At 43.8% G+C, this 120,905-nt stretch overlaps 4 protein-coding genes across 11 annotated transcripts; 1 reads left to right on the top strand and 3 right to left on the bottom strand.

Moving 5' to 3' along the window:
- Positions 1 to 252: 252 nt before the first annotated feature.
- Positions 253 to 23,831, top strand: LOC109909104 (complement C4). The gene is made up of 40 exons (XM_020508022.2): positions 253 to 474; positions 1,455 to 1,650; positions 1,744 to 1,933; positions 2,004 to 2,074; positions 2,170 to 2,255; positions 2,338 to 2,420; positions 2,491 to 2,578; positions 2,756 to 2,861; positions 3,005 to 3,131; positions 3,584 to 3,699; positions 3,922 to 4,098; positions 4,288 to 4,485; positions 4,731 to 4,925; positions 8,697 to 8,843; positions 10,861 to 10,993; positions 11,150 to 11,221; positions 11,477 to 11,683; positions 12,093 to 12,213; positions 12,469 to 12,539; positions 12,739 to 12,878; positions 13,043 to 13,246; positions 13,703 to 13,754; positions 13,871 to 13,954; positions 14,179 to 14,382; positions 14,482 to 14,714; positions 15,338 to 15,442; positions 15,669 to 15,837; positions 16,222 to 16,436; positions 18,215 to 18,370; positions 18,470 to 18,529; positions 18,639 to 18,732; positions 18,834 to 19,014; positions 19,130 to 19,217; positions 20,942 to 21,016; positions 21,165 to 21,267; positions 21,457 to 21,546; positions 21,635 to 21,727; positions 21,816 to 21,899; positions 22,088 to 22,229; positions 23,318 to 23,831. Exons 1-40 carry the CDS (start codon positions 413 to 415, stop codon positions 23,457 to 23,459), a joined length of 5,160 nt encoding a protein of 1,719 aa, XP_020363611.1. The 5' UTR covers positions 253 to 412; the 3' UTR covers positions 23,460 to 23,831.
- LOC109909416 (tripartite motif-containing protein 3) lies at positions 23,710 to 69,804 on the bottom strand. 3 transcript variants are annotated; one of them, XM_031795800.1, is made up of 15 exons: positions 69,644 to 69,804; positions 46,848 to 47,025; positions 41,067 to 41,307; positions 40,297 to 40,448; positions 39,618 to 39,798; positions 38,684 to 38,854; positions 35,958 to 36,254; positions 35,497 to 35,761; positions 30,090 to 30,193; positions 28,102 to 28,269; positions 27,733 to 27,901; positions 27,429 to 27,488; positions 27,124 to 27,194; positions 26,164 to 26,304; positions 23,710 to 26,005 (listed from the first exon to the last, which is right to left on the bottom strand). In XM_031795800.1, the coding sequence occupies exons 2-15, from the start codon at positions 46,991 to 46,993 to the stop codon at positions 25,853 to 25,855; spliced, it is 2,319 nt and encodes a 772-aa protein (XP_031651660.1). In that variant the 5' UTR covers positions 46,994 to 47,025; positions 69,644 to 69,804; the 3' UTR covers positions 23,710 to 25,852. The 3 variants fall into 3 exon arrangements, with proteins under 3 accessions (XP_031651660.1, XP_031651661.1, XP_031651662.1); XM_031795801.1 differs by lacking the exon at positions 69,644 to 69,804 and adding an exon at positions 58,537 to 58,748; XM_031795802.1 differs by lacking the exon at positions 69,644 to 69,804 and adding an exon at positions 57,569 to 58,230.
- A 4,798-nt stretch (positions 69,805 to 74,602) lies between these two features.
- LOC116354697 (inverted formin-2-like) lies at positions 74,603 to 89,357 on the bottom strand. Its single transcript, XM_031795255.1, has 13 exons — positions 89,180 to 89,357; positions 88,298 to 88,856; positions 86,499 to 86,560; positions 81,484 to 81,586; positions 81,130 to 81,215; positions 80,821 to 80,921; positions 80,620 to 80,690; positions 80,365 to 80,472; positions 80,202 to 80,272; positions 79,940 to 80,057; positions 77,660 to 77,824; positions 77,254 to 77,405; positions 74,603 to 77,148 (listed from the first exon to the last, which is right to left on the bottom strand). Exons 2-13 carry the CDS (start codon positions 88,676 to 88,678, stop codon positions 75,729 to 75,731), a joined length of 2,838 nt encoding a protein of 945 aa, XP_031651115.1. The 5' UTR covers positions 88,679 to 88,856; positions 89,180 to 89,357; the 3' UTR covers positions 74,603 to 75,728.
- Positions 89,358 to 93,843: 4,486 nt separating this feature from the next.
- Positions 93,844 to 102,753, bottom strand: LOC109909106 (arfaptin-2). 6 transcript variants are annotated; one of them, XM_020508023.2, is made up of 11 exons: positions 102,480 to 102,753; positions 101,912 to 102,013; positions 101,665 to 101,697; positions 100,966 to 101,074; positions 100,403 to 100,498; positions 99,135 to 99,236; positions 98,494 to 98,609; positions 97,991 to 98,212; positions 97,589 to 97,746; positions 95,403 to 95,577; positions 93,844 to 95,313 (listed from the first exon to the last, which is right to left on the bottom strand). In XM_020508023.2, exons 2-11 carry the CDS (start codon positions 102,002 to 102,004, stop codon positions 95,158 to 95,160), a joined length of 1,260 nt encoding a protein of 419 aa, XP_020363612.1. In that variant the 5' UTR covers positions 102,005 to 102,013; positions 102,480 to 102,753; the 3' UTR covers positions 93,844 to 95,157. The 6 variants fall into 6 exon arrangements, with proteins under 6 accessions (XP_020363612.1, XP_020363613.1, XP_031651949.1 ...); XM_020508024.2 differs by lacking the exon at positions 101,665 to 101,697; XM_020508025.2 differs by lacking the exon at positions 100,403 to 100,498 and having other exon boundaries at positions 93,850 to 95,313; positions 102,480 to 102,723.
- Between the last annotated feature and the right edge of the window lie 18,152 nt (positions 102,754 to 120,905).

Genomic DNA, 120,905 nt, shown 5'->3' with positions numbered 1-120,905 from the left:
TGGGACATAACCAAAATCTGGTTTCTGAGAAAACACGTGATGTATTTCATAATGTTCCTCCAATGCCAAGACTGGAGTCAGACAAGCTGAAGGGAGGAGAGGTAGGTGGGCTAGAGGGGGTGTTGATGCTGAGGCCTTGTCCCAAATGGTACCCTCTTCCCTATAGGCCTTGGTTAAAAGTAGTGCACTATGTAAGGAATAGGGTGCCATTTGAGATACGGAAACCTGTTCTCTTGGAGCTGCAGAGCCCAGAGAGAGAACCTCCCACTCTCAGACTGGAGCAACATAGATTTACAGATAGATCACTTCTACAGTATTTTGTTTTATTTTCCTGTGCAAGTTTGGGGTTGAGACAATTAATGAAGACTCTTGTTCCAGTGGCATGATACAGATCAGACGGTAAAGCAGAAAGATGAGGAACACACTGCTTCTGATCATGTCTGCACTGACTGCAGTTAGTGGGCAGAGGCCAACGTAAGTTATGTTCTGTCCATGCTAATTCTTTGTAGATACAGTATATTTTACTTGTATCATTGGTCATGCTCATTTTATGTCATGTCGCAGTCCTAAAAAATTACCACCATTTGTGTGTGTGTGAGCGCTTGTGCTTGTTCGTGCGTGTGTTTGTTTGTGTTCATGTGTGCTTGTGTTCATGTGTGCGTGTGTGTTTGTGTTCATGTGTGCTTGTGTTCATGTGTGCGTGTGTGTGTGTGTTCATGTGTGCGTGTGTGTGTGTTCGTGTGTGTGTGTGTGTGTGTGTTCGTGTGTGTGTGTGTTTGTGTGTTCGTGTGTGTGTGTGTGTGTGTTCATGTGTGTGTGTGTGTGTGTTCGTGTGTGTGTGTGTTTGTGTGTGCGTGTGTGTTTGTGTTCATGTGTGCGTGTGTGTGTGTGTTCATGTGTGTGTGTGTTCGTGTGTGTGTGTGTTTGTGTTCATGTGTGCGTGTGTGTTTGTTTGTGTTCATGTGTGTGTTTGTGTTCATGTGTGTGTGTGTGTGTTCATGTGTGTGTGTGTGTGTGTTCGTGTGTGTGTGTGTTTGTGTGTGCGTGTGTGTTTGTGTTCATGTGTGCGTGTGTGTGTGTGTTCATGTGTGTGTGTGTTCGTGTGTGTGTGTGTTTGTGTGTTCGTGTGTGTGTGTGTGTGTGTTCATGTGTGTGTGTGTGTGTGTTCGTGTGTGTGTGTGTTTGTGTGTGCGTGTGTGTTTGTGTTCATGTGTGCGTGTGTGTGTGTGTTCATGTGTGTGTGTGTTCGTGTGTGTGTGTGTTTGTGTTCATGTGTGCGTGTGTGTTTGTTTGTGTTCATGTGTGTGTTTGTGTTCATGTGTGTGTGTGTGTGTTCGTGTGTGTGTGTGTTCGTGTGTGTGTGTGTTCATGTGTGTGTGTGTGTGTGTGTGTGTGTGTGTGTGTGTGTTTGTTTGTGTTCGTGTGTGTGTGTTCATGTGTGCTTGTGTTTGCAGATGTCTCATCACTGCTCCCAACATAGTCCACCTGGGAGTAGAGGAGACAGTGACAGTACAGCTGCAGGGAGCTATCAAGCCTACACAGTACACTCTGTACTTCCTGTACCAAACCGCCAATAATAAAGTTCTGTCTGAAAAAAAGCATGTAACTCTCAATGAAGCCAATGGCTATCAGGCGGTTGTGAAAATGAGGGTAGGTATACAGAAGGCTAACCTCTTTTCATGCCCTATGGAACTACTGGAACATGCATTTAAATGATTCTGCCTCTATTCTCATGTTTTATAGGTAATTCCTAGCCTGTACGAAGAGGCAATCAAAAGCATAAGAAAAAGAAAGAAGATTGTGCCATTTATCCAACTGGCTACAGAGACCAATGATGATTTTCTTCCCAAAAAAAAAACAATCCTTTTGTCAACAAAAAAGGGTTATGTCTTCATTCAGACAAACAAACCAATCTACAATCCAGGAGAGAATGGTAGTGTAAAATAACATTACACATGGTTTTAGTTATACATTCAGCCTAATCCCAATTTGTCCTTTTCCAGTCAATTTCAGGGTCTTCACGCTAGACAACTATCTGCTGCCTGTTGATGAAAGCATCAATGTCAAGATATTTGTAAGTTTGCAAGACATCTATCTGCATGTTAAAGTTGTTTTATTGTGTTATCTTAACTCTCTGTTCTCTAAATAACATGAACTGTCTCTCTACAGAACTCCAAAGGCCTGCTGGTGTACAACCAGGTTCTACACTCCAGTAAACTCCTTCAGAGGAACATAATGATCCCTGACGTTGAGACGTAAGTAGGATGTTGACATAAAATCTATGGAACACAGGACATCAGTAGCATTGACCACTACTCCTCTGCCCATATGAATCAGGGCTGGCCATTGGAGGATTGTTGCCGCTTTTACCAACTATCCCATGTCCAACTCTTCAGTGGAGTTTGAGGTCAAAGAATATGGTGAGTAATCTAAAGTAGGTTGTCTGACAGTATGATACGGCCCAACAAGCTTCCCCTCTGTTTCTTTCAGTTCTTCCTATGTTTGAGGTGAAGATAGCAGCTTTGAAACCATATTATTTGCTGACAGAGGATTCCTTTCAATTCAACGTCTCTGCAAGGTGAGATTGTTGAAGCAGATTGCGTTAATGGACTGTTTTGTGAATTGTTCATACATTTTACATTTACATTTGAGTAATTTAGCAGACACTCTTATCCAGAGCGACTTACAGTAGTGAGTGCATACATATCCATACTTTTTTTTCATAGTGTGCCAAATACATGTGTGTTGATTGCAGGTACACCTATGGCAAAGGTGTCAATGGCATAGCTTATGTGAGATTTGGACTAATCAATCAAGAAGGCAAAAGAACACATCTACCTGGCCTAGAAAACAAGACTTCTGTGAGTTTACTTTATCATCTCAAAGCTTTACATAAAAAAACACAACATTAAAGTCAATGTTTCTGATTGTAGAGTTATTGTTTCCATTGACTTTTATTTTTTTCTGATGAGCCATTTGTGAACTTATTTCTTGTGTATTGTAGATCCAAGACGGCATCGCCAGCATTACGCTGCCAACTGAAGACCTGCGTGGGAAAGCAGGAAAGCAAAGTATCCCACACATGGAGGGATACAATCTGTACATAGCTGTTACAGCTTTAGAAACAGCAAGTAAGTTCTTCATTCAGTCAGATAAAACATGACCATGCCAGCAGATCCAGGTGTTTTCTCTAGGACATACAACAATGACCTTCTCTCTCCTCTCTCTCTCTGCATTCTCTCTCTCCTCTCTTTCTCTCTCTCTCTCTCTCTCTCTCGTTCTCTCTCGTTCTCTCTCTCTCTCTCTCTCTTTCTCTCTCTCTCTCTCTCTCTCTCTCTCTCTCTCTCTCTCCTCTCTCTCTCTCTCCTCTCTCTCTCTGCATTCTCTCTCTTGTACTCTCTCTCTCTCTCTTGTACTCTCTCTCTCGTTCTCTCTCATTCTCTCTCTCTCGTTCTCTCTCATTCTCTCTCTCTCTCCCTCTCTCTCTCTCCCTCTCTCTCCTCTCTCTCTCTGCATTCTCTCTCTTGTACTCTCTCTCTCTCTCTTGTACTCTCTCTCTCGTTCTCTCCTCTCTCTCTCTCAGGTGGAGATCTAGAAGAAGCTGAGAGCACTTCAGTAAAGATAGTGACGTCTCCATACATCATTGACATGTCTAAGACTAAGGAATACTTCACACCTGGAGGAAAGTTCTCTATCCTGGTACAGTGTGGTCGTTTCTACACTCAAAGACAAACATTAACACCACAGAATAAAATATAATTGTATTCATTCAGGACATCATATTGAGATTAGCAAATCCCTTTTCCAAATGAGATGTACAATAGTTATCAGTGTCATCAATTGTATTTGCTTTACCATTTAGAGTATGACTGTATCTGCAGTCATAGTCTACTGGGCATATGCTGCATGTTTCCTTCTCAGGCCACCACCACCCACCCAGATGGATCCCCAGCCCCTGACCTCCGTATGAGGGCTTCAGTTTCAGTGACCTCTGTAGAAGGCACACAATCTGTGAAGATGGAGGGATCCGGTAACTCTAAGGGTGAGGCTGTTCTCGCCTTCGAAGTGCCCAAACTGGCCACGTCTATGGATATCAAGGTACAGGACAGACACAGAGAACTTTCAATCAACACTCTATTTCCCATGCAGTTTGACAAGCATAATATGTCTCTAAGCTCTATGTGGTCAGCAGAAAGGTAGTGCACTAAATAGGGAATATAGTGTCGTTTGAGACACAGTCACTATTTGATGTGATGTCATATTGACGATCTGTTCCTCTCTCTCCAGATGTTTGCTGAGGGAGCGGAGGAGGAGGTAATAGTGGGTGATGCCAAAATGACAGTGTCAGCAGTCCAGTCTGAGGGGAACAGCTACCTGAGTGTAGAGATAGAACATGTCACCCTGGAGCCTGGAGGAACCATGACGGTCACTCTCAGAGACATCACCCCTCCAGGCACCCCACGACCAGCCTACATCTACTATATGGTAACATACTGGAGTATCAGTCCATTCTAATAATAGATGGAAATGACCATTTACCACTTCTGCAACATACTTTATCTGTGCATAGCTTCAAGTTTTCAGACATTGCAGTAGACTGGGATTGTCATAGCTGTAGTTTGTCTGTAACCAACATAAATATAAGCACTTTGGGGGTTGAGAAATGAACCATTTCAATATCTGTAGTTAAGAGTAATAATGTGTTATTTCCTCTGTTTCCATTCTTTCAGGTCCTGAGTAAGGGCAGAGTGGTCCAGATGAACAGGGTCCAGAGGACTGAGCTGACCACCTTCAGTCTGCCCTACAGTCTTGACCTGGTCCCCTCCTTCAGACTGGTGGCCTACTACTTCACACAGGCACCAGGGAAGACTACCATAGTGGCTGACTCTGTATGGGCGGATGCCAAAGATATCTGCAAAGGACAGGTTCTGTAGTTGCTGCTTGTTTCTCTGCTTCTACTCTTTGTTTTATTATTATTCATATTTAGGGGCAGATCAGCTGTAATATTGGAGATAGATTGTAGTTTCCATCAATGTAATTGTCTGCATCATTTCCAATCCCCCATATATTTTTTTGTAAATATAAATATACATACATATACACACACATACATTCATATATACATACATTTATTTTTTAAATATATTTCCCATTATTATTTTCCGCTGACTTACCGAGTTAAAGAAAGGTTAAATAAAATTGAAATAAAAATGTTTTTCCGCTAACCTTTCCACCCTTCCCGTAATTGGAGTAAACTAATGAACAAGAACACTTAGGCTTCTACTTTCAGCTTATACACACTATATATATTTTACGGACACAATCTATTTTACAATAGTTACATTTAGTTTGTTTTTAGTCTTGCCTTCCTCTACCCTCAACCTTTCCCATCTCAACCTTTCCCATCTCAACCTTTCCCATCTCAACCTTTCCCATCTCAACCTTCCATCTCAACCTTTCCCATCTCAACCTTTCCCATCTCAACCTTTCCCATCTCAACCTTCCCATCTCAACCTTTCCCATCTCAACCTTCCCATCTCAACCTTTCCATCTCAACCTTTCCCATCTCAACCTTTCCCATCTCAACCTTTCCCATCTCAACCTTTCCCATCTCAACCTTTCCCATCTCAACCTTTCCCATCTCAACCTCTCCCATCTCAACCTTTCCCATCTCAACCTCTCCCATCTCAACCTTCCCATCTCAACCTTTCCCATCTCACCTTTCCCATCTCAACCTTCCCATCTCAACCTTTCCCATCTCAACCTTTCCCATCTCAACCTTTCCCATCTCAACCTTTCCCATCTCAACCTTTCCCATCTCAACCTCTCCCATCTCAACCTTTCCCATCTCAACCTTTCCCATCTCACCTCTCCCATCTCAACCTTTCCCATCTCAACCTTTCCCATCTCAACCTTTCCCATCTCAACCTCTCCCATCTCAACCTCTACCCTCAACCTCTCCCATCTCAACCTTTCCCATCTCAACCTTTCCCATCTCAACCTTTCCCATCTCAACCTTTCCCATCTCAACCTCTCCCATCTCAACCTTTCCCATCTCAACCTTTCCCATCTCAACCTCTCCCATCTCAACCTTTCCCATCTCAACCTTCTCCCATCTCAACTTTCCATCTCAACCTTCCCATCTCAACCTCTCCCATCTCAACCTCTACCTCAACCTCTCCCATCTCAACCTTTCCCATCTCAACCTTTCCCATCTCAACCTTTCCCATCTCACCTTTCCCATCTCAACCTTCCCATCTCAACCTTTCCCATCTCAACCTCTCCCATCTCAACCTTCCCATCTCAACCTTCCCATCTCAACCTCTCCCATCTCAACCTTTCCCATCTCAACCTCTACCATCTCAACCTCTCCCATCTCAACCTTTACCACTCAACCTCTCCCATCTCAACCTTTCCCATCTCAACCTTTCCCATCTCAACCTTCCCATCTCAACCTTCCTCCCTCTCCATCCAACTCTCCCATCTCAACCTCTCCCATCTCAACCTCTCCCATCTCAACCTTCCCATCTCCCATCTCAACTTTCCCATCTCAACCTTTCCCATCTCAACCTTTCCCATCTCAACCTTCCCATCTCAACCTCTCCCATCTCAACCTCTCCCATCTCAACCTTTCCCATCTCAACCCTCTACCTAACCTTCCCATCTCAACCTTCCCATCTCAACCTTCCCATCTCAACCTCTCCCATCTCAACCTCTCCCATCTCAACCTCTCCCATCTCAACCTTCCCATCTCACCTCTCCCATCTCAACCTTTCCCATCTCAACCTCTCCCATCTCAACCTTTCCCATCTCACCCTCTCCCATCTCAACCTTTCCCATCTCACCTTTCCCATCTCAACCTCTCCCATCTCAACCTTCCCATCTCAACCTCTCCCATCTCAACCTTTCCCATCTCAACCTTCCCATCTCAACCTTCTCCCATCTCAACCTCTCCCATCTCAACCTCTCCCATCTCAACCTTCCCATCTCAACCTCTCCCATCTCAACCTTTCCCATCTCAACCTCTCCCATCTCAACCTCTCCATCTCAACCTTTCCCATCTCAACCTTTCCATCTCAACCTCTCCCATCTCAACCTCTCCCATCTCAACCTCTCCCATCTCAACCTCTCCCTCTCAACCTTTGCCCATCTCAACCTCTCCCATCTCAACCTTTCCCATCTCAACCTCTCCCATCTCAACCTTTCCATCTCAACCTCTCCCATCTCAACCTCTCCCATCTCAACCTCTCCCATCTCAACCTCTCCCATCTCAACCTCTCCCATCTCAACCTTCCCATCTCAACCTCTCCCATCTCAACCTTTCCCATCTCAACCTTTCCCATCTCAACCTCTCCCATCTCAACCTCTCCCATCTCAACCTCTCCCATCTCAACCTCTCCCATCTCAACCTCTCCCATCTCAACCTTTCCCATCTCAACCTCTCCCATCTCAACCTCTCCCATCTCAACCTTTCCCATCTCAACCTCTCCCATCTCAACCTCTCCCATCCAGTTTGATTTATATTTGTAACTGTGCCGTTTCACAACAGTTCTGAACCTATATACATTTTACAGACCCCGTACATTTTACATTGGTTATCTTGTTGTTATTAGTCCCACCCTTCAGCTCCATTCAACCCCTCCCATTCATCTCTTAACACCATCCATATTACATTTATATTTGCTATATATTATTCAACTGTGCTGTGATGCTTCACAAAAGTACTGAACTTTTCTATTCTCAAAGCTTCTACAGATTGTAAATTAAAGGTAAACATTTGTGCTAAAAGTATTATTATATTATTGATTGATTGACTATGACTTTTCAAATCACCCAGTATTGCTATCTGTAGCTTAGTTCCAGCTAAATGCTGCAATTCTTCATCCATTCTACTTCTACTCTTACTACAATTAGACAATTTAAACAATTTTATTGAGTTACAGTTCACATAAGGAAATCACTCAATTGAAATAAATTCATTAGGCCCTAATCTATGGATTTCACATGACTGGGTAGGGGTGCAGCCGTGGGTGGGTCTGGGAGCCAGGCCCAGCCATCCAGAATGATTTTTTCTCCACAAAAGGGCTTTATTACAGACATAATACTCCTCAGTTTCATCAGCTGTCCGGGTGGCTGGTCTCAGATGATCCCGCAGGTGAAGAAGTCAGATGTAGAGGTCCTGGGCTAGGGTGGTTGCAAGCGGTCTGCATTTGTGAGGCCGGTTGGACATACTGCCAACTTCTCTAAAATTATGTTGGAGAAATTAACATTCAATTCTCTGACAAAAGCTCTGGTGGACATTCCTGCATCCAGCATCCCAATTGCACGCTCCCTCAAAACTTGAGACATCTGTGGCATTGTGTTGTGTGACAAAACTGCACATTTTACAGTGGTCTTTTATTGTCCCCAGCACAAGGTGCACCTGTGTAATGATCATGCTGTTTAATCAGCTTCTTGATATGCCACACCTGTCAGGTGGATGGATTGTCTTGTTGAAGGAGAAATGCTCACTAACAGGGATGTAAACAAATGTGTGCTTAAAATATGAAGGAAATAAGCTTTTTGTACATTTGGAACATTTCTGGGATCTTAGCACATGAAACATGGGACCAGCACTTTACACGCTGCATTATATTTTTGTTCAGTATAGATTTGCATGGAGGCATAATGTGATATCTTTGGTGTTGTGTTTTCAGATTGAGATCCTTCCATTTAAAGAGCATAAACCAGCTGACTTGGTGACTGTGGTGGTCCGTACAGACCAGGGAGACAAGGTAGCTCTGGCTGCTGTAGATACAGCTGTTTACATCCTCAACAAGAACAACAAACTCACTCCTGAGAAGGTACAGAGCCTCTGTCTTACCAGGTTTCATGAATAGATACAGTACAGTTGAAGTCGGAAGTTTACATACACTTAAGTTGGAGTCATTAAAACCTATAAATTAAAAAACTATAATTTTGGCAAGTCGTTTAGGACATGTACTTTGTGCATGACACAAGTCATTTTTCCAACAATTGTTTACAGACAGATTATTTCACTTATAATTAATTCACTGTATCACAATACCTTCAAACTCAGTGCCTCTTTGCTTGACATCATGGGAAAATCGAAAGAAATCAGCCAAGACCTCAGAAAAAAAATCTGGCTCATCCTTAGGAGCAATTTCCAAACACCTGAAGGTACCACATTCCTCTGTACAAACAATAGTACCCAAGTATAAACACCATGGGACCACGCAGCCGTCATACCGCTCAGGAAGGAGACGCGTTCTGTCTCCTAGAGATGAACGTACTTTGGTGCGAAAAGTCCAAATCAAATCCCAAACAACAGCAAAGGACCTTGTGAAGATGCTGGAGGAAACAGGTACAAAAGTATCTATATCCACAGTAAAACGAGTCTTATATCAACATAACCTGAAAGACCGCTCAGCAAGGAAGAAGCCACTGCTCCAAAACCGCCATAAAAAAAGCCAGACTATGGTTTGCAACTGCACATGGAGACAAAGATTGTACTTTTTGGAGAAATGTCCTCTGGTCTGTTGAAACCAAAATAGAACTGTTTGGCCATAATGACCATCATTATGTTTGGAGGAAAAAGGGGGATGCTTGCAAGGTGAAGAACACCATCCCAACCGTGAAGCACAAACCTGACCTACAAACCTGACTCAGTTACACCAGCTCTCTCAGGGGGAATGGGCCAAAATTCACCCAACTTATTGTGGGAAGCTTGTGGAAGGCTACCCGAAACGTTTGACCCAAGTTAAAAATGTTAAGGCAATTCTACGAGATATTAATTGAGTGTATGTAAACTTATGACCCACTGAGAATGTGATGAAGGAAATAAAAGCTGAAATAAATCATTCTCTCTACTATTATTCAGACATTTCACATTCTTAAAATAAAGTGGTGATCCTAACTGACCTAAGACAGGGAATTTTTACTAGGATTAAATGTCAGGAATAGTGAAAAACTGAGTTTAAATGTATATGAGTTTGATGAGTTAGACTGTGAGTTAGACTGATGAGTTTCAGAAGAAATTTTCTGGCTATTTTAAATCCGCAATCGAACCCACAAATGCTGATGCTCCAGCTACTCAACTAGTCTAAAGAAGGCCAGTTTAATTGCTTCTTTAATCAGAACAACAGTTTTTAGCTGTGTTAACATAATTGCAAAAGGGTTTTCTAATGATCAATTAGCCTTTTAAAATGATTCACTTGGATTAGCTAAGACAACGTGCCATTGGAACACAGGAGTGATGGTTGCTGATAATGGGCCTCTGTACGCCTATGTAGATATTCTATAAAACATCTGCCATTTCCAGCTACAATAATAATTTACAACATTAACAATGTCTACACTGTATTTCTGATCAATTTGATGTTATTTTAATGGACAAAAAAAAATTGTTTTTCTTTCAAAAACAAAACATTTCTAAGTGACCCCAAACTTTTGAAAGGCAGTGTATGTATCCCCTGTATGTACAGGACAGTATGTACTGTATTTATATGATTCTACTGTATGTACATGACAGTATGTACTGTTATATGTATCTACTGCATGTACAGGACAGTATGTACTGTAATATGTATCTACTGCATGTACAGGACAGTATGTACTGTTATATGTATCTACTGCATGTACAGGACAGTATGTACTGTTATATGTATCTACTGCATGTACAGGACAGTATGTACTGTAATATGTATCTACTGCATGTACAGGACAGTATGTACTGTTATATGTATCTACTGCATGTACAGGACAGTATGTATTTGTCTACCAGGGAGAATGGGATATCCAAAAGACAAATCTCTGTTGTTCATGCAGTAAATGGACCAATAAAGTAATCTTCTTCTTTAGATGTTTGCCTACATGAACTCCTATGACCTGGCGTGTTCTATGGGAGGGGGCAGGAACTCCCAGTCTGTGTTACAGGACGCTGGGCTCGCCTTTATAACCAACTGTGGAGATACAGAGGGTCACGTGAGAAAGGGTACGGTTTACATTCAGACATTTAACTCGTTATAATACTGAATGAATAGCACATGTTTCTGATTGGTAAAAGCACACCACAGCAGCTGTGTTCATTGATGGAGTTTATTTCACCCAATATTGTAAAATTATTTTTCTTTTGTCCTCTGATAACCAGATTACTCCTGTAACGACAAAAGTAAAAGACGGAAGAGAGCCCTGAACCATCACCAGGCTTTCTCTGACATCAGTAGGTGTAGCAGTAGCCTCTCCTATTCTCCCTCCATCTTCTGAGCATGCTGCTTTCACTCTTATGGTGTATCGGGAATTATTAGTTACAGAATATGGAGAGTGCTCCATAGGATACATTTCAATAATCCTTTCATTTACAAATGTTCAGATATGTTTCAGAAAAAGTCTTCCTTAGCATATTACATTTATTAGCTAGACATCATTTATTAGCTAGACATCATTTATTAGCTAGACACATTGTTCTTATCTGCAGTCAACAGGTACCAGGAGCCAGTGGAGAAGAGGTGTTGTCACGATGGGGCCAGGTTTAACAGCCTGGGTCTGTCCTGTGAGAGTCGTCATTCTAAAACCATCCACAAGTCTGCTCCGTGTCGCACTGCCTTCCTCAAGTGCTGCAGAGATGCCACCATGCTGAGGAGAAACATCACAAAGAGAAAAAACACACACAGCCTGGCTAAAAGTACAGTATTGTATTATATTATTATATTAGTAGTTGGAATGTCAATAGCATCTCAGAAGTATCTCACAAGCTAAAGATTCTTGTGGTGCATTTAAGGCACGAGGGGGTGTGGTATATGCCCGACGCAACACGGATACAGCCCTTAGTCATGGTATATTGGCCATATACAACAAACCTCAGAGTGCCTTATTGCTATTATAAACTGGTTACCAATGTAATTGGAACAATATAAATAAATGTTTTGTCATACCCAGTGTATACGGTCTGATATACCACGACTTAAGCCAATCAGCATTCAGGGTTCAAACCACCCAGTTTCTAACCACTAATATAGAACTTCTTAGATTAGTCAATACTTTTTTGTATTGATTGAGCTGAAATGTGTCCTCTTCCCTGTCCTCCTATTTAGCGTCTGATGATATTGGTGAGGAAGAAGAGGCCATAGATGAGGTGTCTGTCCACCTCCGCTCCTATTTCCCTCAGACCTGGATGTGGGGCATCGTTGATGTGGGGCCCTCTGGTCTCGTAAGGTAACATGGTAACCTGCAACATCTACATCACAAATTATACCCTATTCCCTATATAGTGCACTACCGGCCCTGGTCTAAAGTAGTGCACTATATAGGGAATAGGGTGCCATTTGGGACATAGACCAGGACAGTCATGACTGGGACCAGGAGTTTTCCCTGACCATGTGAACTTACTGGGTAAAACTTGGGGACCAATATAGTGTAACAAGTACGGTATATTAGGAATGACATGATGTTGTAGGTTATTATTTTCAGACACAGTGTTGCTGTCCCTGACTCCATCACTACCTGGGAGGTTCAAGCAGTGGGAATCTCTAAAACAAAAGGCAGGTCACCTCTTCCATCTAACCTAAGACCATTACACTAGCCTAGTCCTAAATATATGTGTGCTCTTGCAAACTCATTTTAGCTGTCATTGTCAAGCCAACCATGACAACGAGTGACAAAAAGATGGCATGATAGCACAAACAGACTTTCAGAGGACAGTCATCAAGTGGTTAATGTTAGTGTTGATTCTCCCTTCAGGGTTTTGTATAGCAGAGCCCAAGCCTCTGGTGGTGTTTCAGGACTTCTTTGTATCTCTCAGACTTCCCTATTCTGTGAAGAGAAATGAACAGCTACAGATGAAAGCTGTGGTGTTCAACTACAGAACCGACTGTATGGAGGTAACTAGTGTTGTAAAAACAATATATTTGAGTCCAAAATGCCTCCAACAGCCATTTATACAAATAAACTGCAGTTGCAGACATTTTTATTTGCAGATTCCTTTGATAGACAATTTGACTATACTTACATCTACTACAATGTATATGTGTTTCTCTCTGTGAAGGTGACAGTGGAGCTGGTGTGGGTGGAGGGTCTGTGCAGTGCAGGGGGAGACAGAGGGGACAAGCAAGTGGTCACAGTACCAGGTAACTCTGCTGTCCCTGTCTACTTCACCGTGGTTCCTCTGGTCATAGGAAACATCCCTATCCATGTGGACGCCTACACTAAGACGGCCCGCGACCAGGTCAAGAAGGACCTCAAAGTCACGGTATGAACACCTCTCTCCCTCTAATATACAGTAGTGCTTCAGTATGTCTCTATGATACATGTGTACATTAGGCTACATGTGGTTCTCACTTCTTTATTGTGCTGAACACCACTGTTTTTCTCCCATTATTATACAAAAGTTACAGTACAGATGTAGAATCTTAATTTGATTACCCTGTTGCACGATTACTATCCTGCAATGCAGGACATTTAAAATGGGTAGTATATTATAGGTTTAAAAAGGCTATCCACTTTGACATTTCTGACTTGATTTTCCGTTACAAAAACAGTTGCAACCCCTACAAAAATGTCCATTAATTATAATTCACACATGAATTCACATTTCCTGTTGCTGCAGGATAATCTTCCTGCTGTAGCAATCTGGCTCAAATTAAGATCCAACATCTGTATATGTCTGTATAAACAATGAACGCTCACATTTTGTTCTGTTATACAGGGGGAAGGGGAACTGGTCTCATTACAACAAGAATACAACATTGACGGGAAAGGTAATGTTGTCTTTCTAAACACGTGAAACCTGTAGTAAAAGTGACATTTATGCAAACAAGCCTCATCAGACCATTGAGTTAAAACAGTCTCTCCATTTCTTATCTATGTCACACAGCTGCCAAGTCAATCGAGCTTGAAATTCCACCTCCTCCTAATGCTGTCCCTGGACTGGAATCTGACACCTACATCAGTGTCAAAGGAAAGGAGGGTCGATAAATACTGTAGTCAGACTTTCTGCTAGTGTGGAACATATACTGTGTTGGGTCTGTAGTACTGTATGTATTTACATTGACATTTTTAACATTTTGGTCCATGAGATATTATTTCAGACTACGAGTTTTCCCTGACCGGTTTTTCCAGACCAATCTCCAGGGCTAGTTTACTGCTATAACAGGGAAACCTCTCCCATCACACCCCATGTAGGTGGTGTGATGGGAGAGTCAGTGGAGAACTGTTTAAACCTAGATGGAGTGGACCAGCTCATCTCCCTTCCCAAGGGGTGTGCGGAGCAGACCATGGTCACCATGTCTCCAGCCATCCACGCCATGAGATACCTGGACGCTACTGGACAGTGGGTCGACCTAAAGGCTGAACGCAGAGATGAAGCCCAAGCCATGATACAGGCTGGTGAGGGGACACTGGGAGAATTTAAGTTAGTCCCCTTTGAGACATCTACCCTTGTGGGAATCAAATGGTTGAAATGAATTGATTCTTTCTCTTTCCAAGGTTACGGCAGAATCCTGACCTTCAAGAAGACCGATGGATCCTATGGAGCTTTCCTGTCAACTCCAAGCAGTGTTTGGTTGACAGCCTTTATAGCCAAGGAGTTGTCCCAGTGCAGGGACGTGATTTCAGTGGAGGACTCCTACATCCAACAGTCTATTTCCTACCTGGTGTCTAAACAGCTGTCCAGTGGAGGCTTCACTGACCCTAACCCACTCTATGACCGCACCATGCAGGAAAGAATGCTTTATTCGTCCATTCAAGACAGAAATATGATTTATGCTGTACCCTACCCCTCAGAAATACACATTAGGTTGGAGAGGCTGGGGGCAGCCACACTGTGCCGCCAGTTGAGAAGTTTAGGGGTTAAGTGCTTTTCTCAAGGGCACAACAGCAGGAGATCTTGTCTTTCTAGGATGTGTCACTGTCAACCATCTAGCAGTCGACTCAAATATCGTCCAAATTTCTTTCTGCCCGGGCTGGGTAGCAATCGCGCCCCTATAACCTCTAAGTTGGGGCTACCGAGTGGCGCAGTGTTCTAAGGCACTGCATCTCAGTGCTAGAGGCGTCACTACAGACCCTGGTTAGATTCTAGGCCGTATCACAACCGGCCGTGATTGGGAGACACATAGGGTGGCGCACAATTGGCCCAGTGTCGTCCGGGTTAGGGTTTGGCCGGGCTAGGCCGTAATTGTAAATAAGAATGTATTCTTAACTGAGTTGCCAAGTTAAATAAAGGTTTAAAAAAAAGTATAATAAAGCATGACCCAAATGTTCTTTATGTCCGGACCATGCAGGTACCATACCATACAATATGATGTCTTTACCTGTCTGCTATCTCTCCATTCCCTCACCTCAGGGTGGAGTGGGAGGGCTTGAGGGAGAGGTGTCTCTGACGGCGTTTGTTCTGATAGCCATGAACCACGCTGTGGCACTGTACCCTGGAGGAAAAGGCTCAGAAATGGTAATACATCCATTCAACTAAGTCACGGACATAACCTTTACATCACCTAACTTATCATCACTGACTTACTAAAAGTTGTGTAATTATGATCCCGAAGGGGCAAGTTGGTTTTGCAACAATATGATCCAGAATAAAGCAACATGCCTTTTTGTGTCTGTTGTGATAATGTTTAACTAATGCATTTGTTGTTTCTAATGCTAAATCTATCCACCATTTCCTGTGTTAGAGGCAGGCTATGGAGCAGGCTAAGGCCTACCTGGAGTCGAAGCTGGACTCCCTTCAGAGGCCCTTTTCTGTTGCCATCACCTCCTACGCCCTCTCTCTAACCTCACCTGGTGGAGACAGTGCCTCCATGGCTCAGACCAAACTCAGGGCCTTGGCACACAGTGATAATGGTCAGTACCTTGTTACTTTACTAGTCATCTAGGGCTACGGGTTGCCTAGTTGTCTAATTACTTCAGAAGTTGTCTATATCAGAAAGGCTCTATTCATCTAAAGTGTGTTTGTACTGTTTTAACCCATTCCTTTGGACTTCAACCTGCTTTGATTACTAGCGCCTGTAAAGTATTACAGGTAGTGGCTGGAGAAAAAGTCAGGATAAGGTCTTCTGGGTAGACATTGATTCCCTGGTCTGTATGATCATTGAGGGAAGGTAGACATACACAATGACAACATTTAAACAGCAGAGGGCGCCATATTATTGATTATGTCTCCCCTGCAATGTTATATGGCTAAGGACATACTGTAGCTGCTAAACATACTGCATATCTCCCCTGCAGAAGCAGATACATGTCACTGGGAGGCCAGTGATGCTCTGAGGCTGAGCGGGGAGACGAGGGCCAATCAGGTGCCCCAGGCCCAGGCTATCTCCGTGGAGACCACAGCTTACGCCCTGCTCCAGACAGTGGCGGAGGGAGACATGACGTACGCGACGTGCATCGCCCGCTGGCTCACTGAGCAGAGACAGTATGGAGGAGGGTTCCGCTCTACACAGGTAGGTACTGGAGGTCAAGACACCAGTAGACAGACAGGTAGGTACTGTAGGACAAGCCACCAGTAGACAGACAGGTAGGTACTGTAGGACAAGCCACCAGTAGACAGACTGGTAGGTACTGTAGGACAAGCCACCAGTAGACAGACAGGTAGGTACTGTAGGACAAGCCACCAGTAGACAGACAGGTAAGTACTGTAACATTATGATCGGGAGCTCGGAGTTATCACTGACCACTTGACTTGACCTCGAGAAAATCCTGGCCCTAGTTATATACTTTTCTCTCCCTCTTTCTCTCTCATCCCTTTTCTTTCTTTTTCTGTCCCGTCTTTCTCTTTCTTTCTTTGTCCCCTCTCTCCTTCTCCTTTGTCCCCTCTCTCCTCCTTTGTCCCCTCTCTCCTCCTTTGTCCCCCTCTCCTTCTCCTTTGTCCCCCTCTCCTTCTCCTTTGTCCCTCTCTCCTTCTCCTTTGTCCCCTCTCTCCTCCTTTGTCCCCTCTCTCCTTCTCCTTTGTCCCCTCTCTCCTCCTTTGTCCCCCTCTCCTTCTCCTTTGTCCCTCTCTCCTTCTCCTTTGTCCCCTCTCTCCTCCTTTGTCCCTCTCTCCTTCTCCTTTGTCCCCTCTCTCCTCCTTTGTCCCTCTCTCCTTCTCCTTTGTCCCCTCTCTCCTCCTTTGTCCCCCTCTCCTTCTCCTTTGTCCCTCTCTCCTTCTCCTTTGTCCCCTCTCTCCTCCTTTGTCCCTCTCTCCTTCTCCTTTGTCCCCTCTCCTCCTTTGTCCCCCTCTCCTTCTCCTTTGTCCCCTCTCTCCTCCTTTGTCCCTCTCTCCTTCTCCTTTGTCCCCTCTCTCCTCCTTTGTCCCTCTCTCCTTCTCCTTTGTCCCCTCTCTCCTCCTTTGTCCCCCTCTCCTTCTCCTTTGTCCCCTCTCTCCTCCTTTGTCCCCTCTCTCCTTCTCCTTTGTCCCCTCTCCTCCTTTGTCCCCCTCTCCTTCTCCTTTGTCCCCTCTCTCCTTCTCCTGTGTCCCCTCTCTCCTCCTTTGTCCCTCTCTCCTTCTCCTTTGTCCCCTCTCTCCTCCTTTGTCCCCCTCTCCTTCTCCTTTGTCCCCTCTCTCCTCCTTTGTCCCTCTCTCCTTCTCCTTTGTCCCCTCTCTCCTCCTTTGTCCCCCTCTCCTTCTCCTTTGTCCCTCTCTCCTTCTCCTTTGTCCCCTCTCTCCTCCTTTGTCCCTCTCTCCTTCTCCTTTGTCCCCTCTCTCCTCCTTTGTCCCCCTCTCCTTCTCCTTTGTCCCCTCTCTCCTCCTTTGTCCCCTCTCTCCTCCTTTTTCCCTCTCTCCTTCTCCTTTGTCCCCTCTCTCCTCCTTTGTCCCCCTCTCCTTCTCCTTTGTCCCCTCTCTCCTCCTTTGTCCCTCTCTCCTTCTCCTTTGTCCCCTCTCTCCTCCTTTGTCCCCCTCTCCTTCTCCTTTGTCCCCTCTCTCCTTCTCCTTTGTCCCCTCTCTCCTTCTCCTTTGTCCCCTCTCTCCTTCTCCTTTGTCCCCTCTCTCCTTCTCCTTTGTCCCCTCTCTCCTTCTCCTTTGTCCCCTCTCTCCTCCTCCTTTGTCCCCTCTCTCCTCCTCCTTTGTCCCCTCTCTCCTTCTCCTTTGTCCCCTCTCTCCTTCTCCTTTGTCCCCTCTCTCCTTCTCCTTTGTCCCCTCTCTCCTTCTCCTTTGTCCCCTCTCTCCTTCTCCTTTGTCCCCTCTCTCCTTCTCCTTTGTCCCCTCTCTCCTTCTCCTTTGTCCCCTCTCTCCCTCCAACAGGATACAGTTGTAGCTCTTGAGGCTCTAGCTAAGTACAGTATCAAGGACAATGATGTTCAGGACTTGGACCTTAATGTTGAGATGTGTTACCAAAACGGCAGCAAGCAGAGAGTTCATCTTACGAAGCGTAATGCCCTGACCCTATCTGCCTTCCAGGTGAGATTGAGTTTAGAATTCAAGCAGTGCTCTGATTGAACTTTCTCAAATTCTGTTTTACATCTACTAATCTCTGTGTTGTCTGGTTTGTCTTGGCAGGTGAACCAAGGAAGCCAGATCACTATTAACACAGAGGGTAAGGGAAATGGGACCTTATCAGTAAGTAAATTCAGTAAATAGATTTAAAATTAAATGATGATGATTCTAACATTGTAAGACTGTCTGAATCTCAACGCATGTGTCCACAGTGTTTGTTTAATGTCATCAGGTGGTCCAGACCTACAGAACTCTGGAGAGCATGGACTTGTACTGTAGTTTCTACAGTCTCAATGTCTCAGTGGAGGGAGAGGTTAAGTACAGAAGTAAGTTTCAGTCAGAATGCATCTATAAACACTAAACACATTTGCTGGAGTGCTGCTTGAAAACATAAAATGATGTTTGTTTTTTAAATGTAAAATGACAGAAAAAGCGGACGATGGTCCTGAGCTAGACGACTATTATAACTATGAGTCTGACGGGGTTGGGAACCCTAGTGATGAGCCAATGAGCAGGATGGAATGGTTTGACCTGCGCACACGCAGGAAGAGACACACCCCACAGGAGGAGGAGAGGGAGAAGTCCCTAGTCTACACTGTGTGTGTGGGGTGAGTACAGGTGTCTGTCTGCATGCATGCATGCATGCATGCATACATACATACATGCATGCATAGGGTGGGATGAGTGGATATATGGTTCTCTCTCTCCTCTCGTCTCCTACAGACTGACCAGTGGTAATTCTACAGGCATGGTCATCGTGGACATCTCCCTTCTCAGTGGACTCAAACCTAACATGCAGGATCTGGAGGAGGTACAGTAGGCCTACATGTAATGTTGATTTACATTTTTGCCATCCAGCAGACGCTCTTATACACAGTCAGTGCATTCAACTATGGGCTCGATTCAATCTGTAGTGCTGAAGTTCCACCATACAGCACAATTGAAATTTGAAGGCAATGTTTCCGCGTTCGTAGAGACTGCATTCACGGTAAATGCTGCATATGCAGGAAAACTGAAATCCATTTTACCTAATTTCTTACCAGCATGTCACCTGTGCAACTAGAGGCAAACTAATTCTAGACCACCTTTACTCCACACACAGAGACGCATACAAAGCTCTCCCTCGCCCTCCCTTTGGCAAATCTGACCATAACTCTATCCTCCTGATTCCTGCTTACAAGCAAAAACTCAAACAGGAAGTAACAGTGATGCGCTTAATACGGAAGTGTTCCAATGAAGCGGTTGCTTTTATACAGGACTGTTTCACTAGCACAGACTGGAATATTTTCCAGGATTCATCCGATGTCATTGAGGAGTTTATCACATTAATAAGTGCATCGACAATGACCGTACGTACATAACCCAGCCAGAAGCCATGGATTACAGGCAACATCTGCACTGAGCTAAAGGATAGAGCTGCCACTTTCAAGGAGCGGGACACTAATCCGGACGCTTATAATAAATACCGTTACGCCCTCAGGCAAAGCATCAGGACCAAGATCAAATCCTACTTTATTGGCTCTAATGGTCGTCGGATGTGGCAGAGCTTGCAACCTATCATGGATTACAAAGGGAAACACAGCGGTGAGCTGTCCAGTGACGCGAGCCTACCAGGCGAGCTAAACACATTCTATGCTCTCTTCGAGGCTAGCAACACTGAATCATGCTGTTCCTGACACCATGGGTGATCACACTCGTGTGAGTGTGATGTGAGTAAGACCTTTAAACAAGCTAATATTCAAAAGGCCGCAGGGCCAGATGGATTACCAGGACGCATACTCAGAGCATGCGCAAGTGTCTTCACTGAATTGTTCAACCTCTCCCTGACCCAGTCTGTAATACCTACATGTTTCAAGTGACCCTCAACATGGCGGCCCCTCAGGGATATGTGCTTAGACCCCTCCTGTAGTCCCTGTTCACCCACGACTGGCTGTGTATGACTCCAACACCATCATTAAGTTTGGTAGGCCTGATCACCAATGACGATGAGACAGCCTATAGGGCAGAGGTAGTGCGTATGGCCCAGTACATCACTGGGGTCGAGCTCCCTGCCATCCAGGACCTCTATACCAGGCGGTGTCAGAGGAAGGCCCTAAAGATTGTCAGACTCCAGCCAGCGGTGTCATAGACTGTCCTCTCTGATTACTCATTGTTTATTTATTTCTTGTGTTATTATTTTTCTATTATTTCACCCTCAAAAAATCTACATTGTTGGGAAGGACCCGTAGGTTAGCATTTCACTGTTAGTCTACACCTGTTGTTTACAAAGCGTGTGACAAATACGATTTGATATGTCGGCTCAATTGAAAATTACCTTTAAATTTCAAGCTGTAGTGCAGATCTTCAGCGCCACAGATTGAATCGAGCCCTACGTTTAGTAGGAAAAACAACCACTTATCACAGTTATTACATGTAATCCCTTTGAAATATCTGAGATCAGCAGAATCAGTTCCAGGAAGAAAACACATTTTAGCGATTCACATTGACATGTTGTCAAACTATATAATGATGTCTTTTTCGATTTCTCTCCTCTAGAATGTAAAGGGTACTGAGAAATACATTGACCATTATGACATCGCCCCAAATAAAGTGTTCCTCTACTTCGCTGAGGTAAGACCTTTTGTATCCAAAGCCACGACATCAATCAGCTATGACTACTGTACAACTCCTATAGTGTGATTCGCCAAAGAGTTCTCGTGTTCCCGGCCAAGGCTGTCCTCTCTACCCTCGGAGGCTGTATTGTCACTATGTATTCCAGATCACAGAGGAACCACAGTGTGTAGCGTTCCGGGCCAAACAGATCAGTCCCATGGGCCTGGTGCAGCCCGCTGCTGCTGTGGTCTATGACTACTACAACCCAGGTATACCACCATGTTTAGTTTAGGGTATATGAAGGCAATGGTTGTAATGTATCTGGAAGGTCCATGGGGCTGGTGCAGCCTGGTGAGGCTTTAGGCCCTGGTCAAATGTAGTGCACAATAAAGAGAATAGGATGCCGTATGGGACACAGCCATCGTCTGAGTGACTAATGCTGAACTATGTCCCGACAGAGAGGAGATGCACTGTGTTCTACAGCTCACCCCAGAAGAGCAACATGATCGCCAAGATCTGTCAGGACAATATGTGCTCCTGTGCAGAGGGTATGTGCACTCCTTCCAGCTAATATTTTGATAGTGCCTGAACTATTTTGAACTATTGTGTATCTAGTTTTTATTTGCTTTGTCTCAGGTGGCTGCCCAAAGAAGAAAGTCACGTACAGTAAAGACATGGAGAAAGAGACTCGCAGGAGCTTTGCTTGTTTCTCTCCCATTGTAAATTATGGTGAGTTTATACCTGGAACCCAAATATTCTCTTCTTTCTAATGTGCTGTAGTTGGTACTAACACCCCTTCATGTTGCCCTTCTGACAGTGTACGTCGTCACGTTTGTCAACTCATCCGATGATGGAGTCTTTCAACATTACACCACATTACTGACCAAAGTCCTACAGACAGGTGAGTGTTCTACAATATTACAGTTTGCATCCCAAAAGGCAGCCTATTTCTTATATGCACTACTTTGGATGGGTCCTGATCAAAAGTAGTGCACTATATAGGGAAAAGAGTGCCATTTGGTACTTGAACATTCTCTTGAAGTATAATTTCCTTAACATTATTCTTGTTCTGGTTCTCTGCTATGCCAGGTAAAGACGTGATACAAACTGGAGCAGTGAGAGACATGATCAAGCGTAAAGCCTGTGATGAGTTTGACATGAAGACTGACAGGAACTACCTGATCATGGGTAGAGATGGGACCATCTCTGACACCACTGACCACAGTGGGAAGTAAGTGATGGGATGCATCCCAAATGGTACCCTATTCCCTATATAGTGCACTACTTTTAACCAGGGTTCATAGGGCTTTGGTCAAAAGTAGTGCTACATGTAATAAAATAATAATAATTAGGTGGGTGTTATATGTACAAGTGTGTATTATACCAATGTGTGAATTGGAAATTCATTTTTTGCATCTCTCAACTCCCCCTGAGACACATTTGGAGAGTGGGGTCACAGCCAGGGTCAAAAGTAGTGCACCATGTATGGAATAGGGTTCCATTTGGGACATTAGTCTTCCTTTTCAATTAACTATACAGTATGTGTCAATATATTGTAAGACAACATTGATATAATACATGGAATCATCAGGTAACAAAAGACAGCAATAGAGGATATTTATTACAATATTGTTGAATTGAGATACTGTAAAGGTTTATCCCTACTTGGGCCCTAGATTGTCATTTCTTAATTGGGAAATGTACACTACATGTACAGTGTAGAATGGGAGACTATTCCAGTGCAGTTTGAGTGAGAGACTCCAATGCTGTCCACCCTAGTCCTGTATTACTAAATGCTGTCCACCCTAGTCCTGTATTACTAAATGCTGTCCACCCTAGTCCTGTATTACTAAATGCTGTCCACCCTAGTCCTGTATTACTAAATGTTTTCCACCCTAGTCCTGTATTACTAAATGCTGTCCACCCTAGTCCTGTATTACTAAATGTTGTCCACTCTAGTCCTGTATTACTAAATGTTTTCCACCCTAGTCCTGTATTACTAAATGTTGTCCACCCCAGGCCTGTATTACTAAATGTTGTCCACCCCAGGCCTGTATAACTAAATGTTGTCCACCCCAGGCCTGTATAACTAAACGTTGTCCACCCCAGGCCTGTATAACTAAATGTTGTCCACCCCAGGCCTGTATAACTAAACGTTGTCCACCCCAGGCCTGTATAACTAAACGTTGTCCACCCCAGGCCTGTATAACTAAACGTTGTCCACCCCAGGCCTGTATAACTAAATGTTGTCCACCCCAGGCCTGTATAACTAAATGTTGTCCACCCCAGGCCTGTATAACTAAATGCTGTCTTCCGTAGGCCTGTCTATGTCCTGGATAATGAGATGTGGTTGGAGGAGATTCCAGAGGAGAGGAAGTGTAAAGCTACTAAGAACCGTAAAGCCTGTAACATGCTCAAGGACTTCATGAAACAGTACGAGGTCAACCAGTGTTCAATATAACCCTTGGTTGCCTTCAGTGAACATCCAGATAGAAATATATTATATAGAACAGACATGTTTGGCTGTCATTGGGAATAGGGAAATATGTTGGCTCTATGCAACACATTTCTATCAGAAACGTTCCAGAAAGTTGTGGCTCTTGAACATCACGTGACCCAGGATGACTGTCCTGGACAACAGAGAGAGACTGTGATACAGAGAAGGATATAGGTTTGGTATGAATAGAGGAAAGCAGACAGCACACTCAGTATCTCCATAAACCATGTGCTTTTATTACCAGTGCATATTCACAAAGAAGATTGAGTGACATATTTTTGAAACACAAAGAGATGATGTGTCTAATACTCCTTAATAAAAACAACCTGTGATAGACTGTGTAGCCAGTTTGGCATGACGTCAGAGAGGTTATAGGGACTCTATTTTGGCACCAAGGGTGCTGTGTTGTTACAGTGGTGACCACCAGGGGGTGTGAGAGCACTATAGCTCATCTAATGCTAATGAAACCCTCTGGACAATAGTGGTATTAAAGAAATGCTATGAACTGTGATAACCAGGCAATGAAACATTGTAACTCTAGTCCTTCAACACACACTGAAGCTGTTGATACATTCACACTGTGGCTTCTGAAAACAAACGATATAAATGGTAAATCTACTGTTGACAGTGTTTAAGACTGAAACCCAGAAGTTAGTCAAATATCTAATGTAGTTTTGCATGTTCAATAACACTAAGTAATATAATCATTGGTATTGGTTTTCAATATGTACTCCAACTTGTCACAATTCAAAACACACTTCTATGTATTTTTTGGCAAATCAAATCTTTCAAATTCTAAATCTTCATTGTTTGTTCTACTAATCCCCTCAAAGTGGCTAAGGGTTTTTACTATATATGGAGACAAATGACAAAGGCGTGAATTTCAAAAAAATAAAACACATCAAATTAGAAAAATAATTAGTAAATGCTGAACTAGTGTATAAAATAAAATAAATTAGCAATTCCATGTTTGAATTTTTTTCCTTTTTAAAAAGATCAGATAACAAAGTTTATAATAATTCTGCTGCTCACATATGCAATAATCATGACACATCTCTTCTCCAGCTGAACTCCTGTTTTAAAAAGCACACTTTAGGACAGCTGCCGTACATAGAAACGCTGGAATGCCAGACTGCTGTTCTCGGATTAACCAAAAGATATGCGTTTTCAAATGAAAGCACAGATAAAGCTGCATAATGATCCATTGTACACAGTTATGCATACACAATTCATACAGCAAATCAATGCACAGATGGTAATGACTTTTTATATGTGAGATGGCTATAAGTTAAGTCAGTTTGCTCTTAGATACAACTGAAAGAGAAATTATGTTTCAAAAGCTTTTGCTTTGCGACGCTGGTTGGTTTCACTGTAAGCACATTGTTCGTTGCACTTAAACCATGGCGAAGAAACAGTTTAGAAACGCCACTTGTCGTCACGTCTGAGTTAATAACAAGGTAAAGATCAAACTTCATGCATTGGGGACGAGCTCCTTCACAACATGGCTCAATTATTATACACGTACTTCAACCCATCACTGATCTGGTCTCCTAATATCAGTTACACTATATACACACTTCATATCTCCTTCATACCTCCTTGTAGTTTCACATCAATGACTGAACAAAGAGGTAAATACACTCTACACAAATAGGCTGCATCCCAAATGGCATAGTGCACTACTTTTGACCAGAGCCCAATGGGCCCAGGTCAAAAGTAGTGAACTACACAAAGAATAGGGTGCCATTTCAGACTCAGTAAACTCCATAACACAGCACAAGGAGGAGTCAACGGGGGTTATATTGTTACTTCATGATGTTGGGGGGCTCAGAGAACACTAACTGGATGAGGTGGATCTGATCAGATGTGCAAATCAAAAAGGACAGCTATGGGAAAGATCATTGCACCTGTATATTATGTATAGTACATTGGTTTGTGTCGTTGCTCAGTGCTAACACGTGCACTGACCTGGGGGCAAAAATACATACATTAGATCAAATACTTTCCAATACTTCAAGTGCTGCACTTGATTTGGTTTGCCTGAACCAATGGAACAGTCCCAAAAGCGCAAACTCAAATAAACAGGTAAATCAAGCACATCCCAAACACTTAAAATAGTTTCAAGTATCTGTCTTATTTTTGGACCCAGGTCGGGCTGTGGTTGGTTTGTCTGTCCGGCACAGATCTGGGGTACATCCCAAATGGAAACCTATTCCTTATATAGTGCACTACTTTTGACCAGAGCCCTATGGGTTTCTGTTAAGAAGTAGTGCACTATGAAGAGAATAGGGAGCCATTTGGGACACACATGGGAGTGGTAGGCCTGCAACAGACCGTCCCAAAAGCAATGGTTCTACCTACTGCAGGTAGCGGTAAACCTTGAAGCAGTGGTTGCCAGAGTCAGCCACAGCCACGTGTCCATCAGAGGTGAGAGACAGGCCCTGTGGACCATAGAGAGGGTCTGCTGTGGTGTTGATGTAGGACAGGAACGACCCGGAACTATCAAACACCTGCAGGACAATACAAAAACAAGGTCAGGGTCAGCTGTACTCATAATAAGTTACATTACTTATGATCATATTCTTTTTGATCGAACTCGAAAGAGTAAATCAAATATAATGACTAATGCTGCTTGTTAATCTTGCCATCAAGATCATCATTAACTGACCTGTATTCTGCTGTTCCCCCAGTCGGCAACGATGATGTTCCCGTTGGCGTCCACGGCAACGCCTGTCGGGGCATTGAACTGTCCGTTCCCCTCGCCATGGGAACCAAACTTAAACAGGAACTCCCCGTCTGCACTGTACACCTATTAGGGAAGGAATTCAAACTGTTCAGAAGTAGTGTGTCCTAACCTCAACCCTAGCTTTATGTCCACACCCAGGTTCAACTCTAACCTCCATCCTAGCATCATGTCCACAGCCAGGTTCAACTCTAACCTCAACCCTAGCATCATGTCCACAGCCAGGCTCAACCCTAGCTTCCTGTCCACAGCCAGGTTCAACTCTAACCTCAACCCTAGCATCATGTCCACAGCCAGGTTCAACTCTAACCTCATTCCTAGCTTCATGTCCACAGCCAGGTTCAACTCTAACCTCAACCCTAGCTTCATGTCCACAGCCAGGTTCAACTCTAACCTCAACCCTAGCTTCATGTCCACAGCCAGGTTCAACTCTAACCTCAACCCTAGCTTCATGTCCACAGCCAGGTTCAACTCTAACCTCAACCCTAGCTTCATGTCCACAGCCAGGTTCAACTCTAACCTCAACCCTAGCTTCATGTCCATAGCCAGGTTCAACCCTCACTCTAACCTCAAGCCCAACCTTAAACCACAACCCTAACCTACACTGTTCAGAGGTAGTCTACCAACAGTGGAAGTGGCACATCCAACAGTTAACGTAACAAAGTTCATTTGAAATGATTCAAACTGACATCAGATACCCAACAGTGGAAGTGGGACATTTTCCTGTGGCACAGTGACGTACAGTAAATACAGGATGGCAGTGAGGGAGTGACACAAAGCTGCAACCACAGAACGCTCAAGGCCTGAAGTCAAGGCATTTTAAACCTACCTGATATGACTACAGTAACACACACACACAGAGAAAGAGAAAATAGTGAGACGTACCTTCACTGAATGGTTGTGGAAGTCTGTTACCACAATCTCATTTTTATTGTTGATCGCCACAAAGTGGGGACCTAGGGAAGGGGAGGGAGGGAGGGCGAAAGGGAGGGAGAGAAGAGGCAGAGAGAAGATGAGTCATCAACATAACAGTGCAGTAGAGGAAGTTCCAGACTATTTTAGGACTTTGTACACAACAGGACTGTGGAAACACTAGCCACAAAGGGAGACACCAAGCAATGTACAATGTAAGACATGGCAATGGGCAGTTGTATCATGAAGAGACTGCTATATCATACATCAATACTTACTGAACGCAGGGCCAGATTTACTCAGCTTGGGTTCCAGTGAAATGTTTGTACCACTTTTTTCTAAAAATGAAACAATAAAATGAGATTGTCAGAGATGAGATTGAAATGAGTGACAGGTTTCTCCATGGAGCTAGTGAAGCCATATCATTGGAGGGTTATAGAAATGGAAGAGAATCACACTGACCAAAGAGTTAAAAGCAGAATACAATAGAACAGGAATTGTTCCAAAAATAGTGACAATCAGTGGAATAAGTCCCAGAACTGCCAACCCATAGATAGATCATGCAAGGAGTATCTCCCTTACCTGTGAACTGTCTGTCTGATGTCCCCCTGGCTCCAAACTTGGTGACCAGCTTCCCATTGGCCTGGAAGATGAACACACAGCAGGCCTTGTTATCCACGGTGATGATGTGTCCGTTCCTGTCCACCGCCACTCCTTTAGGGCCCATCAGACGACCCGCCCCGATCTTACTCTGTCACGGAGATAGAGAGAATGGAAGGTCAATGGAAGGTCAGAGGGAAAGATGTGATGAGTCTTATCTGACGTGCAAATCAAAAGGGGCAGCTATGGGAAAGCTCAGTGCACCCGGTACGTATAGAACATATAGTAGACTGTTTAACGTTGAGGTCTTTCTCAAGACCAGTCTCCTAGAGTATCCTCATGACCTCTCACCTTGAACTTCCCGTCGGAGGAGAAGATGCTGACCCAACGGTTGTCGTAGTCGGCCACAATGATGTCACCGTTCATATCCACGGTGACCCCCGTGGGGCGCTGCAGTTGCCCCGGCGACCGACCCCTGACCCCAAACCTCAGCTTGAATGCCCCATCGTTGGAGAACACCTGGAGAATAATACCACAACAATTGTCCCTTATTGTCCATTTTTCTTAAGGGACAATAAGGAATAGGGTGAAATTTGAGATGTGCCTTGAAATATGTGCTTGACCTGTGATACTATGATTGAAACTATAGCCTTAACCTAATACCTTTTCTGCTTTGCAATGTAGTACACTCATCCCACGCTGTCACTATACACATGGTTACCTTTCTCTCACAGGTTGTATGCAGTGGTGTAAAGTACTTAAGTAAAAATACTTAAGAGTACTACTCAAGTAGTAATAAATAAGTAATAAATAAATAATAATAAAAGTACTACTCAAGTAGTTTTTTGGGGAATCTGTACATTACTTTATTATTTATATTTTTTACAACATTTACTACATTCCCAAAGAAAATAATGTACTTTTTACTCCATACATTTTCCCTGATGCCCAAATGTACTCATTACATTTTGAATGCTGAGGCAGGACAGGAAAATGGCCCAATTAACACAAGATAATCAAGAGAACATACCTGGCCTTCCCTACTGCCTCTGATCTTGCAAACTCACAAAACACAAATGCTTCATTGGTAAATGATGTCTGAGTGTTGGTGTGCTGGCCATCCTGGCCATCCTGGCCATCCTGGCCATCCGTAAATTAAAATAAAAAAACATTGTGCCCTGGTTTACTTAATATAAGGATTTTGAAATTATTTACCCCTTATCTTTTACATTTGATACTTAAGTATATTTTAGCAATTACATTTACTTTTGATACTTACACTACCGTTCAAAAGTTTGGGGTCACTTCAGAATTGTCTTGTTTTTGAAAGAAAAGCACATTTTTACAGTGTAGACATTGTTAGCGTTGTAAATGACTATCGTAGCTGGAAACTGCTTCTTTTTTATGGAATATCTACATAGGCGTACAGAGGCCCATTATCAGCAAACATCACTCCTGTGTTACAATGGCACATTGTGTTAGCTAATCCAAGTTTACAATAGCAATAAAACTGTCCTTTAGACTAGTTGAGTATCTGGAGCATCAACATTTGTGGGTTTGATTACAGGCTCAAAATGGCCAGATACAAGGAACTTTCTTCTGAAACTCGTCAGTCTATTCTTGTTCTGAGAAATGAAGGCTATTCCATGTGAGAAATTGCCAAGAAACTGAAGATCTCGTACAACGCTGTGTACTACACATTCACAGAACAGAGCAAACTGGCTCTAACCAGAATAGAAAGAGTGGGAGGCCCCGGTGCACAACTGAGCAAGAGGACAATTACATTAGTGTCTAGTTTGAGAAACGGACGCCTCGCAAGTCCTCAACTGGCAGCTTCATTAAATAGTACCCGCAAAACGTCAGTCTCAACTGGTTGTAGTCTCACCTGTATACACTGGTTGTATGGCTGTAGTCTCACCTGTATACACTGGTTGTATGGTTGTAGTCTCACCTGTATACACTGGTTGTATGGCTGTAGTCTCACCTGTATACACTGGTTGTAGTCTCACCTGTATACACTGGTTGTATGGCTGTAGTCTCACCTGTATACACTGGTTGTATGGTTGTAGTCTCACCTGTATACACTGGTTGTATGGCTGTAGTCTCACCTGTATACACTGGTTGTATGGTTGTAGTCTCACCTGTATACACTGGTTGTATGGCTGTAGTCTCACCTGTATACACTGGTTGTATGGTTGTAGTCTCACCTGTATACACTGGTTGTATGGCTGTAGTCTCACCTGTATACACTGGTTGTATGGCTGTAGTCTCACCTGTATACACTGGTTGTATGGCTGTAGTCTCACCTGTATACACTGGTTGTATGGCTGTAGTCTCACCTGTATACACTGGTTGTTGCTGTCAGCCACTACGATACGTCCGTTGCTGGAGGTGGAGATTCCCTGGAGGTTTGTAAACTCTGCTTTATCTCTCCCTCTAGTTCCTGTCAAATACACACATCCAGTTAGAACACAGAGTCAAACCATCACACATCCAGTACACAGTCAAACCATCACACATCCAGTACACAGTCAAACCATCACACATCCAGTACACAGTCAAACCATCACACATCCAGTACACAGTCAAACCATCACACATCCAGTTAGAACACACAGTCAAACCATCACACATCCAGTTAGAACACACAGTCAAACCATCACACATCCAGTTAGAACACAGAGTCAAACCATCACACATCCAGTTAGAACACAGAGTCTAACCATCACACATCCAGTTAGAACACAGAGTCTAACCATCACACATCCAGTACACAGTCAAACCATCACACATCCAGTACACAGTCAAACCATCACACATCCAGTTAGAACACAGAGTCAAACCATCACACATCCAGTACACAGTCAAACCATCACACATCCAGTACACAGTCAAACCATCACACATCCAGTTAGAACACACAGTCAAACCATCACACATCCAGTTAGAACACAGAGTCAAACCATCACACATCCAGTACACAGTCAAACCATCACACATCCAGTTAGAACACAGAGTCAAACCATCACACATCCAGTACACAGTCAAACCATCACACATCCAGTTAGAACACAGAGTCAAACCATCACACATCCAGTTAGAACACAGAGTCAAACCATCACACATCCAGTACACAGTCAAACCATCACACATCCAGTTAGAACACAGAGTCAAACCATCACACATCCAGTTAGAACACACAGTCAAACCATCACACATCCAGTTAGAACACAGAGTCAAACCATCACACATCCAGTACACAGTCAAACCATCACACATCCAGTTAGAACACAGAGTCAAACCATCACACATCCAGTACACAGTCAAACCATCACACATCCAGTTAGAACACACAGTCAAACCATCACACATCCAGTTAGAACACAGAGTCAAACCATCACACATCCAGTTAGAACACAGAGTCAAACCATCACACATCCAGTACACAGTCAAACCATCACACATCCAGTTAGAACACAGAGTCAAACCATCACACATCCAGTTAGAACACAGAGTCAAACCATCACACATCCAGTACACAGTCAAACCATCACACATCCAGATAGAACACACAGTCAAACCATCACACATCCAGTTAGAACACAGAGTCAAACCATCACACATCCAGTTAGAACACAGAGTCAAACCATCACACATCCAGTTAGAACACAGAGTCAAACCATCACACATCCAGTACACAGTCAAACCATCACACATCCAGTTAGAACACACAGTCAAACCATCACACATCCAGTTAGAACACAGAGTCAAACCATCACACATCCAGTTAGAACACAGAGTCAAACCATCACACATCCAGTACACAGTCAAACCATCACACATCCAGTTAGAACACAGAGTCAAACCATCACACATCCAGTTAGAACACAGAGTCAAACCATCACACATCCAGTACACAGTCAAACCATCACACATCCAGATAGAACACACAGTCAAACCATCACACATCCAGTTAGAACACAGAGTCAAACCATCACACATCCAGTTAGAACACAGAGTCAAACCATCACACATCCAGTTAGAACACAGAGTCAAACCATCACACATCCAGTTAGAACACACAGTCAAACCATCACACATCCAGTTAGAACACACAGTCAAACCATCACACATCCAGTTAGAACACACAGTCAAACCATCACACATCCAGTTAGAACACAGAGTCAAACCATCACACATCCAGTTAGAACACACAGTCAAACCATCACACATCCAGTTAGAACACAGAGTCAAACCATCACACATCCAGTTAGAACACACAGTCAAACCATCACACATCCAGTTAGAACACAGAGTCAAACCATCACACATCCAGTTAGAACACACAGTCAAACCATCACACATCCAGTTAGAACACACAGTCAAACCATCACACATCCAGTTAGAACACAGAGTCAAACCATCACACATCCAGTTAGAACACACAGTCAAACCATCACACATCCAGTTAGAACACAGAGTCAAACCATCACACATCCAGTTAGAACACAGAGTCAAACCATCACACATCCAGTACACAGTCAAACCATCACACATCCAGTTAGAACACAGAGTCAAACCATCACACATCCAGTTAGAACACAGAGTCAAACCATCACACATCCAGTACACAGTCAAACCATCACACATCCAGATAGAACACACAGTCAAACCATCACACATCCAGTTAGAACACAGAGTCAAACCATCACACATCCAGTTAGAACACAGAGTCAAACCATCACACATCCAGTTAGAACACAGAGTCAAACCATCACACATCCAGTACACAGTCAAACCATCACACATCCAGTACACAGTCAAACCATCACACATCCAGTACACAGTCAAACCATCACACATCCAGTACACAGTCAAACCATCACACATCCAGTTAGAACACACAGTCAAACCATCACACATCCAGTTAGAACACACAGTCAAACCATCACACATCCAGTTAGAACACAGAGTCAAACCATCACACATCCAGTTAGAACACAGAGTCTAACCATCACACATCCAGTTAGAACACAGAGTCTAACCATCACACATCCAGTACACAGTCAAACCATCACACATCCAGTACACAGTCAAACCATCACACATCCAGTTAGAACACAGAGTCAAACCATCACACATCCAGTACACAGTCAAACCATCACACATCCAGTACACAGTCAAACCATCACACATCCAGTTAGAACACACAGTCAAACCATCACACATCCAGTTAGAACACAGAGTCAAACCATCACACATCCAGTACACAGTCAAACCATCACACATCCAGTTAGAACACAGAGTCAAACCATCACACATCCAGTACACAGTCAAACCATCACACATCCAGTTAGAACACAGAGTCAAACCATCACACATCCAGTTAGAACACAGAGTCAAACCATCACACATCCAGTACACAGTCAAACCATCACACATCCAGTTAGAACACAGAGTCAAACCATCACACATCCAGTTAGAACACACAGTCAAACCATCACACATCCAGTTAGAACACAGAGTCAAACCATCACACATCCAGTACACAGTCAAACCATCACACATCCAGTTAGAACACAGAGTCAAACCATCACACATCCAGTACACAGTCAAACCATCACACATCCAGTTAGAACACACAGTCAAACCATCACACATCCAGTTAGAACACAGAGTCAAACCATCACACATCCAGTTAGAACACAGAGTCAAACCATCACACATCCAGTACACAGTCAAACCATCACACATCCAGTTAGAACACAGAGTCAAACCATCACACATCCAGTTAGAACACAGAGTCAAACCATCACACATCCAGTACACAGTCAAACCATCACACATCCAGATAGAACACACAGTCAAACCATCACACATCCAGTTAGAACACAGAGTCAAACCATCACACATCCAGTTAGAACACAGAGTCAAACCATCACACATCCAGTTAGAACACAGAGTCAAACCATCACACATCCAGTTAGAACACACAGTCAAACCATCACACATCCAGTTAGAACACACAGTCAAACCATCACACATCCAGTTAGAACACACAGTCAAACCATCACACATCCAGTTAGAACACAGAGTCAAACCATCACACATCCAGTACACAGTCAAACCATCACACATCCAGTTAGAACACAGAGTCAAACCATCACACATCCAGTTAGAACACACAGTCAAACCATCACACATCCAGTTAGAACACAGAGTCAAACCATCACACATCCAGTTAGAACACACAGTCAAACCATCACACATCCAGTTAGAACACAGAGTCAAACCATCACACATCCAGTTAGAACACACAGTCAAACCATCACACATCCAGTTAGAACACACAGTCAAACCATCACACATCCAGTTAGAACACAGAGTCAAACCATCACACATCCAGTTAGAACACACAGTCAAACCATCACACATCCAGTTAGAACACACAGTCAAACCATCACACATCCAGTTAGAACACAGAGTCAAACCATCACACATCCAGTTAGAACACACAGTCAAACCATCACACATCCAGTTAGAACACAGAGTCAAACCATCACACATCCAGTTAGAACACACAGTCAAACCATCACACATCCAGTTAGAACACACAGTCAAACCATCACACATCCAGTTAGAACACAGAGTCAAACCATCACACATCCAGTTAGAACACACAGTCAAACCATCACACATCCAGTTAGAACACAGAGTCAAACCATCACACATCCAGTTAGAACACACAGTCAAACCATCACACATCCAGTTAGAACACAGAGTCAAACCATCACACATCCAGTTAGAACACACAGTCAAACCATCACACATCCAGTTAGAACACACAGTCAAACCATCACACATCCAGTTAGAACACACAGTCAAACCATCACACATCCAGTTAGAACAGAGTCAAACCATCACACATCCAGTTAGAACACAGAGTCAAACCATCACACATCCAGTTAGAACACACAGTCAAACCATCACACATCCAGTTAGAACACAGAGTCAAACCATCACACATCCAGTTAGAACACACAGTCAAACCATCACACATCCAGTACACAGTCAAACCATCACACATCCAGTTAGAACACACAGTCAAACCATCACACATCCAGTAAGAACACAGTCTGTGTCCATGGAAACAAGGGCTAAATAGCAGAGTCACGAGTTATCACAGAGAGACCTCAAAAGATCTTCATCGGTAAGATTGCTGAGAGCAGTGAAACAAATTGTATCTTCCTACTTTTCCCACAGCATTGTCTGTACCCTGCAGCCTGCACTGAGAAAACTAAGATAACTATATCCAACTTGATCACTATATGTGGTTGTCTTACTTTAGTCTTATTGTACCTACTTCAGTTGCAGGCACTGCCTCTGGATACGAGTGTAAAATAACAAGTCAAATGTGAATGTCTTCATTAGTAACGCTGCTTTAAAAAACTATGGGAGCATTGAACCAATGTGTGAGTATTCCCTTTTCCCCATGGCCTGTTTTGTACCATGCAGGCTTTTAAACTGATTGTCAAAGACAGTAGCAAAGAAAGCTGTTTTTGAAAATGTTTTTACCTGTAATTTGCAATCATGACTTGTGATTGTTTTAGCTACTTTAGTTAAATCCACTTTAAAGTCCTAGGATAAGATAATCACCTAAATGACTCAAATGTAAATATAAGCAGCTGTACCACATAGTTAAACTAATATTAATAGGTATTACATGTCTCTATGATCTGCACCTACCGACTCTGTAGATGAGTTCATCCTCGATGGGGTTCTCCTTCTTCTTGGTGGTGCTGTACATACTGGAGGGTCTCCTCACAGCCTTCTGTCTGATGTGGCCCCCCGTCCCACTAGGACTCTTCACCCTCCTCTTCACATCGTCTGGAGATTGCAGAACGTCCGAGGGCTTGACCGCACGCAGCCGGAACGGACTGCCCCTGACCGGCTGGTCGTACAGGAGGAGAGAGAAGGAGAACTCCCCCTCAGAGCGCATGGTATAGCCCACCTGTAGAATATTATGGAACAGAACCTTATCAGGCACCTCCAGGGGAATAAAGTCTTAGACAGTACAGCTGCATACAAAATAAACACTGTACATTAAACACTTGACAATACATACATTGGATAGATTACATACATTAGATTACACAACACATATATTGCAAGTTATGATGTCATATACGAAGTACAGTTATCATCACCTCATACGTCCCATTCTTATTATCCACCACCTCCGTCTCCGTGGTTACCGCCCCGTCCACCGACATAATCTCGGCCCGCAGCGCCGCGTTGCCTGTCTTTACCAGCTCGCTATCCTTGTCCTTGGTCGTCACTGTGACGGTGGTGTGCTGGCCAACCAGTGTGTGGCGTAGTCCCTCTCCCGTGGCGACGGAGGTGTGGCCAATGGCTCCCGTGGTGATGAGCACGCCCAGGTTCTGGATAGAACGACGAAGACCCTCTGTCTCCACCTGGCAGTCAAGATGGCCATTCTCATGGGGCTGGGAGGGGGAAAGGGTAGGTTTGTTAAGTTGATCAAATCAAACTTTATTTGCCACATGCGCCGAATACAACAAGTGTAGACTTTACCGTGAAATGATTTACTTAAAAGCCCTTAACCAACAGTGCAGTTCAAGAAGAAGAAAATATTTACCAAGTAGACTAAAATAAAAAGTAATAATAAAAAGTAACACAATAACAATAATGAGGCTATTTACAGGGGGCATCGGTACCGAGTCAGTGTGGAGGCTATATACAGGGGGCATCGGTACCGAGTCAGTGTGGAGGCTATATACAGTGGGCATCGGTACAGTGGTATCCGATTTTAAGTACCTTGGCATCATACTTGATTCCAACCTCTCTTTTAAAAAGCATGTGAAAAAGGTAATTCAAATAACCAAATTCAACCTAGCTAATTTCCGATTTATACGAAAGTGTTTGACTACAGAGGTAGCAAAACTGTACTTCAAATCTATGATACTCCCCCACTTAACATACTGCTTGACTAGTTGGGCCCAAGCTTGCTGTACAACATTAAAACCTATTCAGTCTGTCTACAAACAGGCTCTCAAAGTGCTTGATAGGAAGCCCAATAGCCATCATCATTGTCACATCCTTAGAAAGCATGAGCTCTTGAGTTGGGAAAATCTTGTGCAATACACCGACGCATGTCTTGTATTCAAGATCCTCAATGGCCTGGCTCCCCCTCCACTCAATATTTTTGTTAAACAGAAAACCCAGACATATGGCAGCAGATCCACAAGGTCTGCCATGAGAGGTGACTGTATAGTTCCCCTAAGGAAAAGCACCTTTAGTAAATCTGCATTCTCTGTGAGAGCTTCCCATGTCTGGAATACACTGCCATCAGACACACATAACTGCACCACATATCACACTTTCACAAAATGCTTGAAGACATGGCTAAAGGTCAATCAGATTTGTGAACATGGTCCCTAGCTGTGTGTTGCCACTCCATGTTGTCTGTTGTCTGTAGCTTGTGAGGTGTGGAAACACTTTGTTGCTTTTATGAATTTTGTCTTGCTGCTTTTTGTTTTATGCTGCTCTGTCTGTATGCTACGTCTTGCTTGTCCTATGTTGCTCTGTCTGTATGCTATGTCTTGCTTGTTCTATGTTGCTATTGTCTATATTGTAATTGTTTTTAATAACCTGCCCAGGGACAGCGGTTGAAAATTAGCCGGTTGGCTAAAACCGGCACTTTTACTGAAATGTTGATTAATGTGCACTGTCCCTGTAAAAATAAAAATAAACTCAAACTCAAACTCAGAGTCAGTGTGGAGGCTATATACAGGGGGCATCGGTACCGAGTCAGTGTGCAGGGGTACAGGCTAGTTGAGGTAATCTGTACATGTAGGTGGGGGCGAAGTGACTATGCATAGATAACAAAAACTGCGAGTAGCAGCAGTGTACAAAAGAGGGGGGGGGGGGGGGGGGGGGGGGGGTGTCAATGTAAATTGTCCTATGGCGATTTTATGAATTGTTCAGCAGTCGAATGGCTTGGGGGTAAAAGCTGTTGAGGCTTTTGGTCCTAGACTTGGCGCTCCGGTACCGCTTGCTGTGTGGTAGCAGAGAAAACAGTCTATTACTTGGGTGACTGTAGTCTCTGACAATTTTATGGGCTTTCCTCTGACACCGCCTATTATAGGCCCTGGATTTCAGGAAGCTTGGCCCCAGTGATGTACTGGGCCATTCGCACTACCCTCTGTAGCGCCTTACGGTCAGATGTTGAGCAGTTGCCGTACCAGGTGATGCAACTGGTCAGCATGCTCTCGATGGTGCAGCTGTAGAACCTTTTGAGGATCTGGGGACCCATGCCAAATCTTTTCAGTCTCCTGAGGGGGAAAGGTTTTGACGTGCCCTCTTCACGACTGTCTTGGTATGTTTGGACCATGATAGTTCGTTGGTGATGTGGACACCAAGGAACTTGAAACTCTCGACCCGCTCCACTACAGCCCCGTCGATGTTAATGGGGGCCTGTCCGGCCCTCCTTTTCCTGTAGTTCACGATCAGATCCTTTGTCTTGCTCATATTGAGGGAGGGGCTTTTGTCCTGGTACCACACTGCCAGGTCTCTGATCTCCTCCCTATAGGCCGTCTCATGGTTGTTGGTGATAAGGCCTACCAATGTTGTGTCATCAGCAAACTTAATGATGGTGTTGGAGTCGTGTTTGGCCACGCAGTCGAGGGTGAACAGGGAATACAGGAGGGGACTAAGTACACACCCCTGAGGGGTCCCAGTGTTAAGGATCAGCATGGCAGACATGTAGTTGCCTACTCTTACCACCTGGAAGGGGCCCATCAGCATCCTTATGGCTTTGTCCTGAATGGCAACCTATTCTCTATATACTGTAGTGCACTTTATCATAATTGTATACGTATATATGTGAAACTAACAAACAAACGTCTCCACCAACCTGTTCTGGGTAGGTGTGTCGGGCCAGGGCGCTGACCCTCTCCCCCATCTGTTTCTGGACCAGCAGAACCTCTGTAGCACTGCCATGGCTCAGAGCCTGCTCCGTAAAACTACTGCAGCTCTGGATGTTGTCCTTACCCTGCAGGAGAGAAGAGAGCTGGGCCTGGAGCACCTACAGACAGAGAGAAGAGGAGGGATGTTAAGAGAGGGAGGAGAGGAGGGAGGGATAGTCAGTTAGGGAGGAGAGGAGAGAGAAATAGTTGGAGGAGAGGAGACAGGGATAGTAAGAGACAGGGAGGAGAGAGGGATAGTAAGAGACAGGGAGGAGAGAGGGATAGTAAGAGACAGGGAGGAGAGAGGGATAGTAAGAGACAGGGAGGAGAGAGGGATAGTAAGAGACAGGGAGGAGAGAGGGATAGTAAGAGACAGGGAGGAGAGAGGGATAGTAAGAGACAGGGAGGAGAGAGGGATAGTAAGAGACAGGGAGGAGAGAGGGATAGTAAGAGACAGGGAGGCGAGAGGGATAGTAAGAGACAGGGAGGCGAGAGGGATAGTAAGAGACAGGGAGGCGAGAGGGATAGTAAGAGACAGGGAGGAGACAGGGATAGTAAGAGACAGGGAGGAGAGGAGACCGAGAGGAGACCGGGAGGAGAGAGGGATAGTAAGAGGAGTCAGGGAGGAGAGGAGAGAGAATGGTAGTTAGGTAGTCAGAAACAGTGTGAAGAGAGGGAGAAAAAGGAGGTAAGACCGAGAGATAGTCATCCACAGAAGTAAGAGAGAGGTAGTTCTTCATAGACCATCACTGTGTCCCAAATGACCCCCTATTCCCTATATAGTGCCCTACTTTTGACCTTATGGGCCCTGGTCATAAATTGTGCACTGAATAGTATATAGGGTGCCATTTGGGACAGCAGATCTAATCCTGTTGCAAATACCTTCTGCTTGGTGCAGCAGATGTTCTCCAGGTCAGTGATGAGGGTGGTCTTCCTGAGGTGTAGCGCCCTCTCTAGCTCCTCAAAGGTACTGCTGATCTCTGTCACTGCCTCGTTCTTCCTGTCAGTCAGCTGCTTGGAGATCTCCCCTACCAGCTCTATAGCAGCCCTCAGCTGGGGCAGCCTGGGACAGGAAGAGGAAACAGTATACGGTCACTACCTCACACAGTCCAATCAAGTCTAACCAACGAGCATGAACAGAGGAACTGACTAAATGTGTGTGCAATTTCTATCGATCTTCATGAGAAGCTGAAACCAGAGACCGGAAAACTGCACTCCGGTCATTTATCATTGCACTTACCAAGACTTATCCAGTGTGTACACGGTCAATGTACTCAGAATAGGGCTTTAACCATCCTAATACCGTCTCTCATTACAGACAGAGCAGTATAGACTGTCCCTCATTACAGACAGAGCAGTATAGACTGTCCCTCATTACAGACAGACCAGTATAGACTGTCGCTCATTACAGACAGACCAGTATAGACCGTCCCTCATTACAGACAGAGCAGTATAGACCGTCCCTCATTACAGACAGAGCAGTATAGACTGTCCCTCATTACGGACAGAGCAGTATAGACTGTCCCTCATTACGGACAGAGCAGTATAGACCATCCAGTACCTGTTGCGTATGGCATCCAGCTGGGTCTTCAGGGCTGCTTTCTGTTGCTCCAAGACATCTCTCAGAGGGACAGTCACATGTTCCCTGTGCTCTCCCTCAGTACACTCCAAACACATGGCCGTCTCACACGACTCGCAGTAGAACTCCATCACCTACAGGGGGCGCAGGGGAGCAACACAGCACAGCTCAAAACACATGATGACTCACCATAGACCAGGCAGGTTCATACAGTGACAAGGTCAAACATGGACATGTTTTCTCAATGTTTGGGGGCTTGTAAATGTGATTTAGCTAGTCCATGGTACATATCCACAAAGCGACTCAAAGTAGGAATGATGATCTAAGATCCGATTAGTCTAGTGGTTAGAGCGTTGGACTAGTAACCGGAAGGTTGCAAGTTCAAACCCCAGAGCTGACAAGGTACAAATCTGTCGTTCTGCCCCTGAACAGGCAGTTAACCCACTGTTCCTAGGCCGTCATTGAAAATAAGAATTTGTTCTTAACTGACTTACCTAGTTAAATAAAGGTATAAAAAAAAAAAAATTAAAGATCATAATGAATTACATTATATGGACAGATCCTAGATCAGTACTCTTACTCGTCCCAGATCTAAAATCAGTTGTGTTCACTCTATCAGTCAGTGACACCAATGTATCATCAATTAGATGCCTGACTGAAGCCTACCTTTCCTGCTTTGTTGGGGCAGGTGAGCTGCAGCAGCGGGGTAGTAGAGGGGTAGATGGGGCAGTAGAGGGGTAATAGAAGCCTACCTTGCCCTCGTGGTTGGGGCAGGAGAGTGGCTGGCAGGCGGCAGCTGCACTGACTGACTCCAGCACACTGCAGGCCTCTGGAGGAGAACACTCTGGGTCCCTCTGCAGCACCTCCATCAGGTTGGTTATGAAGAAGTTGTTCTGCAGCGCAGCCACGCCCTTCTCTGGCAGGATGGACGTCTGACGACACACGGGACACGATAGTGTCAGAGACTGAGGCGGGATGTAGTTCTGTAGGCATCTGGAAAAGACAGGAGAGAACAACAGGAATGGCTTGTTATAAACCATGTCAAGTTGATGGTTATGGTTCATTACATTTAGACAAATGTCAACCCATTTCGAGGACAGCTTTTTTCCATCTACGTAACATTGCAAAAATCAAAAACTTTCTGTCCAAAAATGATGCAGAAAAATGTATCCATGCTTTTGTCACTTCTAGGTTAGACTACTGCAATGCTCTATTTTCCGGCTATCCGGATAAAGCACTAAATAAACTTCAGTTGGTGCTAAATACGGCTGCTAGAATCCTGACTAGAACCAAAAAATTTGATCATATTACTCCAGTGCTAGCCTCTCTACACTGGCTTCCTGTCAAAGCAAGGGCTGATTTCAAGGTTTTACTGCTAACCTACAAAGCATTACATGGGCTTGCTCCTACCTATCTCTCTGATTTGGTCCTGCCGTACATACCTACACGTACGCTACGGTCACAAGACGCAGGCCTCCTAATTGTCCCTAGAATTTCTAAGCAAACAGCTGGAGTCAGGGCTTTCTCCTATAGAGCTCCATTTTTATGGAACGGTCTGCCTACCCATGTCAGAGACGCAAACTCGGTCTCAACCTTTAAGTCTTTACTGAAGACTCATCTCTTCAGTGGGTCATATGATTGAGTGTAGTGCCGTGGCGGAGATCTTTGTGGGCTATACTCAGCCTTGTCTCAGGATGGTAAATTGGTGGTTGAAGATATCCCTCTAGTGGTGTGGGGGCTGTGCTTTGGCAAAGTGGGTGGGGTTATATCCTTCCTGTTTGGCCCTGTCCGGGGGTGTCCTCGGATGGGGCCACAGTGTCTCCTGACCCCTCCTGTCTCAGCCTCCAGTATTTATGCTGCAGTAGTTTATGTGTCGGGGGGCTGGGGTCAGTTTGTTATATCTGGAGTACTTCTCCTGTCCTATTCGGTGTCCTGTGTGAATCTAAGTGTGCGTTCTCTAATTCTCTCCTTCTCTCTTTCTTTCTCTCTCTCGGAGGACCTGAGCCCTAGGACCATGACCCAGGACTACCTGACATGATGACTCCTTGCTGTCCCCAGTCCACCTGGCCATGCTGCTGTTCCAGTTTCAACTGACCTGAGCCCTAGGACCATGCCCCAGGACTACCTGACATGATGACTCCTTGTTGTCCCCAGTCCACCTGGCCATGCTGCTGCTCCAGTTTCAACTTCCACCTGACTGTGCTGCTGCTCCAGTTTCAACTGTTCTGCCTTATTATTATTCGACCATGCTGGTCATTTATGAACATTTGAACATCTTGGCCATGTTCTGTTATAATCTCCACCCGGCACAGCCAGAAGAGGACTGGCCACCCCACATAGCCTGGTTCCTCTCTAGGTTTCTTCCTAGGTATTGGCCTTTCTAGGGAGTTTTTCCTAGCCACCGTGCTTCTACACCTGCATTGCTTGCTGTTTGGGGTTTTAGGCTGGGTTTCTGTACAGCACTTTGAGATATCAGCTGATGTACGAAGGGCAATATAAATAAATTTGATTTGATTTGATTTGATTTCAACAAAGGGTCAAGTCAAGGATCTACAACAGTGCAGCCTACTACAGGCAGTGCATGCAATATGTCTGCTCAGTAGGCCAGTAGCCTTTCCTGAAGATGATGTGAACAGAACAGACAGGGCAGAGGACAGTGCAGACGTCAGCGAGCTGTGTCAGGCAATACAGAGAGCGTAGAGCTTGCGCAGTCAAATGAGGGCATTCCTGTCAAGTGAGGGTAGCAGGGGTGGAAAGAGCTGCTAGCTGGCAACATCACTGTGGACTGTGCCACCTCCTCTGTTCTCCCTTCTCTCTCCTCTCTTCCTCCACATCTCTCCGTCTCTCCACATCTTTCCATCTTCCCCCTGTGAATGGCTGGTGAGATGGGTGAAACAGCAGTACTGTGGCACCCTCAGGAGAATGCACCCTGCTCCTCCTCCACCAGGCCTGGAGAGGCTGCCTGTCACTAAGTCACAGGAAAGCCAAGCTGCTTAGGAGATCCCTGGCATACAGTACCAGGACCCTCTCATGACTTTATGCCGTAACACATATTTGACCCTCTCATGACTTTATGGCGTAACACATATTTGACCCTCTCATGACTTTATGCCGTAACACATATTTGACCCTCTCATGACTTTATGGTGTAACACATATTTGACCCTCTCATGACTTTATGGCGTAACACATATTTGACCCTCTCATGACTTTATGGCGTAACACATATTTGACCCTCTCATGACTTTATGGCGTAACACATATTTGACCCTCTCATGACTTTATGCCGTAACACATATTTGACCCTCTCATGACTTTATGCCGTAACACATATTTGACCCTCTCATGACTTTATGCCGTAACACATATTTGACTCTCATGACTTTATGTCATAACACATATTTGACTTAAGACAAGAACATAGCAAGGCAGCAACACATGACAACACAGCATGGTAGCAGCACAACATGGTAGCAGCACAAAAGATGTTACAAACATTATTGGGCACAGACAACAGCAAAAAAGGGTCAGAAGGTAGACCCAACAATACATCACACAAAGCAGCCACAACTGTCAGTTAGAGTGTCCATGATTGTCTTTGAATGAAGAGATTGAGATAAAACTGTCCAGTTTGAGTGTTTGTTGCAGCTCGTTGCAGTCGTTAGCTGCAGCGAACTGAAAAAACGAGTGAGCCAGGGATGTGTGTGCTTCGGGGACCTTTAACAGAATGTGACTGGTAGAACAGGTGTTGTATGTGGAGGATGAGGGCTTCAGTAAATATCTCAGATAGGGGTGAGTGAGGCCTAAGAAGGTTTTATAAATAAGCATCAACCAGTGGGTCTTGCGACGGGTATACAGAGATGACCAGTTTACAGATGAGTATAGAGTGCAGTGATGTGTCCTATAAAGAGCATTGGTGGCAAATCTGATGGCCGAATGGTAAAGAACATATAGCCCCTCGAGAGCGCCCTTAGCCGCCGATCTATAAATTATGTCTGAGTTATCTAGCATGGGTAGGATGGTCATCTGAATCAGGGTTAGTTTGGCAGCTGGGGTGAAACAGGAGCGATTACGATAGAGGAAAACAAGTCTAGATTTAAAACTTTAGCCTGCAGCTTTGATATGTGCTGAGAGAAGGACAGTGCACTGTCTAGCCATACTCCAAAGTACTTGTATGAGGTGACTACCTCAAGCTCTAAACCCTCAGAGGTAGTAATCACACCTGTGGGAGGAGGGGCATTCTTCTTACCAGACCACATGACCTTTGTTTTGGAGGGGTTCAGAATAAGGTTAAGGGTAGAGAAAGCTTGTTGGACACTTAGAAAGCTTTGATGTAGAGCATTTAACACAAAATCCGGGGAGGGGCCAGCTGAGTATAGGACTATCATCTGCCTATTAATGGATGAGCGAGCTTCCTACTGCCTGATCTATGTTGTTGATGTAAATTGAGAAGCGCGTGGGGCCTAGGATCAAGCCTTGGGGTACTCCCTTGTTGACAGGCAGTGGCTGAGACAGCAGATTTTCTGACTTTATACACTGCACTCTTTGAGAGAGGTAGTTAGCAAACCAGCCCCAAGACCCCACAGAGGCAACAATACTCCTTAGCCTGCCCACAAGAATGGAATGGTCTACCGTATCAAAAGGTTTGGCCAAGTCAATAAAAATAGTAGGATAATATTGCTTAGAATCAAGGGCAACGGTGACATCATTGAGGACCTTTAAGGTTGCAGTGACACATCCATAACCTGAGTGGAAACCAAATTGCATACCCGAGAGAATACTATAGTCATCAAGAAAGACAGTCAGTTGATTATTGACAAGTTTTATCAACACTTTTGATAAACAGGGCAAAATAGGCCTATAACAGTTAGGATCAGCTTGATCTCCCCCTTTAAATAAAGGACGAACCGTGGCTGCCTTCCAAGCAATGGGAACCTCCCCAGAGAGGAGAGACAGACTTGGCGATTATAGGGGCAGCAACCTTAAAGAAGAAATGGTCTAAACCATCTGACCCAGATGGTTTTTAGGGTCAAGTTTAAGGAGCTCCTTTAGCACCTCGGACTCAATTACTGCCTGCAGGGAGAAACTTTGTAGAGTGGCAGGGGGAAAAGGGGGAGAAGCAACAGGGATAGTTGCATTAGAAGGGGTGGGAAATGAGGAAAGGTTGGATGGGCAACGAGGCATGGCTGAGTCAAATAGGAATCCTGACTTAATATAGTTCATATAGTTCACTGTAATAGCTACTGTAAATTGGACGGTGCAGTTAGGATTTAAGCTTTCTGCCAATATCAGATATGTCTATGTCCTGGGAAATGTTCTTATTACTTACAAACTCATGCTAGTCGAATTAGCCTACGTTAGCTCAACCGTCCCGTGGACACCGAGCCCGAAGTAAAATAAATGCCTAGTTAAATAAAGGTTCAATTTTTAAAAAATGACATAACTAGTCAAATGTATTCCACACATCTGACTTCCCCTTTACCTCATGAGCAACCAGTAGCCTAAACATAACCCTGTTTCGAGTTTATTTGTCACGTCCTCTGCATCCATTCTGCTGTAACGGTGCTCCCAGTTTGTTATAACCAATTCATTGATGTGATTATGATATGCTATAGGTCAGGCCTTATTGGTCACATGCATGGGGTGCATACATGTGTCACATAAAGAGAGCGAGGGTTGAGGAAACAGGGGATGTTTTTCCTAAACAAATGCGAGATTTCAGTAACGTAACTTTTCAGTTATAATTGGCTGTAATTATGTTGCAGCTTCAGCAACACGGACAGTGCTATGCACACTGTGGTGGTCGCTGCAGCAGGGAGGAGAGAGACACAACGGGTGCTAGTCACACAGTCACTGTCTCTATTTTTTAACACAGTGCACGCAGCCAGTCTGAGCCAAGCCCAGCGCAATCAAATCAACTGCTGGTTGGACTCCCTCTAGTCATTTGTGTGGCTTAATTATTTAATCAAACTGTGTGCTTAAAGCCCAAGCTCAGTAAATAGAGTTAATTTGGTTAAAACATTTAGGATATGTCTATATATGGTCGACAAAGATTTTTTAGGGTTATGGTATAGGCCAGGGTTTCCCAACTGGCTGTGATTTTATTTGGTCCCCCCAAGTTTTCTGAGCTAAATAAATATATATATTATTTAATTTTTTATTGTTAGACATAAGACTGTAAAAACACCAGCAAATGAGCTCCAAGTGATTTTAATTTTGGAAATCTGTTCCAAAGTATTCCCACACATAATAGAGATACATGTGATCAAATACACATGTAAGCACGGTTTGAAACGATTATGTTTTAGTCAAATATTATATCTCTTTGGGCTTCTTCTGGTCAATTTGCAGTTATTTGTAATTATGTTCCGGTCCCCTGACCATCCGCTCAAGAACAAATCGGTCCGCGGCTGATTTTGGTGGATGATCCCTGGTGTATGGTAGAGACTTACTTCTCACAGAAGGTGTGTAGGCAGGGCAGGACTTTAGGATTGTGGTAGTGGTTAGGTGTAGGGTGTATGGTAGAGACTTACTTCTCACAGAAGGTGTGTAAGCAGGGCAGGACTTTAGGGTTGTGGTAGTGGTCCAGACAGATGCTGCAGACCAGGAACTGTTTGTCTATCTGCCGGACCACTGGGCTGGTGCTGCCCGTCTCACGCTTCGCCATGGCGACAGACATTCACAGGAGAGGGAGCACAAGCACCTCTTCACCTGGAGAGAGAGAGAGCGAGATGAGCGGGTGAGAACAAGGAGTGTATCCTTGCTTAATTTTCTTCATAGATTGTCGAGGCATTGGATTGGTGAAAGCATTGGCTAGAGGGACATTACACCATTTTTCTTACACAAGTTCATTCCCTTTACATCCATGACAGAGTGAATTAATAGAGAATCAGAATACAACTAGAGAAAGAGGAGGCCCCACCTGACCATAGGAAGGGAGAACAGGATCACTACCAGTTCATGGCTTCACAGCAGGAAGAGGGCGTCATGTCATTGTATAGAAGAATGACTTGATGTCTAGAAACATTGGCATCATCATCAGGAGACAAAGTAAAGGGTGTTCTCCTAGTTGATCCAACCCTATCCTATAAACACAGATGATCCCTTATATGGACCAGCTAAACTAGCGGCCTATCTAACAATGAAAATAAATTCATTTAAAAATGGAAGGAAGTACGGAGGAGGCAAAATCAGGTGGGACTATTCTAGCCAATGAGAGGGTGTACGCGTGTGAACAATGGTCACAACGGTTTCCACTAGTTACCACAGCCACAAAGTCAAAATTGTCTCTGAAAAATGTTATTTTTGGTTTTAATTTAAGGGTAGGATTAGACATAAGGTTACCAGTGTGGTTAGGTTTAAAATCCCATTTTAAGAAGATCAATTGTAGAAATAGGTGGGGTTTATGACTTTGTGGCTATGGTAACTAGTGACGACTAGGCTCAATTCCGATATAACACCTCATATTTTTTTGTCAAGGTTGCCAAAATGTCACCCGTCCTACTTATATTCGTACACTCGTAACAACCTAATCATTACGAAACTTCTATTCGATCAAATAAGCCACAAGTAGCAAATAGGCCATTCAATATTTTTGACACCATCTCATTGGGGCGGCAGGTAGCCTAGTGGTTAGAGCGCTGCACCAGTATCCGGGTTGCTGAATCGAATCCCCAAGCTGACAAGGTAAGAAATCTGTCGTTCTGCCCCTGAACAAGGCAGTTAACCCACTGTTCCCCGGTCGGTCGGTCGTCATTGCAGATAAGAATTTGTTTTTAACTGACTTGCCTCGTTACATAAAGGCTAATTTATTTTTTAAATAACACATTTATACACTCCTCACTTGAAAAATGAAAAAAAATGCCAAATTTTGGGCCCAGTTATCCCTCTTCCAGGCAGTCTCTTGGTCTTCCTCTCCACTAACAGACTCCAGCTCCCCCAGGGGGACTAAGGTAATAACTAAGGTAATATTACTGAACTGCTTCATGACTTAATGACTGGGGAGACAATTGGATCCATGTGATTACGACTGCAGGGCCACAGGGCCACAGGGCTCAGCTCAAAGACAATCTAATTATGCACACCACCAGCAGCAGTCATACATTCATCCCCCAGTGTGAGGAAATGAACCATTTCACTGAAACTCAGAGGTGTGTGTCACAGAGGTAACTAGAGAACAAAATGGTACCCTAATCCCTTATATGGTGCCATTTCGGACACTACCTATTAACTTAATGTTTTGCATTTGTTTATCTTATTTCTATATTACATTTTTAGAGTACAGTAAAATGACAAATCAGTGGTTTTGGCAGGACAGCCAGAGCTGGCATTACAATGATTTGTATCAGTGGGTCAACTCCAGATTAACAGTGTAGCGATGCCATGCTGTACTGTCTATATGAACACAGATTAACATGGTAGAGATGCCATGATGATGACATGATGTACATCTGTCATATAGAACACAGATTAACCCCTACATCATGTAAAATGGGGCAGGAAAAAAACTTGACCACCTTTACTCCACACACAGAGAAGCATACAAAGCTCTACCTCGTCCTCCATTTGGCATATCTGACCATAATTCTATCCTCCTGATTCCTGCTTACAAGCAACAATTTAAGCAGGAAGCACCAGTGACTAGATCAATAAAAAAGTTGTCAGATGAAGCAGATGCTAAACTATAGTACTGTTTTGCTAGCACAGACTGGAATATGTTCCGGGACTCCTCCGATGGCACTGAGGAGAACACCACATCAGTCATTGGCTTCATCAATAAGTGCATCGATGACGTCGTCCCCACAGTGACCGTATGTACATACCCCAACCAGAGGCTATGGATTACAGGCAACATCCGCACTGAGCTAAAGGCTAGAGCTGCCGTCTCAAGGAGCGGGACACTAACCCGGACGCGTATAATAAATCTGGCTATGCCCCCCGAAGAACCATCAAACAGGCAAAGCGTTAATACAGGACTAAGATCGAATCGTACTACACCGGCTCTGACGCTCTTCGGATGTGTCAGGGTATGCAAACCATTACCGACTACAAAGGAAAGCACAGCCGAGAGCTGCCCAGTGACACAAGCCTACCAGACGAGCTAAACAACTTCTATGCTCGCTTCGAGGCAAATAACACTGAAACATGCATGAGAGCACCAGCTGTTCCGGAAGACTGTGTGATTACGCAGCCGATGTGAATAAGACCTTTAAGCAGGTCAACATTCGCAAGGCCGCAGGGCCCAGACGGATTAACAGGACGTCTGTGAGCATGCGCTGACCAACTGGCAAGTGTCTTCACTGACATTTTCCACCTCTCCCTGTCTGAGTCTGTAATACCAACATGTTTTATGCAGACCACCATAGTGCCTGTGCCCAAGAACACTAAGGTAACCTGCCTAAATGACTACCGACCCGTAGCACTCACGTCTGTAGCCATGAAGTGCTTTGAAAGGCTGGTCATGGCTCACATCAACACCATTATCCCAGAAACCCTAGACCCACTCCAATTTGCATTCCGCCCCAACAGATCCAGAGATGATGCAATCTCTATTGCATTCCACACTGCCATTTGCCACCAAGGCAAAACGAACAAGCAGAGAATGTGAGAATGCTATTCATTGACTACAACTCAGCGTTCAACACCATAGTGCCCTCAAAGCTCATCAATAAGCTAAGGACCCTGGGACTAAACACCTACCTCTGCATCTGGATTTCCTGACGGGCCGCCCACAGGTGGTAAGGGTAGGTAACAACACATCCGCCACACTGATCCTCAACACTGGGGCCCCTCAGGGGTGCGTGCTCAGTCCCCTCCTGTACTCCCTGTTTCCTCGGCCAGGCACGACTCCAGCACCATCATTAAGTTCACCGATGACACAACAGTGGTAGGCCTGATCACTGACAACAACGAGACAGCCTATAGGGAGGAGGTCAAAGACCTGGCTGTGTGGTGCCAGGACAACAAAAAATCCCTCAACGTAACCAAGACTAAGGAGATGATTGTGGACTACAGGAAAAGGAGGACCGAGCACGCCCCCATTCTCATCGATGGGGCTGTAGTGGAGCAAGTTGAGAGCATCAAGTTCCTTGGTGTCCACATCACCAACAAACTAGAATGGTCCAAGCACAAAGACAGTCGTGAAGAGGCCATGACAAAACCTATTCCCCCTCAAGAGACTGAAAAGATTCGGCATGGGTCCTCAGATCATCAAAAGGTTCTACAGATGCACCATCGAGATCATCCTGACTGGTATGGCAACTGCTAGGCCTCCGACCGCAAGACACTACAGAGGGTAGTGCGAACGGCCCAGTACATCACTGGGGCCAAGCTTCCTGCCATCCAGGACCTCTATACCAGGCGGTGTCAGAGGAAGGCCCTAATTTTTTTGGGGAAAAAGACTCCAGCCACCCTAGTCATAGACTATTCTCTCTGCTACCACACAGCAAGCAGTACCGGAGCACCAAGTCTAGGTCCAAGAGGCTTCTAAACAGCTTCTACCCCCAAGCCATAAGACTGCTGAACATCTAATCAAATAGCTACCCAGACTATTTGCATTGTCCCCCTCCTTTACACTGCTGCTACTCTCTGTTGTTATCATCTATGCATAGTCACTTTAATAACTCTACCTACATGTACATATTACCCCAACTAACCGGTGCCCCCGCACATTGACTCTATACCCCCCTGTATATAGTCTCGCTATGGTTATTTTACTGCTGCTCTTTAACTACTTGTTACTTTTATTTCTTATTCTTATCCCTATTTTTTAAAACTGCATTGTTGGTTAGGGGCTCGTAAGTAAGCATTTCCCTGTAAGGTCTACACCTGCTGTATTCGGCGCATGTGACTAATACAATTTGATTTGACATCACCAACATACTGCCATGAAGTGGTAACTATTAGTGACTTGTACATCGATATACTGCTCTAACATGGTCAATGCCCATTCACAAATTTTTTTATTTTATTTTTTTATTTCACCTTTATTTAACCAGGTAGGCTAGTTGAGAACAAGTTCTCATTTGCAACTGCGACCTGGCCAAGATAAAGCATAGCAGTGTGAGCAGACAACCAAGAGTTACACATGGAGTAAACAATTAACAAGTCAATAACACAGTAGAAACCAAAGGGGGAGTCTATATACAATGTGTGCAAAAGGCATGAGGAGGTAGGCAAATAATTACAATTTTGCAGATTAACACTGGAGTGATGAATGATCAGATGGTCATGTACAGGTAGAGATATTGGTGTGCAAAAGAGCAGAAAAGTAAATAAATAAAAACAGTATGGGGATGAGGTAGGTGAAAAAGGGTGGGCTATTTACCAATAGACTATGTACAGCTGCAGCGATCGGTTAGCTGCTCAGCTAGCTGATGTTTGAAGTTGGTGAGGGAGATAAAAGTCTCCAACTTCAGCGATTTTTGCAATTCAATCAAGCAGCTATTTTTCTCACAATCTTTAGATACCCCATATTAGCCTATATTTAACATGTTTTTGGTTGGCTACTTGTTACTTGCTGTATGGTCTTTGTCTTCTGAGAGCCAGCCCACAGAGTTATTATTATAATGCTGAGAGCCACTTTTATTTATTTATTTTATTTTTATTTTACCTTTATTTAACCAGGTAGGCAAGTTGAGAACAAGTTCTCATTTACAATTGCGACCTGGCCAAGATAAAGCAAAGCAGTTCGACAGATAAAACGACACAGAGTTACACATGGAGTAAAAACAAACATACAGTCAATAATGCAGTATAAACAAGTCTATATACAATGTGAGCAAATGAGGTGAGAAGGGAGGTAAAGGCAAAAAAAGGCCATGATGGCAAAGTAAATACAATATAGCAAGTAAAATACTGGAATGGTAGTTTTGCAATGGAAGAATGTGCAAAGTAGAAATAAAAAAATAATGGGGTGCAAAGGAGCAAAATAAATAAATAAATAAAAATTAAATACAGTTAGCCAGGCTATAGGCCTGTCTGTATTCAGGCAGCCAAGCTGTATTCTCAGGAGCAGGACAGAGCAGAGCCTGAGCCACAGCATGGCCTGGAGCAGATCATTGTGACACCAGCCACGTGCCACTCTGAGGCCCTGATACAGACAGGCCTTATTTTAGATGCTGCAGAGAGAAAAGAGGAAGGCTTGCTACTATCAGCCCAGTGCTACACCACACTGCTACTACCACCCACAGCCCTACAGCTTCATCAGACCCAGTGCTACAGTACTACTGTAACACATATCAGCCCAGTGCTACAGTAACACATATCAGCCCAGTACTACAGTAACACATATCAGCCCAGTACTACTGTAACACATATCAGCCCAGTACTACAGTAACACATATCAGCCCAGTACTACTGTAACACATATCAGCCCAGTGCTACAGTACTACTGTAACACATATCATCCCAGTGCTACAGTACTACTGTAACACATATCAGCCCAGTACTACTGTAACACATATCAGCCCAGTGCTACAGTACTACTGTAACACATATCAGCCCACATATCAGCCCAGTGCTACAGTAACACATATCAGCCCAGTGCTACAGTACTACTGTAACAAATATCAGCCCAGTGCTACAGTACTACTGTAACACATATCAGCCCAGTGCTACAGTAACACATATCAGCCCAGTGCTACAGTACTACTGTAACACATATCAGCCCAGTGCTACAGTAACACATATCAGCCCAGTGCTACAGTACTACTGTAACACATATCAGCCCAGTGCTACTGTAACACATATCAGCCCAGTGCTACAGTAACACATATCAGCCCAGTGCTACAGTAACACATATCAGCCCAGTGCTACAGTAACACATATCAGCCCAGTGCTACAGTAACACATATCAGCCCAGTGCTACAGTGCTACTGTAACACATATCAGCCCACATATCAGCCCAGTGCTACAGTAACACATATCAGCCCAGTGCAACAGTACTACAGTAACACATATCAGCCCAGTGCTACAGTACTACTGTAACACATATCAGCCCAGTGCTACAGTACTACTGTAACACATATCAGCCCAGTGCTACAGTACTACTGTAACACATATCAGCCCAGTGCTACAGTAACACATATCAGCCCAGTGCTACTGTAACACATATCAGCCCAGTGCTACAGTAACACATATCATCCCAGTGTTACAGTAACACATATCAGCCCAGTGCTACAGTAACACATATCATCCCAGTGTTACAGTAACACATATCAGCCCAGTGCTACAGTAACACATATCAGCCCAGTGCTACAGTACTACTGTAACACATATCAGCCCAGTGCTACAGTACTACTGTAACACATATGAGCCCAGTGCTACAGTACTACTGTAACACATATCAGCCCAGTGCTACAGTAACACATATCAGCCCAGTGCTACAGTAACACATATCAGCCCAGTGCTACAGTACTACTGTAACACATATCAGCCCAGTGCTACAGTAACACATATCAGCCCAGTGCTACAGTAACACATATCAGCCCAGTGCTACAGTACTACTGTAACACATATCAGCCCAGTGCTACAGTACTACTGTAACACATATCAGCCCAGTGCTACAGTAACACATATCAGCCCAGTGCTACAGTAACACATATCAGCCCAGTGTTACAGTAACACATATCAGCCCAGTGCTACAGTACTACTGTAACACATATCAGCCCAGTGCTACAGTAACACATATCAGCCCAGTGCTACAGTACTACTGTAACACATATCAGCCCAGTGCTACTATAACACATATCAGCCCAGTGCTTCAGTAACACATATCAGCCCAGTGCTACAGTACTACTGTAACACATATCAGCCCAGTACTACTGTAACACATATCAGCCCAGTGCTACAGCCCAGTGTTCCCCACTAGCCACACTCCCACCCCAAGCCCCACATCAACCCACTAGCTGCAAAACCTTCCATAACCTTGACTAGAGGTCGAGCGATTATGATTTTTCAACACCGATACCGATTATTGGGGGACCAAAAAAAGCCGATACCGATTAATCTGCATATTTTTTGTATTTATTTATTGTATTTAATTACAACAATACTGAATGAACACTTATTTTAACGTAATATAATACATCAATAAAATCAAGTTAGCCTCAAATAAATAATGAAATATGAACAATTTGGTTTAAATAATGCAAAAACAAAGTTTTGGAGAAGAATGTAAAAGTGCAATATGTGCCATGTAAGAAAGCTAACGTTTCAGTTCCTTGCTCAGAACATGAGAATATATGAAAGCTGGTGGTTCCTTTAAACATGAGTCTTCAATATTCCCAGGTAAGATGTTTTAGGTTGTAGTTATTATAGGAATTATAGGACTATTTCTCTCTATACAATTTGTATTTCATATACCTTTGACTATTGGATGTTCTTATAGGCACTTTAGTATTGCCAGTGTAACAGTATAGCTTCTGTCCCTCTGGATTTCTTTTAGCTAAACATGCAGGTTTAAAAATATATACTTCTGTGTATTGATTTTAAGAAAGGAACTGATGTTTATGGTTAGGTACAGTCGTGCAAAGATTGTGCTTTTTTGGCAAATGCGCTTTTGTTAAATCATCCCCCGTTTGGCGAAGTTGGCTGTCTTTGTTCGGAAGAAATAGTCTTCACACAGTTCGCAACGAGCCAGGCGGCCCAAACTGCTGCATATACCCGGACTCTGTTGCAAGAGAAGTGACACCATTTCCCTAGTTAAAAGAAATTCATGTTAGCAGGCAATATTAACTAAATATGCAGGTTTAAAAATATACTTGTGTATTGATTTTAAGAAAGGCATTGATGTTTATGGTTAGGTACATGTTGGAGCAACGACAGTGCTTTTTCGCGAATGCGCACCGCATCGATTATATGCAACGCAGGACACGCTAGATAAACTAGTGATATCATCAATCATGTGTAGTTATCTAGTGATTATGATTGATTGATTTTTATAAGATAAGTTTAATGCTAGCTAGCAACTTACCTTGGCTTCTTACTGCATTCGCGTAACAGGCAGGCTCCTCGTGGAGTGCAATGTAAAGCAGGTGGTTAGAGCGTTGGACTAGTTAACCGTAAGGTTGCAAGATTGAATCCCCAAGCTGACAAGGTGAAAATCTGTCGCTCTGCCCCTGAACAAGGCAGTTAACCCACCGTTCCCAGGCCGTCATTGAAAATGAGAATGTGTTCTTAACTGACTTGCCTTGTTAAATAAAGGTGTAAAGAAATAAAATTAGGCCAAATCAGTTTCCAAAAATACTGGCCGATTTAATTAGGGCTGATTTCAAGTTCATAACAATCGGAAATCATCCCTAATTAAATCGGCCATTACGATTAATCGGTCGACCTCTAACCTTGACACTTCATTTTTGCATCATATGTAAAAGCTTGTCTTATTCTTCTAAGTTTGTTCTATTATTCTTCTATATTAGGTTTGGTAATAAATATGTCTTTATGCAGTAGCTTATTTGTTAAAGTTATGTCATCCACGGTTAGGCCCTATTCTGACAGCTTTGCACCCAAACATTTTTTTTTTTAAATATTCTACTGTAACATGAAATAGTAAATCCTTTTATGACTCACTAGGCTCTTAGATGATATAACCTGTTATGCAGTGTTGATTGTCTGCTCTGCACAATATGAACACAAATAAATGTCAGTAACACCTAAGATTATGTATAGATCATGTTTAAAACAAGCAGGTTGAAATGACTTTTGAAATGACGTTACAACACTGATATTTGTGTTGCCTACACAAAGAGCCCATAGCAGGTATTCATAAACTGCATCTCAAATAGCACCATAATCCATATACAGTGCACTACTTCTGACCTGGCCCCATAGAGTGCCATTTGGGACCCAGCATGACTGTGTGATACAACTTGGCCGGTTCCCATGGCTAGAAAGCAGTACGAAACAAAAGAACACTGGCCTTAAATCTGTGGGGATTTATCAGGATCAGGCCTGATAAGAGAACAATGTCCACACTGTCTAAAATAACATATTAACGAAGGGCAGGAAATACTGTATCACAACTCTATCCTCTTAACCTTGTACATTCTTAGGGGAAAAAAGTGTTATTTTAAGGGTTCTCCTATTGGGATAGCCAAATAACCCTTTTAGGTTCTAGATTTTCTTTTTTTATGGTTCTATCTAAGAAAGTAACCACAAACAGCCAATTCTGGAGAAAATATGATGCGTTAAAAAAGGACATATGGTTACAGGCTGGTAATACCATGCTACATAGTTACAGGCTGGTAATACCATGCTACATAGTTACAGGCTGGTAATACCATGCTACATAGTTACAGGCTGGTAATACCATGCTACATAGTTACAGGCTGGTAATACCATGCGACATAGTTACAGGCTGGTAATACCATGCGACATAGTTACAGGCTGGTAATACCATGCGACATAGTTACAGGCTGGTAATACCATGCTACATAGTTACAGGCTGGTAATACCATGCGACATAGTTACAGGCTGGTAATACCATGCTACATAGTTACAGGCTGGTAATACCATGCTACATAGTTACAGGCTGGTAATACCATGCGACATAGTTACAGGCTGGTAATACCATGCGACATAGTTACAGGCTGGTAATACCATGCGACATAGTTACAGGCTGGTAATACCATGCTACATAGTTACAGGCTGGTAATACCATGCTACATAGTTACAGGCTGGTAATACCATGCGACATAGTTACAGGCTGGTAATACCATGCTACATAGTTACAGGCTGGTAATACCATGCGACATAGTTACAGGCTGGTAATACCATGCGACATAGTTACAGGCTGGTAATACCATGCGACATAGTTACAGGCTGGTAATACCATGCGACATAGTTACAGGCTGGTAATACCATGCTACATAGTTACAGGCTGGTAATACCATGCGACATAGTTACAGGCTGGTAATACCATGCTGCATAGTTACAGGCTGGTAATACCATGCTACATAGTTACAGGCCATGCCTGTGAATTACCTGGATAAAACCGAATCCAGAGAATGGAATACAGAGACGGGAAAACTCCCTGATATGTGAGAAACATCAACCCACAGATATCCTAGAATTCACTAGAGTGGATGATGTCATAGACTTGCTTCAACCTTCACTTTTTCACCACCACAGCCCTGTACAACTAACCCAGAGAATGAATGTGAATACAAGCATGTGTCAGTCCGTTGAGCTAATGGATATGCATTAGCTTGAGGAGGAAATGCAAGTCTTCCCTTCGAGAGAAACGTCCACTCACCATTCACATCTTCACCACCACCACCACCACAGCCTGTAGGCTGTCTGCCCTCAGTCTGGACTCATCTTTCATGTGCAGGGCTCAGCTGAGGCTCAGTGGGTAATCTCTCCTCAGAAACACTTCAATTCAACTGATCACTCAATCTCCTCTCCTATGATGGAGCAGAACACCAGCAGACCGCTCTGTTCACAAACAGACCACAATGAACGCTGGGATTCCCTCCTTCTTTACCCCCTCTTTCTGTCCTCCCTCCTAGCTGTCGTTTTCTCTCTACTCTGATCACTTGACACAGTAGATACAGCATAGACCTTGTTTCCCTGTAGCTACAGCCAGTTAGCTCCTGTCTCTGTTGTGTTGTTCTGGTGCTGAAAGAGGAAGGAGAAAATATAGGAAACCTTAAAATGGCACTCCCCAAATTCCTCCCTGGTTCCTTCCCCTGTACTGCCTCCTGCCTGACTCCCAGCTGGCCCAGAAGAGAGCAGAATAACAGTAGCTCTGAGAGGCCTGACTGCCTGTGTCTCTCTGTAGGTAAGTAACAGTAGTATAGTGGTAAGGAGCTTCTATACACAGAGTAGATGAGCTAGTTTCTAGACACAGAGAAATACGCAGGGAGCTAGCTTCTACAGAAAGAGAGAGAGAAAAATACGCTGGGAGCTAGCTTCTATACAGAGAGAGCGAAATACGCAGGGAGCTAGCTTCTATACAGAGAAATACGCTGGGAGCTAGCTTCTATACAGAGAGAGAGAGAGAGGGAGAGAGGAATATGCAGGGAGCTAGGTACTATACAGGGAGAGAGAGGAATACACAGGGAGCTAGCTTCTATACAGGGAGAGAGAAATATGCAGGGAGCTAGCTTCTATACAGAGAGAGAGAAATATGCAGGGAGCTAGCTTCTATACAGAGAGAGAGAAATATGCAGGGAGCTAGCTTCTACAGAGAGAGAGAGAGAGAGAGTAGGGTGAGCTAACCTGCTATAGCCTCCCTCAGTCCAACACGCAGAGCAACCAGAGGCAGCTGTCTTTACTGATGAGAGCAGCTCTAACAATGACATTCCTTCTGCTTTCAGCGCTCTCATTCCCTCTCTCCCTCTCTTTTCTAAACCGCCCCAGAAGTAGTAGCAGTATGATCTCAGCAACTAGCCTAGCGTTAGACATTCTTTTTTTACCTCCCAAATGGCACCCTATTCCATACATATTGCACTACTTTGCACTACTTTTGTTAAAAGTAGTGCACTATGTAGGGAATAGGGTGTCTTACAGTTGGAGGTGTTCTCAGCCAGCAGCAGAAGCAGCATGCTAGGCTATACCGCCCATAGTTTTTCATGCCCAGCCATTACAATACCAGTGACTAAGAATCTCAGCAGATCCCCTTCACTCTCCCCCCCCAAAACCCCAGCCCCTCTCTCCCTGCTTCTCTCGAGCCAAAGCCCCTTCCCTCTCTCCCTCTGTTGCCCCCTCCCTCTCCCTCTCTTCTCAGCGGCTGAATGGTAGCAGCTGAACAGTGACATCAGAGGGGTGCAAGCCAAACCTTTCAGGCTCCTCCCCTCTCTCTCTCTGTGCTGTGTGTGTGTGCGCTGGCTAGTTGCTACATTAAGCCTGCAGCAGTCTTCCCTCCTCGATCTCTCTGTATGTTTGCTAGTCACAACACTAGGCCTGCGGCAGTCTACCTCCCCTCCCCTGCCCTCCCTTCACATACACTTCCTCAGGCAGCTCCCTCCCAGTTCCTCCCACTTGCTTCGGCAACATAAATCTATCTTTAAAAACAGTGTTCACCAGACAACAGCTTTGTCCAATAATGCACTCTGACAAGTCCGTGGAGAAAGGTTGAATGGCAGACATAACAGTGAGTGTGAAAAGGAGATTCTTAAGCCAAGGTTTACACAGAATTGTAACCTCACACAGAAAGGTGAATTGGTTTCAGAGAGCCTGAAAGGGGTTTTTCATACACTGTATGTAACCCTCAATCATATATTAAAATACCAACATGTGATTGACAGTTTATACATGGAGAGAAAAGGAAAACAACAGAAAGTGATTTTGTTCCACAATGGAGACAGACTCAGATTCCTTCCCGAATGGTGCCCTATTCCCTATGTCATGCATTGCACTATAAAAGGGAATAGGCAGCCATTTGGGACACAAATCCATATTAGATAATAACCACAGTCAGATCTGATTTTTAAATCTGATTAATCCAGTGAGGAGTGATACACGTCTACAGTAATTCTCACCTAAGAACCCTGTCATACTGCCCTTAATGTCAGCATGATGTCAGTATAGATTTCTGTGTGAGAGGGGTTCTTGTCATGCTTTGGAGGGAGGGGAGCATCAAATCATCTTTGAGACCCAGTCATACATTCTATGTACGGTATCTCACCCACTCTTTCTGCACTAAGTGGCTTAATGGGCTCCTTCCTGCAGGGCTGGGTTCAGGCCACTGTCTGGATCGCAGCCTCTAATGACACCATCACACACATTCACACGCTCCCGTAACTAACACGTCTAGTCAACTCTCATCTTAAAGCCACACCATGGGAGCACCACAACCACACCCTAACTGGCCAGGAGATGGGCATTGGTAATGGCTTTATCTTCCTGTCCAAGCCAGAAACACTCCTGCCCAATGCGCCAATCTCCTGTTTCTGAAGCAGCATGATGTACAAGTACACACCCTTGGACAGGAAGCTAGCCTGTCGCAGGGCCTTACCGCCAATCCATCTCCTTATTGCGGAGTGTCAAGCAGAGATGCATCGAGTCCCGTTTTTAGAGTCCTTGGTAACTCGCCCGGGGATCGAACCCCCCAACCTTCCAATCACAGGGGGGACACTCCAACCACTGACTTGGCGTGTGAATGAACAATAAGATAAGATTTTTGTTGTTGCATCTTTCTCCCTATCCGAGTGACTCACCACTGTGTGTGAGAGAGTCTCTTAATGTAAGTATGTCAGGATGAAGAAGTGAATATAGGCCTACTGCTGTTTGCATGACTAATGCATAGCAATTGATTTTATCCGTTGTAGACAGACATTTTCACAGAGCAGAAGACTCCACTTAGAATCACATAAATAGTTGAGTCTGAATAATAATACTCTCTCTCTGCTAAGTGTAACGTTGCATAAGTGAAACGCCACAGAGCAAAGAGGGCTTCTATAGGAGTCAGTGAGTGGCCCTGATGATGACTCACCACAATACACAACTCCTGGGGTGGGGCTCAAATAACACCACATTCGCTATCTAGTGCACTACATTTGACCAGAGCCCCAGTGCACTACATAGGGAATAGGGTGTCTTATCAGACACAGCCTTGGTCCCAGTGTCTCGAACATAGACAGCCATACAGTAAAGATACAGTTCTATACTGTCTGTACATCATAGGTCTGGCACAGCAGTCAGCTGGGAGGTGGGCAGCAGAAGAGTGGCCTAATGTGGGATGCGTTAGCCCTTGGTGATGTACCGTGCTGTACTGTAGGCCTACAGTGCTGTCTAAGTGTAAGCCTACAGTGCTGTCTAAATATAGACGCTGGCTTATGTTTCCAGCTATATCTGTTGCTGTGGGCATGTCATCATACAGTAGTCATCTGGATAGTATTTAGAATGAAGTAGTCCAGATTCAATTTTCACAGCACTCTGTGAAAGGCAGCAAAGATGTCTGTTTCTCCTATTTGTCACTGGGAGTGATACACTACCGGTCAAAAGTTTTAGAACACCTACTCATTCAAGGGTTTTTCTTTATTTTTATAGTGAAGACATCAAAACTATGAAATAACACATACGGAGGGCTATTTGACCAAGAAGGAGAGTGATGGAGTGCTGCATCAGATGACCTTGCCTCTACCATCTCCCGACCTCAACCAAATTGAGATGGTTTGGGATGGGTCGGACTGCAGAGTGAAGGAAAAGCAGCCAACAAGTGCTCAGCATATGTGGGAACTCCTTCAAGACTGTTGGAAAGGCATTCCAGGTGAGGCTGGTTGAGAGAATGGCTGGGCATGCCAAGAGTGTGCAAAGCTGTCATCAAAGCAAAGGGTGGCTAGTTTGAAGAATCTCAAATATAAAATTATTTTGATTTGTTTAACACCGTTTACTATTATTCACTATCACTATTATTCTACAATGTAGAAAATAGTACAAATAAAGAAAAACCCTGGAATGAGTAGGTGTTCTAAAACTTTTGACCGGTAGTGTATGTCTGTGTCCAAGGGAAGCATGACAGCAGAGAGACTGGACTTGAGTAACAGTAGGTATGCTGCATTTGCTAAAGAGTAGGGCTCCAGATAACAATGTACGAGTTGTGGTAGAAATAGGACACCCCGCTCATTTGTCAAACAAACAAGAATGCATAAAATTGTCAAGACAAGGATATTTCACCTTAACCATAATCTTTTAAATGATATCTCCTGAAAAGGGATATAATGTATACTGTATAAAGCCAAAACGACTCTCCGCTCCCCACCAGTACCTTGGGGTTATACCCTGACCCAGGTCAAGGTAGTGGAATGGGGATACATAAGGAACACATCAAGCATACAGAATATCCAATATATGGTCGTCTTTCACATTAGGAGACAGACACTGATGTATTGTACAGGCTATAGGAAATACATTGGGAACACACTATACGCAAGACTGTAGTGCTGCATCAGATGAGTCATGCATGGATGAACAGTAATTGAGTATTTGGATCCCTGCATTATTTAAAATCGCCCCTAGTTTACAGAGCTGGAGGACTGTTCTGTAGTCCTATTTAGAAGGGGAGCGAAAGGCTGAAAATACGTGAAGTCAATGCAGCTGACCCCAAGTTTAAAGTACATGGATGTTCAGAGAAGCAACAAACCTTGTTAATGAGTAATTGGAAGGTACAGCTGATAGTCAAGAGTAACTTATTTCTTGGCTCTCAGTCTACCCATCGATCATCATTCATACAGCAGTGATACTGTAGCACACCAGCATTGCATCCCCAATGGCACCCTATTCCCTATATTATGCACTACGTTGACCAGAGAGCCCAAGAGCCCTGGTCAAAAGTGGTGCACTATATAAGGAATAAGGTGCCATTCAGGACTCATACCAGTGTCTTGGGTGCTGCATGAGGACGTCTGTCTGTCTCCATCCCTTTACCTCCTGACGGAATGTAACTGAAAGGAGACGTGGCTGGATGACATCCCACCTTTCATTGACATGTCATTTACTGAAAGTGCAACGGACACAGACCTGGAATAAGAGCTTTACCAAAACCATCTGGGACTTTTCACTTGTGTATGACTACAGAATTTTACTGAAATACTTTAAGGATAAATAGGAGTGAATCTGTTTTCCACTAAATGTGTATCTCAACTCCAAAAGCCAACTTTCTCCAGTTGCTTTGGTTAAGAAACGACAATAAAAGAGGATCATTTGATCAGAAAGAGATATTGGATGGTCTCTTTAAGTGCTTTCATACACACACCCTTCAGAACAAGTCAATAACAGATCAGATATACTTTTTTAAAGCTCTACTATGCTCTGTCTTGATTGATCTTCCTATTGTGGAAGATGGGTACAATTCCAATAGGTGGTTTCTGGATGCACACGGACAGGAAACGATACACTGATAGCACCCCAAATGGCACCCTATTCCCGATGTAGTGCACTACGTTTGGCCAGGGCCCTGGGTACCATTTAGGTCAGAGAGCTTATCACTGCAGGACTGTGGATTGACTAATGTTACCGAGGGAAAGACAGAGGACATGGACACATCAGGAGAAGCATGTCTCTGTCACAGTCCTCAGCACCTGGACACAGTCCTCAGCACCTGGACACAGTCCTCAGCATAACAGCAGCTCATTAGGATACACACATCCATGTATGCGGCATGTTTCAGAGTCTACCACCAGCACACACACACACACACACACACACACTGCAGATCTCAGAAAGGTCGACACACACTCAGCCATGGGCCACTGCCAGACTGCAATCTGCTGCTAACTACTGTCGCTCACAGAGCCTCTGTCTGCATCCCAAATGGCACCCTATTCCCTATATAGAGCACTATTGACCAGGGCCCATAGGAGGCCCACTTTGTCTCAAATTATACACTATACTGTATAGCTCTGGCCACAGGTAGTTCAATACATAGTGAATAGGGTGCCATTTGAAATAGCCCATACTGTAGTCCTGACTTGAGTTTATTGATTCATGTGGGATAAATGAGGCTAGATGCAGTCAGCCTAAACACATTCAAATGGAAAAGAGCTCATCTCTCCACTCCATACACAAAGAAACATAGTGGTGTACAATACTGTATAAAGCACAGGCACAGTCATAGACAGATAGATAGTGAACCTGGTGCTCAGTGTCTCTGAATTCAGAAGGTGTCACGTTCTGACCCTAGTTATTGTGGTAATTGTTTGTTTTAGTTGGTCAGGACGTGAGTTGGGTGGGCATTCTATGTTTTGTGTGTCTAGGTTGTTTTTCTGTGTTCGGCCTAGTATGGTCCTCAATCAGAGGCAGGTGTCGTTAGTGGTCTCTGATTGAGAATCATACTTAGGTAGCCTGGGTTCCACTGTTTGTTTGTGGGTGATTGTTTCCGTGTCTGTGTTTTACACCACACGGTACTGGTTTCGGTTATTCATGTTACGTTTATTGTTTTGTGTGGAGTGTTCAGTTTATGTGTTTAAATAAAAAACCATGGACACTTACCACGCCGCATATTGGTCCTTCGATCCTTCTCGCCTCTCCTCTTCAGACGAAGAGGAGGAAAACCATTACAGAATCACCCACCAACCAAGGACCAAGCGGCGTGGTAACAGACAGCAGCAGCAGCAGCAGGAGCAACAGCAGCAGCAGCAAAGGCAGCAGCAGGAGAGGCAACAGCAGCAGCAGCAGGAGAGGCAACAGCAGCAGCAGCAGGAGAGGCAACAGCAGCAGCAGCAGCAGAGGCAGCAGCAGCAGCAGCAGGAGAGGCAACAGCAGCAGCAGCAGGAGAGGCAACAGCAGCAGCAGCAGGAGAGGCAACAGCAGCAGCAGCAGGAGAGGCAACAGCAGCAGCAGCAGGAGAGGCAACAGCAGCAGCAGCAGGAGAGGCAACAGCAGCAGCAGCAGGAGAGGCAACAGCAGCAGCAGCAGGAGAGGCAACAGCAGCAACAGCAGCAGAGGCAGCAGCAGCAGCAGCAGGAGAGGCAACAGCAGCAGCAGCAGCAGAGGCAGCAGCAGGAGAGGCAACAGCAGCAGCAGCAGAGGCAGCATTATCTGGACTATACAACTTGGGAAGAGATAGACAGGTGGGCGGTAGACCCAGGGAGAGTGCCGGAGCCCGCCTGGGATTCGCTGAAGCAGTGTGAGGAGGGCTACAGGAGAATGAGGTTGGCGAAACGAGCACGGCGGCTCGGTAGGAAGCCCAAGAGACAGCCCCAAAAATGTATTGGGGGGGGCACAGGGAGAGTGTGGCAGAGTCAGGAGTCAGACCTGAGCCAACTCCCCCTGTTTACCGTAAGGAGCCATGGATTGAATCAGAGCTGTCGGCGAAGCTGAGGGCTGAGTCTGAGAGGGTAGAGGAGTTATTGGACAGATTGGAGGAGAGTGAACAGATGGGAGATGAGGAGACACTCGAGGAGATGTTAATAGAATTGGAGGAGAGTGAAGAGAGAGAGCTGTTGATTTGGCGTAGTATGCAAGGCGTTCGCCCTGAGGTGCGTGTCCCCAGCCCGGTACCACCAGTGCCGGCACCCCGCACCAGGCTGTATCTCCGTCCCTTCAATACAGGTGCTCCCGCCTGTCTGGCGCTACCAGAGTTTCCGCCCCTCAGTCCAGAGGCGCCAGAGCCCCTCAGTCCAGAGGCGCCAGAGCCTTCCTCAGTCCAGAGGCGCCAGAGCCTTCCTCAGTCCAGAGGCGCCAGAGCCTTCCTCAGTCCAGAGGCGCCAGAGCCTTCCTCAGTCCAGAGGCGCCAGAGCCTTCCTCAGTCCAGAGGCGCCAGAGCCTTCCTCAGTCCAGAGGCGCCAGAGCCTTCCTCAGTCCAGAGGCGCCAGAGCCTTCCTCAGTCCAGAGGCGCCAGAGCCTTCCTCCTCTCCAGCGCTGCTGGAGTCTCCCGACTGTCCGGCGCTGCCAGAGCTTCCGCCCCTCAGTCCAGAGGCGCCAGAGCCCCTCAGTCCAGCACTGCCAGAGCCTTCCTCCTCTCTAGCGCTGTCGGAGTCTCCCGCCTGTCCAGAGCCGGCAGAGCCCCTCAGTCCAGAGGCGCCAGAGCTCCTCTGCCCAGCGCCGCCTGAGCCACCCGTCTGCCCAGCGCCGCCTGAGCCGCCCGCCCAGCGCCGCCTGAGCAGCCGGTCAGTCAGGACTGAGCCTCCCGTCTGCCCAGCGCCATCTGAGCCGCCCGTCAGTCAGGAGCTGCCAGAGCCGCCCGCCAGTCAAGAGCATGCCAGAGCCGCCCGCCAGTCAAGAGCTGCCAGAGCCGCCCGCCCGTCAAGAGCTGCCAGAGCCGCCCGCCAGTCAGGAGCTGCCAGAGCCGCCCGCCAGTCAGAAGCTGCCAGAGCTGCCCGCCAGTCCGCCAGCCAGGAGCTGCCAGAGCCGTCAGCCAGCCAGGAGCTGCCAGAGCCGCCCGCCAGTCAGGAGCTGCCAGAGCCGCCCGCCAGTCAGGAGCTGCCAGAGCCGCCCGCCAGTCCTCCGTCCGCCAGCCAGGAGCTGCCAGAGTCGTCAGACAGCCAGGAGCTGCCAGAGCCGTCAGCCAGCCAGGAGCTGCCAGAGCCGTCAACCAGCCTGAGCTGCCCCTCAGTCCTGAGTTACCCCTCAGTCCTGAGCTACCCCTTAGTCCTGAGCCGCCTGAGCCTCCCATCTGCCCAGCGCCGCCTGAGCCACCTGTCTGCACAGCGCCGCCCGTCTGCCCAGCACCGTCTGAGCCGCCCGTCAGTCAGGACTGAGCCTCCCGTCTGCCCAGCGCCATCTGAGCCGCCCGTCAGTCAGGAGCTGCCAGAGCCGCCCGTCAGTCAAGAGCTGCCAGAGCCGCCCGTCAGTCAAGAGCTGCCAGAGCCGCCCGCCAGTCCGCCGTCCGCCAGCCAGGAGCTGCCAGAGCCTGTTTGTCTTTCACTGTTTGTTTGTGGGTGATTGTTTCCGTGTCTGTGTTTTACACCACACGGTGCGGTTTTTGTTTTCGGTTATTCACGTTACGTTTATTGTTTTGTGTGGAGTGTTCAGTTTGTGTTTTAATAAACAACCATGGACACTTACCATGCCGCATATTGGTCCTCCGATCCTTCTCGCCTCTCCTCTTCAGACGAAGAGGAGGAAAACCATTACAGAAGGCTAATAAAGTCCACGTATGTGTCCAAATGGCATCCTATTCCCTAGTGCACTAGGGCTCTGGTAAAAAGTATTGCACCAAATATAGGGGATACGGGTTGCCTCCCACATTAACAATGTTCCAACATACATACTGTTGCCCTAGGTCTGGGATTTCGATTTTCTGTATTTTATCTAACGGGTGGCATCCCTAAGTCTTAATATTCTTATTACATTGCACAACCTTCAATGTTATGTCATAATTACGTAAAGTTCTGGCAAATTAGTTCGCAATGAGCCAGGCAGCCCAAACTGTTGCATATACCCTGACTCTGCGTGCAATGAACTGACAAGGTTTATGACAAGGTGAAAATCTGTCGTTCTGCCCCTGAACAAGGCAGTTAACCCACCGTTCCTAGGCCGTCATTGAAAATAAGAATGTGTTCTTAACTGACTTGCCTAGTTAAATAAAAGGTATAAAAAATATATATAAAAATTAAAAATAAATAAAATCGGAAACTTGAAAATGAAAACTTGAAATCGTCCCTAATTAATCGGCCATTCCGATTAATCGGTCGACCTCTAGTTGATACTAATAGCAGTAAGGGTCAAATACAGTTAAGAATGAATCTCCTGCTGGCTGCCCTGAGGCTTAAAACACTATCACTCTATCTAATAACGTTCCAACAAATCACATCAAGTCAAATCAAATGTTTTAGTGTATTTTAAACCAATCAATTTACTTCACAGTAAATTGAACACAGACTATGCATATTCCTGGAGGACACTAACTCACTCAGTGAAGAGGTGAAGTATAGGTCTCTTAACCTAGCTGTCCTTGTGGCTAAAAAACTGATAGGAGACAAGGTGAAGAATGATATTCTTCCCAGTTCCAACCACCTGTAGTGGTAAAATTACATCAGTGACAGCTGATACATCTCTGATGACAACTGGCTGCTGGTGACCCCAAGGAAGCACATAGATGTTCACTGACTGTCTTTCATGAACTCAACTGCAGGTGGTCTCCCTCTCTCTCCCCCTCCACAGCAGTCACAATGCACTATTGTCTATTAATCTCCCCTAAAGCAGCATGGAATTACAAGCAAAGACTGATTTCATGACATCATTAATACAGCACAGCACAATACTGTATTAGTACACATTATAACACGACAGTAATAGTGACAGCATTGTGTAACCATTCAGACCAGTCCTAGGTTCAGACCATCCTCTGGTAGACCGTGGCCTGTGTCATCACTGCTGATGTCTGATCTCACACATGCAGGGCTGCCTGCTCTGAGCAAGACCAGGGCTGTGGCCAGCTCCCCTAATAGTGCACAATGTAATATACTAACAGATCTGGGAACATCTGTTAGCTGTAGTCAGCTCCCACCATTAATCAGACCTGACTGCAACAACCCAACATAACCCAGCACTGCAACAGACTAAAGCACTCCTGGACATCTATAATGTTTGATGCAGGATAGGGGAGGTAGCTAGACAACCCACCCAGTGGCAATACAATGCCAAATGAAGAGCCATAGAATGACTTGAACATCGACCTAAATCAGCTGATTCACATGAGCTTACTGTACCATTACCTAACATAACACTGAAACATAAGATCATTACCTAACATAACACTGAAACATAAGATCATTACCTAACATAACACTGAAACATAAGATCATTACCTAACATAACACTGAAACATAAGATCATTACCTAACATAACACTGAAACATAAGATCATTACCTAACATAACACTGAAACATAAGATCATTATCTAACATAACACTGAAACATAAGATCATTACCTAACATAACACTGAAACATAAGATCATTACCTAACATAACACTGAAACATAAGATCATTACCTAACATAACACTGAAACATAAGATCATTACCTAACATAACACTGAAACATAAGATCATTACCTAACATAACACTGAAACATAAGATCATTACCTAACATAACACTGAAACATAAGATCATTACCTAACATAACACTGAAACATAAGATCATTACCTAACATAACACTGAAACATAACATATAATATTATTACATTACATAACACTGAAACATAAGATCATTATCTAACATAACACTGAAACACAACATCATGTCCTAACATACAATCTTAGGGGGAAAAAAGGTTCCAAAAGTGTTTTTCAGCTGTCCCCATTGGAGGACCCTTCTTAGACCCTTTTGGGTTCCACGTAGAAATCTCTTCATGGAAGCCAAATGGCTTCTACCTGGAACCAAAAAGGGTTATTCAAAGGGTTCTACTTTGGGGACAGCTGGAGAAGAATTTTAGCACATTTATTTTCTAAGAGTGTAACATTGAAACATAACATAGCAATTTCAGAATATAACATTGAAACAACATAAATATAGATAAACATATGATAAATTCTCCAAAATACAGTAACCTCATCCAGCCATGAGCCCTACCCATAGACTGCAGCATTGATGCCCACCTGCTAATGAGCAGAGCAAGCAGTCAGGAGCTAAAATGGAGAGGTGTGTGTGCATGTGCCATTTCCCCTCTTATGAATAGAAAAGCTACAGCAACAGCTCAGAGCCGTAGATGCCAAGTGGTCAATAATCACTGCTTGTTCCTGTTCTGAGATTCACCGAACTGAGGCACAGATACCAGACGAGATATTGTAATCAATTATTTAAACTCTTCTTTGCATCCATATGTAGCGAGAAACCCTGGACATAGCACTGCACTGCACTACGGCTGGCTTGGGGAGAAAGCACCGAGAAAACAGCGAGACAGACAGAGAGAGGCGGAATGGGAGGATTGTACTCACATGAATTTCCAGGCAGCCTTAGAGAGAAGTGTCAGCATCCAAGTCCACAGCTGTCCATTGTCAGAGTCCTACTGTGTTATAACAGAATACACAGAGAGAACGGTGAGACAGGAATAAAGGGCAGGGTGTCTGCTGTGTTTGGGAAGAAAAGGAGCGAGAGACTGGGAGGGGAAGGAGAAGAGAAAGGAAGGGAGGGAGGGGCTGATCCGTACAAATACTGTTATTGATTGGCTAGAGAGCAGTGGGAGGAGTTTGGCTGTCCAATGGGATATACGGCATGTAAATGAGATGTAAATGAGGTGGAGCATCTTCAGAATGTGATGGAGGGATAAGACTGTCTGCTGCAATAGGGTGTAACTTGTTTTAACCCCACCCCCTGCCCATAAAAGGACAAAGGATGCTTTTCAGTGTCTTCTCTGGTGTCGTAATCAGGCTGCTATTTAAGATATAAGGAACACACAGAGAAGCTGTACAGAAGACAATGGCCAAGCCCTAATGACTGTATTTACCATTAATAAATATAGCCTAATGGTCTAGCTAGACTTTCATACAGATCACTTAGATGCCTACCCATTGAGCAACTGAGGGAGGGGGGGTGGGGATGAACTAGGATTCCAAACAAGATTCCAAATAATGGATCTAGCGGTTGGATAAACCCACAGTAGAAATGGCTTATCTTTATGGATGAGAAGTGGAGGGAGTGAGGGAGGGAGGGAGTGATTAAGGGATGTGAAAACAGTAGAGCAGACCAGCTAGGACTTCTGTATCCTGAAGGGTGAAAGACAAGAGGGTGGGGTGGTGCTACGGGGTTGGGGGGTATGGATAGGGGGTACATGTTGGGTGCAGTGGAGCATGCAAGGCGATGCTTTCAGAAGAGATGTCTAAAAATACCCCAATCCACACACAATAAGGCCAGAGGAGGCGTCCCAAATGGCTCCCTGTTCCCTTTATGGTACACTACTTCTGACCAGGGCCCATGGGGTAAGTAGTGCATTATATAGTGATGCTCTATTTAGGGAAATAGTGCCATTTGGAACGCACCCCAGGGGCATCTCTGGTGTTTCAACAACAAAGGCTTTTGATCCTCACGATTCTTTTGTTCTCTTCCAGAGCCATAAAGTACTTCATTAAGGGGTTTAGAAAACTGGTGCATCTAGGTGGAGGAGATAGAAAGAGTGAGGGAGTCAAAGGATAGAGAGAGGAGGGCGATACATGGTGGCAATAGGAGGTGATTTATGCTGACACAGGTGTGGAGGGGGTAAAGAGGGGGAGGAGGGGTGGAGGAGGTGCGGGGGCGGGCATAGATGGCCGTCTCAGGGTTGCATTGTAAGAGATGGGGTTGCTATGGAGACTGCATCCAGCCCAAATGGCAGCCAGACAGACAGGCAGACTCAGCAGCAGCCACAGAAACCAGACTGTACAGTAGATAACAGAAACCAGACTGTACAGTAGATAACAGAAACCAGACTGTACAGTAGATAACAGAAACCAGACTGTACAGTAGATAACAGAAACCAGACTGTACAGTAGATAACAGAAACCAGACTGTACAGTAGATAACAGAAACCAGACTGTACAGTAGATAACAGAAACCAGACTGTACAGTAGATAAGAGAAACCAGACTGTACAGTAGATAAGAGAAACCAGACTGTACAGTAGATAAGAGAAACCAGACTGTACAGTAGATAACAGAAACCAGACTGTACAGTAGATAACAGAAACCAGACTGTACAGTAGATAACAGAAACCAGACTGTACAGTAGATAAGAGAAACCAGACTGTACAGTAGATAAGAGAAACCAGACTGTACAGTAGATACCAGAAACCAGACTATACAGTAGATACCAGAAACCAGACTATACAGTAGATACCAGAAACCAGACTGTACAGTAGATACCAGAAACCAGACTATACAGTAGATACCAGAAACCAGACTGTACAGTAGATACCAGAAACCAGACTATACAGTAGATACCAGAAACCAGACTATACAGTAGATACCAGAAACCAGACTATACAGTAGATACCAGAAACCAGACTATACAGTAGATACCAGAAACCAGACTATACAGTAGATACCAGAAACCAGACTATACAGTAGATACCAGAAACCAGACTATACAGTAGATACCAGAAACCAGACTATACAGTATATACCAGAAACCAGACTGTACAGTAGATACCAGAAACCAGACTATACAGTAGATACCAGAAACCAGACTATACAGTAGATACCAGAAACCAGACTAGCTGCTCCTCCTCTACACGTACATTTACTTAACGTCTATGTCCCAAATGGCACCCTATTTCGTAGATAAGTGTACTACCTCTGGTCGAAAGTAGTAGAATATATACTTGGGCTCCCTAGTGGCGAAGTGGTCTAATAACCTCTACAAGATCGGTGGGTCCCCCGCGGGACGGTTGACCTAACGTAGGCTAATGTGATTAGCATGAGGTTGTAAGCAACAAGAAAATTTCCCAGGACATAGACATATCTGATATTGGAAGAAAGCTTAAATTCTTGTTAATTTAACTGCACTGTCCAATTTGCAGTAGCTATTAGAGTGAAATAATACCATGCTATTGTTTGAGGAGAGTGCACAGTTATGAACTTGAAAATGTATTAATAAACCAATTAGGCATATTTGGGCAGTCTTGATACAACATTTTGAACAGAAATGCAATGGTTCACTGGATCAGTCGAACACTTTGCACATACACTGCTGCCATCTAGTGGCCAAAATCTAAATTGCGCCTGGGCTGGCATAATACATTAAGGCATTTCTCTTGCATTTCAAAGATGTACAAAAAAACACGCTTTTCCTTTGTATTATCTTTTACCAGATCTAATGGTTTATATTCTCCTACATTAATTTAATATTTCCACAAAATTCAGCTACGCTCTTCTCAACTTACATCAACAATATAGCTCAGGCAGTAAGAAGCTCTCTCATCCATTTATATGCAGATGATACAGTCTCATACTCAGCTGGCCCCTCCCCGGGTTTTTTGTGTTAAATGCTCTACAACAAAGCTTTCTTTGTGTCCAACAAGCTTTCTCTGCCCTTAACCTTGTTCTGAACACCTCCAAAACAAAGGTCATGTGGTTTGGTAAGAAGATTGCCCCTCTCCCCACAGGTGTGATTACTACCTCTGATGGTTTAGAGCTTGAGGTAGTCACCTCATTCAAGTACTTGGGAGTATGGCTAGATGGTACACTGTCCTTCTCTCAGCACATATCAAAGCTGCAGGCTAAAGTTAAATCTAGAATTAGTTTCCTCTATCGTAATCGCTCCTCTTTCACCCCAGCTGCCAAACTAACCCTGATTCAGATCACCATCCTACCATGTTAGATTACAGAGACCTAATTTATAGACCAGCAGGTAAGGGAGCTCTCCAGCGGCTACATGTTCTTTACCATTCGGCCATCAGATTTGCCACCAACGCTCTTTATAGGACACATCACTGCACTCTATACTCATCTGTAAACTGGTCATCTCTGTATATCCATCGCAAGACCCACTGGTTCATGCTTATTTATTAAACCCTCTTAGGCCCCACTCCCCCCTATCTGAGATATCTACTGCAGCCCTCATCCCCCACATACAACACCCGTTCTGCCAGTCACATTCTGTTAAAGGTCCCCAAAGCACACACATCCCTGGGTCGCTCGTCTTTTCAGTTCGCTGAAACTAGCGACTGAAACAAGCTGCAACAAGGTAAAAGGTAAAACTGGACAGTTTTATCTCAATCTCTTCATTCAAAGACTCAATCATGGACACGCTTACTGACAGTTGTGGCTGCTAAGGATGATGTATTGTTGTCTTTACCTTCTTGCCCTTTGTTTTGTTGTCTGTGCCCAATAATGTTCGCACCCTGCTTTGTGCTGCTACCATGTTGTGCTGCTGCCATGTTGTGTTGCTACCATGCTGTGTTGTCATGTGTTGCTGCCATGCTATGTTGTTTTCTTAGGTCTCTCTTTATGTAGTGTTGTTATAGGTTTTTATATCATTTATTTATATTTTGATTCCCAGCCCCCGTCCCCGCAGGAGGCCTTCTGCCTTTTGGTAGGCCGTCATTGTAAATAAGAATTTGTTCTTAACTGACTTTCCTAGTTAAATAAAAAATAAAAATAATAATCACGACTCAAGTCACAAACAGTGCCACACTCTGATGTCCGTTGCCTGGAGAGCCCTCAAGTTCAATAGGTTTAACCCACATTCACTCCTCTCTCCCAGAAATCTCTACAACACAACAAGTTAATCCCTCACCCACCCGCAGGGGTCAGGCCTGCTTGCCTGGCCTAGCTAGTTGTAGGCTGGGGAAGGCAGGGGGTCCCTACACCTGGTAGAATGGCAGAGCGGGATACATGGTGCAGAGCAGGATGCAAGGGGTACATTCTGGGGCTTCATGCTGAGGCCCTGGCTGCCAAGAGAGGCAGGGGATCCTTGGTCCTGGCAGAGCGGCAGGCTAGTTGGGGTACAGGGGGGTACATCCTTGGGGAGGCAGGTGGAGGCTGGGGTGCTGGGGGCCACATATTGAAGCAGTTTGGGGAGTACTTGCTGGGTCCCTGGCTCTCTCCCACCGTTGTGCTATGCCACCAGGTGCTGGTAACTTGGGTTGCATCCCAAATGGCACCCTATTCCCTATATAGTGCAATGCCTTTGACAAGGGCCCATGGCCTGGCTCTCTCCAATTCTGAAAACTGAGACCTCAACAACTTGGTTTGGGATTAGTGCCGTCCTCCCCACCATGGAGCTGCCTGCCATTCAGCTGGCTGTGCCTGGCTAAGACACTGGCTGTCTTTGTAACACTGACCCCAATAAGAGCAATAGTATTTTGTTGTTTGTATAAGACTACTAAGAGCATACGAGAAATATTCACCACGGTTGTGTTCTTTTCAAAACAGCAAGAGAAGAGGAACACTTTTATAAAAATAAGAAATTACGTGATAAATGTAATACAAAACACTTTTATTCTTTAACAGTCTGTCCATGAAATGTTTTTTTTTTATCTTAATACTGTTTACTTCTCTTTACAGGCCCTCGTCGCTCGAAATTAATTGAATGTCATTTCTACAGCTCTGTAAATATATCCTCCGGCAATATAATTTAATAATACTGTAAATGGCAAAGATAGTTCCAGTATTTTCCAAGACAAAGATCACATTGGCTCCTCCTACTCAACAGTGGTTTAATTTTGCTGTGCATATTCAGTGAAAAGAATACTGATGTAAGAATATCCCTATTATTAAAGACATTTGTAACAAATGAGGGTAAGTGTCATGCTCCTCTTTGTGGGAATATGTGGTGGTAGAATAAATAAACAGTCATTTGTTGGTGGCCTACAGCGGTGGTTCCCAACTCTTTTTGGTTACTGTACCACCAACTGAATTTAACTCTGCCTGGAGTACCCCTGTAGTACCCCCTCTTGTGTATTTTACCAGTAGGCCTATGGTCGTATTAGTCTTCTCAAGTACCCTTTGTCAATAGGCCAAGTACCCCTAGGAGTCCTAGTACCCCTAGTTGCGAACCACTGGCCTACAGGCACACTACATGTGGCGTTGTTATCTCACTCTGCCACCTAGTGGAATAAAGTTCACACTGCAGTTTTGGACAAATTCTCCCAGTCCCAACATATCATACATTTTCCACTTCAAATCCACTTCAACAATCTCTTTGAATTAAACCTTTATAAAATTAATGGCTGGATGGATATAAATATATTTAATAGTCCATAGGGCCAGGTCCATAGAACAATGAAACATCTGCCTTAGTAGTCTGAATCTGAATTAATAGATTAATCAGGAGTCTAGAGCATGTCTAGAGTCTATATCCTTGTTGTTAGCAAGGCTTGCTCTTCTTCCCCAGGCGTTCAAAGAAGGACATCAATCCATAGCCATCTGGTTTGGGCTTCGGGCTCAGGGCTTGTACAGGACAGACTAATTTGTCCTGGACAAAGTGTGTGTAGGTCTCTATGCACTCTTGTACACCAGGTCTTGAACACCAGGTCTTGAACACCAGGTCTTGAACATCAGGTCTTGAACATCAGGTCTTGGACCTCAGGTCTTGGACACCAGATTCCTCACATTGGCTTGCTCTTCTCTCCCAGGCGTTTAAAGAAAGACATGAATCCGTTGCCCTCTGAAAGTTTGGGCTTCGGGCTCTTAGAAGGGTTAGCCATATTGTGTTTGGGGCTCTGAGGAGGGTCAGCCTGTTTGGGTTTCTGGGAGACGAGTATATGGAGAGGAGCGGGAGAAAACTCCTTTATCTCCTCATCCTGGTTCTGGTTCAGTTCTAGGTGTAAGGAGGGAGGTTTTGTCTTGACTATAGAGGAGCTCTTGTCTTGGTTCAGCTCTCCTAGCTCTATGTGTGTAGGTCTCTCTGCTGCTGACAAGCTGTTGGACACCTTCTCCTGCTGGGCACCAGATGTCTCAGAGTGGTGAGGGATGGTGACTACCTCCAAGCCTCTGTTTTCAGAGTCCCTGGGGATGTTGAGACTTGTTGTCAAGTCTTTGTGTTTTGACATGGAGCTCTTAGACACCAGGCCTCGGACACAAGGCTTCTCAGAGTAGCCAGGGAGGTTGGTACGGTTAGGTCCTCCAGAGGCTTTGTGTTTCAGGGACTTCAGATCAGTGTCTTCTGACTTCATCCTCCCTGTGACCCCCAGAGTAGGAGATGGTGTAGTAGGAAAAGTAAACAGATCATCCTCTTCCTCTTCCTCAGTAGGAGGGGCTTTAGGGGTGAGGGTGAAGGTGTGTCTGCGGTTGAGTATTTCCTTGGGGGAGAGGTGAGGGTTGAGGAGGTATCTAGCCAGGCTCTCGCTGCCTCTACATGCATCTCCCAGCAGCCGCTGTCTGTCCTCTTGGAAGGTCCTCTGGTGAGGGGAGGTGGAGGTGATGGTGGAGATGGTGGAGGATGTAGCATTAGTGGTCGTAGCGTTGGGTGATCTTGTGGAGGTGTTAGCATTATTGGTGGCATTGGGAGACTTCTGCTGCTCCAGGCCGTACTCCCCAGACGAAAGACTACCACGGCTGCTCTGATACCTCAGAACTTTCCTGGACACTTCACGCAACTTCTGGGCTTCTTCCTCATTTCCCTCCTCCTCCTCCTTTTCCTCCTTGTCCTTCATCGTCACTGAGATGGGTCTACCTGTGGAGGTGCAGGAGGAGGAGCTGCTGCTACTGGTTCTCCTGGTTGGCTGTGTAGAACCATGTGGTTTCTTAGGGTTCTGCTGTGTCTCCTCTGGATGTGGAACCACATTCTCCTTCCGGTTCCTTTTGCTGTGGGACTGGTCCTTCTGGTCACTCTGAGAGGTCCCAGCCAGATCTCTGGCTGAGTTCCACTCATTCTCCTTACACACCTCCGTGGCCTTGACACAACCTCGATTTCCCCGTTCTGCCGAGGGAAGATTTGCTTGAATGGGAACCTCTGACAGTCTGCTAATGGTGGGGGAGGTCATGCCCGAGCCTTTTCTCCTTTGGGACACACGACTGGTCAGGACCCTAAATCAAATCAAACTTGATTCAAAGTTCATATGAATGTCACAACACACTTTTACAGAAAAAAAGAAAATAACAGATTATATTTCAAAAGAAAGTATGACCAACTTCCGTAGTACGGACTCCAGGGCCACACCCTCCACGGCCTTGTCCCGTATGGAGCAGGTGGCGGTGGAACGGCGTTTAGCAGCATTAGCATCACTCAGCAGTCTGTCTCTGGTTCTCCTCTTCACCTCCGCCACCTCACGATCACGGTTCTCCTACACACAGATACAATAACACATGTTAGGGAGCCAGAGGCAATGAACACTGGAATCTACCAAGAAATCAGGGAAGGTTAAAGAGAAAAGAGAAACTACAGAGATAGTCATTGAAGACAAAATCCAGCCAAAAGTCCTCACACAGAAAAGAGTGAGATGGAGATCTATGTTCCCAAGGAGGCCAAGATGGCAGTCAGTAAATCAGAGAGCATAAAATAATAGTATGCAAAAGGAGTATATACACAATTTTTTACCTGGATGGCCTTCAGGAATTTCTCACAGAAAGAGTTGAAGATGGAGCAGCATTCATTCAGTCTGAACTTGCTGGGGTCTTCACAGAAGTACTCAGCCACTGAGTCACTGACTGAACCCAGCGACTGCAGAGAGAGCTCAGTCTCAGCCAGACGACACTCTGCTTCCTACAAGGGACCACACACAGAACATAAATAACAAAGGCTGTGTCCCAAATGGCACCCTGTTCCCCATATACAGTGGGGCAAAAAAGTATTTAGTCAGCCACCAATTGTACAAGTTCTCCCACTTAAAAAGATGAGAGAGGCCTGTAATTTTCATCATAGGTACACTTCAACTATGACAGACAAAATGAGGAAAAAAAATCCAGAAAATCACATTGTAGGATTTTTAATGAATTTATTTGCAAATTATGTTGGAAAATAAGTATTTGGTCAATAACAAAAGTTTCTCAATACTTTGTTATATACCCTTTGTTGGCAATGACAGAGGTCAAAGGTTTTCTGTAAGTCTTCACAAGGTTTTCACACACTGTTGCTGGTATTTTGGCCCATTCCTCCAGATCTCCTCTAGAGCAGTGATGTTTTGGGGCTGTTGCTGGGCAACACGGACTTTCAACTCACTCCAAAGATTTTCTATGGGGTTCAGATCTGGAGACTGGCTAGGCCACTCCAGGACCTTGAAATGCTTCTTACGAAGACACTCCTTCGTTGCCCGGGCGGTGTGTTTGGGATCATTGTCATGCTGAAAGACCCAGCCACGTTTCATCTTCACTGCCCTTGCTGATGGAAGGAGGTTTTCACTCAAAATCTCACGATACATGGCCCCATTCATTCTTTCCTTTACACAGATCAGTCGTCCTGGTCCCTTTGCAGAAAAACAGCCCCAAAGCATGATGTTTCCACCCCCATGCTTCACAGTAGGTATGGTGTTCTTTGGATGCAACTCAGCAATCTTTGTCCTCCAAACACGACAAGTTGAGTTTTTACCAAAAAGTTATATTTTGGTTTCATCTGACCATATAACATTCTCCCAATCTTCTGGATCATCCAAATGCTCTCTAGCAAACTTCAGACGGGCCTGGACATGTACTGGCTTAAGCAGGGGGACACGTCTGGCACTGCAGGATTTGAGTCCCTGGCGGCGTAGTGTGTTAATGATGGTAGGCTTTGTTACTTTGGTCCCAGCTCTCTGCAGGTCATTCACTAGGTCCCCCCGTGTGGTTCTGGGATTTTTGCTCACCGTTCTTGTGATCATATTGACCCCACGGGGTGAGATCTTGCGTGGAGCCCCAGATCGAGGGAGATTATCAGTGGTCTTGTATGTCTTCCATGTCTTAATAATTGCTCCCACAGTTGATTTCTTCAAACCAAGCTGCTTACCTATTGCAGATTCAGTCTTCCCAGCCTGGTGTAGGTCTACAATTTTGTTTCTGGTGTCCTTTGACAGCTCTTTGGGCTTGGCATAGTGTAGTTTGGAGTGTGACTGTTTGAGGTTGTGGACAGGTGTCTTTTATACTGATAACAAGTTCAAACAGGTGCCATTAATACAGGTAACGAGTGGAGGACAGAGGAGCCTCTTAAAGAAGAAGTTACAGGTCTGTGAGAGCCAGATACTTATTTGGTCTGTGTGACCAAATACTTATTTTCCACCATAATTTGCAAATAAATTCATAACAAATCCTACAATGTGATTTTCTGGATTTTTTTTCTCATTTTGTCTGTCATAGTTGAAGTGTAACTATGATGGAAATTACAGGCCTCTCTCATCTTTTTAAGTTGGAGAACTTGCACAATTGTTGGCTGACTACACCGTGCTTCTACACCTGCATTGCTTGCTGTTTGGGGTTTTAGGCTGGGTTTCTGTACAGCACTTTGAGATATCAGCTGATGTACGAAGGGATATATAAATAAATTAGATTTGATTTTGACTAAATACTTTTTTGCCCCACTGTAGTGCAGTAGTGTTGAATAGACCCCTATGGGTCCTGGTCAAATGTAGTGCACTATACAAAGGGAAAAGGGTGCCATTAGGGTCGCAATGTACATTTCTGAACCTACAGGGGACCACAAACATCAATAACCTCATCACTGGTCCTAGAGTTGTAGATTCACCACCAGAGGTTATTAAGGCTATGACAAGGGCCCAGAGTTTTTCCTGGTCAGGTTATGTGGTCAGGTAAAGCTTGTGGCCCTGGAAACATTACATAGCTATACAGTATTGGGGAAAGTAGCGATACAAGATCTGAAAGGCATGGAGAATACACAGGCAGGCTACCTCACCTTGAGAAAGTTCTCCATCTGAGCCCGTAGCTCTTCCTGTTTCTGTACCTCCTCCTTCGCCTCCTTTACTTTCTTCAATTCTCTCTGAAACTCACTCTCTATGTCCTCCTTATGGATCCTACAGGGGGGGCAGAACACAAATATCAATCATTCAATACAGACAAACAGAAAAGCACAATCATTACAATAGAATGCCTTACTATGGGGCAAACAGCAATATTAAAGATATTGTTGAAGCGTGTAAGACACTCTGTATCTGTACCTTGCTGCATCAGCGATGTGTGTGAGTTTGTCCGGGAATTTCAGCAGGGCCACATCAATCTTCTGAGCTTGCTACAATCGACATAAACATGAACAGCTGTTCTGCATCAGAGACAAACAAGATTCTAGATAAAGGATACGTTTTAAATAAGGGTTCTCCTTACCATGACTACATAGTGCATGAGGTTCATGCCTGGTTTGTTGGCCCTTGTGTCCACTAGTTTCAGTAGCGATGCCACCCTGAAGCCAATGGCACTGCCGGCATAGCCGCCCTGTGGACACAGAGGACAAGTGAGAGACAGTCAGTAAGGCTGACAAATTAACCTGAGGATTACTCAAAGCTTGTAGAATGAGTTTATAACATATATAAAGGTATACAGTATATTATATAATCGATGATATCATTGTTTTCCACTCACAGCGTTCATGTAGTTTCCAGTCTTCAGAACCAGGCGGATCACAGAGTGTAGATCGTCACTCTCTAACAGCTCTGGAGAGAGACAGACAGACAGACAGACAGACAGACAGACAGACAGACAAGACAGACGAGACAGTTGAGTTTAGTACAGATACACACTGGCCTTATTAAGATCCAGATCACATGCAGACGCAAACTCTACCTTTTCCAGCTGTGATCATGGTGGCGATGGATTGTTTCATTTCATCCATGAGTGGAAAAAACTCTTCTTTGAGAACTAAACTGTTGAGGCGCTCCTCATAACTAAAAGAAAGGGTACGAATAATGATTCATATTCTAGAACACAACAGGCATTCAAGACATAGAAAACACAAAACTGTTCAAAACGGTGAATTAGATGTTTGTAGACGGTTCAACACTCACTCACTCACTCACTCACTCACTCACTCACTCACTCACTCACTCACTCACTCACTCACTTACTCACTCACTCACTCACTTACTCACTCACCTGGGAACCTTGATAAGTAGCATCATAAACAGGTCTGCTTCAGGAAGAGCTGACTGGTCCCCTTTAAACCCAACTAGCTGCTTCACCTGCACACACACAACATGTATTCATCTTAGTAAGACAATTACGGTAAGGGTTGTAACTTGGGAGAACACTGTTATAACTGTCTCTCAAGCTAAATATGATCAGTTCACTGTGGTAGTTAGCAACAACAATGGCGGCAAGCTGGCGGCAAACCTCAGCTCCCACAATGGTGGTCGAACTGGAGTTTGCCCTATGTAGGACAAGGGTGCCAAAGAGACAGCGGCCTGATCTATGCTTGTCTACTGGGAAAGGCTGTGTGAAGTACTGTACCTCTTCTTTCTCTGGCAGCAGCTTACACAGCTCCTTCAGTTTACCTGTCCCAAATTTCAATCCGTTTCCTGAACTGATGTCCTTGATCATGTCCCCTACTGGCCTGGGGAGAGACACAGACACTGATCAGTTACTGTATTATAACCAACATAACTTTGGAACAGGGGCGACCCATCATTCAGGGCAGTTGCGGCAGAGACCTACCTTTTTTGAGCCCCACATGTTTTGCAAAAAAATAAAAACACATTTGAGGGGAGGGGGGCTTGCCTGTTTTGCATGTTATTTTGGCATTAATATGTGTCACATATCAGTTTGCAAACAACAACAAAAATATATATATATAATTGAGTTAATAAAGTCGCATACAAACATGGTCTATTTTTAAGTAAGGCAGCTCCAAATTGCAGGCGTTTCAGCCTAGCTCAGTGCTTTCTGTGGTGGTGGGGCAAGCCAGCAGAAAATATGGAGAGTTACGCCGTGATTGGCTCAGTGTTCTGTCACTCATGGGGACACTACGTCACCGCGAAGTGTAAGGGGAGACCTTGGAAATTCTAGCCCTTTGGCTACTGACATAGAGTTACATTAGAAGTGCCCATCCAAGAAGGCTCAAGGTCAAATAGCCTCCAATACCCTACTCAACAAATTGGATGCAGTCTATCACAGTGCAATCCGTTTTATCACCAAAGCCCCATATACTACCCACCATTGCGACCTGTACGCTCTCGTTGGCTGGCCCTCGCTTCATACTCGTCGCCAAACCCACTGGCTCCATGTCATCTACAAGACCCTGCTAGGTAAAGTCCCCCCTTATCTCAGCTCGCTGGTCACCATAGCATCTCCCACCTGTAGCACACGCTCCAGCAGGTATATCTCTCTAGTCACCCCCAAAACCAATTCTTTCTTTGGCCGCCTCTCCTTCCAGTTCTCTGCTGCCAATGACTGGAACGAACTACAAAAATCTCTGAAACTGGAAACACTTATCTCCCTCACTAGCTTTAAGCACCAACTGTCAGAGCAGCTCACAGATTACTGCACCTGTACATAGCCCACCTATAATTTAGCCCAAACAACTACCTCTTTCCCAACTGTATTTAATTTTAATTTATTTATTTATTTAGCTCCTTTGCACCCCATTATTTTTTTATTTCTACTTTGCACATTCTTCCATTGCAAAACCACTATTCCAGTATTTTACTTGCTATATTGTATTTACTTTGCCATCTTGGCCTTTTTTGCCTTTACCTCCCTTCTCACCTCATTTGCTCACATTGTATATAGACTTGTTTATACTGCATTATTGACTGTATGTTTGTTTTTACTCCATGTGTAACTCTGTGTCGTTTTATCTGTCGAACTGCTTTGCTTTATCTTGGCCAGGTCGCAATTGTAAATGAGAACTTGTTCTCAACTTGCCTACCTGGTTAAATAAAGGTAAAATAAAAAAAATAAAAAAAAAAATAATAAAAAAAAATTGGCCACAGATAATATGATGTCAAATCACGTTATAAGTACAGTAGCTTAGATCGGACTGATCATGTCAACATCATACTTTCAAAATCTTAGCTAGCAGTCATCATCATGAATGAAGTCGACAATCTACTGGCAAATCGTTTTCAATCCTTGTCGTATGAAGTGAAATTATAGATAGAACGTATCGGTGCTCCTTGGCCATTGGACATAAACATTACACAACAAGTTGTAAATCGCAAATTCAACAATGAGTGGTTTGGAAGGAAGTGAGCACAGCACAACAAGGTGAGTCTAAAAATGTATTGTATGCTGCTGCATACATTATGTAATATGCCAGGGAGATATATATACTGTAGCTAAGAATGTGATAACGTTACTAAGTGTATGTTGTGTAGTAAACTGTTAGTAGCCCATGTGCCTGATGCTAATAATTTGGTCCCTTTTCCCCTCTTAATTTTGCCTACTGTTCTGACTTCGTGGTGCACATGTAGCCTATAGCCTGTTCTAGAGAAATGCAATCATTGAATATTGTAAGAGCTTTCATTGTCTTCTTATATGCCCCCTTTATTTATCCTACAGTTCTGACTTAGGGTACAGGTCGAATACTGTAAGAACGGCCCATGTTCTGAATTCTGTTGCTGTACAGTTCAAAAGTGCTGAACAAATAGCTATATTGATAATGTCTGTCCTAGCTTGATCATTAATGTCTTCATCGAAATTTACGGATTGCCTCTTATCCGCTCGTCGTTCTCTTATACCATAGTTTGTACATCTCAAGTGCCAGTAGAAACCACATTTGTTTAAACAAGTCAGCCATATCAGATATGTTTTTAAAAAAGGCAGTCAATTGGCTGAATTAACTGTTTCGCTGCCAGACAAGGCTCCGCGATAGCCAGATGTAGCAGTGGTAAAGTGTTGGGACTGCTGTTGGGACTCTGCTGTTGGGACAGGTTTATGTAGGCCCTTTTTATTTTTTATTTCACCTTTATTTAACCAGGTAGGCTAGTTGAGAACAAGTTCTCATTTGCAACTGCAAACTGCGAGTCTGGAAGGAGAGTTTACAGTCTAGCCAGACACCTAGGTATTTATAGTTGTCCACATATTCTAGGTCGGAACCGTCCAGGATGGTAATGTTAGTCGGTCGGGCGGGTGCGGGCAGCGAACGGTTGAAGAGCATGCATTTGGTTTTACTAGCATTTAAGAGCAGTTGGAGGCCATGGAAGGAGTGTTGCATGGCATTGAAGCTCGTTTGGAGGTTAGTTAGCACAGTGTCCAAGGAAGGGCCAGAAGTATACAGAATGGTTTCGTCTGCGTAGACGTGGATCAGGGAATCGCCCGCAGCAAGAGCGACATCATTGATATATACAGAGAAAAGAGTCGGCCCGAGAATTGAACCCTGTGGCACCCCCATAGAGACTGCCAGAGGTCCGGACAACATGCCCTCCGATTTGACACAGTGAACTCTGTCTGCAAAGTAGTTGGTGAACCAGGCAAAGCAGTCATTAGAAAAACCAAGGCTATTGAGTCTGCCGATAAGAATACAGTGATTGACAGAGTCGAAAGCCTTGGCCAGGTCGATGAAGACGGCTGCACAGTACTGTCTTTTATCGATGGCGGTTATGATATCGTTTAGTACCTTGAGCGTGGCTGAGGTGCACCCGTGACCGGCTCGGAAGTCAGATTGCACAGCGGAGAAGGTACGGTGGGATTCGAAATGGTCAGTGATCTGTTTATTAACTTGGCTTTCGAAGACTTTAGATAGGCAGGGCAGGATGGATATAGGTCTGTAACAGTTTGGGTCTAGGGTGTCATCCCCTTTGAAGAGGGGGATGACCGCGGCAGCTTTCCAATCTTTAGGGATCTCGGACGATACGAAAGAGAGGTTGAACAGGCTGGTAATAGGGGTTGCAACAATGGCGGCGGATAGTTTTAGAAAGAGAGGGTCCAGATTGCAGCTCTTTCGGAACATCTGCTGTCTGGATTTGGGTGAAGGAGAAGCTGGGGAGGCTTGGGCGAGTAGCTGCGGGGGGGGCGGAGCCGTTGGCCGGGGTTGGAGTAGCCAGGAGGAAGGCATGGCCAGCCATTGAGAAATGCTTATTGAAATGTTCGATTATCATGGATTTATCAGTGGTGACCGTGTTACCTAGCCTCAGTGCAGTGGACAGCTGGAAGGAGGTGCTCTTGTTCTCCATGGACTTTACAGTGTCCCAAAACTTTTTGGAGTTAGAGCTACAGGATGCAAATTTCTGCTTGAAAAAGCTAGCCTTTGCTTTCCTGACTGACTGCGTGTATTGGTTCCTGACTCCCTTGAACAGTTTCATATCGTGGGGACTATTCGATGCTATTGCAGTCCGCCACAGTTTGTGGGCACCGTTATAGTGCAATTAATCTATTGTTTAGTGTTGTATCGTGGCTTTGCTGGCATGCATAATTTTTATATATATATATTTTGCCCCACCAAGATTTACATGCTAAAATTGCCACCGGTTTGGAAACTTCATCGACTGATTCATCCACTAGGTTCTCCTAGGAGCCTAGTCAAGGAGAAGTGCTGTGATTCATTAATCTCCAACTACACAAAGTGATTATTTTTTATGCTCTAGGGTTGGGTCTCTAAATGTGTTGCTCATTTCCTCTGTGCCAGGTTTCATTAAGCCTGGTAAGCAAGGCTCCTTCTTTCCCCATGGGTTGAACACCCTCTTAGTGCATTTTTCCACTTTAACCAACCACAGACAAGCTCTTACCTGCTATACATATACACCTACAGCTGAACTGGAACAATGTTTTCTTTCCTCAGAAGCACAAGAATAAAAACGCTGACACAGAAATACAGAAAAGAGAAAACTGCATCCAGAAATGGACATTACAGATAAATGTAATAATAAAACATTGAGATGAAAAGGCTTTTATGTCTTTTTGAGTTGTCTGTCTGCGAGAACAGTACAATCTTCAGAAAATTAGGTACTGTAGCCAATGGCATGTAGTAATATTGTAACACATAACACAGTTATACTGTGGGCCTACAGAGAAAATAGTTTAGTAACACATTAATGCCATTTTTCAATAGTTCATCTGTGGAATGACCTGAGTGCACTGTTCCTGCATTAGTGTTATCATGTAGAGCCGACCTGTTGGGACAAGCTGCTGTACCTCAGACACACAGAGCTGGGAATGTCAAGCAGCCTAGCCTCAGGACTACTTGGCCTTGCTGTCCCAAATTACCCCCTATTCCCTATATAATGGACTATTTCTGAGCAGTGCCCTATGGGGGTAAAAAGTAGTCCACTATAGGGAATAGGGTGCATACTTGAGCATACTTGCATACTTGAGATGCAACCACGGTGTCTTCTTTAACTTGACACAAGTGAATCTGACAAACCCTCCACACCTTCAGCACACTCCCAGTTTATGTCTGAGTCCCAAATGGCACCCTATTCCCTATATAGTGCACTACTTTAGATCAGACTCTGGTCAAAAGTAAAGCACTATATAGGGAATAGTGTGCCATTTGGAATGCATTCTATATTTGCCTCTCTCTGACATACCTCTTGAACTGTTTCAGGAAGATCCCAACATTCATGCTCCTCTTGGAGTTCAGAATGGAGACCTGGGGGTGGTGGGACACATAGGCATGAAGTCATCAGTTAGTCAATAAATAATGTTTGTCATACCAGAACACACATACGCACACAGACACACACACATGAAGACATCAGTAGGTCAATAACAGGCGTTGAGTCTATCAGGAGCTCAGCATTTAGCTTAAACAGTCTTCTCCTTTATCCCAAATACATCCTCATTCACAAACAAACAACGGATTGCAAAGGTTTTACTGGTTTGATTGACTTGTTTTTGAGAGCCCATGATAAGCTATTGCAACAGTTGTCAACATACTGACATTCCTACGTCATGCTCATCTATACTGAGTTAGAAACAGGGACAGGTAAGAGACTAAAGGCCAGTTTCAATAGCTCCACATTTGACCTTTATTGAACTGCCAAGGTAGCCTAAATGTGACAGCAGGGTGGTTTCACTAGCAAACAACAAGAGACAAAAGTAGAGGATCAAAAATAGGTTTGTTAATATGACAATAGCATTGTATACCAGGACAATGATTCACAACAGTTCCGTAAAATCAAGAACCATCACTCACAGGATGGGAAGTACTGTATCTTAATTGAACCCACAGCCCTGTTCATTGTTATAGAGGTAGCAATGAATGCTGGTTTACAATACATACAAGTATCAACTGTATGGCAACAATTAGCACATATTAGTGGTTCATTTACTCTCCCTGGGCAAACTGATGAAGATTAGTTAGGCTATATTGACTCTGCCCACCCGTTTAAACCAGATTAGATAACCTCTGCTGATGAACTCATGCTGCTTGCAGAGTGGAAATATTTATAATCAACCTATATACTCTGAGAGTTTAGTCAAATCAAGCACTCTATCAGTTGGCATTCAAATGATGGTAAAGGCTTGATAGGTGTGTGGACAGAAAGGTAAGACAGCCTTCCAGTCACAGTATGTTAATGAATCATATAAAAAGACATCAGGGTAGAATCGCATCTAAGCTTCGCTCACGCTGACTGGCTTGTTTGGAACACTTTCGCTAATACATTATTGCTTCCTGATGTACTTGAGTTTGATCCAAGTGAAGTCCACAAAGAATCTTGCTAAAGCCACACTAAGAGAGGGGTAGCTTCCCAATTGGCACCCTATTCCCTTTATAGTGCACTACTTTTGCTCCGTCCTAGACCAAAAAAAGCACCATCATGGAACCATGGGCTGATGGAATTGACGTATTTCCCAACCTCCACCTAGCCACCTTAACCGTAACCCTAACCCTGGCCACTATGACGACATGACCGAGCCCGTTTCAACAGAAAGGCTGTAGGAAAACAACACATCACCCTGTGATACTGTGATGTACACACGAACTCCACAACACACACTTCCTGAGAAAATCAATCAGGGTCTAAAGAGCATATGTCAACATATCCAACATCTTTGGTCGTAAACAGAACAAATATTCATATTCAATATGCTGCTTCGGTCTCTCGTCTACTCCCAGAAAGTATAGATGCTCAATACAAACTCTCAGGTGAGAAATCATGAGCAAGAGAAGAATGACAGAATTATGCATGACATTGGAGAGGCCTTGGCTGGGACCATATAGGACATGTACGCCTCACAGACTTATACAGTGTCTGATCGAGGAGCAAAGTAGCTGATGTGGTACCTCTTGACTTGTACTCAGCTACAACTGACACACTTCTCTCCAGCTGCCAGTATCAAGCTAGAGAAGTGACTCCTGGTACAGAAGGTTAGGACAACTCACCACTTCTGTGCCCTGGCTGTTGGTTGGCTTGCCTCTGATACTCTGTCTGTTCAGAGCCTTTTGTCCCTGTCCCTGCTGCTGGCTATGACTGAACAGCTCCTCAATCCTCCTAGTGTCCAGCTCATACTCTCCCAGGGTCTTCTCTTCCGTCCAGATGTTGTGTTTGCCCACCACCACGTGTTTGGGGATCGCATCCCAGTTGAAGTTACGCATCTTGGAGACGTTAAGCTGGCGGCCTGTGGATGGCCCGAAGCCTATGCCAGGGGGAGGAGGGGGGCCTGGGGGAGGGGGGCAGGGGGGAGGTGGTGGGGGGGCAAGGGGAGGTGGTGGTGGAGGAGGAGGAGGAGGCGGAGGAGGTGGTGGAGCGATTGCTGATTCCATCTTAAGTTTAAAGGAATTAGATGGACCAAGGATCAGGAACAGATCATGGTATCATCATTATGGCTTCATCATCACCTCCATTTTGTACACGTAAAGTGTTACATAAATGTTATTCAATTAGTGTTGAATACCAATTATTGAAGAGGGTGATATAATCCTTTTCCTTGATTGAACCCACCTGTAAAGAAACAATGGTGCCGGTAAACCTTTAACACAGAATGTTAGGCATGCAGCATAAATTACGTCCCTGTACTGTATTGCCCAGCACAGAACAAGTATCGTGTGGCTGAAGTGCTCAAATGAGACACTATATCAACAAATGCTGAATTGAAAAGACATTGAAAGCACTATAATTATAAAATACGTGTATGAATTTACAAATCAAAAGCATCCACCAGAAAAACGGAATACAGTAGGCTACTTATTTTGATCAGGTTTTATCTTTAGTCTACTAATGTATGTGTGATAAATGAGGGAAGAGGATTCTGTATCGGACCTTACCTGCTCGATGTCCAACGTTCCACCAAGAGTAAAAACTATTTCGAAAAACCAAAAACTACAATTCAATCCAGTAGTTAGTCCGACGCCTTCCTCTTCAAACTTCAACATCAGAGGTGTGAGTTGAGTTGACTACTACCACTGGACCGCTACCAGCGCTGTCAGGTTTCCACTAGATAATACATACACAAAGTCAGGTGCCACAGCTACATAGTCAAAATTGGCCAAAAAATTATTATTATAATTTTGTTGTTAATTTAAATGTAGGGTTAGGCATAAGGTTAGCAGTGTGGTTAAGGTCAGGGTTAAGGTTACGGTTAGGTTTAAAATCAGATTTTAAGAAGATCAATTGTAGAAATGGGCGAGGTTTAGCCATAATTACGACTTTGTGGCTGTGCTAACTAGGGACGACCGCAGTGTCAGAGAAGTAAAAGCATGTCGCAACTTTACCTGCGTACGGACTGAGTCTAACGATGTATATAAACCCTTGATTACTCAAATTATGTATTGGCGATTGAGAGGGTTTGAAGCCACCTGTCGGCCATATTGGCACTCCCTGGTAGATCAGTCCTCCATAGGAATGATTGGAATTTTATAGTACTTCAATTAAATTTTTCAAGGACAGAATGACATGTATATAAGTATTTTTTTGTTGTAGTGGAAAAAGTGACATTAGTCATCTCAAAAAATTCTACTTTATGGAAAATGTTTTTATATATATGTACAGTACCAGTCAGAGGTTTGGACACCTGTTTATTCAAGGGATTTTCTTTATTTTTACTATCTTCTACATTGTAGAATAATAGTGAAGACATTGAACCTGTGGTAGAAATCAGGTAGAAATGCAAAAAGTGTTTAACAAATCAAAATATATTTTATATTTGAGATTCTTCAAAGTAGCCACTCTTTGCCTTGATGACGCTCTTGGCATTCATAAAAATTAAGAAAAAACATTGAATTAGTAGGTGTGTCCAAACTTTTGACTGGTACTGTATATACTGCATATATATATTTGTTTTATGTTTAGCTCACATAATATAATTTAAAAGTACGCATTAAGGTGTCTATAATAGAATACATGTGGCAAAACAAATTTAGATATTAATAAATGCATTTCTATACCTTCCAAAATATTGGAGTGCCAAGATGGAGGCACGGTGGCTTCAACACAGTGCTCCTATAAATCATCTAGTGTATATATAAATGATAGACTGAGCTCAATGCCCTGTTAACCCCCTAACTGCCCGTGCCATATTCCATTCTGACAGAAGTACTGTAAAATTTGGACTGTGTCTGTCCGCTCAAATGTGTCAGTTTACAGTAGGCCTAGTGTTCCTACTGAATTATCACAAAGTTGTACTTGATATAATTCAGTAAAATGTAAACAGTGTGAAACTGGTCATATGCGATGTACAACAAGGCTATAATGGGGTTGAGTGAAGACCAGTGTGGGCTGCATCACTGACTAAATTGAGTCATTGTCAGTTGATACATATAAAACAGTCAATTTGTTAATGCTTTCCTTGTACCTATGTTTGTCCTGTGTAAATATCATTTTTTCTTTGGGTTCTGAAATCCGTCTTTTTTTTTATAAAAGTCAAATTTTATGCGATGTCTGTCAAACTAGTAATGTGCCTCGTAATCCACTGTTTTTCGATGGAGTAGGAAGTTCAAATCAAATAATTTTGTATTTGTCACATGCGCCGAATACAACGGTGTAGACTTTAAAATGCTTGCTTACAAGCCCTTCCCAACGATTCAGAGTTAAAAATACAAATAGTAACATGAGGAATAAAATACACAAGAATGAAGCTACTGAGTGTACAAAACATTAGGAACACCTGCTATTTCCATGACAGAGTGACCAGGTGAATCCAGGTGAAAGCTATGATCCCTTATTGATGCCACCTGTTAAAATCCACTTCTATCAGTGTAGATGAAGGGGAGGAGACAGGTTAAAGAAGGATTTTTACGACTTTAGACAATTGAGGTGTGCATTGTGTATGTGTGCCATTCAGAGGGTGATGCAGCCAGTCAAGATGCTCTCGATGGTGCAGTTGTAGAACATTTTGAGTATCTGAGGGCCCATGCCAAATCTTTCCAGCCTCCTGAGGGGGAAGAGATGCTGTTGGGAACTCTTCACAACATGTGGACCCCAAGGAAACTTGAAGCTCTCGGCCTGCTCCACTACAGCCCCGTCAATGTGGATGGGGTCATGCTCTCCCCTCTGTCTCCTATAGTCCACAATCAGCTCCTTGGTCATATTGACGTTAAGGGAGAGGTTTTTGTCCTGGCACCACACTGTCAAGTCTCTGACCTCCTGTAGGCGGAGGTCATTGCCATCGGTCAGCAAACTTGACGATGGCGTTGGAGTCGTGTGTGTCCACATAGTCGTGGGTGAACAGGGAGTACAGGAGGACACGAAGCACAGACCCCTGAGGGGCCCATGTGTTGAAGGTCAGCATGGCGGCGGTGTTGTTGCCTACTCTCACCACCTGGGGCCGGCTCATCAAGAAGTCCAGGATCCAGTTGCAGAGGGAGTTGTTCAGTACCAGGGTCCAGAGCTTGGTGATGAGCTTGGAGGGGACTATGGTGTTGCACACTGAGCTGTAATCTATGAATAGCATTCTCAGATAGTTATTTCCCTTCTTGTCCAGGTGGGAGGTGAGACTTAAAGCATGCACTACCACTTGATACTTTAATAAATATCCATTCTTTAACGCTTACTGTCTACCTGTACTTGTCCTGGTTGTTATAGAGTTGTCAGTTGGATTTGGAATCTATTGTTTTTTATCAAAAATGTCATACTATGCGTCCCCTGCCAAAACCAAAACATCTGCTGTGCAATGACAGGCTGCTCCTTCTCCGTTAACAAATAATGGCTCCTTTGGCATTGAAGAATGGACTGTTTTACAAGTATCGATTGACAGCAACTCGATGCAGTTGGAGGTGCAGTCCTCCCACTGTCATCGCCACTCAACTCCATTGTACTTGTACATCGTGGAGTTGAGGAACCCGGCTAATGCGATTTCCATACCTGGGCTAGAGTGTGTTCTTGCCTGGAGCTGTGAAACTGGTAATGCAAATAGAAACATTTGTTTTGTCCATACAATCTACCTGAGCTGCTGAACCGGTCTTCACCGTATCCACCTAAGCATCACAGTATATCATTTATTTCTACCTCCAAAAGCTTCAAACACCCTAACAAAGCTTTGTATTCCCGCTAACAGACCCCTGACCACCACCACAAATTCCTATACAGTCATTCAACCTTCGATGTTGGATCCGCCACAGCTCCTGAACTGTTTATGCTACAAACACCAAACCAACGTTGACATGTGCAGTCTGACTCAATTTAGATTGCTTCAACACAGCTTTTTTTGCTACCACTCATAAGGCTATTTCATAAACTACTGTATAAACCTTGTTGTCCTCATTCATTTCAATGGTGGAACAACTGCCACAGAACTTTCAGAATGTTCCAACAAAAATATTTTGAGACCGTAAAAACATATTCGATCGATTTTGCTACATTACCATATCGTCGTTGTCTGACAAAAACCTAATTTCCATTTTTGCAGAGTAAATATATATATATATATTTGTTACTTTGTTTTATATGACACTTTCTGTATCTTCAACTAAACACATTCAGCGGTTCAAGGCCTGACCATCTTTTGGGATATTACATTTCAGATGCCCTAGACTTTTTAGATGCAACATTTAAACATCAGGACACTGGAATTCATCACATCACTGATCATGTTGTTGACATGTATGGCATGATTAAATAGCAATACCCTGTGATTAAACATGGCGCACATCCCAAATTGCACCCTATTCCGTTAGTGTACTACTTTTTACTGGTCAAAAGTAGTGCTCTATGTAGGGAATATGGCGCCATTTGGAATAAACCATTGAGACCCCTTGATCCACTGTCAAACTGATAGGTCAGAGAGATAACAAGATACAGCACGGTTCAAGCAGACCATTTTTTTTAACAAACTCCAAACTTTTGTTCCCTAATGAAAATATTACTGAATCACATTTATTTAACTAGGCTAATCAGTGAAGAACAAATTCTTATTTTCAATGACGACCTAAGAACAGTAGGTTAACTGCCTTGTTCAAGGGCAGATCAATAGATTTGTACCTTGTCAGCTCAGGGATTCGATCTTGTAACCTTCCAGTTACTAGTCCAACACTAACCACTAGGCTACCTGCCGCCCCATTTACATTGAGCAGGATTATAATGAACGAACTACACATTTTTTTATTAATAGCTGTAGAATGGTGTGATCCTAGCAATGAAAAAGTAATTTACATTTTGAATCTTGATTTATCTCAAGAAAAAAGGTCCGTTTCAATCAGACACAGATTGTGTATTTTTTTTTGTCTCTCAAATATTGCCTATTACCTGGTGGAATAGATACAATAGGTTTGTCAACAGGCCGATGAAAGACATCCTATAACTTCACACGCTTTTTAATAGACCAGATAGCTACCACTGACTTCACCAGATACAAATCAGATAAAACTCAGCTTGATCTAGACTTAACCCTGATAGCAGGGTTGAGTCACAAAAGGCCCAATACAGATAAAAAGGGGCCATTGGGACACAGAGGAGTTTCCTGATTAACAGTAAAGAAGACAATCACAGATGGAAGTACCAGTCATTTTTCAGCCATGTTTTGGATTGTATTGCCATGTAAATGTGTGAACACAATATGGTACAGTACTTATACAGGTGATGACTACAATATACTCAGTGGACAGCAGATGGACGTGTTATTACTGTACAGCTTTTGTGGGGAAATATCAAGTCTGTATGGAAACATCAAACCATATACTATAAACCACCATCATTTCATATACTGTACACCAGGTCCATATGTTTTAAAATGGAGACAACATTGATGTAGAAATGGGAGAAGAAAAACTGAAGAACATATACATCTGAATGGAATTAGTAGAGGTATTTTTATAAACATATATTAACTCTATTTGATTATATGTTATAAAGACATAACATAATAAACACGTGTAATAACATTATCTGTAGGATTAATCAGAGGGAGATTATCTATTGTAAATGAAAGTCGTACTTCCTGTACTCAAAATCATTGATAGAAAAAGGGGCAATCTGGAATTGGTACAAATCAATTTTTTGACTTAAATTCATGATATATAGCCATTGATACTTGACTGCTTGTTTTACAAATCCAGGATTGCCCCTTTAACCCATAATTTCTGTCATCAATAGTATCCCAGACTGTAGTTTTCTCCCTTCGCTTTCATAAATCTAACTAATCTTCATCTGGTGCAAACAATGTAACCGGTCCAGATTCTTAATATCCTCTACATATGTAAACAGTTTACTGACCTTTCAAATGACGACCTCTGGAAGCTTTTCTACATAACACTTTACAAAAGAGTGAAAACAGTTTGAAAAGAATGATTACATTTATGTGCAAAGTATAAGCTTGGAATAATTTCTCAAAGTAAGATGAATTAAAAGTTACGCTACACAGCAACAATATCATGAGGCTCTGTTGTGAATAAATAACACAACAAATCGACATAAAATAGACGTTCAAACAAATTGTCAAAACTAAATTAAACTAGATAAGCGTTCGTTTTCCCTTAGTATCATCATCACTAGTCTCTACTTGTCCCATCTCTGGTTTTTATATACAGTTCGTGTAGATTTCATATATCTGTTCATCCGTCTATCCAGTCCTCTTGTTTCTTGAAAGCCCAGTGTGTCTCTCCATCTGTGTGTCCCATATATACCAGAGACCTGACTGAGACCTGGGGCCGTACGTATCAAGCATCTCAGAGTAGGAGTGCTGATCTAAGATCAAGTCCTGCCTGTCCATATAATCTGATTCATTATGATCTAAAAGGCAAAACTGTTCTTGGATCAGTATTCATACTCGGAGATGCTTGATACAGGCCCAGAGGACTGGGAGCTAATCACTCTAGCTCTCCTCCAGCCAGGAGGGCTTGTCTGACCCTGGGGGCTTTAACTTGACGTTGAACTGTCTCAGTGTCTGTTCCAACTGCTGCTGGTTCCCAGCGAAGTAGGCTGAGATAGCATTATGGAAGAGAAGCAGCTGCTTGTGCATCACCTTCACCTACACACACACACACACAGAGAGAGAGAGATGTAGCATTATTGTAAATTAACTAACCACCCAACTTTCCAAATAACTAACTAACCCACCTTGTTCTCTTCCAGGAACTTGAGTTTGATGGTGACATCTGAGCGCAGCCGTTCATACTTGTCTCTCTGCACCTGGTACTGCTGCTGGGACACCTCTATACGCACCATGGTGGCAGCATCACGAGGACCCAGACTCAACTCCTCCAGGTCGGCCCTGTACGCATCAAACTCCAGCCTGGAAGATAGATGGGAGGAGAGGCAGCATAAAAAAAATAGGCTTGGGAGGTATCCAGATTTTCATACGTCATACTGTTCGTTCCACTGCTATCCCGGGATTTATGGTTTACCGGTATAGCACACAAGGCGGTGCAAAAAACGCAAATAAAGCCAATTGGGGGTCTAGTACCAGAATGCTAACAAAATTAGCACACGTAATAACAATCACAGACACTGTTAGCTAAATGCTAACGAGCGAGAATAAACAAACTCAATTGCAAAGACAGGCAAATCCAGCTAATAAAGTTATACAAGCATATCTAGTAGCTACCAAATGTCATTTTCAGTGAGTGTGGACATTTACAAGCAAAAGTGAATGAGAGAAATTGTGCAACTAAACAAAGTAATGCATGCTTTACTCAAGGAAGAGCATCAAGTGTACACAAAGCAGAGGGGAGAACAGAGGAGAAAAAAACAAACGCTAGTAGGAAGCACAGGGAACAGGTGTACAGATAAAGAGCTCTGGATGAGTTGTCTTCTCAAATACGGCAGGAAGCCGATATAAGATATCTGATGGCAAACATTTAGTAGTGAATTGCATACAACTTCATCACCTCCTGTGCACCGCACAACAGAGACTCCCCGATAGATATAGAACTCTATGAACTCCCCAGCCTCCGCTGTCTCCCATTGTGCTATTTACAAACAAACACGTGACTGAATGAACTGTTCTGGGGAACTACAGTATGTAAGTTCCGATCGCTGCATCTGTACACAGCCCATCTGTAAATAGCCAATCCAACCAACTACCTACCTCATCCCCATATTTGTTTTTCCGCTCTTTTGCACGCCAGTATCTCACATCCTCATCTATCACTCGTGTTAATTGCTAAATTGTAATTACTTCACCACTATGGCCTATTTATTGCCTTACCTCCTTACTACATCTGCACACACTGTATACAGACTTATCTATTGTATTATTGACTGTACGTATGTTTAACCCATGTGTAACTCTGTTGCTGTTTTTGTCGCAATGCTTTGCTTTATCTTGGCCAGGTCGCAATTGTAAATGAGAACTTGTTCTCAACTGGCCTACCTGGTTAAATAAAGGTGAAAAAGGGCCTCCCGGGTGGCGTAGTGGTTAAGGGCTGTGCCATCAGAGACTCTGGGTTCGCACCCAGGCTCTGTCGCAACCGGGAGGTCCGTGGGGCGACGCACAATTGGCCTAGCATCGTCCGGGTTAGGCCGGTAGGAATATCCTTGTCTCATCGCTCACCAGCGACTCCTGTGGCAGGCCAGGCGCAGTGCGCGCTAACCAAGGTTGCCAGGTGCACGGTGTTTCCTCCGACACATTGGTGCGGCTGGCTTCCGGGTTGGATGGTGCTGTGTTAAGAAGCAGTGTGGCTTGGTTGGGTTGTGTATCGGAGGGTTGTGTAACTAGTCTCTGCCGAGCCCGTACGGGAGTTGTAGCGATGAGTCAAGATAGTAGCTACTAACAATTGGATACCACGAAATTGGGGAGAAAAAGGGGGTAAAAAATAAAATAAAGGTGAAAAATATATTATAATAAAATAAGTAATGTAAAATAAGTTGAAAGGTAAAATGAAGAACACAATCTACTTCATCTCCTAACATATTGCACAAGTTGACTGCAGGTATTAACCTAAAATGTAGCTTGAAATATTCAAATCTATTGAAAAACTTCAAAGAAATAGTTGAGAGTATTAAAAACCCTCCTGTGGCTTTTTCCAAATATCCCGGTATACCACCCAAGTCAATAAAACACCCTTATAACACCCTTGAACCCTCAAACACAGGTTCACTCCTGCCAGGTCTGCATGGACCAAACTCCAGCCTGACACACAGAACAATGGCATGTAGACAAACATACTCTATTTTATGTCTCTGGCAATCATAGATATAGACTCTAAACCGCATTATAATTTGAAACTATTGCGTTATAAAACGGTAACTACTATAGTATCTCCAGGCCCTGCCCTTTCTAACCCTCCCATCTTTATTATTACCTTGCAGCCTCGTACAGTTTGATGGTCATCAGTGTGTCCTCCATGGTCTTGTTGACCAGTGTATTGATGCTGGACACAAAGAAGTTGATGGCACCAAGCAGAGCCTCCCCATTCCTACACAACAACTTCTGGGTCTCCGCATTGTAGCCAAACTCATCCTGTGGACACAAACACTTGTGTTTTATATACTGACTTTCTCTCCACATGAGGTATTTATGGATTGATTACAATTCAGTAAGGTAGCCTGGATTCCAAACTGAAACTGATAGGCTTGGTTTCCAACCAATAATTACACCCTGGATTTTCAGGCAACATTTTTGGGGGCCAATTTCACACAGTGTGCCACCTGTAGCTGATTTCTGGCTGGGGTCTACGGGTTCAAATTCAGGGGTTATAAGTTACCCGAAGTTCAGGTGATTTCTGGCTGAGGTCTGCGAAGGTGTCCCCCAAGGCCTGCTGGGTCTGGACCATGTTGTAGAAGTGGCTGGTCAGGGCGCTGGTCAGTCTCAGGACAGACTCGTACTTCCTCTTGGTGTCCCTGAGCACATCTATCTGGGCCTCCAGCTCCAGGTCCACCGTCCGAGAACCACGGCCGAACCGCTCAGAGAACATCTGCTTGGTACACTTGGGTAGAGAGGGAGAGATGTGATTAGGACAAAGGAGATAACAGAAGAGGAGATTAGAATATATGATTGGCACACTGGGATAAAGATGACATGGAGAGATGTGCTCAGAATAGAACCGAATACTTGTTACTTGTTTTCCAAGGAGGAAATTATTCCCAGTCTTGTATGAAGACAAACGATCATACCAGTGCAGTTGCAATCGACCCATAGAACACAGTGAAGATTCAGTGAAGTATGGTTTCAACACATTTTCCCCAGGAGACAGGTTCCGTTCTGTACCTTGTAGGTGTTGATGCCCCACTTCTTAACGCTGTCTAGTTTCTCCACAGCCACACCACGGTTAGCCTCCTCCACTGACATGTTCTGGTTGCTGTTACTGTGGTGCATCCCCGATCCTGACACAAAGGATAATAAATAACCTGCTCACTCTCAGAGGATTCCTTAAAGTGGTTAGTTGCTGAGACCTAGTTGATAAAGTCTTTCCATTTCATTTACTATGAACTCTTGTCACAAAACCAGCTTCATTCAGTAGTGCGTTGATACACAGATTACACAGAGGCTGATCAGTGCTTAGTTGGGCACTCTCCTCATCACTACTCCTCAAAACGAACACCTGAAATATTCCTCCTTGTCTTTGAGGCAAATAGTATGACAGTGATTGGTTGAGAAGACAGCGAATGAAATGAATGAGTGAACAGAGTGAAGTGGGGTAAAGGACAGTTGTGCTGTATGGGTCCAGTGTAGGGCTGCAAAGTTCCAGTATAATTGCCAGATAAAATGCCCACGATTCCCAGAAACCCTGGTTTCAGAATTCTGGATTTACTGCTTATAGTAATTCTGGAATTACCTTCGAATTCCGGAAATCTTCTGACCAGAATTTCTGGGAAACCTGGAATTTTTCAACCCTATTCCAGTGGTACCTGTGAATGTCTGGCCGGTCTGGTTCTGGTTGGTTATCATTCTGGCTGCTGACTGGCTGGAGACCAGACCTACACCCTGTCCCCTGGACTTCATTCGCAGGTCTGGAATGGACATGGGGGAGGATGGGGACATGTGAGGATATGTGATATATGAGATGGAGAGAGTAGATGAAGGTTGGTGAACGTGTTAAAAGGGTGAGAGGATGGTGATAGTGAGTCATGCAGGTTTTCCATGTCGAAAAAACAACAGAATGAAAACACAGACGGAAAACAATATGAAAATATTCACAACATAAGTAGTAGTAATGTATGAAATGATGCACATGTCATGTGGTGAGTTAATGAACCGCAACATTCCATTAGTTAACAGCTTCATGTTACATTTGCATACATAGGATACGTCCAAAATGGCACACTATTCCCTATGGGGGAGCCATAAGGCTCTGGTGAAAAGTAGTGCACTATGTAGGGAATATGGTGCCATTTGGGATTAAGTTGTCATCATTAGAAACATTCACACAAACATAACATAGTAAATCAAACAGCTCTGCAATGAAGTCAGTCAGGTTAGTAAACATAGCTAGCTTTTTTGTTAACATCCACCGACATGCATTCAGTATGCATTGGACAGTAGAGCAGCATGCCCTTCTTCCCCGTGACATCTGTAGAGGTACACAGCGCTGTCGAAGAGAGGGACATCAACTGTGTCTGGGGTTGAACAGGAACCCAGGCTACAGGCAAGGCTCATTCTCCCACAGAATTAAAGAGTAACTAATGAAAACACCCTGAGAGTGTAAACAGGTGAAGAAAATAAGCAAACAAACTGTTAAAGGTGGACTCAGAAATATGATGTAGATGCAGACAGTAAACAATATAGTGGGTCAATTTCGAGGCTCAACTTCGCCGGTGTTCTTTGTGCCCAGGTTACCACACTGTGAACATTTTTAAAAAATAAATCAAAAAGTGAGACAACATTACAGATAAAACTAATCATTTGTGTGCAGGTGTGGTTGGAAGCCCACGGGCTTGAATGAAAAACAATATACAATACATAACAACAAAAATAAGAAAGGTTGGTTAAAATAGATAAAAGACCTACTAATTATAAATGTAGAAATGAATTGATCAGTAAAGACAGAGCGAAGTCATGCATCTTGCTCATCTCAATATCTGTGGTGTAGCTCGTGGCAACATCATTTTCGCTGAGTCTACCTTTAAAGAGGGAAGTATACAGTTATGTGGAAGGTGGCTGAGAGGTGCAAAGCCACCTGTGGGCTGAGATTCGGCTCCAGGGACAGGGGCACAGTTAGGGGCAGGGGGGCTTCTCCTGTCCACATACTGAGGGTTGAAGCGGATAGCAGGGCCTGGTGGATAGGGTTGGTTAAGATAGTCAGTCAACTAGAGTAGAATGTAGATCTCAAAATCAAAATAGCCAATACAGTAGAGCCTCTGTTTGCTACTCATAGACTCCTGAAAGAACAGAAAGAAGGTTAGGTCAAAATAGTCACTGATGCAGAACAGCATGCTTCTGGCAAGGCCCTGATTAAAAAAAAATATTATAATAATTTAATTCCACCAGGACAAACCCCATTGGGGCAGTTGAAGATGTAGTCTTCACCATTCTTAATGCTAACAAACCAAGCAGGCCTTGCTAAAGGGACTAGGCTATTCATTGATTCAATAAGCACTAAGTGGACATAATTAAGTGTCCGTTCCCGTAATAATTAAGAGGACGTTCCACTGCAGTGACAGCAGTTGGCAGCGCTAGAGAAAGCTGTCTGTACCTTTAATGGAGCTAGTGAACAAGTGAGAGCAGTAGAGCTGTGTGTACCTTTGATGGAGGAGGTGGGTATGATGCCCCCTGCAGGTCCTCCATAGCCTCCAGACACGACGCTGGTCTCATTCAGGTTGGGACCAGACACCATCACCTGCTGCAAGTCCTAAGGTGAAGCAACAACACATCAATGGAATAGATATAGACTAACTCTAATCAGTCCCTCACGGATTTAGCAGAGATTCCAATTCTGACATTGATTTTGTTTTGCGAAATTGCACTTGGCAAGGAAAACGTTTGTTGACGTGTGGCTTGATTGAACCATATTATGTGGTAAATGTGCGGTGATTGGTTGAAATTACGAGCCCTCTTTTTGTACTGCAATGATGGGTCAGCTTTATACGAGAATGCGTTGATGTTACTGTTTTATGCTGAAATAGTGCAGTGATTGGTCAAATTTGCAAGCCCTGCATAATATGTTGGGAATTTATGATTTTGCACCCCAAAGAAATGTCTGAATCCTGAAGGGACTGACTAATGCATAATGATCCTGTAGAGTTTATCTGACGAAGACCTTCCATATGGGCCTAATCTTTGTTGTACACAGACACTCACACACATGAAAATGGTTGATAAAGGTTCATTGTGGTTAGTCTGAAAGTCTTCTATGTTAACGTGTACACTACATCTAAATCTAGAGTTCTCCTACAATGACGTGACACACTCTCTCTCATCCCTTCTACTGCATATCCCTACCTTCTCATCTAAGGTCCACTGAATCTTTGCAGCCTGCACAGAAGTGAGACATAATACAGTACAATAAAATACACAAACAAATAGTTGACGTAATGAGTGGTCACCACACACAGTATACAGATAAATACTGTACGTCGTGACTGCATCCCAAATGGCACCCTATTCCCATAGCCCAATGGGACATGGTCAAAAGTAGTGCACTATATAGAGAATATGGTGCTATTTGGGACATAACCATATGACCCACCTGCTCCAAACTGTCATCCTCAGCCAGGGTCTCTCCATTGCTGTTGATAGGAATCTCCATGGTAGCTGCCTTGCCCATAAAACTGTCTGCCATGGTGGTGGTCTGCAGGAGAGTGCGTTGGGAGAGAGACAGAGAAATGGGAGATGGAGAGAGAGATGGGGGTGAGAGAGCACGATCATCTCACACACACTGAGCTTTTCACATTAATGATAGGAATGTTTGCAATGTAAATACGGGTAGAACATGCCTAATTCAGTATAATATCATGCCTAGCCAGCTGTGACATGTACAAATGCAGTGTCCACCGGTAACGTTACAGAGCTTAATGCAGCGATAACCTGCTCTCTCTCAACAAGCCATCACATTTCACAATACAACACATTTCAAAATAGCTAGCTATTCGTGATCATTATTCGTGTTGTATCTAGTTATTTTGCTAGTCCCAGCAACACGACACCTAGCTAGCTAGCTCCAACCTAGTAGCCCTAGCCAGCTGGCTAAACTGGTGGTGCTGCAGAAAATGATGATCTCAGTGAGTTAGCGTGATCTGCTAACTAGCTAACGTTACCTGCTGTGTAGGTCCAGTCTCCCAAAATGTCAAATGTTGCTGCTTATTCTGCACGGTATTTCATAAAATATTACTATTATAAACGGAATAACACCGTTACAATGTTTATTTTTCGTCTGTTGATGAACGCATGATTGTAGTCGTGATTCCGTTAGCATCCCCGGGTAGAACCGAGCACAGTATGCAGATAAAATCCCTAAAGCCCAATCCCTCCCTCCTCTGGCCCTACACGTAATGTTACGTCAAGTCGCCACGTCGAACAGATGACGACATCAAGCCCTCCTCTTGGATAGTTTTTTTCCACACAAACCAAACAAACATCACCACTTTAAAAGGAAGTGGTCTCTGCAACTAGGGCAGAAGGAGGTTTTGAGCACATGACGTTGGTGGCAACTTAATTGTGGGGATGACGGGCTCGTGGTAATGGCTGGACGCAATCAGTGGAATGGTATCAAACACATGGTTTCTATGTGTTTGATGCCATTTCATTTGCGCCGTCCAGTCTTTATGATGAGCCATCCTGCCTTGAGCAGTCTCCACTGGTTTTGAGTTATTTGATTTTGATTAAGTGGTTGAAAAAATGCATAGAATCTCCATAATCTTTATGGATCTCTATTTTTTAAAGAAAATTGGGGGTTTACTATTTTTGTTGTCTTGTAATTACAACATAACCAAACTGCCACTTAAATGATCAAAATGTTATCACCAAGCCATTTGGAAGGAAATTATGTTTTGTGCATGACTTTTTGCATCATAAAGCTATTCTGTGGAATAATGGTAATAGCACTATTAAAAACAACATTATCTTTAATGAACTTCCGATAGAGAAAAATATCTTTGTAGGGGACATGTTTGATAGTGGTGGCCAAATGTTAAGTGTTATGTGTTTTCAAGATACACTCAAATGTACAAATAAACACATAAGATCATATTTTTCATAGCAGAGGAAAGATCACACAAAGGAGGGAAATCATTTTGGAATTCACAGCTATCAATAGTGAAAGGCTTTGTACCTTTAAATGTTGTATTTCTAATAAGATCTGAGAGGTGCACCTAAAGATTCTTTCAAGTATGTACCCCTCCAACAAGGTTTACAGACATTGACTACAAGTGTACCTTCTGCAATGATGGACCTGGAACGCTGACATGTTTATTTTACAGTTGTTTATATACTATTCGATTTTGGAGAGATATGAAGGAGTACATACTAAGTAAAACTGGTCACACTATTGATAATTCATGATGTTATAAACTTTTTGACAGTACTCTGAACTCTTTGAAATGTATAACTAATGTCATGATTTTGGTTGGTTGGTAATCTTAGATCCACAAAACAAACTTTTTTTAAATCAACCCTCTGCGTTAGTGTTTTTGATAGACTTTATGTTTTTCATTGAGTCTGATTAAATAATAAGACAAGCTTGTCTACATTCCAATATTATAACAAATTATTTTTGGAATAAGTGTCATTGTCACCTTATCTTATGCTGTCATAACTAATGTTTCTGTGTTTGTTTTGTTTGTCTCATTCTGATATAGATATATATATATAGATATATAGTGGTGCAGGGTCTAAGGCACTGCATCTCAGTGTTAGAGGCTGTGATTGGGAGTTCCATAGGGCGGCGCACAATTGTCTCAGCGTCGTCCAGGTTAGGGTTTGGCAGGCGTCATTGTAAATAAGAATTTGTTCTTAACTGACATGCCTAGTTAAATAAAAAAAATTAAAAAATAATGTAGTGATGTGATTACCAAGCTTTGCCAGAGGGTGTCACTGTATGCACGGGGAATACAGTGGAAATGTGTATTTGTAAATCTGATACAGTCACAGATGTGAGGTTTACATGACTGGAGCATAGCCACAGAACCATCTTTGGAATAGCCTACTGTTGGAGGTTCTAGGTCATGACGTTTACAGATGTGAACAGAAGAAGCATAAAGGTTTGAAGAAGCCTCTGGCTACTGTAGCTCAACCTGGAAAGGTACATGGAGGTGACATTAAAATGAATAACCAAGTTTGCAACTGTATAAGAATCTGAATAATTTTTATGCAAAGCAAATTACAGTTTAACTAGCATATATTTTCATAAGTGTGTCCCCAGCTAGAATTGATCTCACAGTCCGGAAATTGGCACTGTAAGTGCCATGCTCTACCAGCTAAGTCACACTGGACAGGTCAGTAGCTATGTAACACTGCAGGCCCTACACTACAGGCAAGACTGAGTGTTAGCAAACCTAATGATAGTCCAGTAGAAAGCCAATAACTTTCCCTAACAGGAAAAGGGTGTATGGCTGCTGGTGTTAAGACTGAATAATCTGTCGTCTAGTAGTCTCTAAAACTACCTTTGAGTCAGGAGAGAAGCTGTTCAAAACATGTCAAAACCTGGAAACAGTACCTTCATCAGAGAGCAAGGTCGCATCCCAAATGGCACCCTTTTCCATATATAGTGCACTTATTTTGACCAGGGCTCATAACACTCTTGTCAAAAGGGAACAGGGTGCCATTTGGGACATAACCAGAGTAGAAGGAAGTTAATGCTGGAAGTCAAAAACTGTCTGTGTAGTCAGAGAAAGATAGTAGAGAAAGGGCCTAGTTGCTGACAAGGGACAGATCCGCTTGTCTTTGATAGATCTTTGATACATCCCCTCAACAGTGTGATGGCCTGAGGATACAGAATAACACGCTGATCTATTTCAGATATAGTTGAAGTCGGAAGTTTACATACACCTTAGCCAAATACCTTCAAATCATATATATATATATATATATATATTTTTTTTTAAACAATTCCTGACATTTCATCCAAGTATAAATTCCTTGTTTTAGGTCAGTTAGGATCAGCACTTTATTTTAAGTGTGTGAAATGTCATAATAATAGATGAGAGAATGATATATTTCAGCTTTTAATTCTTTCATCACATTCTCAGTGGGTCAGAAGTTTACATACACTCAATTAGTATTTGGTAGCATTTCCTTTAAATTGTTTAACTAGTGTCAAATGTTTCGGGTAGCCTTCCACAAGCTTCCCACAATAAATTGGGTGAATTTTGTCCCATTCCTCCTGACAGAGCTGGTGTAACTGAGTCAGGTTTATAGGCCTCCTTGCTCGCACACGCTTTCTCAATTCTGCCCACAAATGTTCTATAGGATTGAGGTCAGGGCTTTGTGATGGCCACTCCAATACCTTGACTTTGTTGTCCCTAAGCAATTTTGGCACAACTTTGGACATATGCTTGGTGTCATTGTCCATTTGGAAGACCCATTTGTAACCAAGCTTTAACTTCCTGACTGATGTCTTGAGATGTTGCTTCAATATATCCACATAATTTTCCTTTCTCATGATACCATACATTTTGTGAAGTGCACAAGTCCTTCCTGCAGCAAAGCACCCCCACAACATGATGCTGCCACCCCCACAACATGATTCTGCCACCCCCGCGCTTCACGGTTGGGAGGGTGTTCTTCGTCTTGTAAGCATCCCCCTTTTTCCTCCAAACATAACGATGGTCATTATGGCCAAACAGTTTTATTTTTGTTTCATCAGACCAGAGGACATTTCTCCAAAAAGTATAATCTTTGTCCCCATGTCTGGCTTTTTTATGGCAGTTTTGGAGCAGTGGTTTCTTCCTTGGTGAACTGCATTTCAGGTTGTCGATATAGGACTCGTTTTACTGTAGATATAGATACTTTTGTACCTGTTTCCTTCAGCATTTTCAAATCAAATGTTATTGGTTACATACACATGGTTAGCAGATGTTAATGCGAGTGTAGCGAAATGCTTGTGCTTCTAGTTCCGACCATGCAGTAATATCTAACAAGTAATCTAAAAATTTCACAACAACTACCTTATACACACAAGTGTAAAGGAATGAGTAAGAATAATATGTTCATATAAATATATGGATGAGCGGTGGCCGAACGGCATAGGCAAGATGCAGTAGATGGTATAGAGTACAGTATATACATATGAGTTGAGTAATGTATGTAAACATTATATAAAGTGGCATTGTTTAAAGTGAATAGTGATGCATTTATTACATCCAAGTTTTAATTATTAAAAGTGGCTAGAGATTTGAGTCAGTATGTTGGCAGCAGCCACAATGTTAGTGATGGCTATTTAACAGTCTGATGGCCTTGAGATAGAAGCTGTTTTTCAGTCTCTCGGTCCCAGCTTTGATGCACCTGTACTGACCTCGCCTTCTGGATGATAGCGGGGTGAACAGGCAGTTGTCACGTCCTGACCTTAGTTCCTTTGTTATGTTTCTTGTTTAGGTTGGTCAGGGCGTGAGTTGGGGTGGGCATTCTATGTGTTGTTCTAATTTTGGTTTTCTATGTGTTTGGCCTGGTATGGTTCTCAATCAGAGGCAGCTGTCTATCGTTGTCTCTGATTGAGAACCATACTTAGGTAGCCTGTTTTTCCCACTTGATTTGTGGGTAGTTGTTTTCTGTTTTGTGTGTTTGCACCTTACAGGACTGTTTCGTTCGCTTTCTTTGTTGTTTTGTTATTCAGTGTTCAGTTGATTTATTAAATGTTAACATGGACACATACCACGCTGCACATTGGTCCGATCTTGACTACTCTTCCTCAGATGACGAGAAGAACCGTTACAGCAGTGGCTCGGGTGGTTCTTGTCCTTGATGATCTTTTTGGCCTTCCTGTGACATCGGGTGGTGTAGGTGTCCTGGAGGGCAGGTAGTTTTCCCACGGTGATGAGTTGTGCAGACCTCACTACCCTCTGGAGAGCCTTGCGGTTGTGGGCGGAGCAGTTGCCGTACCCGGCAGTGATACAGCCAGACAGGATGCTCTCGAGTGTGCATCTGTAAAAGTTTGAGTGTTTTTGGTGACAAGCCAAATTTCTTCAGTCTCCTGAGGTTGAAGAGGTGTTGTGCCTTCTTCACCACGCTGTCTGTGTGGGGGGACCATTTCAGTTTGTCCGTGATGTGTACGCAGAGGAACTTAACTTTCCACCTTCTCCACTACTGTCCCATCGATGTGGATAGGGGAGTGTTCCCATGATGTCAACCAAAGAGGCACTGAGTTTGAAGGTAGGCCTTGAAATACATCCACAGGTACACCTCCAATTGACTCAAATGATGTCAATTAGCCTATCAGAAGCTTCTAAAGCCATGACATAATTTTCTGGAATTTTCCAAGCTGTTTAGAGGCACAGTCAACTTAGTGTATGTAAACTTCTGACCCACTATAATTGTGATAGAGTGAATTATAAGTGAAACAATCTGTAACAATTGTTGGAAAAATTACTTGTGTCATGCACAAAGTAGATGTCCTAACCGACTTACCAAAACTATAGTTTGTTAACAAGACATTTGTGGAGTGGTTGAAAAACCATTTTTGTTGCCTCCATCCTGTATGTAAAACTTATATATATATATATATATGTATATACAGTTGAGGTCGGAAGTTTACATAATACAGTTGAAGTAGGAAGTTTACATACACTTAGGTTGGAGTCATTAAAACAAGTTTTAAAACCACTCCAAAAATGTCTTGTTAACAAGATATAGTTTTGGAAAGTCAGTTAGGACATTTACTTTGTGCATGACACAAGTCATTTTTCCAACAATTGTTTACAGACAGATTATAAACTCAGTGCCACTTTGCTTGACATCATGGGAAAATCAAAAGAAATCAGCCAAGCCCTCAGAAAACAATTGTAGACCTCCACAAGTCTGGTTCATCCTTGGAAGCAATTTACAAACGCCTGAAGGTACCACGTTCATCTGTACAAACAATAGTACGCAAGTATAAACACCATGGGACCACACAGCCGTCATACTGCTCAGGTATGTTAAAGGAAGTTAAAGCTTGGTCGCAAATGGTTCTTCCAAATGGATAATGACCCCAAGCATACTTTCAAAGTTGTGGCAAAATGGATTAAGGACAACAAAGTCAAGGTATTGGAGTGGCCATCACAAAGCCCTGACCTCAATCCTATAGACAATTTGTGGGTAGAACTGAAAAAACGTATGTGAGCAAGGAGGCCTACCAACCTGACTGTTACACCAGCTCTGTCAGGAGGAATGGGCCAACATTCACCCAACTTATTGTGGAAAGCTTGTGGAAGGTTATCCAAAACATTTGACCCAAGTTAAACAATTTAAAGGCAATGCTACCAAATACTAATTGAGTGAATGTAAACTTTTGACCCACTGGGAATGTGATGAAAGAAATAAAAAGCAGAAATAAATAGTTCTCTCTACTATTATTCTGACATTTCACATTCTTAAAATAAAGTGTTGATCCTAACTTGACCTAAGACAGGGAATTTTTTTACTAGGATTAAATGTCAGGAATTGTGAAAAACTGAGTTTAAATGTATTTGGCTATGGTGTATGTAAACTTCCAACTTCAACTGTATATATAATATTCTGTTTAAGCAAATGAGTGAGAACAAATCCAACAGATGAGAAATCTGACCGACTCTAAAAAAGTACACAAAGAAAGAGCACCTCAACGACCCTAGAATAAACCCCAGTCCCAGTCTAGAGGTCTACTACGTCGGTAAGTTATCAGGTTGTGAGTCCCAAATGGCACCCTATTCCCTACATAGTGCACTACCATTGCCCAGAGCCCAATGGGCCCTGGTCAAAAGAAGTGCACTACATAGGGAATAGGGTGGCATTTTGGATATATGCTTCCCACTGTGAGTCAGTCTGTTCATGAATGTAGATGATACAGTTGGCTGGTGCCTGCCTCCTCCGGAACATGACCTCCTATCATCTCTATAACATCATAAAGCCACAGGACTGAAATGCATTAATATTAATTGAGAAAAGAAGCTTGGTATGCGGCCCAAATAGCATCCTATTCCCTATATAAGCGGTACTCAACTCTTACCCAACGTAGTCCGGAGCCTGCTGGTTTTCTGTTCTACCTGATAATTAATTGCACACACCTGTCCCAGGGCTAAATCAGTCCCTGATTAGAGGAAACAATGAAAAAATGCAGTGGAACTGGCTTTCGAGGTCCAGAGCTGAGGTTGAAGGCTCTATATAGTGCACTACTTTTTACCAGAGCCCATAGGGGAATATCCCATAAAGGGAATAGGGTGCCATTTGTGATGCATAGGTTTCCATTGTTCATGTGATATATTTCCTTTGTTGATACTCTCTCTTTGTGTAGCTCATCTTTCAAGGAAAACACCCAGCAGAGACCCTGATCAAGAGACATTGCAAACCTTTACATACTAGGTCCAGGATGTTTATCATTGGAGAAAACATGAAGTAGATCAAATCAAATCAAATTTATTTATATAGCCCTTCGTACATCAGCTGATATCTCAAAGTGCTGTACAGAAACCCAGCCTAAAACCCCAAACAGCAAGCAATGCAGGTGTAGAAGCACGGTGGCTAGGAAAAACTCCCTAGAAAGGCCAATACCTAGGAAGAAACCTAGAGAGGAACCAGGCTATGTGGGGTGGCCAGTCCTCTTCTGGCTGTGCCGGGTGGAGATTATAACAGAACATGGCCAAGATGTTCAATGTTCATAAATGACCAGCATGGTCGAATAATAATAAGGCAGAACAGTTGAAACTAGAGCAGCAGCACAGTCAGGTGGAAGTTGAAACTGGAGCAGCAGCATGGCCAGGTAGACTGGGGACAGCAAGGAAGCAGGTAGTCCTGGGGCATGGTCCTAGGGCTCAGGTCCTCCGAGAGAGAGAAAGAAAGAGAGAAGGAGAGAATTAGAGAATGCACACTTAGATTCACACAGGACACCGAATAGGACAGGAGAAGTACTCCAGATATAACAAACTGACCCCAGCCCCCCGACACAAACTACTGCAGCATAAATACTGGAGGCTGAGACAGGAGGGGTCAGGAGACACTGTGGCCCCATCCGAGGACACCCCCGGACAGGGCCAAACAGGAAGGATATAACCCCACCCACTTTTCCAAAGCACAGCCCCCACACCACTAGAGGGATATCTTCAACCACCAACTTACCATCCTGAGACAAGGCTGAGTATAGCCCACAAAGATCTCCGCCACGGCACAACCCAAAGTAGATAAGCTAAGGACCTAGAGACGCCATAGACTTCACATTGAATAAATACACTACTCATCAACAATCAAGTGTTTAGATATGTAGAGCATTTACAGCAGGGTGTCAAACTCATTTTTCCCCAGGGGCTGCATTCGGTCTTCAACGAGGTCCGGAGGGCCGCACTGAAAATGTGTTATATTTCCTTGCCGCCGTCAAAATAAGCAAAAAGAGTCATCTATCTATCCATCGTTTTTGGAATTTTCAATGCTCTCTGACTGTCTAGTGACAATTAGCGAGCTGGACAGTCAAGAAACTATGAATGTAGGTCCATTATAATTTATACACAGTTTTGATTTGGTTTTAGTAATTTTAAAGTATATATAAATATACAGTACCAATCAAAAGTTTGGACATAGGGAAGACATCAAAACTATGAAATAACATATGGAATCAGGTCATAACCAGAAAAGTGTGAAACAAATCAAAATATTTTACATTTGAGATTCTTCAAAGCAGCCACCCTTTGCCTTGATGACAGCTTTGAATATTGACACTCATTCTCTCAGCCAGCTTCATGGTGTGCCTTCTTAAAAGTTCATTTGTGGAATTTCTTTCCTTAATGCGTTTGCACTAATCAGTTGTGTTGTGACAAGGTAGGGGTGGTATACAGAAGATAGCCCTATTTGGTAAAAGACCAAGTCCATATTATGGCAAGAACAGCTCAAATAACAGCCCTGTAGACTCCCGAGCATCTCTAAGGCACTGCATCTCAGTGCTAGAGTTGTCACTACAGACACCCTTAGTCCCACTATCATTTGTTTTTCAACCCAAATCACACCTCCAGGATGGATAGTATGCTGACCAGACGGCACGCACTGATGCATCTGCGTGCGCCACCGCACGCATGGTGATTTTGTCCCCCCACACCAGACAGGATTAGGACATGCAGTTTGAAATATCAAAACGAACTCTGAACCAATTATATTCATTTGGGGACAGGTTGATAAGCAAACCTTGATGGCAATTTAGCTAGCTAGCTTGCTGTTGCTAGCTAATCTGTACTGGGATATAAACATTGGGTTGTTATTTTACCTGAAATGCACAAGGTCCTCTACTCCGACAATTAATCCTCAGATAAAATGGTAAACCGAGTTTGTTTCTAGTAATCTCTCCTACTTCAAGCTTCTTCTTCTTTGGACTTCATATGCCTGGCAACCAACTTTAAGGTGCATTACCACCACCAACTGGAGTGGAGTGTAAACCTTAGTTAATTTATATAAGCTTCTAAAAACCAATGAGGAGATGGGAGAGGTGGGACTTGCAGCGTGTCAAGAGTCACAAATAGAACCAAGTTCTGTTTTAGCACCTGGCTATGCAGACGCTCATTGATGCGCATGACTGAATGACTGAATAACAGGTTTGTGTACATGTATTTTGCATGCAACGCGATCAGTGGGGTCAGCATGTAAGGGCTATTTGACCAAGAAGGAGAGTGATGATGTGCTGCATCAGATGACCTGGCCTCCACAATCACCCGACCTCAACCCAATTGAGATGGTTTGGGAGGAGTTCAGGGCAGATGGGGCACCTGTTTACTTTGGCATTTTAATTTTTTATTTAACCAGTTGAGAACAACTGTGACCTGGCCAAGATAAAGCAAAGCAGTGTGACACAAACAACAACACAGAGTTACACATGGAATAAACAAACATACAGTCAATAATACAATAGAGAAAGTCTATATACAGTGTGTGAAAATGAGGTAGGATAAGGGGGGTGAGGCAATAAATAGGCCATAGTGGCGAAATTATTACAGTATGGCAAATAAAACACTGGGGTGATAGATGTGCAGAAGCTGAGTGTGCAAGTAGCGGCACTGGGGTGCAAAGAAACAAAATTAATTAAATAAATAACAATATGGTGATGAGGTAGTTGGATGGGCTATTTATAGATTGGCTATGTACAGGTGCAGTGATCTGTGAGCTGCTCTGACAGCTGGTGCTTAAAGCTAGTGAGGGAGATATGAGTCACCAGCTTCAGTTATTTTTGCAGTTTGTTCCAGTGACAGCAGAGAACTGGAAGGAAAGGCAGCCGAAGGAGGAATTGACTTTGGGGGTGACCAATGAATACACCTGCTGGAGCGCGTGCTGCGGGTGGGTGCTGCTATGGTGACCAGTGAGCTGAGGCTAAAGGCAAAAAAAACTGGTTGTCTAGTACGTTCAGAACAGAGAGTAAAATGAGCAGATTTTTGGGCATGGTAGAATAGATTCAAGGTATAATGTACAGACAAAGGTATGGAAGGATGTGAATACAGTGGAGGTAAACCTGTGCATATAGTGACGATGAGAGAGATATTGTCTCTAGAAATATCATTTAATCCAGGTGATATCACCGAATGTGCGGGAGGTGGAACTAAAGTGTTAACTAAGGCGTATTGAACGAAGCTAGAGGCTCTACAGTGAAATAAGGCAATAATTACTAACCAAAACAGCAATGGACAAGGCATATGGGAGAGGCATGTGTAGTTAGGGAGAGGCATGTGTAGTCGAGTAATCATATGAGTCCAGTGAGGGGCTTCAGGCAGCTAGCGAGCCGGGGCTAGCAAGCTAGCAGAAGGGCCTTTGTGTCACGCCCTGGCCATAGAGAGGCTTTTACTCTCTTCTCTACGCTTACCATGCTGCACCTTGGTCCGATCATTTCCACCCTGACGACGATATTGACAGAACTACTCACCACCACGAACGGACCAGGCGGCGTGGCTGGGAGGAGCAGCGTTTTCTGGAGAAATGGACATAGGAGGAGATCTTGGAAGGCAAGGGACCCTGGGCAAAGGCTGGAGAGTATCGGCCTCCAAGGGAGGAGTTGGGGCTGGGAAAGCAGAGCAGCGACAGTACGAGGAGTTGGCACAGCGGAGCAGGACACACGAGGAGATTGGCTGAGTCAGGTTGGAGACCTGAGCCAACTCCTCATGTTTACCGTAGGGAGCGTGGTACGAGACGAAACACACGTCCGACTGCTACGTCATCTTGGAACCAGCATTAATATGTGTCACATATCAGCTCGCAAACAATGTAAAAAATATATATTGAGTTAATAAATACACATACAAACATGGTCTCTTTTTTGCTTTCTTGAGTAAGGCAGCTCCAAAATGAAGCTGTTTAGAAGCCTCTTGGACCTAGACACTCCTGTACCGCTTGCCATGTGCTAGCAGAGAGAACAATCTATGATTAGGGTGGCTGGAGTCTTTTACCATTTTTAGGGCCTTCCTCTGACATCGCCTGGTAAAGAGATCCTGGATGGCAGGAAGCTTGGCCCTGGTGATGTACTGGGCCGTACGCAATACCATCTGTAGTGCCTTGCGGTCGGAGTCCGAGCAGTTGCCGAGCATGAATCATAAAATCCTTTTCAGTCCTTGTCATTTGAAGAGAAATTATAGATAAAAGTATTGGTGCTCATCGGCCATTGGACATAAACATTACACAACAAGTTGCAAATCACAAATTCAACAATGAGTGGTTTGGAAGGAATCAGTGGCTAACTGCAAGTGTTGCAAAGCAATCACTATTTTGCTTCCCCTGCCTGTATGAGGGCACAGGGCGAGACTGATGCAGACACGGGATGCAAATTGTTAGAGTCTCTGATATTTATTAGTATCTAAGGGGCAGACCACCTTCCTGTTCAAGTGAGCACAGCACAATGGTGAGTCCAAAAATGTATTGTACTGTATACTGCTGCATAAATTATGTAACATACCAGGGAGATATGTATACTGTAGCTAATAACGTAATACTAAGTGTATGTTGTGTAGTAAGCTGTTAGTAGCCCATGTGCCTCACCCTAATAATTTGGTCCCTTTCCCCCTCATAACTTAGACTACTGTTCTGACTTGGTGGTGCCTATAGCCTGTTTTAGAGAAATGTCATCATCAAATATTGTAAGAGCTTTCATTGTCTGCTTATATGCCCCCTTTATTTATCCTACGGTCCTGACTTGGTGTACAGGGAGAATACTGTGAGGGAGGGAGAACGCCCATGTTCTGAATTCTGTTGCTGTACATTACTGTGCTGAACAAATAGTTCTACTGACTACGCCCATCTTAGCTCGCTCATCAATGTCTTAATTGAAATTACGGATTGCCTCTTATCTGCTCCTCGTTCCCTTATGCCATAGTTTGTACATCTCAATTGTCAGTAGAAACTACATTTGTTTAAGCAAGTCAGCCATATCAGCTATGTTTTTAAAAAAGGCAGTAAATGAGTCTGAATGAACTGTTTCTCTGCCAGACAAGGCTTCCCTGATAACCAGGTGTAGCAGTAAGGATTCACTCCATGGTGCTGAAAAGAAAGCTCTGCTGTTAGAACAGCTTTATGTAGGCCCTAACAGTTTGTGGACACCATTTGTCACTGTTATAGTGCAATTCATGTATTGTTTAGTGTTGTGTTGTGTAATGACTTTCTTGGCACGCATTAAAAAAAAGTTTGCCCCACCAAGATTTACATGCTTCAATCGCCACTGATAATACTGAACAAAAATATAAACGCAACATGTAAAGTGTTGTTTCCCACAAATGTTCTATATGCACAAAAAGCTTATTTCTCTCAAATGTTGTACACAAATTTGTTTACATCCCTGTTAATGAGCATTTCTCAATTGCCAAGATAATCCATCCATATCAAGAAGCTGATTAAACAGCATGATCATTACACAGGTGCACCTTGTGCTGGGAACAATAAAAGGCCACTCTAAAATGTGCAGTTTTGTCACACAACACAATGCCACAGATGTCTCAAGTTTTGAGGGAGCATACAATTGGCATACAGACTGCAGGAATGTCCACCAGAGCTGTTGCCAGAGAATGTAAAATTAATTTCTCTATCATAAGCAGCCTCCAACATTGTTTTAGAGAATTTGGAAATGCATCCATCTGGCCTCACAACCGTAGACCACATGTAACCACGCCAGCCCAGGACCTCCACATCTGGCTTCTTCACCTGCGGGATCATCTGAGACCAGCCACCCAGACAGCTGATGAAAATTTGATTTGAAACTGCAGAGTATTTCTGTCTGTAATAAAGCAATTTTGTGGCTTAATATGAATACTGATTGGCCTGACCTGGCTTCCCAGTGGGTGGGTCTATGCTCTCCCAGGCCCACCCATGGTTGCTACCCTGCCCATAGATTACGGACTAATTTATTTATTTCAATTGACAGATATCTTTATATGAACTGTAACTCAGTAAAATGGTTTAAATTGTTGCATGTTGCGTTCATTCATATTTTTGTTCAGTATATATATCGATATATATTTTACTCAAACCCCCGCTGGCCAGATCTGGCCCGTGTGCCGTATGTTTGTCACCCCCTTTACAGTATATACAACGCTACTACAAACAGACACCCAGGAGACTAAGGGGAGTGTCTGAAATAAAGGCCTGTGAAAGAATGTCATTCCTCAAGCTGTTTTGAACCTGGATGTTAAAATAATTTCACATGTTGCGTGTTTGAAAGAGTTTGGAGGGTCCGGCTGCGTGCGAGCCAGTAGTTCCGCCGATGTTAGCCAGTGAAAAATGTATGTAGTATGTTTTTACTTAGCATTTGAAATGAGTGACAGACTCAACATCCTCTAACCCGTAACCCTTGACCTCAAGCATTATTCATGGGCCACAAAGAAGTGCGCTTGCGGGGCTCACTGGTCATCTGCTCATGGACTCGCTGCTCTGAATTTATATACCAGTTGTTTTACTTTCTCCAAGCGGAAGAGATGGAAATCAGGACAAGAGCTACCTGCCTGGTTTGAGTTGCACAAGACCAGAGGACACTTGAAATGCTCAGCTGTACTGGTATGCCACTGTAAAACCCAGAACTTCACAGCAAAATACAGTACCTTTCTGTTATGATCATGTGTTTTGTTATAACAATGTTAATACAGTGGCTGAGTTTATAAGGAAGTGTATAGGAGATGTAATACCCACTGTGACTATTCAAACCTACCCTAACCACAAACCATGGATAGATGATACCATTCGTGCAAAACTGAAAGCCCGAACCACCGCATTTAACAATGGCAAGGCTGTAACGGTTTTCATGGTCGGATGAGGAAGAGTAGTCGGACCAAAGCGCAGCGTGGTAAGTGTTCATGTTTTTTTATTGAACTGAACACTAATACAAAATAACAAGAGAATAAATGTAACCGAAACAGTCCTGTAAGGTGCAAACACTAAACAGAAAATAACTACCCACAAAAATCATCACCGCTTGGTACAGCAACTTCATCGCCTGCAAGGCTCTCCAGAGGGTGTTGTGGTCTGCCCAACACATTACCGGGGGCAAACTACCGGCCCTCCAGGACACCTACAGCACCAGATGTCACAGGAAGGCCTGCCTGTTCTGCCTGTTCACACCGCTATCATCCAGAAGGCAAGGTCAGTACAGGTGCATCAAAGCTGGGACCGAGAGACTGAAAAATAGCTTCTATCTCAAGGCCATCAGACTGTTAAACAGCCATCACTAGCACATTAGAGGCTGATGCCTATAGGCATAGACTAGGAATCACTGGCCACTTTAAGGAATGGAACACTAATAATCACTTTAATAATAATGTTTACATATCTGGCATTACTCATCTCATATGTATATACTGTATTCTATACTATTTTACGGTATCTTAGCCACTTAATGTTTACATATCTGGCATTACTCATCTCATGTGTATATACGGTTTTCGGTACAATTCTACAGTATCTCATTCACTTAATAATACTTACATATATATATTATATATATATATTAGTCTTAATTCGTTTCTAAATAGAGTTGTGTGTATTGGGTATATGTTGTGTAATTTGTTAGATATTACTACCTCCTGGTTACACTAGTGACCCTATCCCCCTTGCATCCCGCAAAGGAGGAGGTGTTGCTAACATTTAGCAAATTTAAATTTACCCCCCCAAAAATGACGTTTTCGTCTTTTGAGCTTCTAGTCATGAAATCTAAGCAGCCTACTCAATCACTTTTTATAGCTACTGTTTACAGGCCTCCTGGGCCATATACAGTGTTCCTCATTGAGTTCCCTGAATTCCTATCGGACCTTGTAGTCATAGCAGATAATATTGAACTTTTTGGTGACTTTAATATTCACATGGAAAAGTCCACACACCCACTCCAAAAGGCTTTCGGAGCCATCATCGACTCTGGACCTACTTACTATCACAGTCATACTCTGGGCCTAGTTTTGTCCGATGGAATAAGTGTTGTGGATCTTAATGTTTTTCCTCATAATCCTGGACTATCGGACCACCATTTTATTACGTTTGCAATTGCAACAAATAATCTGCTCAGACCCCCACCAAGGAGCATCAAAAGTCGTGCTATAAATTCACAGACAACACAAAGATTCCTTGATGCCCTTCCAGACTCCCTCTGCCTACCCAGGGACGTCAGAGGACAAAAATCATTGAACCACCTAACTGAGGAACTCAATCTAACCTTGCGCAATACCCTAGATGCAGTTGCACCCCTAAAAACATTTGTCATAAGAAACTAGCTCTCTGGTATACAGAAAATACCCGAGCTCTGAAGCAAGCTTCCAGAAAATTGGAACGGAAATGGCGCCACACCAAACTGGAAGTCTTCCGACTAGCTTGGAAAGACAGTACCGTGCAGTATCGAAGAGCCCTTACTGCTGCTCGATCATCCTATTTTTCCAACTTATTTGAGGAAAATAAGAACAATCCAAAATGTATTTTTGATACTGTCGCAAAGCTAACTAAAAGGCAGCATTCCCCAAGTGAGGATGGCTTTCACTTCAGCAGTAATAAATTAATTAACTTCTTTGAGGAAAAGATCATGATTATTAGAAAGCAAATTACGGACTCCTCTTTAAATCTGTGTATTCCTTCAAAGCTCAGTTATCCTGAGTCTGCACAACTCTGCCAGGACCTAGGATCAAGAATCATAAAACACGGGACGAGATGTTAAAAACTGTCCATTGTGCCAATAGATGGAATGCACTCACATGAGATTTGCCGTGATGTTGACAGAGTGGCATGGGAGGTTTATTTCTTAGACTGGGTTAAGATGTCAATTTTGGGACACATCCTCAGTAGTGTGCCTTCGAATCAGTGGGTGTTTCGGCCTTTAATCAATAAACACCCTCATCAAAGGTGGCCAGCTAAAGGGTGATCAAGCCTTAGCTTGTGTCCCATGCCCAATTAAGATGTCCCACGGGACTATGCAAGGCAGGGGCGTCCTCTTCCCTGAGCCAGCCCTACAGCTGACCGCATACCTCATATGCCCTCCTCAAGTTGGAGGGATCTGAATTGGGTTCTCAGGTGGGGGTGGGGGGTCATGAAGTTATAACCCAGCAAGGGTCCTTCCGTTTGATCCAGATCCACTGGCTGCCTCTTTCAGCTGCTTGAGAAACTGCTCTGACGGTCTGCCGCAGAGCCTGTCCATGGATTCCAAGTTCTTTCAGCAACCTGATGGTGGAAGAAGCCACGAATCCTTTGCATCCCACTTCAACTGGCCAGACTTTTGCATTCCAGCCATGCTGAGTTGCGTCTGCTGCCAACTCTGTGTAACGCAGTTTCTTACGCTCGTAGGCCTCTTCAACAGAGTTTTCCCACAGGACTGTGAGCTCTATGATGTACACAGCCTTTCGTACAGGGGACCAGAGTACCATGTCTGGCCTAAGGTTGGTAGAAGCAATCTCAGATGGAATAGTCCCGGGCCATGGCTAGGTGTCCAGTTTCTGGCTTCGTAGGAGGATACTTGGGCCTTTTCTGTCCCTCCCGGATGAATGTTGTTGTTTTGACGGGATTGCTTGTTTTTGGAGGTAATGAATTGGTTGCACTCCTCTTGGTCTCAAGTGCTGCAGCCAGGCTCTTGAGGACCCCAGGTGTAGCGGCCTTGTGAGAGGCTGGTCTTGCAACCTGTCATTATATGCCTGAGAGTCGCTGGAGCTGGGCAGAGGGGGCAGGTCGAGTCCTCGCCATACCATTGATGTAGATTTTTTGGTGATGGAAGCACGTCATAAACAGCTCTTATGATGAAGCTGATGTTGCTTGCCTCCATTTGCCAAAGCTCACTCCAGTTGATCTTTCTCCTCTCCAGGCCTTCCCACCGTGTCCATTGCCCTTGTTTAGCAAGAGAGACAGCCTTTGCACTTCTTGCAGTCTCCTCCTGTCTGCGCACCTCCTCGACCACCAGCTTCCTGCGTTCAGATGTTGTTGCCTTATGGAACGTTGATTTGCTTGCTGCCAGGCCAAAGCCTCCTCTTCCATGCTGGATATTCCCCACAATGTCTTGGTGTCTCAGGGCTGATGTTGCTTGCTGCACAGCCTTGGATGATGTCCATTTCCGTCCAGTTTGTAGGGGAGGTGCAGCCTTGCTAATGGTCTGGTCTTTGGAGTCCTTCAATGTCATCTGAAGTCTTACTTTGGAGCACTTGTACTCCTCCGTTAGACTTGTAAGAGGTAGTTCAAGGACCCCTTTGCCAAGAGAGACACTCAAGTATTTTAGCGCTATATCTCTTGACACAATGATGAAAATAATTATGGCCTCTAAACCTTCAAGCTGCATACTGGACCCTATCCCAACTAAACTACTGAAAGAGTTGCTTCCTGTGCTTGGCCCTCCTATGTTGAACATAATAAACGGCTCTCTATCCACCGGATGTGTACCAAACTCACTAAAAGTGGCAGTAATAAAGTCTGTCTTAAAAAAGCCAAACCTTGACCCAGAAAATAAAAAAACTATCGCCCTATATCCAATCTTCCATTCCTCTCAATTTTTTTTGAAAAGGCTGTTGCGCACTGCCTTCCTGAAGACAAACAATGTATACGAAATGCTTCAGTCTGGTTTTAGACCCCATCATAGCACTGAGACTGCACTTGTGAAGGTGGTAAATTACTTTTTATTGGCATCAGACCGAGGCTCTGCATCTGCCCTCCTGCTTCTAGACCTTACTCCTTCTTTTGATACCATCGATCACCACATTCTTTTGGAGAGATTGGAAACCAAAAATTGGTCTACACCGACAAGTTCTGGCCTGGTTTAGATCTTAACTGTCGGAAAGATATCAGTTTGTCTCTGTGAATGGCTTGTCCTCTGAAAAATCAACTGTAAATTTCGGTGTTCCTCAAGGTTCCGTTTTAGGACCACTATTGTTTTCACTATATATTTTACCTCTTGGGGATGTCATTCGAAAACATCATGTTAACTTTCACTGCTATGCAGATGACACACAGCTGTACATTTCAAAGAAACATGGTGAAATCCCCAAAATTGCCCTCGCTAGAAGCCTGTGTTTCAGGCATAAGGAAGTGGATGGCTGCAAACTTTCTACTTTTAAACTCAAAACAGAGATGTTTGTTCAAGGTCCCAAGAAACAAAGAGATCTTCTGTCGAATCTGACAAT

This window comes from Oncorhynchus kisutch, linkage group LG18 (assembly GCF_002021735.2).
Source record: "Oncorhynchus kisutch isolate 150728-3 linkage group LG18, Okis_V2, whole genome shotgun sequence".
Lineage (NCBI taxonomy): Eukaryota > Metazoa > Chordata > Actinopteri > Salmoniformes > Salmonidae > Oncorhynchus > Oncorhynchus kisutch.
The sequence above is the reverse complement of the archived record's forward strand: the minus strand, read 5'-3'. Positions and strand labels throughout refer to the sequence as shown.

What these genes read in the sequence shown, in the direction of transcription:
- LOC109909104 (XM_020508022.2), top strand. Translation starts at nt 413, where the DNA reads ATGAGGAACACACTGCTTCTGATCATGTCTGCACTGACTGCAGTTAGT. An exon ending in GAGGAAAGTTCTCTATCCTG is followed by an intron (nt 3,700 to 3,921) that starts GTACAGTGTGGT and finishes TTTCCTTCTCAG; the next exon opens with GCCACCACCACCCACCCAGA. An exon ending in GGGAGAGGTTAAGTACAGAA is followed by an intron (nt 18,733 to 18,833) that starts GTAAGTTTCAGT and finishes GTAAAATGACAG; the next exon opens with AAAAAGCGGACGATGGTCCT.
- LOC109909416 (XM_031795800.1), bottom strand. Translation starts at nt 46,993, where the DNA reads ATGTCTGTCGCCATGGCGAAGCGTGAGACGGGCAGCACCAGCCCAGTG. An exon ending in TGAACTCATCTACAGAGTCG is followed by an intron (nt 30,194 to 35,496) that starts GTAGGTGCAGAT and finishes TGTATTTGACAG; the next exon opens with GAACTAGAGGGAGAGATAAA. An exon ending in GGGGGAACAGCAGAATACAG is followed by an intron (nt 26,006 to 26,163) that starts GTCAGTTAATGA and finishes ATTGTCCTGCAG; the next exon opens with GTGTTTGATAGTTCCGGGTC.
- LOC116354697 (XM_031795255.1), bottom strand. Translation starts at nt 88,678, where the DNA reads ATGGAATCAGCAATCGCTCCACCACCTCCTCCGCCTCCTCCTCCTCCT. An exon ending in CATGATCACAGCTGGAAAAG is followed by an intron (nt 80,691 to 80,820) that starts GTAGAGTTTGCG and finishes GTCTCTCTCCAG; the next exon opens with AGCTGTTAGAGAGTGACGAT. An exon ending in TCATGCACTATGTAGTCATG is followed by an intron (nt 80,273 to 80,364) that starts GTAAGGAGAACC and finishes TGTCGATTGTAG; the next exon opens with CAAGCTCAGAAGATTGATGT.
- LOC109909106 (XM_020508023.2), bottom strand. Translation starts at nt 102,004, where the DNA reads ATGGCAGACAGTTTTATGGGCAAGGCAGCTACCATGGAGATTCCTATC. An exon ending in AGTGGACCTTAGATGAGAAG is followed by an intron (nt 101,075 to 101,664) that starts GTAGGGATATGC and finishes GCTTCACCTTAG; the next exon opens with GACTTGCAGCAGGTGATGGT. An exon ending in AGTTCCTGGAAGAGAACAAG is followed by an intron (nt 95,314 to 95,402) that starts GTGGGTTAGTTA and finishes GTGTGTGTGTAG; the next exon opens with GTGAAGGTGATGCACAAGCA.